At 30.2% G+C, this 144179-nt stretch overlaps 4 protein-coding genes across 4 annotated transcripts in view; 3 read left to right on the top strand and 1 right to left on the bottom strand.

The window, feature by feature from the left end:
- The first annotated feature begins 7603 nt into the window (after nt 1-7603).
- Nucleotides 7604-70839, top strand: LOC107439561 (recQ-like DNA helicase Blm). Its single transcript, XM_043053478.3, has 24 exons — nt 7604-8130; nt 10575-10769; nt 11837-11958; nt 14496-14579; nt 16701-16856; nt 20182-20237; nt 22131-22205; nt 25302-25447; nt 27066-27643; nt 31244-31300; nt 32974-33171; nt 34937-35055; nt 38473-38586; nt 41797-41895; nt 45552-45700; nt 50556-50690; nt 50791-50911; nt 53060-53255; nt 55353-55534; nt 59456-59579; nt 62155-62372; nt 63992-64310; nt 66614-66821; nt 69385-70839. The coding sequence occupies exons 1-24, from the start codon at nt 8033-8035 to the stop codon at nt 69530-69532; spliced, it is 3897 nt and encodes a 1298-aa protein (XP_042909412.2). The 5' UTR covers nt 7604-8032; the 3' UTR covers nt 69533-70839.
- A 21415-nt stretch (nt 70840-92254) lies between these two features.
- Nucleotides 92255-101529, top strand: LOC139425777 (uncharacterized). Its single transcript, XM_071181721.2, has 3 exons — nt 92255-92556; nt 95509-95582; nt 98562-101529. The coding sequence occupies exons 1-3, from the start codon at nt 92377-92379 to the stop codon at nt 98698-98700; spliced, it is 393 nt and encodes a 130-aa protein (XP_071037822.2). The 5' UTR covers nt 92255-92376; the 3' UTR covers nt 98701-101529.
- A 7632-nt stretch (nt 101530-109161) lies between these two features.
- On the top strand, nt 109162-115877 carry LOC107453221 (uncharacterized). Its single transcript, XM_016069953.4, has 2 exons — nt 109162-109664; nt 114373-115877. Exon 2 carries the CDS (start codon nt 114379-114381, stop codon nt 115792-115794), a length of 1416 nt encoding a protein of 471 aa, XP_015925439.3. The 5' UTR covers nt 109162-109664; nt 114373-114378; the 3' UTR covers nt 115795-115877.
- An 18997-nt stretch (nt 115878-134874) lies between these two features.
- The window catches only part of LOC139425941 (uncharacterized), a 13667-nt gene continuing 4362 nt past the window's right edge, over nt 134875-144179 (bottom strand). The window contains exon 2 of the mRNA XM_071182822.2: nt 134875-138158. Within this exon, the coding sequence (XP_071038923.2) occupies nt 137643-138152 (510 nt within the window). The 5' untranslated portion in view covers nt 138153-138158 and the 3' untranslated portion in view covers nt 134875-137642. The remainder of the gene's footprint in view (nt 138159-144179) is intronic.

The following is a 144179-nucleotide window of genomic DNA, read 5'->3' on the forward strand; positions in this document are numbered from 1 at the left end:
TATCGTTTGAATTCGAAATAAAATGACGCTTCAAAGAGAAAAAATTAACATTTAGTAACTATCACGAGTATTGTTCTTATTTGAGGATCCTTCTAGTTTTGAACGATATTTTGCGTATTTTTACGATATTTTTTGATCAGATTTCTCTAAATAGATAAATGCAGAAAAACTTTGTTTTTTAACTATAGACTTCAAATTTTGACAACTTTAACATAGCGCAAAAAGTAAACAATTCCTCTATATCTACAAAAAACATTTAAGAAAAATACCTTTAAATTCTCTTAAAAGAGTACGTATTAAGACCCGTTTTGGCTCAATAAAATTAGGAAATAGTACTTATGGAAACTTCTACTTTTTCCGTATGCCTTGAAAAGGTGCTCATCGCATATGACGAAGGAATAGGGTAAGTTCATTTAATATTTTACCACGATAGAACAAATGCTTTAATAATAGACATTTAAAGCAATGACAGTTATATAAATTTGAATTACATTAAGAATTGAAATTTTATGTTTTGTCAAATGTCTACAGTCGACATTTGATATCTGCTGATAAAAAAATCCTCGATATAATTATTTAATCTGAAAAAATGATGAGCCATACCTTCATAGAGCATAAAATACGACAGTATTTTTATCCACATAATTTAGAAATTCATGGATGGTTAACATAATTCTATTGATTGCATCTTTATTGCTTGGGATCATCTGCTTATCAGATTAAACATCCCGAAATCCAGAGAAAAAGTGAATGTTTAGAAACCCGCGACAGGTGTGACGTCTCCCAGTTTTTTTTTTGTTTTTTTTTTTAATTCTAGCGCGAATTGTAATAATATCGTACTAAAAGAACGGGAATTAAAAAAATCGCTTGGAAATGCACAACAATAACTGTCGAAAAGTCGCTCGGATGAGATTTACAATGAAATTGGCATAAATAAAGCGTGTTAGAAAGTGATTATTCAAATTCAAAATTTCACGGATCGTCATAAAAAAATTTAGAATTTTTGAAAACATAGCCGTAAGAGCTATTAAAAACCACAGAAATTATGATTGGAACTGCACAAATTGATCAGTCAAAAAATTATTTCCTATTTTTGTTCAATTTTTGAAATAAATAAACAATAATGATTTTAAAAAAGAAATAAAGATGTTCTCGATATTTTCCCCTTTTTCTTATAGGATTGTTCACATAAACGACAGAAAAATACCCCGTCCTGAAAAAGAAGTTTGTCGCGAAAGTAGGCTAACTTGCATAAATATACAATTTTTGTATCTTTAATACTAATATTTTAATGGAAACTAGTGGATTATTGGAATAGTCGTGATAAGGAATTTATCGTTATATGCCGTTTTGATTACATCAAGTTTTTACTGTATTAAAAAAGTTATGTTCCGAACCCTTATTCCTATCATAGTGTGACTTTTTCAAAGTGTTTTCCCATTTCATTGGGACTGATCATCTGCACACCAAGCTTGTGATTTAGAATAAGACAATTCTAACCTTCAGTTCATTTTAACAATTAGCCTACTCATTGTTTACGTTTGTTATTTAAATACAACTTTTTTCTTTCCATACCAACAATACTCTAATTTAATTGTTACAAGATTAATAATGAAGCATTGCTTTGTTTCAGTCATTTCCATTTTGATAGTGGTGCGATCAACTTGTCCTAATTAAGCTCTTTTCAAAAAAAGCGTTTTAAATACCCACTCGCATTATGAAGTGGTTTAGAAGGATCTGCAAGTTCTTTTCCAAACTCAATTGCTGTCCAATGCACAACGTTGGACACGCTGAACCTTGTTCAGTTGCAATTGGATTTTCTGAGCCAGACAGAGTAATTGTTCTGTATGGCCCAGAGAGATTGATTTAATCTCTCTGGATGTCCGGATAAGTAGCATCAGCATGTTCTGAGGGTTACGCTGTGTCCGGACCTTTTCTTGCAGTTGCTTTTTCTGTGATTTTTGGCTTTAAGACAATTAAAAATCAAAATATTGCTTGCATTTTACACGATTTTTGGCCGAAGGACAATTAAAAATCGAATCACTATCTGCTTTTTATACGGTTTTTGGCAGGACAATTAAAAACCGACCCTATCCGATGTGGCACCACCTTGTCGCGGTGGATAGGCTTTAAACGAAGAGTGCCACAACAGCTTCAGTAGCTTGAAAATAAGAAGAGAATACTTAAAGCCCCTTGCCATATTATTAGACTCACTATAAGATTCTACGTAAAATCTTAATTATCAGGTGATACTATACAGCTGTATTGTTTTTATGCGGCTGAAACCGGTTTGCACTTGCTTATGCTCGTGTATCAATTAGTTAACATTGTAAAACAAGACATTAAAAAAATAATATATTAATGGAAATAGGAAGGATGTAAAAAATGTCCTAATTAAAAACTCATTACATGCGTGTTTAAACATGAAAGTATTGCATACAAACTAGTGCAAATCATGCAATTATTAAAACACTAAACTGCGTCTAATAAAATGGTCTAATTATTACAATATAGTAATATAATACCTGATATGATAGATATGCTATATCTATATAATATATCGCCTAATTTATCCAATATCGTCTAATTTACATTACATATCGTCTAGTTTAACGAATTGATACACGAACGTAAACAAGTGCAAATCGGTTGCAGGCGCGTAAAAACAGTAAAGCTGTATAGTATCACCTGTTAATTAAGATTTTACATAGAATCTGATAGTGCGTCTAATGATTTGGCGAGGGCAGGTATATCACAGTATGTTAGACAAAGTTATAAGTTTATATTCTAGCTCAGGGATGGCGAACCAATGGCACGCGTGCCATTTATGACACGAGACACAATATCTTGGGCACGCCACAGATCACAATTGTTATTACACTATGAATTGTTATTACACAAATGTTATTACACTATGAATTGTTATTACACAAATGTTATTACACTATGAAGCATATGAAACAATTAAATTAAAATTCACAAAAACGAACAAAATAAACAATTATTATTAAAAAATTAACAATTAATGCTAAAAAGCAATTAATAACCAAAAAAAGCAAGCTAACACTAAATAACTAGCAACAAAAAAAATTACAGTCCGGCTGAAACTAACATCTTACTACCTTACATAAGTTATTTGTTATCTAATCTGCAACAGCAGAAGTCACACTGATATTACTTTAAGTTGTTTTAAGACATGGCAAAATGTATTTTTTTTTTTTCGATGTAAATAAAGAGTTTTGATTTGAACGTATTTAGTATTATTATTTTTCCAATAATCACGAAGTCAAAATTATTTGACGGCACGTCTATGACCTCATTGAACAATTTTTTAGAAAAAATGGCTCGTTGGTGTATAAAGGTTCGCCACCACTGTTCTAGCTTAATAATACTTCTAAATGTAAATTTATATATTAATCACTGCTTATACTCATAGAAGATATTGAATGTTTTCAAATAATTTTGTCACCATAATGGTCCTTTAAAAAATAGACTTTTAAAAACCTCTTACCATACTATTCATAAACAAATATTAATATCGCTGATTAAAATGTTTGAATTCATGTAACTAATTAAATTTAAAAAACCACATTGAAATAAAAGTATGTGATTTAAAACGAGAAATTTTTGAAAACTAAGAAATATGATTAAATTTGATTAAACAATCCCTCGCTATATCAATGAAAAACTTGAGTTTGATTCAATTTAAAAAGCAAGGTCTAACTGTTATCAAACACTTTGAAAATTTTATCTATGTCAATTTTTGATTATTGTAAGCCCGAGAAACTAATATAATTTGGCTTGAAAAAGGTAATAACCAATAAAAAAAGGTTCTAATCTTCTGAAGGGAGTTTTCTGATTAGCATTTGATCTGATAATCAGACTTTCGCGTTCCATAGTTCTCAATCTTATAGCTCGAGGGGGGACCTCAAATAAATTAATTAGTATTTTATAACCGTAATTATTAATTAGTATTTTATAACCGTCGTTGAACAGCCGACCCAATTTTATGGGTTTACGACCACCAATGTTCAACTCCGTAGCCTTGTAATTTTGAACTCAATCCAGAAGACAAAGGAACTCCTGGATCGAATATTGGGAGAAATTTGCCTTCGTGGGGGAATTTTTGATGGAGATAACCCGCATTTCCGTTACATAGAGAGGAAGACCACGAGAACCTCCCACGATTCGCCTGACGGCAAGGGGACTCTAACCCATGATCCGTCAACCACTGAGGATATTTCACGTCAGCACTGTGGTCGGTGCAAGCCGGATGCGGAATTCGTATCGACTGGAATTCGAACCCGGTTCGCCTCATTAGAAGGCGACCGCTCTATCCCCTGAGCCATCACGGCTCAATTAAATAGTGTAGATGATACTAATTTTGAGTTAAGAAATCAGACTCAAAAAACATAATAAACAAATAACTTTTTCGAGGATCCCCAAAATGTAGGAGGTAGCCGGAAATAGTTTTATTATTAGAGCCGTTCAAATTTTGGAGCCCTTTATGTTATTTTTGCTTTTTGCGTATTTCGCCATATCTCGTAATAAGCGATTTGAAGATTTTTTTACTGACATTTATGAAATTCGTTTTTCAAAGATAGTTCCATGCAAAGGAAACATTTTTAGGAAGTTTTTGTCATTTTTTATTATTTTATTTAATAATAGTCGAGGTTTTTTCAAACTTATAATGTATACAATTTTTTTACATCATTTTAAAGAATCCAGTTTTGTATTTTAAAATCGGAATTTTACATTTAAGCGGAATCGATCTGATAGTGCCTGAGAAATCAAATTTGAAGCATACGTAATTATTGTAACTTAGAATACCATCTTCACTAACTAATTAGCATATTTGAGGCGAGCCGTTAAGATTGAATCCTAGAATGTGAAAATTCGATCATTAGATACTTGGGCCAAAAATAGATTTTGAACAGGATCTGGCTTTTAAAAGTGCGAGAAAGCATTTCGATTTGAATAATAAATTAGGATAACATAGAAAGATTAATATATATATATATATATATATATATATATATATATATATATATATATATATATATATATATATATATATATATATATATATATATATATATATATATATACAGGGTGTCCCAAAAGGTCGTTTACAAACTTAACATGCTGGTCTGTCATATCATGATGAACAAGATTTACATAGGAACTTGTGTCCGAAAATTAAAACTGCGACCTCTAGAGGGCGATAATTGCACGAAAACGGGAGAGTGGAAAACACAATCATTTCAGTCGTGGACGTTGAAGGAGAAGGATGAATGAGTTTAGTAACGCAGAAATGGCCGACATGCATTACGTATACGGCGCCGCTGATGGAAATGGACTAGCCGCGGCACGGACGTACCTTGAGCGCTTCCCAAACAGACGTCAGCCAAGTCATGTTTTGTTTGGACGATTGCACCGCAGATTATGTGAATCAGGTGCTTTCGTAGCACGTAGCCACATTGGTCGAGAATGTGCTACACGCACACCTGTCGTAGAGGAAACCGTGCTACAGGAGTATGCCATCAACCCGCAATGAAGTCTCCGAGAAGGCGAACGTGTCTTGGGTGTAGCTCGTTCCACCATAATGCGCATACTGCACGATGACATGCAACACCCTTACCACTTCCAAAAAGTACAGGCATTGTGCGCTGACGATTATCGCATTTTTCTAGAAAGAGTTTGATCTGATGGGTGACGTTCCAGCCGCTACACGCCAAAACATCTGGTTTCAGCATGATGGAACGCCTGCCCACTTTAGCCACGCTGTTCGAGAATACCTCGATAGGATTTATCCTAATCGCTGGATCGGTAGAGGCGGACCAGTCCCATGGCCGCCGCGATCCCCCGACCTGACTCCCATGGATTTCTACCTGTGGGGACACATGAAGTCCATAGTGTACGAGACACCTGTAACATCGGACATGGATCTTATCGTCAGGATCGCGGAAGCGGCAGCACGTGTCCGTGACACTCCTGGCCAATTTGAACGGGTTCGTGAATCCATGCGCAGACGCTGTGAAACGTGCATTGTGGCGAATAGAAGGAATTTTGAGCATTTGCTGTGATGTAATGATGTTTTATAATAAAAATCATATTAACACCGCTATCGATATCATTTTAATTCTCCTCATCCAAACCTGCACTTATCGCCCTCTAGCGGTCTCAGTTTTAATTTTCGGACACAAGTTCCTATGTAAATCTTGTTCATCATGATATAACAGACCAGCATGTTAAGTTTGTAAACGACCTTTTGGGACACCCTATATATATATATATATATATATATATATATATATATATATATATATATATATATATATATATATATATATATATATATATATATATATATATATATATAGATATATATATAGATATATCACAAGGCGGGGGGGGGGGCAGATTATCTTCACCAAATGCAGTGTGATGTTTAGGCTCATAAATACTGTGAGAAGGTTGCAGCTATGTGGTCAAAATAACGATTTTTCTGCCAAGCTGTATGAAGGTAACCGATTACAAATATAGGTTACTACGTATATATGAAGAAATTAAATGAGGACATGCGAAGTCAATAATCTGTATTACAACATGGCCCTATATCTCCTCCTAATATTGACCCATAGTATTGAAACTGGAATTCCGCTGATCGAAAAATGAAGATAAATTATTGATTCTCTTATTTTATTGTTTTTTTTTTTAAATGATTAATGAAAAGTTAGTGTGTACAGCAAGAAATGCAACTGTTTGCTTTGTTATTTAAATGAAGAAAAAATTATGGAAATTCAATTTTATTTTGTTTTTCAGTTATTCTTGCTCGCTAATTTTAAGAAAGTTGCCCTTTTAAAAAGGATAGTGCTGAAAAATATGCTTATATAATCGCTAATATTATTTCTCAACTTCAGCACAATTTAAAAAGATATTACTAGATTAGGAAATTATTTGATGTGCAGACTGATTCATTGGCGAATGGATGCATTGTATAAGGAAGTCATTTATGATAACAAAGAAATTTAATTATAGTAAACAATAAAACAACAATATGATGGCGCAATATTTTTGGCCTTTCCAATAAGCAATGCATTTCGATCAATTGCTTGCCACACAAGAGATTTCAGAATTATGTGCCGCAGTGGACTGATTGTTTAGACAAGGTTCCCAGCAGATCACCGAAGTCAAGCATCACTGTCTGCGGTCAGTGTGCAGGGTGGGTGACCACTTGGATCAGTCTGCGTAGGGACCGAGGGTGTGCGGTATTGGTCCTCTTTAAACTGTGCTACCGTAAAGTGCTCGACTTCGCACGCAGGTCGTCGGGCTACCGAAGCGGAGGTGCCATCCCCTCTACAAAGGATCAAAATTGTGATGGCATGTCTTCGGATCATCCTCCTGGACGTTTCCCAGACCGTCGCCAATAGCCCATTGTGCAGCTCTAGTGCGACGTAAATTAACAACAACAGCAACAATAAAGAGGGAAAGTTCCAATTCGATTGCGTAGGCATGATATTTCGTAAACATAGCCTCGAACGGCTAAATACACGACACCTGAGGATGATCCGAAGACATGCCATCACAATTTTGATCCTCTGCAGAGGGGATTGCACCCGCTCTTTGGTAGCCGACGACCTACACGTGAACTCAAGTACTTTACAGTAGAACAGTTTAATGAGGACCAGTACCATTCACCCTCGGTCCCAACGCAGACCATGGCTGCGAGTGTTGCGATCATGAATAAGCAACTACAAACCATAACCGCCACATTTCTATTATTCAAAAAGCGAGCTACAAGCAAAAAACAGCAGGGAGCTCATTATCGTTACGGCTACTATTTATTTTAAATTTTACGCGCTTTAAGCAACAAAACAAAATATATTGAAAATATAATTGCCTGCAATTTCTTCGTGTTCTTTTAAACTTCATTAATAAATGGTTTATTAATATAATGGTTTATTCCCAAACTTGTTTAATTTTTTTCAAGTTACAACTTTGAGTGTTCTTTGTTGACATTTAAAAAGTTATGGGTAGTCTTCCATTAAACAATCTTGATGAACAATTAGCTCGGTTCGCCGCTGCATCAAAGAAGAGTGCTCATTCAAGTGCTAATATTACTAATGCGTAATTAAATATTTATTTTTTACTCTTTTTCCATTTTATTTTTCCTGGGTGAATTGATTTTTATGTCGAATCAGCAGAAGTTATTCTAATTTGAATGAAATTACTATTACTAAATTTGGTACTCTTCGATAAGCCGGGCGAAGGAAAATCCTTTTTTTTTTGATGTATTAAAAAAATAAGGCATAAAAATTTAATTATTCTGTGTTTAAGAAATATATAATGGTAAGAATTCCATATCGTAATCTTCAGCAGAATAATCCCTGAGTCTTGGCAATTTCCGGCCAGTAGCCCGCGGAGGAACTCGAAGAAGAAAAAAAAGCATCCCAGGAAAAGACCAACTCAAAACGTGTAACTCGTAACTTGAAGATTTCCGTATCGTGAACTGTGGCAGAGTAATTGCAATTTTTCTGCCTCAGATCCACTGTCTTGGAAATTTTTGGGCAGCAGCCGCGAAAAACTTTCTAAAAAATATCGCAGAAAGGAACCAACTTGAAAGGTATAACACGTAGCCACACCTGGGCAAAGATCTACATGTTTTTTGTTGTTTTTTTTAAAATCTGTATGCCACCTTGGTAATTATAGTTGTCCCAAAAGATCACAATTCAGAAATATCCCCTAGTAGGACTCTACATGTTTTTTTTTTAAAATTCATTTGGTCAAGGTTTCAAAGTCTTATTTCGTATTATCACAATTTTATATCAATTATTGCGTTGCGTCTTACAGGATTTTGAAAGTAAATAATTTCTTTAAGTTTATTAAAAAATATTTATTTGAGGTACAATTTTGCCTTAAAACTTTTTCTGAAGAAGCCTGCATTTATCATAAAAAACCAGTTAAAACCTAAGAAGTGTGGATTTTTTCTAGAAAAAAACTGCGTTTTTTTTCAAACGCTAATTTTTAATGACTATCAGTGGTTATTGTATCCCAGAATTCTGGGTTTTTCATATCCTCCTTCCGGGTCTAAAAATTAGGAGTGGGGCATATAATTCTCTGGGAATATTGCAGAATTCGTCGTTTCTAAAGACCAATGGTTCTTGGACTTTTGCGAATCAAAAACTTTTTAATCTGATGAAATTTTCCCAAAATTCCTTAATCTAAAATTCAAATTGTGAATTGTTGCTAACGAGATACTTATATACCCGTGACTCTTCTGCCAATGGGCAAAAATCTGCCAATCGATTCGTTGGTTTGGCGGATTCTAGCTATTTTGAATGTTAGAAACTGCGCCGTAATCAGCTAATATCACAGTTCCTAGTCACGCAGTTTGAATATCAAACATAGATTTTCGTATTTACCTCACTTAATAGTTATGCGTTGCTATTTGTATTCACATGGTTTAAGAATCGTACATCACAATTTTAAAATCCGATTTTACAATTCATATTCACGCGATTATAAAATGCAACATCACGATTATTGAAAGAGCTAAGATTTTTCTTAATTTAATTACTATTAAGGTGTGACATTCATCATTGGTAAATAATTATAAATCTTATTTAAGGAAAATTATGTCGATACATGTACGGTATATAAATTTGTATCGAATTTTTACACAAAAATTTCAGGGTTTTACACTTAGTGTCACAATCACCCCTGAACTATGTTTATTACATACTGTATAGTACATCTACAAAATTGGGCATTCAATTTTCATTGCCCTATATTAAAGAAGGGCCAGTTTTTAATTCTTTGGGCTAATTTAATTGGATTAATAGATTGGATTAGGCTAATTGGACTAATAGATTAATCAATTGGATACCAATTGACATTACTGTAGCAGCAAACCCTGTTTCTTCCTTAAGATTATCTCCCTTAAAACTAACTGCCAAAATAATGAATTAAAAAAAATGTAATCAATAAATAAACTGCAAAATGTTTTTCAATTGGCAGTGGCTATTTCACCGATCTTTGGTAAATTATTTCCAACACTATTTTGCCAATTTTTGGTAACAGTGCCACTTTACTGAAACTAATATGAGCAAGAGCTTGGTTCAATACCAATTGTTGGTTTTCTGGGCAGTGGCATTTAACCTTAAAACAACATCAATTGAGAGAGCTCTTTCAATTCTTTATTAAGAAAAAAGTTTAAAAATCGTGATCCCACAGCAATCGAGGCCACCATGTTTATTGAAACTGTATTTTACGGTTTGTTGTTGTTATTAGTTGATGTAAACAGAGCCCAATCTGTGATTAGTTAAAATTTGCTTTGAGGCAATAGCGAAATTAATTTTATTGACCCAACTGATTGGTGTAATAGACACTCCTTTTTTTAGTTATATTTATTAATTTATGCTTACTTACTCATCAAAGTTAAATAAAAAACTAAGAAAATAAATAGTAATTAGGGATTGTTTTAATATTTTTATAGAATTATCGGATGCACAAGGCTAACTAGCTTATATAATTACTAATTTTTTTTCCATGTGATTTGATTCATGTTTTAGAAAACAATTTACATTCAAGAAAACATTAAGCCTTGGAAAAAGAACTACATCTACCAAAAGTGATGTTCCTTTACAGTCTATTGAAAGGAAAGTTATTCGATCAACAGCCAAGAATAATTGTCCTAATAATAGTTTACAGAATAATAACTCTAAAGCCTCTCTGAAGAAGCAAACTATCACAAATTTTTTTTCTACGTAAGTGTATTAAATTTTTCTTCTTCATTTAGAATTGATGTGTGAAATATTAATAGTTTATTTTGTCTTTTCTTTTCTAATTAGCTTTCAAGCTCTTGTCTAAATTTTAACTTTAGCTTTTAAAGATCCTCTATTAGATGTCATACTTACTCCACCATAAATTACAAGCAATTATGTGTACAGAATTTATTTATTTATTCAGTACTTAATTAATATTTTTTAATAATTTTTGTTTCATTTTATTCATTGAAAGGAATACATTTTTTTCTTTAAATCTGATTGATGAACAAAATTTGTTTAAAAATATTTATTACATATATAATTCCCTAGAGTAACATGAGAAATGTAAAATCTATTTTCTGTCTGAAGGAAACAGTTAATGATAAAAAGTAAAACCATAATGCAAATTTATATTATTGTTTTCAGTAATAAATAGGACTAAGCAATTAAATTTTTAAAATTTTTATTTACTTGGTGGTTATTGCTGTTGATTTTCTCATGATTTTTTAAAATCCCGACATTATCATACGGAAAATTCAAATTGCTATGCACCAGAGTGTTTGTTATTTGATACAATTATTCTACCTTTTTTTTTTCTCCAATCAATTTTTGTGGCAGTTATCACTTAATTTTTGCATATTTTATAAAAAATCTAGATATTTTTAATGCAACAATGCTTATTATTACTCTCGAAATGTAATTCAATTAACGCCTTGTTGATGCATTCGATTCGTGAGATTTCATCGTAAATGCACATGGTTTCCTCTTTGATCTATTTTCAGTTATTGTAATGGATTTTACGAGTTTTAAATTTTTATTTATTTATTTTTTGTGTGGATGTGATGTCACCTAGCAATGTGCATAAAAGGAAGAACATGTAATTTTTTTCAATATTTTTATTCTTTTGAAAAGAAAAAAAATATTGATGTTTTTTCTTTCTCTCTTTAAATTTTATAAATCTAGCTTTTGTGCATACAAATGATTCTTTCATATTTCTATGTACAAGAAAAAAATTTCTAATAATTTCTTTTACCCGTAATCACATATCTGATTTGTGTTGATTTTAGGAGCAACTCTAAACCACAAGAAACTCTGACTAAAAAGGATGAAAACTTCCACAACTCATTTTTCCAAGATGATATTTTTCTTAGTGACATAGATGATTTTGAAATACCTCTTTCAAGAAAAAGTAAAATAATTTGCTCTCAGTTTTTTCCCTTTTTAAATGTATTTTATTACAGTCAGGTTTTAAAAAGTGCTTAAAGGTAATTATTTTTGATTTACGTTTTTTAAAAGCCCTTAAAGGTGCTTTTATTATTCAGGGTTTGTAAAAAGTGCTTAATTTTCTATCATTTTAAAAAGATTTTTTTTTTTTGCCGTATCGATTGTTGCTCTAAATTACGAAAAAAATGCATGATTTTCACAATTTTCTGTGAAATACTGATCAAAAACTAGTTATTTTATCATGTTTATGTGAAGTTTTTGAAAATATTTTGAATTTTATTTATTTTACGTTTATAAATTAAGAACTTTAAACGATAGAATTTTTTAATTTTTTTTATTACTGCACAGACCCTAATAATAATTTTTTTTGGAAAGTAATAAAAAAATATTTTTTGAGTGCTTAAAAAGTGCTTATTTTTTGTTGAAAATTCTGGCTTTGCACACTGACAGTGTTACCTATGTAAGTTGATCACCTATTGGGCAACATTTTAATGGTCCAATTAGTCAGCAAGTGGTCAACTCAAAAAGAGAAATTTTATAATTTTCGTTATTCACCTACCTGAGGTCAGCGTAGACTTAAACAAATTTTACTATATCTGAAAATATCATTTTAATCATTTTTTTATGAACTACTATGTTTTAGTTTTTATGACTCACACCTGTCTTTTTTTCAAATCATTGTAAATTGCAAGGCAAAACTTTCAAGATTATTTTTGAAATTTATAAGGGAGCTGAAAAGATACCAAATGTTTATTATTATTCTTGAGAAGTAGTAATAATACATTAAGTTTTCTAATTTTAGTTTTTGTTTTAAGAAGTTTTGTATAACAGGCAAATTTTAGTAAATGATGTTATTAGTTAGTAGCTGAAATTGACCCGAATGTATTGAAATTTTGTCAATAAATTTCATTTTTTTTCATCACAGTGCTCATTTTAAGCATCTTTTCTATGCTTACTTTTTAATTGAAACATTTTTTCCCCCAAATTCTCCATTATGTATCTGTGTTTCTGTTTCAGAATCAGTGATTACCATCATTAACAAATCTGTGCACTTGGAAAGTTATTTCTGTTTTCTTTTTAAGTAATCATTCAAATCATGAAATAAGTTTTTTGGAAAATATGAAAGTTTTCTTTACTAGCTTACCAAATTTTTGTTTGTAGTTTTTGTTACTGAATCTAGTGGTTTCTAATAAAACAATTATGGTGTAGAAAAATACTTCATATGATTTCCAATAATAATGCTTTGTAAAGTTATTTTAAATGTGATTTATAATTTCTTCTCAAATCATGTATGTATTTTTAAAAAAAAATCACTTTTTTCCTGTAATGTTGAAAGGCTGTATGTCAACATATTAAATATTACTTACTCTTTCATGAAAAAAAAAATTTTACATCAATTTTATTATTGGAAATTAATCGAATTAATGGTAATTTTTGTAAATAAATTTGATACACTATATGTTCACAGCTGTATACTTATTTTTGAAAGGTTTTTTTTTTCATGACTAATTAAAAATATTTCTGTTTCAGTGAAGAAACACAAATATTTTTGATTAATACGGCAAACCCCGATTGTACGTTTTCCGTTGGGCTAGAGCTAGAAAATGATGAAGCGGGGTAGCGTAAAATGGGGATAAAAAAAATTAAGCATGCTTTTCAAAAATTTATGTTTGCGAGAGGAAGTGCCATGGAAAATATATAATCTTTAAATGTTTTTTGTTTTTAGTTATAATTTTAAAAATATCACTCTCATTGCTTACTATTGTTTGCAGATTTGCTTGATGGTTTACTTCCACAAATATTTCAGAGTTTTTATGTTTTCAAACTCTTGTTTAGCTGTGGGTATATCCTCCACTGTTTTTTGCTCATCTTCATTGTTTTCATCACTATCATCGGGAGCAGGCATTAAATGATACATTAATGCCTCAGTATTGAATTGAAAGAATTTAATTATATTATTATGTAATTATATTGAAAGAATTTAAAAGTAATTTGATGTGGGTTGCATCATCGACTTCTGAAGATCTTCAAACTTGCAATTTTGTTCCACACTCACAAATTTTTCAATTTAAGCTCCCATACTTCCTTTAACCACACTTCCTTTGTTTTGATCATCCCACCACCCTTCTGATTTTAACTTGAGGAGGAAATACATTCTCTAACAGAGAAAAAGACAATTAAATAGTATTGAAATTAAGTTTAAAAAAAACTACAAACAGCTAATAAACAAATCTCTCTTTAAAGGAAAATTCAGAGAAAGTTTGTGCAAGCTTTGTGAAGAAAAAATTATTTTGAATGTATACGGCAGGATTTTCTTTAAGAAGGTAATGCGAAATCCGGAATATTTTAGCATTCCCGGTGTAGGCAATTTTCACAACCCTGCAGAAAACAGAAGCGGTATAACGGACACTGTAAAACCAAGCTTCCACTATATTACAAAAAGATATTTCTTTGAATGATCCAATTTTATTATCTGATGACAGTTTTCTTTTTCATTAATAGGTTCTACCGAACTTTCTGCAAACAAAACACCCGTGGAAGTAAATTCTTCAATTAATCCAACAAAGGTTAATGAGTCAAATAAAGGTGATTATTTCATAAATTTTTTTAAGAGATTGTTGGTGAGTTTTTTATTTTTTTATTCTGGACAATCATCCTGCTTTATTTTTTCCATGTATGTAACTTCAATAACAAGTGAATAATCTTTGTTCTCCTCATCCTATTTGACTAAGAAAGTGTTCTGGTTACGTTAGTTACAAGCATATTCTACATAGTGCTTAGTGTTTTTAAGCACCTCTCAGCAAAGTGCTTAGAGGTGCTTTTTTCATGGGGTGCTTTTAAATAGTGCTTAATTATCCCTTTTTGAAAATGAGATTTTTTTTCTTTACCATTTTGAGTTTTGCTGCGTATTATGCAAAAGCGTGGTTTTCACATTGTCCTATCCAACATTTTCACAATTCTTTCAACCACAATCCATTTCGGCATATCATGGGTCCATGGCGTATAAAAGCACCAATAATTTTACATGTTTGATGAAATACTTGCGAGTCCCCTTGTGTGTGACTCGCAAGGTGAGATTCTAGAACTCTAATGTGCAATTCTGCTGCATTTTACAAGATATTCTTGATTCAGGCTCCGTTTCACCCTCTGAAATTGAACCAAAAAATCTCGATATTTTTATGGATATAATCAATGAAAGAGTTCATTGTTAAAATCTAGTTATTTTATCATGTAAAATCTGTGGAAATTATTTTGCATTTTGTTAATGTATGTAGTGCATAAAAATATTTTTGAGTGCTTAAAAAGTACATAACAGGTGCTTATTTTTTGGTGAAAAATTTGGCTACCCACCCTGACTAACTATTAGATTACTACCATGATTATAAAACTTTCAAAGCTATATAAAAAACTAAATAAAAAGCTTAATTTTTTGCGAAATATGAGGAGGGTGCCCATTACTTGCTCATCTGCCTTAGATACCACTTTAAATTCTAAATATTTATTTTAGAGTTAAAATAATTCAGTCAATAACTTAAATTTTGTCATACGAGGGAATGTTTTCTAGGTTAATAATTGACCTACTGTAAAATGTTTTCTACGTTATCATCCTATTATATAAAAGAATAATTAACCTTATTTCATTTGCTCATGCGCAGTAAGCTGAATATGTTGTATGAAACTAATAATATTAAAACAGGTGTAGATAAGTGATATGTACATTAATTGTATGTTCAATACTAAAGTTGCTACTGTGAGCTCAATGCAAAGCAGCCATCTTCGGCCATTAGTTGGCTGAAGCTTCGATATCTGGAGCTTTGGCCAAACTGTGCTTCGTACCACCTCCACTTTTAACATATTTTTCGGCCAAAGGTGCGCAAACATACCATTTCAATAAAAATATTATTAACACTGTGACGTATATTTTTTGCTAATTTTATTTTTAAGCTTTTTCAAGGGCTCTGAAGACATAAATAAATTATAAGTAATTCAATTAGAATAAACACTTTCTATTAAGAAATTTTTAAACTATTCAAATTTTTTTACTTAAAATGGTTATTAACAAACAAAATTTTTTGAAAATGTATAATTAATCCTTTTGAGATTTATATGTTTTTATGATGGATTAAAGTTTCAAGTTAGTAAGTAAAAAAAATAATAAAACAAATTGCATAAAATAATTAATTTGGTGCCTATATGCAGCATTTTATATCTTATATAAAGTATAATTTTTCAAACAAGAATAATTTTTTTTTTGTGTATTAATGAAGATGGTGTAAACATATTTCAATGAAAATCTAACCACATTTTATAAAATTTCTATGCTTGGCCTAAAATGAATTAAGATAGAAAATATTTGATAGTTTTTGGTTTTGCAATCTTATGCTAACAATTTTTTTTTTCTGTTGAAAGCAAAACAGGAAATGTTTGGATTTAATGACATTCATTTTAGTAAAAATACTAAAATTTAAATTTGGTGCCAGGAAAATGTTCTAATAAATTATTATTTATGTTCTTATTGCTTTAAAGTGTTTAATCTATATGGTGAAGTGACTTTTAAAATTAACTTTTTTTTATATCTTAGTAAAAGTATTTTTTTATTACTCTACTTTACTTTTAGGAATGACTGGAATTTAGTCCTAAAATACGACATATTTCTGAATTAAATATGAAATAAATACTTATTTACCATTGTAATTTCATTTTTAGGTATAACTAAAACTTCTACAAATTCAGATTCCATTGAAATATTCATGTCTGATGATGAGTTGTTATTTACTGATGATGAGAACGATGTTCTACCTGTGTCTTCTAAAGGAAAAAGTGTGCAGAAAATTGTTAGTGATGATGAAAGTATAAATGATAGTAAGTTTATTATGCTGTTTAATGGCCATTTGTGAAATGATGAATAACCCTCATTTTTCTATAAATAATTGGAACGAAATTCTGTGTAAGCTTTTTGTTATACCTGATTAAAGTAAAAAAACATGCTTTTTTGATTTTCTATGAAGAGTTGTAGGTATTTATTCAAAGATTGTATAAAATAAAATGTTTTCCATGCTCTACTTCAAAATCACTCTGAGGTTTAAAAATCATTAAATCAGTGAAATCTTCTTACAAAACATTTGGCTTTTACTCAGGGTTCGGCAAGTGAGCCCACTTTGAAAAAATCCGCCCGGCTCTTAATGGGTAGGCCCACCTTGAAAGTACCCACTTGGGACGCTAAGTGGGGTTTATTAAAAAAAAACTCTTTATTAAAACTTATTGATGTACATTTAATTTTAGTTAATTTATTGTGTAGCATAAGTTTGTCAAATACAGTTGCGTGCTTTATATAATTGAGTTTTTAATATTTGTAAAGTTGAAGAAACCTGAATCTATAATTTTATATTACTATTGAAAACTTTAGGAGAGTTTTTTCAAAAAGTAATATTTTAATGAAATTAAATCAGATAGAAATTTAAATAATATATTCTGTAAGGATCAATTTTTCAAACGCAGTTGCATGCTTTATATGATTAATAAACAGGTTTTTCATAAATTATAAAGGAAGTTGAAAATATTTTTTTTATCCGTTATAACAGGTTTTTTCAAGGAAATATTTTTAAAAATATTTACACACGTTTGACTTGAAATAATTTAATAAGTAGGAATAAATTTTAAAAATGCAGTTGCATTGTTATATATGCATTACAATAAACAAACAAATTTAAACAGTAAACAAATTTTTATAGATATAAGGAGAAGCTGAAATTTTATGACTCTTTAGTATAATTGCTCTTTTTTCTTGCTTTAACTAAAATTTTAATCTAAGGTTAGAACTTAAAATTAACTTCATTATATATAGATAGTTTTTTTTTTCCTAATTAATTATGGCAAAAAAAAGTGGAAAAAAATTCCAAGCTTCCACAAAATTTCTGTCAATTCTTTTTTTCCTTTACACTTCGGTGTGGTGTCGAGTAAACTACGTAATATATTAGGAATAGATAAAGCTACAAAACTCGTAAAAGTGTATCGCCATCTAAGAGAGAAATGTGGACACTTTGAATCTAGTGTATGATAATAATAATAATAAAAAATTGGACCTTAAAGTTAACTCTTAACATCTGCTGACAATTTTTAACTATTTGGAAAAAGCTTATTATCATTAAAAAATAGATACTCATTTTAAATATTATTTTTAAGATTTTATTTGAATATAATTTATTCTGTTTCTTTTAAACGTTTAAAAAAATTGAAAAGAAACGAAATAATCTTTTTTACTATGTGATACATTAACAAATTAAACAGTTTTATTTTCTGGTTTTTAAAAAGTAAGCTGAAACTTTTTATGTATACTTTTTTCATAATTTTATAGATTAATTTATTTTGGAATTTAAAAATATAAAGTTAAAATTATTTATCTAAAAATGCAGCCTTTTTCCTAAGGTTAAATATTTGAAAAAATGGGACAAGTAACTGATACTCCTAGTAATTATACATAATTTTAATTTCACTTTCTATTTATCTTATAATAAAAACATGGAAGACCATTAGACAAAATTTTTTAAGTTTTATTTTATTAAGGTTAAAAGTCAGATGAAATTTTAGTTTTTACTGATTATAAATATTTAATGATTATAAATTTATAATAGGTCATATATATGCTTAATAAATATGGTAAATAAACGTGTGTGATAACTAAAAGATTAATAAACTTGTTCCTTTCATATTACTCTTGCATTTATACTTTGTAATGCTTGAGTTAAAAATTGAGAAACGTTATGTATTTAACTATAAATAAGATTCAAATATGTATTAGTGATAATGCGTTATTTAAACTAATTTTAATTTTGTTATATGGATTTTATATTAACTTTTTAGATTTATTTCTATTTTTAAGCTTATACAACACTATTCAATAAATAAAAATATTTGCACAGTAAAACTTTGAGCACTAAATGAAAAAACCCAAGTTCTGTTTAGAATCTATTTAAAAATTTCCAATATTTTGCTTTGCAGTCTACTTGTGTTAATTTAATATGGTTAAAATAAAATAATAAATATGGTTAAATAAAATAGTTTAATATTCTTGCGAGTTTGTTAAATAGAGGTGCATAACTTCTTGAGTAAAGGGCCACGTGCACAGCAGATTTGATCAGTAAAGGGCTGCATGCCCATGTATTTAGACGGACATGTTGACAACAATTATAGGTTATATAAACATCGTTGTTATGTAACATCATTGTTCTAGGCACTAAATTCTTTTTCTTAGTTAAATTAGTTGTTAATGTTTAAATGTTTAGAATTAAAGACTGCAGAGATGATTATTTTAAAAAAAGCAGTTAATTATCAGAAAAAAATAAGATTAATTGATATAAATAGAAACAATGGAAAACGTCAAGTTTTTTTAATCAGATTACATAATACAAAATTAAATTTAACATAAATTCTAACAAAAAACTTGAATGTTCTTATAATTATTATTTTTTTTTAAAATTTAATATTCTTGCGAGTTAATGTTTGCAAGCTAACTACTGTAATTTAAAGAAAGTTTATAAGATTTGAAGTACTTAATTAAAACAAAACCCTTACAGCTCAAAATAAGATTCAACATTTAGTTGGAAATATGCTTCAATTTTAAAGCATTTTTTAAGTTTCAAAAAAGAAATTGAAACAAAATCAAATTTATTATTGCGTTAACATATCAGAACATTCAAATCACATGGAAAAGTGTAGCAATAGCTGCCAAAAAATATTCAAAAAACCTCTTATGATCGACATTAACGAGCACTTCAAAAAGTGCTAAATTTATTTTATAAAAGTGTTGCGTGATTCGAATTAAGTGTCTTAATAGCGTATTAAAAATAATCAGAACTTTTTCATTTACGTAGAGACGCATAGTAATAACTGCTGAAAAAAACAATACAAAATCACGTATTTACGATGAAATCAGCACAAATAAAGCACATCATTTGCAATAATTGAACAGCATAGTATTTGGAGAAATAGCTGCTATGCTGTTTTGCTCAATTATATGTATTTTTCTGAATTTAAAAAAATATTTTAAAAAATGTCTAACATAATTATCATTATCTTCAAAGTATTTGTCACATCTTTAATCAAAATTGTGAATATTTCTTGTCGGTTACAAATCATCAACTCTTTTTGTAAATACTTATTCTATTCTTGTTTTATTACTCAATTTTAGACGAATTCAATACAATGGAATTGAAGGAATCCAAGGAAGCATATCGATCGAATGAAGTAAGTTTTTTTCGTTGCTTATTTAGTTTTTCACAGTGAGTTTATTTAGTGTTAACTATTTTTTTTATTTTTTTATATAGGGTATCTGCGCATCTGGAAAGTCATGAAAAATCATGGAAAGTCATGAATTTCGGTATTGAACAAAATTAGTCATGATTTTAAATATTTTTTTAAAAAAAAAATCGTGGAAAGTCATGGATTTAGGTTGTCGAAAAATCTAATTTTTAAAATGGAATTTACCTCCCTTTATTGTTCTTTCAAAAAATGAAGAAAAAAAACATTTCTAGAACGAATTATCTTTTAAACTTCTGTAATTTCATAATTTTTATTATTATTTTTTATTTTCTCAATTTAAAATTGTAGCTGAAGTATTTTTTATATTCTGAAATGAGAACAGAAAAATCAGGGGTATATCTTTCCTTTCCGATGAACAAGAAAAGTATCTTTAGAATATAATTCTGCAAAAAAATAAATTTTGCTTTTGTATTTTTTTCCCAGCTATTTTATTGCTTCAACTCTTTCTTAACTCTGTTTTTAAAATTTAAAATCTTTAACTATGAAGATGCAGAGTATAACAGTTTTGGTTATACCTATCGTTTCAATTAATAACATTACAATGCTTTTTTAAATTCATTGTTGTGTTTTTTGTCAGAGAAAATAGTAACTTTGTTAAGTCATGAAAAATTCTTCGAATTAATCATGAAATGTCATGAATTTGAAAATCTAAAATGTAGCAGATACCCTTATTATATCAAATTAATATATTACTTTATATCAAATTCATTTTATATCAAATTAATATATTACTTTGTATCAAATTCATTTTATCTAGTAAGTATGAAGTCTTTGAATAGAGGTACGAGGGAATTACAGTTGAGCAGGAGTGTCTTTGTTAAAAGTTTATTTAATTTCTTCCTTTAACATGGTGCGTAGCATTTTTAAAAAATGTTTAAAGGTACTTATTTTCGGTATTAGTTTTTTAAAAGCCTTTAAAGCTGCTTCTTTCATTGGATGTTTTTAAAAAGTGTTTAATTTTCGCCATGTATTATGCAAAAGCGGGCTTTTCCCATTGTTCTATTCAATGTTTTCAGAATTCATTCAATCTATTTTGGCGTACCGTCTGTCCATACAGAGCATGAAAGCACCAATCATTTTACATATATTTACATATAAAGTTGATAGGGTAAATAATTGTGAGTCCGTATGTGCATATACACTGAGCTGGGTTCGGTGAGATTGTTGCACTCTCATGTGCAACTCTGCTGCATTTTGCAAGATATTCTCAATTTCAGACTTCATTTTCCACCCTCTGAAATCGAACCGAAAAATCTTTCGCTCTTTTTATAGTGGCTAATATAATCAAGAAAAGAGTTTTTTGTCAGAAACTAGTTATTTTATCATGATCATCTAATGTCTTTGAAGATTATTTTGCATTTTGTTAATGTATCTAGTGTTTAAAAATATTTTTTAAGTTCTTAAAAAATTACTTAAAAGGTGCTTATTGTTTTTGAGAGGTTTGCCTACGCACACTCCTTTTAACTTATTTCTTTCAAGTAAAAACGTAAGCTAATTTGTGCTACAAACTTTTTTTATTGTTTATAATTTCATAATCTAGAATATTGTCAGAGTAGAGAGGCATTGACATAATAATCTCAAGTGAGTGGATTGCATCGAAGCTGCCAAATTGCAACACGGGCACCTTCATCTACTTTTAAATTATCAAGTCTATTCCTCTGCCCACTGATGTATACGCTTACATATTTGACACAAGATTTACATCTTTGTTTCAAAGCAGTAGTTTAACTCCTTGTTCAGTTGTTTTCAGTAGATTCAACAAATAATGCAAATTTTCTTAATTTTAAACACCAGTGTTTAGTGTCTGTTTCATAATAGGTTCCATTATGTAACAACATGAAGGAAATAAGAAGCTTTGAACAATCATCTCTTCTTCAAGAAAATAATCTTTCAGTGAGTTGAACTATCCTTTTTAAGTAAAATTTATTTTTAAAAATGTTAAGGATGAAATAGAGGTCATGGGTTCGATTCCCGTCGGCCAGGCCATAGACTCCCCGTGTAGTAAATGGGGAATGATGCACACTAAATCTGTCAAGTTACAAAGTCCTCAATGTTCCCATAACAAATCATACCTCTGGGGGTACTGATCCAGGAGTTTCCTTGTCTTCTGGATTTGTTCAATATTGCAAGGCTATGGAGTTGAACTCAAAGTTGGGTTAGCTGTTCAATGACTGTTATAAAATTTAAATATATATAGCAGTACTCTGTTAACTGATTACTTTTGTTAAATTTAATTTTTTTAAAACATTTGATGAAATTAAATTCTTTATACAGAAAAATCTGAGTTATTGTATTGAAGTTAATTTTTAATTAGTAGACTTATACAAGGTTCAAGTGCACCAGGAATTTCGGAACAAATCAGAGAATATGAGATTGGACGTTAAAGTCAAGGAAATGTCTGAGACACTCGTAACTCTAATCCTCAAATTGTCCATTAATTTTTCATGCTATCAAATTTCGTAAAAAATGCAGATTTCCATGCTCGATATTAAGAATTATATGATCACACAATTATCAAAATGATTAATTACGAGGAGAAACTGCATACTAATTTACTTTTGGAAAAAAATTTTAAAATAGCATTTTTCCCTAAAATTATACATTTTTTTTAATTGTTTGATTTATGAAATATTGAACCCAATTAATAATTTTTATTAAAGATTTAATTTTTAAGTTAGATATACCAATAATCTGATTTTTTTATGCACTTATTCAATTTCCCAGTTCTGTAATTTTTACATATTTAAGTCACTATAATGAATGCATTGAATGAAAACTTAAATAGGGCCAATCACTTTTCTCTGATTTTATGTGTATGTTCCTTTTCTGCTTAATTCACATTATAAGTAAGTGCTAAGTAATATAAAAAAAAGCAGATATTTTCGGTGTCGAAAAAGAATTAACAAAAAAAGAAAACCTACCCAGTGAAACGCGTGTGGACTTTACTGGGTAAAACCCACTCTGAAAAACCCAGTAAAACCCACCAATAAGTGGGTTTTTTTAGGGTTTTCTAAAATACTAGGTATTTCTTTTTTATCCTTTGTTAGAAAAAGCTATTCTATTGAAATATGTAGTCTATCCTGAAAAATGAACCTATGAGAGAAAAACTGACTTTATTTGGAAACTGGAGAGTCACCTTGCTGGCTAAACTAAACTGTATGGCCATTAATTAGTTAGCTGTTCAATGACTGTTATAAAATTTAAATATATATAGCAGTACTCTGTTAACTGATTACTTTTGTTAAATTTAATTTTTTTAAAACATTTGATGAAATTAAATTCTTTATACAGAAAAATCTGAGTTATTGTATTGAAGTTAATTTTTAATTAGTAGACTTATACAAGGTTCAAGTGCACCAGGAATTTCGGAACAAATCAGAGAATATGAGATTGGACGTTAAAGTCAAGGAAATGTCTGAGACACTCGTAACTCTAATCCTCAAATTGTCCATTAATTTTTCATGCTATCAAATTTCGTAAAAAATGCAGATTTCCAAGCTCGATATTAAGAATTATATGATCACATAATTATCAAAATGATTAATTACGAGGACAAACTGCATACTAATTTACTTTTGGAAAAAAAATTTAAAATAGCATTTTTCCCTAAAATTATACATTTTTTTTAATTGTTTGATTTATGAATTTGATTTGCTTTCTATGCAAAAAAAATTCCTTAAATAATTTTTAAGATTAAAATTTAAATAAAAAGTAATTGTGTTTTAAAATAAGTTTCAAATCTGTGATGTATGTGAGTAAATATAAAATTTTGTATTGTGATTTCAGAAGAAACTTTTTTCAGTCTTTTGCACCAATTTATTTGTATTTATTATTAGTTACACTTTAATAACCTATATGTTAAGTCAATTCATAAAATTAAACTTAAATATTAATATTAAAATCAACTTTTTTTAAAGTAAGGTACTTATCCTCTCTTTTGAAAAAAAATCCCAATAAAACGCAGAAGATTCCAGGTTTTTGGCAACCATGATTAAAAGTGACTTTTTTTTTCCAGTTACTTTCCTGCTTTTTTCTCTCTCAATGCAATTTCATCTTTTTAAATAATTTTTTTTATCTGTCAAAATTTTTTAAGTGTAAACTATTACAGTTTTTTTCTTCTTTCCTTTATTGTTATAATTATTATAAAAGCATTGATTCTGAATAAATTTAATATTATTATGGCATCCTGATATTACTTATGGCTTGACAATTTTTACAGAAAGTAAGTTACCAAAAGTTTTCTAATATCAAGTGCCAAAACTTTTTTTCTTCCATTTCCTATGCATTCTAAATAGTAGTTCCAATTTCATGATAAGTGCTGTAAAAATCTTTAAGTTAGTAGTTTAAAAACTTGAGATTTTTTTTATTACTTTGAAAAGATTACAATGTTTGTTCCCACAACTCAAAATGTAAGGCATGACAAATTATCTTATTCATTTGTTTTTATATTACTGTTTTAATTTTTTTTATTTTTGAGAAAATCATATTTAAATTGCTAATTTTAATCATTTAATTTAAATTATTGGTATTGTGGTACATGTTAAATTTATTTTTCTTTTTCAAACGTTTAATATTATATATTTATGATTGTTTTTTTCTCCTTTTTTAGTATCGAATATAATTTTAATCTACCAAATATAAATTTTATTCAAAGTACCTGTTTTTTTTATTTATTTATTTTCATTGATTTTTATGTAAAATGATTTAGAAAGCCAGGAGAAATTTCTTTTGAGTATTAACCCAGTTAATAATTTTTAAATATTATACTAAAATCTGAAGATAAAGTTTATCTTCTTTCATTAATGAACTAAGCATCTGGTGCTATTGAAGGTTACCATTTTTTAAATGCATTCAGTGCATTATTGAGTAAAACATATTGATTTATATTTTTGCATTTGATCAATATTTTCTTTATTTAAAAATCAATTTTGTATAGTTTTAACTATTTTGTGGATTATTTTGGAAATATATTTTTAAACATTCTTTAAGGATATTAATGAAGCAAGCATACCATCAGTTTTGAACTCACTTCAAAATATGAACATGAAAATTATGACTGAAATATGTGATTTTCTAGAGACAAACAAAGGTTGTTTTGGAAAGCATGAAAAACTTAGCTATTTATTGAATATGAGGTTAGTATACTTAATGCTTGCTTTATTCTGTTGTACCTGCCAATCATTCTGTATTATCATTTCTCAAACAGTTTTTTTTTTTCTTCCTGCAAAACTCAACGCAGTTTGAACTTTTTATAATTAAAGTGATAACTTTATGAAAATATTTTTATAAAGACTTTGATTCACAGAAATGATTGTGCTCCTGAAAAAATATGGATATCCGGATTTTTTGCTAATCGCGATTTGGAAGTTTCTGGAAATCCAAGGTCCAGAAGTTTCAAGAAATCATCAATTACATTTATGTATAAAAATTCTTGTATATTTTATTTAGAAATATTAGAACTAGAATTTATACTTGACATATTTTTCATTTGTAAAGATTTTTTCTGGTAGTATTAATAAATGTGATTAGAGATAAAAGTTAACTTATACATAATTATTCATTTAACTACATATAATTTATCTAGAATTTCATGTTTTGAAAATTTCATTGATTTAAATATATGAAGCAAGGCCATAGCCAGGATATTTTTTTTGGGGGGGGGGATGTGGTAAGAAGCAAGGACGGTTACAGACATGCAAAGTAGGGGGAAAACAATGTAACAAATATTGTTTATTCAGTTTGCAAAAGTTAAACTAATAATAAAAAAATATTACATAGTAATTATTTTTCAATTAATATTACATAATAGTTATAATCAATTTGTAAACAAAGTTTACAAAGACATGCGACGGGGATATGAAAAAGAAATTTTTATTACTTTTTTAGGACAAACCAGAATATCCCGAAATATGCTTAATAAAGTTGGCCCTGTTAGCCTTTCTTCTTTAGTAGCATTTCTTGTTGCTGTTTTTACGCGTTTAAGAGTAGAAAAAGTTCTTTCTGCAGTTGCTGTGGTGATTGGCAACATAGTCAATATTGATAACAAGCAATAAATGTTTAGGAAAAAGATACTGTCACATTCTTCCATTGCTGAAAGTGCCGTATCTGGTCTACTAAGGGGTTCAAGCAGGTTCCACTTTGTTGCCCATACTTCCATTTCTCCCATGAGGTTTTCTATGTCAATGAAATCTGCGTAGATTCGGAAATTGCATAAATTAATATGCTGTAAAACAATTGATTTTGGGGGAGGAGTCTAACCGAAGGAAAGATGAGCCACAAGGTCAAGTGAAGATTATGCACTAGCGAAGATGGTGTACTGGGAAAAGGTTTTTGTTTTTCTTTTTACTGAGAAACTTACTTTTTACAAAGAAGGACTAAAAAGTTTGAATCCCAGAATTTTGGGGGGATTTGTCCCGATGGTCCCCCCCCCCTGGCTACAGGCCTGATATAAAGACATTAATTTTTTAAAATGTGTCATTAATAATTTTACTCAAGAAATTTTCGGGATTTTTGAATTGGTCTCACTATCATCCCTGGATGCACATTTATAATTCATTGCATTTTTTATTTGAACTTTTCATAATTAAAGTGATGACTTTTATGAAAATATTTTATAAAGTCTTTTATGCAAATTTCTAATTCATATTGCATTTTTTATTTGAACTTTTTATCATTAAAGTGATGACTTTATGAAAATATTTTATAAAGTCTTTAATGCACATTTACTATTCAATGCATTTTTTATTTTGATAGGAAGAAAGTTTTGAAACAATCACTTTTGACTGAACAATTGTCAACATCTCAAGAATCTTCAAAAGAATCTATGACACTAAGCAAAATAAAGCAAGAACCTGGGTCACCAAAGAAAGTGAAGCCATGTTCTTTGTTTCGTTCAAATACTTCAAAGTCAAAGGAATTTTCAAATTTAGACTTTGAAACTACTCACAGTTGGAATCATTCCAGTGTGTCACCCCCAGTTCGTAATATCAAATGTGAGCGGGATTCAATTGAGCCGTGCAAGGATTCTGTGCTCCAAAACTCCTCTACCCCTCTCCCTCATGCATCGAATTATATCGAAAACCCAAAAGATCCACGTAGTTGTGGAGATGTTAAATCTGCTTTTCTTTTTGATCTGTCACCTTCCTCTTTTAGAACTTCCATGAACAGCCCATCAAATCAATGGGCTGTAAAAAGTGAAGCAAAGTATCATCCTTCTGTATCTAATAATCATAACAGTATAGACAACGTATCCATAAAAATTGAAAATATTGAAACTCAAGATATTCTGGCTGATCAAAGCATTTTTGATATCAATGATCAATTTTCAGCAGGTAAGGCCATTTCTGGAAAAAATGAATAATTAAATATCCTTTGTTTCTTCTTCAACTTCAATATTTGTCTAAATTATGATATATTGGCTTCACTGATAAAAAGAACTGGTTAGTACTGACTTTAGTTTGATTTTTACTTATATTTCTGTATAAAAGGAATTGCAGCGTAAATAATTATTTGAATGTTTATAGTACTTTTTTCTGTTGTAAGACTGTTGTTCTGTTTAAAAGTTACTTCACAAGTTACTGCTTCTAGTAGTGTCCCGCAGTGGACTGATCGTTAAGACACCCAGCAGATCGTTCCCAGCAGATCACCGAAGTCAAGCATCACTGGCTACGGTCAGTGTGTGGGTGGGTGACCACTTGGATCAGCCTGTGTAGGGACCGAGGGTGTGCGGTATTGTTCCTCTTTAAACTGTTCTACCGTAAAGTGCTCAACTTCGCACGCAGGTCGTCGGGCTACCGAAGCGGGGGTGCCATCCCCTCCGCAGAGGATCAAAATTGTGATGGCATGTCTTTGCATCATCCCCTGGGATGTTTCCCAGACCGTCGCCAATAGCCCATTGTGCAGCTCTAGTGCAACATAAATTAACAACAACAACTACTGCTTCTAGTACATGGGCGTCCATTGGCAATCGATACGGCCATTAGCTTCTAAAACTATTAATTTTTTTTTTAAAGTAACTACTTTTAGGAATCTGGCGACTAATTTTATTAATGGCGGGATATTTGAAAGAAATATATATTGATTCCGAATTAAGGAGTTAAATCCATTGATGCATTCTTAGAAAATTACAGTGTGGATACAAGTAACTAAATAAAAAAAATGTGGATACTGACAAATAACCAAATAATAAATCAATAATAATACACCAAATAAAATATTTAATTTCATAAACAAATGAAATATATATGTTTCAATGATACACTAAGTAAAATATTTAGTACAAAGCGAAACTAAGTAAAATATTTAGTACAAATCGGATATTTAGTACTTTTATTTATTGCTGGGAAAACTATTAAGGCTACTACTTTTGACTTTGGGAGGCTATCATTGCAACTACTTTTGGCTCTGTACTTTAATTATCAATATATTTATGTAATAAAAGTTTTTTTTTATTTGAAAATTTCTTCAATGTAATCTTTATTTTTGATATTGATATAGCAGTTTGAATGAGTGGTCCAAATGCCTGATTTGAATCACTTATGAGAACGAACTGATTTGATTGATTTAGATCACTTTTATGATTCGTTTTGCCCGACTGTTGTGTAAGGGGAAATAATGCTTTGTTAATCATTCAGGTTATGCATACTTAATATGAAATTATTTAATCTGTTGTGAAGAGGCAAGACTATCTTTTAAGCATGGCTATTTATCATCAAATATTTTAAAAATTTTATCTAATCCCAACATTTTGTGCATTAGAATTCCGAAAAAAAAAATTTGTATGTTTATTCAGAAAAGAGCATGGTTTTGTATTTCCTCAGGTAACTTAATTAATCGTTAAGACTGTTTGATTAAATTACATATAAACTACCCTTCAAGCTGAGAAGATTGAAGAATTCTGCAGAAGTCAGCATTAGCACAAAAGTTATTATGGGCTTAATCTTCTCTTCTTTTTTAATTATCAGGATTTGAATTATTTATTGATTATTTAATAATTGAAACATACTTTTAATTTTTTACAGTCCTTTATGCATTTAAGATTTTTAATAAAAGGGTATTTTTAAAAATTACATTCTCGTATAACTTTTGATGATATGACCCACCCCAATAACTTTTTCAGTTTTAACGGATTGCACTGACAAAATTTATTATTAATCCAGCTCTTTTACATAGGGATTTCTTATTAAACTATTCGTAATTATATGGCTAAACTAATAGCAGGGTTCCCACGGGTCAGGGAGAACAGGGAAAACCCGGAATTGTCAGGGAATTTTATTTTAACTCCAAAAATCAGGGAATAGTCAGGGAAAATTGCCTTTTTTACAAAAACCTGGAATATTCCTATATCATACCTGGAAAATAAACAGTCTTAAAATTCTCAGTAGTAGTAATCAGTTATTGAGATTTGAGTTAAATAATTGTAATGTCTATTACAAATTGTAAAAATTTCACATTTTAGTCAAACTGAAATGTTCCCTTCCTCAATTAATAGTATCTTTTTACACAGAAAATCTAATCTTTCACATTACAAATAAATGAAACAAAGTTTTCTGAGGAAAATCTGGTCTCAATTTTTGTTGAAATTTGCCTAGTATAACTGGAAAAGTTGGGGAAATTTTTTATTATTATTATTTATTTATTTTGAAATTGAGGGGGAACCCTGTAATAGTCGTAAATGTTTTAATATTTATTCAACGTTTTTTTATCCCACTCTATCAACAGCGTTAATTTAACTTTTGAAAAAATATTTTAAATGTGAGCCAGGAAGTTCCTACTTATAATGGAAACTACATTGTATTATTGTTAGGCAGTAAATCGTTTGAAGATAGAAATTTCCTGTGAATTGTTTTTAAAAAAAATACCTTTGTTCTTAAAGCCTTGGCTTAATCCATCCACCTGCTTTATTTTCTAAGAAAATAGTTTTTTTTTATTTAAAAAAAATAGAAAACCTTTCAGTGACATGCTTAAACTATTTCATTTACTATAGCATTATTTAAGTATGTTCATTTTTTCTTCTAAGTTTTTCCCTCCATTAAAATTAGTATAGTTATCCCAATATAGCTCACACTGCAGCACAATAGTTGTGTTTCCTCTTAATATGTTGTGTATAATATTCGCAGGGAATTTTTTTTCTTCCAGATTTGAGTGGTAACCCTGTATTGTTACTATCTCGTTTTAGTTAGAAATTGTGAAAAGCTTCCTTGATATTTAAATGAATTCAGTGATGTGTTGCTTGTCTGAATCTTCAATTTAACACTCAGTACAGCCGTTAGTCCAGAGAAGCTTCCTTGTATTAGGATTAAAAAGATTAGCTTTTTCCTATTTTTTTAGCCGGCCAGGTGGCCGAGCAGTTTGCGTCCTGACTGCGAAGCCAACGGCTGCGGGTTCGAATCCCGCTCTAGGCATGGAAGTTTATCTCTATGTGTTGTCATCTGTTATGTGAATGTGGCCCACCCTATGAACGAGTATTTGTGGCGTGGGTAATGTTGCTCGCCTCTGTGACTTAGGTTCATAGGTGCCCACTGAGTAACGTTAAATGAGCAATACTTCCGGCATATTCCAAGGTGAAGAACGAAAGTTCAGTACCTTCCGGGGGGAAAAGATTATTTTACCGTTACGGGGGGAAAAGATTATTTTTTACTAAAATTATGACGAACAGTTTTGTTAGTGCGGAATTTGAGTGACTTATCATTTTAAGACACATTTAAAATACCTATAGTTTGATAGGTTGTATAACACCTTTTTATTTTTTTACATAAATTTTTAATAGTAATTTTATTTTATGTAAATGTGAAGGAACTTCATTTTTTAATAATTTTTTTTTTAAAATTTTATTTATTATTTTTTGAAATTTCTTTATTCAATATATGATTTGAGATAATCTCCAATTGCAAACCATATTTATTTCATTGTGTTTCTTTTTGTTTTTTTAGAGTTGATAAATGAAACCAGTTTAAAGAATGAAAGCTTAAGTTCAAATAAAGATCAAAGTAAGTTCATTAAAGCATTTTTCTTACCTTTTATCTGTCTTAAACTTTTTTATTGTCATTAATATCTTTCACTTGTGCTATTTTTTGTTAATTTATTATAGCATTATCACTGTTAATGTCAAAAATACTGTCTTGTTTTTTAACTGTTCTATAATTTGTATTGTGCAAAAAAAAAAAAAAAATGGACCACACTGAATAGCTTTTAATCAAATGATAGAACCTTCATGTTCTAGGACTCATCTTAATGAGACTTGGGGGTGACCTGGGTAATAATGTTAATTAACTAATGCAGGTGATATTTTACCTGTCAATGCTCCAATGTTAGAATACAGATTTTAAATTTGAATTTAGTATAATAAACAATTTTAATGTCAGAATAATTTTTTTTTTTTACATACATTAAAAAAAAATTTTGCACAGTATTTTCTGCTTTTAGTTTGATTCTGTTTCATTAATTATTTCATTTTTTTAAAGAATTTTAGGAAGATAATATAACTTGTTAATTTTTCTTGCACTTGATTTACCAACAATCCAATAATTTAGGAACTTTTAATTGGATAATGTAACTGTTAAAATTTTAAAATGAAAATATTAATTCAAAACAAACTTCCATTTTTGGAATATTAGCATTTTAAAAGTTCTATTTTTATTTTGATCATATGACACTTATTCAGGAAAAATAATGATGTTGAAAGAGAAAAAAAACGATGAATGTGTATAAGTTCAGTTTCTGTTGAATTAGCAGGTGGCTAAAAACAGAGTGATAAGAGCAGAGGTTATTACTATACTTAGAAAGTAAGGCTAGGTATTCATTCATTCTTCATTAGTATTTTTTTTTTTTTTTTTGGTGACATTCTAACTCTGCTAAAGCAATTGTAACCACCCTCAGTAAAAAAAAGTTCCTGACAAATGTCAATTTTCCAAAAAAATGGAAAAACATTGAAAACACACTTAAAATAATTTCACGCAGTTTTTTTTTTATTTGATTGTCTTTAAATGCTCTTTAGAAGTGAACTTATCAAATCTCAAGTTGTTTCATTAATCTTTTTAATTTGGTGTTTAAAGCTTGTTTGATTTGACTGAAAATTAAGAATTTTTAAATACCTGAAAATTTTGATAGCTAGAACCTGCACTGTAAATTGCAAATATATTGAGCGATCAAAAATATTACTTAAAGAAGATTTGGTGATTGGTGTAGTATTTTTTCATAGTATTGATGCAGGTTTACAAAAAAATTTACAATTGATTGTCTTTAAATGCTCTTTAGAAGTGAACTTATCAAATCTCAAGTTGTTTCATTAATCTTTTTAATTTGGTGTTTAAAGCTTGTTTGATTTGACTGAAAATTAAGAATTTTTAAATACCTGAAAATTTTGATAGCTAGAACCTGCACTGTAAATTGCAAATATATTGAGCGATCAAAAATATTACTTAAAGAAGATTTGGTGATTGGTGTAGTATTTTTTCAAAGTAGTATTGATGCAGGTTTACAAAAAAAAAAAAAAAAAAAAAATTATACAAAAAGAGGACTCCAAAAAATTAAACCTGAATCAATTTCTGCACATGCTTACTTTCGAAATTGTTCTTTATTTATTCACAAATATAGAACCTACTATATTGGTTTAAAATTTCCTCCATTCTTTGTTCTTATCTTGTTTTTATTCATATTTTAGTTATTGCTGGAAAGTTCTATGGAAATCAAAGAGATGACGGCGCTTCTCCAGAGTTTAAGGGTTTTAACTTTTTATTTTCAAAAGATGTTATTAATATATTTCATAATATTTTTGGATTGAAAGTTTTTCGTCATAATCAACTGGAAACTATCAATGCAGCTTTATTAAAGGAAGATTGCTTCGTTCTCATGCCTACAGGTAAACAAACTTTAATCTGAGAAGCAATAATCGATTGTTTTGATTTGAAAAGATAGTTTTTTATTTTTTTAACATATTTAACAAATTTAAGTCTTATCACGAAATACACCACCAATTTTTAATAATGGGCTGCTAAATCGAAATATATGATGTTTGAGGCCTGCATTAAGATAATACTGTTATTTTAAAAATGCAGGGAGTATTTAGATTTTATTTGAAACCTATATCAATGACTTACAAGTTCAAAATAAATTTTTTAAGTTAAATTTTTTTTTTTTTAAACTTTACCATGGCAAGATTAATGCTTCTTTTATCCATCTTTAAAACTTTATGTGAACCCATCATCGCCATGCTATTGAAAACATAACTTCTTATGAAGACTAGTTTTGGCCATTGTTTTTACTACAGAGATGCCAACTACTATGGTTTATATGTAACTATTAAGATTTCATACTCGAGACTACAGTCACACTTCAAGACTACATCACTACTACAGTACTTTTTAAAGAATTTTTGTAATAGTTTGTTTAAAATAAATTCCTCCTCCCATGAGCTACGAAGAGTTGTGAAATTTTGCAACATTTCTAAAATCAATGATGATTGAAACGAGAAATAATAATAAAAAGCAAAGGAATCTCATTCCCTTCCAATAAGCTATTTTTAGACTCATCAAGGATGAGTGTTTCAAACAAATAATTCTTTTATTTCCTTTGATTGTAAAATATAATTTTATTTATATTGATGTAAATAAATATTAAGAAAAGGAATATTTAAAATGCTTATCAGTTTTAATTTAACCAAAAACTAGATCAATCGGGCCAAGTAATAAATTTAATTTTAATATTTTCTAGTGAAGTATAAAGATTTTGGTGCAGTATATTTTTTTTATTTGGTACCTTTTTTATTTAATAATAAATTCTTGCATAATTTTATTAATGTTATAGAATTAAGTAGTGAGTACATCTAAAACTATTTCTGATTACTGATACATAGGTACCATTTTTCAGCCCTGAGGGCTTAAATGAGTCTGTAGAAAAAAAATGAATGGACTAAATTCTATCTCAATATGTCTCTTAAATTAATTTTTTAATAAATCAAATTTTTGCCACATTTTCCCACCATTTGAAAACCACATTTTTTCGCTTGAGAAAATGTGACAAATATTTTCTATTAAAACAAATCAATAAAAATTACTTTTTAATAAAAACGTTGTTTTATTTCATAATTATTGTGAAATTATCAAGTTATGATGTCACACTAGATATTATACAAGAGTGGGATTGATTGTATTATATTTGCTTGAGTAAAAAAAGGTTTTTTAGCTATACCTAAATATGCATGAGATAGCATTCTTGCACCATATTATTAGCAAGTAATATTAAAAAAAAAAAAAAATTAAATAAATAAAATTAAAGTCAATCCCTACTTAAGTCAACTATGAAAAATTTTATTTTAGTTACTTTTAATTGAATAATTAAAAAAGTTTCTCCCATATTAAAGTAGAATTAATTAATTAAATTTAATGAATGAATTAATATTTGAAAAAAATTGTATTAACATCAAGTGTCATCCACTAAAAGTATTTGCCATTATAAAAAGTATTTGCCATTTATATTGGCACATCTATTGTTAGTGCAACATTAGAGAATATTGTTAAAAATAAGTTTTTTTACAATTAATGTATCATTATGCACATAAAATCTTAGAACATGTAAAATTAAAAACATAATTGTTAAAAATCTTGAAATGGATGTCTCTTGTTCAGGTGGAGGCAAAAGTCTGTGCTACCAACTTCCCGCTTTGGTGAATAATGGTGTGACAATTGTGGTTTCCCCTCTACGTTCTTTAATTATGGACCAAGTACAAAAACTGTGTTCACTTGATGTATGTATCATTTTTATTTTTATTCAGTTTAGAATTGCATTATTTTTAATAACTAATAGCTGCTTGCAATTCTGTGTTTAAAAAGTACATCTAAAAAGTATTTAAAATAATATAAAGAGTAAGGATCTTCAATCTCATGCTCCAAACGGGGTATCTGCATACCTGGAAAATCATGAGAATACTCGAAAAGCCATGAATTTCAGTATTGAACAAAATTTGTCATAAAATGTCATGATTTTAACTATTTTTTTAAAAAAAATCAGGAAAAGTCATGGATTTAGGTCGCTGAAAAATCTAATAATATTTCTTCCATTCCGATGAACAAGAAAAGTATCTTTAGAATATAAATTCTGCAAAAAAAAAAAAAAAAAGAAAAGAAACGACTAAATTATTTGCTTATATTTTTTTTCAATTATTTTATTGCTGAAACTCTTACTTTACTCTGTTTTTTAAATTTAAAATCTATAAATAGTTGAATTCCATGCCATCGGAAACCAGTAGTGAAGTTTTAAAGTTTAAGCAATATCCATGTATTTGGTATCTTTTTAAAGAAAATTTGTTGTAGTTTATGAATTCAAAAGTTATTTTTTGGAGTTATGCATGATTATAGTAAAATTTATCATAAATAGAGAGCATTTATGATTTAGATTTATTCTACCAAAAAAACTGTCGATTTTAAAGAAGAATAAGTTATTAAAAATATTACAGTTTTACATATAGTTTGATTTATATTGTAAAATTAATTGTTCCTGAGTCTAATTACTCAGTGATTACCGTCAAAATAAAAAATATTTTGCTTGTTTTTTAAGTCAAAAATTATCTCATATATATATACTGTCCCCTCTATTACAATTATTCATTACACAAAAAACTTTTTAACTTAATATTTGGTTTTTACAATAAAGTCTATTAGTTTAATCATGTTATGTTATATTTTTGTAAAAAAAATTAAAAATTTTAAAGTTTCTTATGTAACAGGGGGATGTATCAGGGAGTACAAAACTAAATGTCCCCTCAGTTACACAAAATTGATAGGTTGACCATTAAAAAGGAACTCTAGCAATGTAAACGAGTGCTAATGTATCTTGATTCAACTAGTTTAAACCAGTTCCTCTACTATTAGAGCACACTTTTTATACAAAGATGTACCATTTTTATTTAATAGGGTGTTTAGTTTATAGTTAAAAGTTTTTTTTAAGTGAGTAATCAATATGGGAAAAACAGCAGCAGAAAGAATGAGAGAATATAGAACTAGAATGTGCAACAAAAAAAAAGACATTTGTAAGAAGAAAGATAAAGAATATAAAGCAAAAATTCATGATAACAGAAATATTTTGAGAAAAATAACCCTAAAAGAGAAATAGATGAATTGAAAAAAAAGAAAACGAAGACAAAGGAAAAATAAAAAGGCACTGATGCAAGCAGTAGAAATTCGGGAAGGATATTCTCTTTATAATATTCCTTTGGCATTGGGGGAAAGCTATTACAAAAGCAAACCGTGCATTACCTGTATTTCCAAGAAAACATTGTACTGTTCTATGCATACTCTGTATTCTTACTTCCAAAACAAAAGAAATAGCTTAGTAACAAAGTTTCTGATGAAACAAAGAAAAACTTGTAATAAATTTCTACTCATCTGATAAACTTTCTTACCAGACTTCTGGTAGAGCTGACTGCATGATTGTCAAAGAAAATGTACAGAAAGTCCGCAAAGCCAAATGTGCACCTTGAGGGAAGCATATCAAGTATCAAAGCAGATGCAACAAACATAAAAATTGGCAAATCTAAGTTTTGCTGTACTACGACCTATCCATATTCTATGCGTTGGTAAACACCATATAAAATGTGTATATGTTATTCACGAAAATGTGAATTTTCTATTAAAGTCACAGTTGTTTGCCTAATAATTACATAGAATTACTAAATATAGCGACGTGCAACAATCGCTTGATGTTGCTATAGATAGTTTTGCAAGTGTGAAAAGTTCTAGGAAAAAATTGGGTTGTTAATTTTATTGCCCAAATAACTGAAATTGAGAAAGAAGCAAACAAGGCCCTTGTTTTGTTTTTTTAAAAACAGGATCTGGTAAAATAAAAACTTTCAAATATAACTGCAATGATGTAGCACAGGTTTCAATTATACCAATCCATCCAGCAAATATCCACACTTTCTAGAAATTTGTCAACCAGAAGAGCTCTATGTGGACCTCGCATTATCGTTCATTAAAATAAACTCAGGGCCAACTGCACCCCTGAAAAAGCAAACATAGATCTCCGAGACCTCATCCCTACACCTCATACCAGTCACAGAGCCTCTTTCAAAGACATAGAGAGATGTGCTGCCATAAAACAGGGTGCCTGCCCTGACCATTAAACCTGCTCCGCCATAATGGTCAATTTCGCAGGCATCAGAGGGTAGGTAGTGGGTGTCTGGTTTTTTCCATCTGAATTATGGCAAGAATTGATGTTTAGGCTGAATCAGGACTCATCAGTGAAGAGAATGGTTGCCCATTGATTCAAACTCCAATCTCTAAGCTCTCTGCACCAGGCTGGGCGAACTCTCCAGTTCGTGGAAGTGAGTGGGATAAAAACAGCAGGTCTTCTTGCAAACAACCCTCTCTCATGAAGTCGTTTAGAAACAGTTACCCTTGATGCACGGGTTCCTGTGGCTGCATACAAGTCATGAGAGAGCTGAGAAGCTGTAGCTCCTCTGTGACGCCTTGCTATAGTGGAAAAAGGGCGATCTTCTCTGGCCTTGACCAAGCTTTCTCTCGATGGATCCCGTAGCCTGGAACTGTTTCCATAAGTTACACCTGACGGTCAGCTCTCTACAAATCTGGACCTGAGATTAACCTGCTCCTAGCCTCCCGACACAATTCGCCGCCTCATTCCATCATCTAAACGTTGATGGTTATTTGTTTTTACAGTTACAATTTGAATTTAACTTCTTGCTGCAAAATAACACCAAGAAATTCGCCGAGGTGTGCTAACGAACGAAATGCCTCTTAACTTATGCTCACTTATAAAGCCTGTTTCTCTACTACACGCATGTACACTTACATATTTCATGTACAAAGAGTTCCATTTTTGTCTAGAAGCAGTGGTTTTACATTCAGCTCAGTTCTTTTCGTGACATTCATAAAAATATGTCAATTCTATTAATTTATTTCACCAGTGTATTATGATTGACTCTAATTTAAAAATAAATACAAATTCTAATCTATGACATTAAATAACTCAGTGTGACGCTTCATTCGATAACTCTGCTGCCTGATGTCCGACTGTGCGATCACCCAAACAATTGAACTCTTGGTTGGTAAATTTCTTAAACTGCCATAAGGATACAGACTATTGAATACTGTGTGTGTATTTAAATTTTGTGTAATAAAATTCTAAAATGTGTTACTGTTACTTACAGATTCCTGCATATAGTTTGACAGGAGATACTGATACATCTACTTCTAATCATGTTTATGTTCAATTAGCATCAAGAGAGCCTGGCATTAAACTACTATATGTAACTCCAGAAAAAGTAAGTGTCAAATCTGGTCAATAATCCTTTATAATACTATGAGAAGTATACTTTTTATTAACTTCATTAGTTTTTAAAAGTCAATATTAAGCTATTAATTGACCCTGTAATGTGCGTGCCCACCAGTACTTTTAGAGTTGGTCCCTTAAAGTAGCTTTTTTTTTCTCCACTTTTTTGTGACTTGTGGTCTCTAAAGTCAACCGCCCCTTTTTTAAAAAAAAAAAAGAAATCAATTGATTTCTTTTTATATAGGCTGGCCAGCCAGTTGGGAAGATTTTTTGCTAATTACAAGTAAAGATTAATATAAAAAGTTCCCGATTTATGAAGCATTTCCCATTTAAATGTTGAACACTGGCAGTAGTTTATAAGTACTTCCTACAATTATTAAAAAAATAACTAAATCCACTCAGTTATAATCAGATCAGTATCAAAACATTGCAAAACTTCTAAAATCTGATGTTGAGGTGAAATAAATTTTTACAGTAGATCGTGCTTCTCTTTTTGAATTATGTGAAACTATTTTAAAATGATGTGCCAGTGATACATCAATAGTTTGATGAAGCATAAGAATTGCTTTTAAAACTGTTTCTGTGTAATTCCCGAAGATATTCAATTGGTGAGTTCGAAGATAAATTGCCATTTTCAATGTATCTTGGAGCTGTGTAATGAATTTTCCAAAATGAAATAAAAAGACCAAAAACAGTTTTGTGGTTTCTCTGGAATTTTTTATGGCAGGGTTACACATACCTTAATTGACAGTTAAAAATGTGATGGCGTATCCGATCTCTGATATATGGATAAAAACTATTTTAAGTTAGCTTCAAGTAAGTCTTGCAAGCTTTACCATTAACTACGGAAATTTGTCACATTTTTGCAGGGTTTACTAAGATGGTCTCGGATAAAACAAGCAAACGACATAATATCAGATGCCCCCCACTTGAAAATAACCAATTTTTTTTTCAAGTTCTTTTTTTCCCACATATTATTGTAGTAGATGAATAGGTTATACCAAAATCAAAATAATTATTTATTATCTTTTAAACAAAGAATTTCAAACAATTAACAATAAATTAGCTTGATAATTAAGCTTAAATTGTTATATAATTAACCTAAATTAACTTTATAAATGAAATACATTTAACTTTTTATTAGAGCATAATGTGCCTGTTATTAGGATGGAAAAATCAAGTAAAAGTCTATCCAGAATGTCAGAAATTCAGACTTCTAAAACCTTATGAATAATTTTTTTATTTATACGAAATTATTATGTTTTTATTAATCAAATTTTTGTTACAAGTGCTCAACTTTTCATATGATTGTCAAAATTTAAATTATAAATTGAAATTAATTGATTTCATTTCTGAAAAATTATCCGTTTTTATGAAGCAAAATTATTTATGTAGCAATTATTTTGAAAAAGTTATTAAATTTTCTAAATCAAGCTCTGAACATATTTTTAACATTAAATTTATGTATCATTATAAAACATTAGAAACTGCTTTTATATAATTTAATCATATCTATGGTATGAATTACTATTCAATTTTTTATAATTACATTAATATTAAATTAGGTTTTAGAAATTTTATTCTAAGTTGTACAGTTAAATATCTGTTTATTTAGTTAATAAAAAAGTATTCAAAATAAGATGTGGATAAAATATATGTTACTCAAAATAAATTAATGGAATTATTATTATTTTGTACTGATAGTTTGTCTTGTTTGTGTTAAAAATTTAAGCCATTGAATTGACTATAAATGCAGAAAAAGAATTATTTTCTCTTAAACTTAGGTGTTGTAAAAATGTAATAAATTAAGAATGTTTTTTTTTTTGTTCCTATGTTAAATAAAGCAAATTAGCATAATAACATGGAACTGCATGTTTATAGATGTTAAACTCCTGTAACTTTATTTGTGAGCAGTCTTTATAAAAAAATCTGATAATTTTTGTGCCTTTGCTGCTCCGTCTGAAATATCAATGAAGGCCTACACTTACTTTTAATGTAAATAACCGTAAAGGTTAGTGTAGGGTCTAGATTAGAGTCCAACACTGGGGAACTACTTTTCTCTTATGCTTTCGTTCATTTGATCTGTGAGTTTATTTGTAGAAAAAATTATAAATTTGGTTATTTATAAGTACGAAAGTTCAAGTTAATGGCCAGTAGATAAAATTTTGAAATTTCCAACTAACCGAAAAAAGTGTTTTTGAACACCAATATTGTTTTAATTAATAAGATGAATGAATTTCATTTTGTAAATCAATCAATGGTTGTTCAATACTGTCTTTAAACTATTATACTGCCCTATCTTAAAAAGGTCTTTAATTTAAATATGGTTTTTGGGGTCATAAAAATGTCTCATTTTTCTTTCAACACCAATTTTCTTCTCAAAACTTTTATTGCATTTTATAATTTTTCTACTTACTATTCTTAATTCAATTAATCATGATTGGCTGAAAAATAAAATACATTTCAGGTGTTAAATAATCAATATGGCTGAGTATAAAATGCCTTTTATCAAACTTTTTAATTTTTATGTAATTCCAACATAAAATGTTCAGTATCTTTGTTGAGTTATGAATCAAAACTTATCGTTAATATTTAGTTGTATTCCTTTATATTTATCTGAAACAAGAAACTAATATTTATAACCTTTTAATTTGTTAAAACTTCTTAAATTAAGAAAAAAAATTCTAACAGTTGCTCTTAAAAATCTTGTAATAAATTTTTAAATTATATAGCTTCTGTTTTAATCAAACAAATGTGCTGAGTTTAAGCAAGCTGTTGAATTTTCAGTAATTTGCTTTAATGTTTTCTACACGTTTACTTCAATTAAATTTATTTTGGTTTAATTAAGTCTTATCAAATACTGAGATATTTTGTTAAACTGAACTTGCCAAGCTCTAAATGAAAGTAAATGTTTGAGGTAACCCTATCATTTCCATTCTAAAACTTTGGAAATTTCTTTGTTTAATCCCTTTTGCTATTTAAAAAAAAATGTTTTGTGAGATCCTAGATCAGTTACAAAATGTGATCTTTCTTCAAAAATTTGCACTGTGCAGATTTAATAAAAAGCAAGATAATAATGCGCAAAATTTACTTTAAATATTCAAGAAAATTTTCCAGTCAAATTGTGAGGTATATTTGTTTGATTTGAACTGTTGGTGTGATCATTTTTTGCTCTTTTTCAAATTGAATATTTTTTTTCTAGATAAGTGCAAGTATAAAATTAAAATCTTGCCTGGAAAACCTATACTCAAGAAATATGATACAACGATTTGTTATTGATGAAGCTCACTGTGTTAGCCAGGTATATTTTTATAAATTTAAGCACACTTAAAAATTCTTTTTTTGATCCGTAGTGCTAATATAAATCTTTTTCTGCGAGTGTCGAAGCGTGTTTGCTGTGGTGCCTAAATATTAAGAAAAATTAAAATTTTGTAAGATAAAAAACAAATTTACAAATCGCAATTTTGAAAGTTAAAATTGCATAGAAGGTACAACGCTACATTGGAGCATCATGTTGAATGAAAAATTTCTATGAACAGATTAGTTTGAAATAAATAAAAGCAGAGCTTCTCAAATTGCTCCAAAACAAAACAGCCCCGGAGCCGTGATGGCTCAAAGGATAGAGCGTTTGCCTCCCAGTGAGGTGACCCGGGTTCGATCCCAGCTGTAACTGCTCGATTCTAATTCCGTACCCGGCTCTCGCTGACCACAGTGCTGACGTAAAATATCCTCAGTGGTACATGGATCGTGGGTTATAGTCCCCCTGTCGTCAGGCTAACCATAGAATTTTTCGTGGTTCTCCTCTCCATGTAAAGTAAATGCAGGTTAGTTGCATCAAAAAGTCTTCCTCGAAGGCAAATTTCTCCCCATACTTGATCCAGAAGTTCCCTTGTCTTCCAGATTGTGTTCAAAAGTACAAATCTGCGAAGTTGAACGTTAGTAGCCGTAAACCCTAAACTGGGTTGTTTGTACAATGACGGTTATAAAATAAAATGAAACAACCTATTCTAAAATGCCATTTTTTCCCAAAATTGCTCCAAAACTCTAATAATATCCATTAAGCAAAAGTTGTGACTTTCACCAACCACTATTGTTGTTACATACCTGCAAGCAATTTTTGTATTTTGCTTAAATGTTGATTAAGGTGTGTTTTCTCTCTCATAGAATAGAGCGCTTGAAGATATTATTACAAAAATAGCAAACTTGTCCTGTGATTCTACCTGAGCATTATTATAGCATGTCAAACATGCCAAAAATCGTAGCTACAAAAATAAGAGTTATGACTCGTCCTTTGGGATACATAATTCTTTGACGGGGGAAAAAAAATAATGTGCCAGCAGATTAATAATATGTAAGCAAAATTATAACCAAGCTTTAAATGCATACAAACTAAAAACTTTTTTATTTTGTCAAATTATATTGCTTTTACTTACGGCAGGTGTCTGATCAGTCCAAATTAATAGCCTCAAATGTTCAAAACTTTTCTTGTTTTGAAATATACATTGTGCGTAGAGTTTTTAAAAAGTGCTTAAAGATGCTTATTCTCGATTTTCGTTATTTAAAAGCTCTTAAAGGTGCTTTTTTCATTGGGTTTTTTTTTTAAGTGCTTAATTTTTCCTTTTCAAACATGAGTTACCATGTCGATTTTTGCCACGTAATATGCAAAAGCGTACTTTTCACATTGTTCTATTCAACGTTTTCACAATTCATTTCGGCATGAGTCGATCCATAGCGCATGATAGTGCCAATCCTTTTACATGTTTCATGAAATGCTTGTGAGTTGGTATGTGCATCTAATGAGCTGGGTTCGGTGAGATTATTGTCTTCTCATGTGTAACTCTGCTGCATTTTGCAAGATATTTTCATTTTCCACCTTCTGATATCGAACTGAAAAATCTCTCGATAATGGGTAATAAAATCAAGAAAAGAGTTCTTTGTAAGAAACTAGTTATTTTCTCATGATCATCTAAAGTCTTTGAAAATTATTTTGCATTTTGCTAATGTATATAGTGCTTAAAAATATTATTTCAGTGCTTAAAAAGTACTTAAAAGGTGCTTATTTTTTGTTGAAAGATTTGGCTACGCACCCTGCTATATTGTTTTTTCTGCGGATAGAGATAAAAATTATGAGTGTTCATATTGATCAATGTATGAGCGAATTCTATTTTGAATAGAGACCTGCTTTTTGTAAAAAGGTACCAGAAATATGGAAATACTGGGGTTCTAAAATCTATAGTTTCCAAAGTACAGCCAAAAATCACTATTGTCATAACATAATCTATCCACACAAAAAAAATCTTTAAATGGTAAGGATTCCCAACAGAATTGGCCTGAATCGACCAGGTGTAAAAGTGAAACCTTAAAATTCATAACAATATATGCAATAATATTGTGTTTAAAATATTGAAATTAAAAATTAAAAAAAAACATGTGAAAGTGGCCGAAAAAAGCTATTCCTAATACGTAAAATTACTATGAAATCAGGTCTGGCAAAAAGTGATTTTTGAATAAATTGTTAACAAGTAGTCGTTGCTCCAATGCAAAGTTTAAGGATCTTAATAACATTCTGTATCATATGAAATTAAAAATATCAAAAAATGACAAGCTACATGAAAATATGAAATAAAACAATAGGATGTGGGTTTGTGAAGAAAATGTCTGGAATCCAGCTGTTCAAAAATTGAAGATATTGTCATTTGAGAAACCTTGTGTAAATGAACAAAAAACTGTAATCAGGGCTGTGTGCCCCACAGTGCTCTTTTTGTGTGTTGAAGATTTTGTATATTATTATCAGTAAGTTTCATTTAAAATGGGAATTCAAATATTGATGTATTGAAATTTAATAGATGATTGTAGGGGCTCAGGAAATAGAGCGCTTGCCTTCCAAGTGTGGTGAACCAGCTTTGAATCCCAGCGATGGCTGGTGGATACGAATTACGCATCTGGCTTGCACTGACCACATTGCTGACTTAAAATATCCTCAGTGATCGACGGATCATGGTCTAGAGTCCCCTTGCAGTCTGGCTAACCATGGGAGGTTTACATGGTTTTTCTCTCCAATGTGCATTAGTTCCATCAAAAAAGTCCTCCACGAAGGCAAATGTCTCCCAATACTTGATCCAGATATTCCCTTGTCTTCTGGATTGGGTTCTAAACTACAAGACTACGGAATTGAACATTAGTAGTCGTAAATCCCAAAAATTAGGTCGGCTGTTCAAAAACATCTATAAAATAAAAAATATTGAAATTTTTTTATCTAATTATTCTAATGCTCATTTATTTAAATATGATGTAAGCCCGAGGAAATAAATTCTAAAAAATAATTGTTTATTTAAATAATTCTTTGTTATTATGTTTCTATTACATCTCTTTTTTCCAAGCTCTGTTAAATATGATATAAAATATTAATTTATCTGCTCAAATATGCTCAAAAATCTAATTTTGCGAATACTATGCATCTCAGAATATTAAGACCATTAAAAAAAAAAAAAAAAAATTTCACCGAAACACATTTTTTCTGCTCCGAAATGATTATGCTGTTCTATTTAAAATTTTAAACTAAATTTGCCGTTAAGAAAAATTTTTAATTAAAACTTTAAAACCAAGTAGTCATGTCTATGTCTGATATTGAAAAAAGGGAGGTTTCCATGTACTTAAGAGAAGAAATGGTTTTGCAGAAATTTCATTATTCTTTTAACTTTATCTTATTTTTTCCCATTAATTACTCTCATTATTATATCTCTCATTTAAGTGTTATGGACTTGACTTCTAGTTGTGTTTGAACTTTTGCTTTTTTCTGTTTTCTAATTACTAGATACCTTATTTTTTATACTCTATTGCACTTTAAAATTCTTGTTGCATATAAGTGAGATTATTTAAGCATTAATTCTTTTTAATTGATTGTCCATTTGATCATTTTATTTTTTCTTAATTTGTTTCTTTCTTTTCCTTTTAAAGTGGGGTCATGACTTTAGACCTGATTACAAGAGATTGAGTGTTTTAAGAGTAAACTTTCCAAAAGTCCCAATAATGGCTCTGACTGCAACTGCTACACAAAGAGTGAGGATGGACATTTTACATCAACTGGGCATGGGCTCTCCTAAATGGTATATTTTAATAATTATATGGACGCAAATGTTTTTATATGTTGTTTCAAAACATCGTCTCCCATAGAGTTAACCCTGGTTCAAATCCCAATAGTGCAAATTCTGTTCCTATTTTGCACTGGTCACTGTACTAATTTAAATTTTCCTCAGTTGTAGACGCATTATAGATTCGAATCATCTTGCCCTTGTCGGGGTATCTGCTCACCTGGAAAGTCATAAATTTCAATGTTGAACAAAATTTGTCATGATTTTAACTATTTTTTTAAACAAAAATCATGAAATTGGATGACGGAAAAATCTAATTTTTAAAATGGAATTTGCCTCTCTCCCAATTTCACGGTGTTCCAATTCCAAATATCTGAATTTGTAACAAAAACCCCACTCACAGTCATATTTTATTAAAATATGAAATGTTTTTATCCTGTTCTTAAAAAATTATGGTGTTCTTTCAAAAAATGAAAGAAAAAACATCATTTCTAGAGTGAATTATCTTTTAAACTTCTGTGATTTAAGAATTTTTAATATTTACTTTTTTTAATTTTATTAATTTAAAATTCTAGTTGAAGCAAACCAGTCATTGGCGATTTTTTTTATTCTGAAATGAGAACAGAAAAATCGGGAGTATTTCTTTCCTTTCTGATGAACAAGAAAAGTATCTTTAGAACATAATTCTACAGAAAAAAAGAAGAAAAAATATTTGCTTTTAAATTTTTTTCAGCTATTTTATTGCTTCAACTCTTTCATTACTCTGTTTTTTAAATTTAAAATCTATAAATATGAAGATACAGAGTATAACAGTTTTGGTTATACCTATCATTTCAATTAATGTTATTTTAATGCTTTTTTAAATTTATTGTGTTTTTGTTGGAAAAAATAGTAATTTCGTTAAGTTATGAAAAATTCTTGGACTTGGTCATAGATTTGAAAATCTAAAATGTAGCAGATACCCTGCATAGAGTTAACCCAGGTTCAAATCCCAATGATGGTTGCTCAATACAAATTCTGCTCCTATCTCTTACTGGTCTCTGTGCTAATTTAAATTTACCTCGGTTATAGATGTATTATAGATTCGAATCATCTTGCCTTTAGGCCAACCATGTCAGTTATTGGTGATTTTGTTCTCCATGTAACACAAATGCAGGTTAGTTCCATCAAAAGTCCTCCAAGAAGACTAGTTTGTCTTAATGCTTGGAGTTCCCTTGTCTTCTGGGTTGGGTTCATAATTATAAGGCTGTTGAGTTGCAAATTGATAGTTGTAAACCGAAGAATGGAACAGCTGTTCTACCAATTGTAAAATTAAGTAAAATGCTTAAAAATAGTTGCACTTGACTATCATATTGTTTATCTTAAAAAAGTTCAAGATATGGTCAAAATTTTCCACCCATAGGCATGAAGAGAAAAAAAAATGTTTTCTTTGTTGGTAAAAAGGATTAAAAAGTAAATTGAATATAATCACTTTCAAATGCGTTTATATTGATTTAATTTTGTATTGATTTCTATTATTACACTTTCCTATTTTTCATTTCTTCTGATAAGACTTTTTCTGTTGATAAATCATACAATAGGAAGTTGTATTTCCAGACATCTGTATACCAAAAGCGTCTATTTTCCAGACACTTTTTAACAACCAAAATAAACAAAACTCTTCTTTTTTTTCTAAACAATCTGTAAAAAAAAAAAAAAAAAAAAAAAAAAAAAAGTATGAGTAAAAAAAGGTTTTTGCTTTTCTGATAGCTAAACATTAATTCTGTCTCAATTTACACACTAAATAAGACAAAGGACAAGAACAATGAAAGAAAAACAAATCTTGGTAAGAAGAATGAACTATGAATATTTATAATGTTTGAAAAGAACATCAGTCAATGAGATTTGTTTCAGTTTAAATTATAGATGCTCTAATTAAAAAAAATTACTCAAATATGTTCCCTGTCTTTATTAAATCAATTAATTTACTTTTTGAATGACTTGTTTTATAAAGTTTTTTTTTTTAAATTTGATTATCCCCAATTCTAATACTTTCTACCATAAAGAAAGGAATAAAAACATATTATTTATGAAAGAATTAAATTTAAATTATCCGCTGCTCACTTTATTTTACTACATGTTTAAAATTTTTATATTTAAAAATAGATGTTGTAACCGTTGTTCCATTCCTATGAAATTATGGAAGAAAAATACTGAAATAAGACTTTATAACTTTTATTAAAAAATGGAAAATATTATTTAAACAATTGATTTTGGGGCATAAATTTTATATGAAAATTTTATGTAGAGTAGAATTTTAGTTTTTTTTCTTCAAAAAATCAATTCAATGTAAATTTGGAAACTGTGACTTTGTGTTAAAGTGTGTATCAATAATTTTTTTTTTTAATATTGGGGCAGTAGGTCCTTTAAAAGAGTAAAATTTTATGATTTAGAAAGAAAAGAAAAAAGCACGCACAAGGCATCCAATAAGTTTCAAAAATTGTGACATGGCTGCACAAAAATCTCTGACTTAATAAAACTCCAATTGGAATTAAATAAATTTGTTTTTAAATTGATTGTAAAACACACTTTAATTATAATAAATTTAGCTATTAAATTTTTCAGATCGTATCGTAAATTGTCATCCTAATTACTCAATATTTTATTATGACTGCAAACTTCCTGTGTTAAGTGGAAAATATTTTAACAACTTTCTTAATTGTATTTCAAAGCAAAAACCATAAGTTGAATGAAAGTTGTAAAGAAAAACATTCGTAATATGTTTTTAATGAATTTTAATTATTTGTTTCTTGTTGAAAAATAATTTTGGACACAAACATAGAAAAAAATAAGAGCCATAAACTAATAAAATGATTTGCACCAAAAAGGAAATTCTAGATACTGAACTAATATTAAATATTGAATGGTTGGAATGATATGCAAACGCATAAGAATGTTATCATTCCTATATCTATATACAATTACTCCTGATTCACTTAAGAATCTTGTCTTATTAAGCTTTTTTTATTAGTCTTGTTGTTGTTGTTGTTGTGACTTATTCTCCAAATGTCTGACGAAGTCAGGAAAGGTCCACCAGAACGTTGATCCTAAAGAAATCGAGACCCAAATGGAGGGATGAGTATATGTCCTCAATGGAAAGTCCCAAACAGTCCAGGGATGTGTTTGGGAGAAGCCTGCTCAGTGTGACATTTGGAGCAGACCTCGAAGATCCTCCTGCCTTCAAAAAACGAGAGACTTTTTGTGTGACCGCTTGCTAATCTGGAAATTGCAGTTTTAGAAGCTTTGTCACAATTGAGGGTGAATGAGGAACCTGACTCTTTGCCCGCATACCAGTGATGGCATTGAGGAATCTTCCACCCTTTTGAAATTTCAGAATTAACTATGAGTTAGTCTTGTAACATTTTTGATTGCTTTTTAATATTGACGTTCCTTATCATTAAAAGTTACTTTTTTTAATAAGTTACATGCTAGTTTTAACTCTTGAGTTTATGAAGTAAATTTTTTTTTTTTTGGGGGGGGGGGGGGTTTATTTTGTTTCATTTTAGTGTGCGGAAAGGAATCTATCTTGGGGAATTGCGAAAAAAAGGAAATAAATAAATAAAAATAATAACTTGATTTTTTTTAAACTTACTTCTATGAAAATACTTAATTTTTCATTAATTAACTATAGAATAAAATGATGTTAAATGATGTAAAGCATGCAGCACAAATCTAAGAAACGAGAAGTCATGAAATTCCTGATCAGTAAATCAGAGACATTTAATTGTTTTTTCTTTTCCTTTCTTTTCTCAAAAGAAGGAACAGATGCTAGACACGAATGACTTTAAGGTGCATATCATAAAATTCTCTCACAAAATTTACAAATCAAATCGAAACCATTTAATCAATATCACCTCTTCTGCAAGATAACTTACTGAAAGGAATGACTACTTCCATAAAAAAAATTTATAATCTCATTCTTCATTCTCGAAATTACGTTTAACCTCTACTTAAAGATAAACTTTTAAAAAATGTAGAATGTTCTGGAAGGATTTAGAGCTTATTTCAAAAAGATCAAAATCAGAAGATTAGATGAGAAAAAAGATAAGATTAAATAAATTTTAAAATTCAAATCGAAACTCAAATCAAAGTAAAAGTGCTAAAATATTAATAGATAATAAATAAAAGAGGTCGAAAGGGAAAACATGCAATGAATATCATCGCATTAGACATTTCTGATATATTAGAAGGAAGAAGTTTTGTTTGAACATTGAGTTTTCTGTTGGTAATATGTATTTGTTTTCCAAACTTTTTATATTCTGTTAATTTAGATATTACTGTAAACTATACATTTTCTGCCCTTTGGTAAAACTGTAACCATACCTGCCAAGTCTCCTGTTTTTAAACAAAGACTCCTGTATTTTACGACTATCTCCTGTTTACCTGTATATTCTCAAATTTCTCCGTATTTGTTGAAGAAATAAAAAAAAATTTGGAAATAAAATATCCACTAATGGCAAAAATACTTCTCTTATTCCTCAACAGATGGTGCTATTACCAGCATTGCAGTATGTTGAGTGCTAATGGTTTAAAAAAATCTTTAGATAAAGATTCTTATACATATTTTTTAATTCGCTAAATGTAAATGCTTATGTTATTTCCAACTTTGAATTTCTCTTTTTGACTTACATGATTAAGCATGATGTATCGAAACTTAACTCGTAGCCTAAAAAATGTTGCTAGTAAAATCTCTGTTATTTTATTTCTCCGTTATTTTATCTAATGTTGGCAGATATGTTGTAGTAACAAGATACCACACATTTTTAATATTCTTGCACTTGAGTGAAATATTAATGTAAATATTTATGCATAGCTTCTTTTTTTAACTTAGGTTTTTACAAAGTTTCAACCGGCCTAATTTGAAGTACGAAGTCAGGCAAAAAACGAAAGCTGTTGTTAAGGATATAATAGAGCTTATCAAGTCCAAATTCAAAAACATGAGTGGCATAGTATATTGTTTGTCCAGGTAAGGTTTTTTTTTTTATTTTACCTGCAATTCTCTTGTAGGAATGTATTGAAAATAAAATTTCCTTTCACTTCATTCGTCTCATAAAAATGTGTTTCAGAAACGACTGTGATGCTGTAGCTGCGGAACTGTTTAAAAGTGGAATTAAATCTGCAGCTTATCACGCTGGCATTAATAATCGAGAAGAGGTACAAGAAGCTTGGATTAATGACAAATTCAAAGTAAACTTGTTATTTTGTTCCCTGTAAAATTTATATAAAGCTATTTTACATGAATTTCCATTCTATTTAAAAACTACAGGGTTGCCACTCCATAGGGAGAACAAGGAAAACCTGGAAAATTCAGGGAATTTAAAAATCACCTAAAATAACAGGAAAAATGCAGGGAATTTTGATTTTTTCTTTAGAAACTGGGAAAATACAGGGAAATTTGTTTCTTATTTTTGCCTGTTTTTCCAGCAATTAATACTAGGAATATAATTAGCCTAATATAGCTCACACAAAAGCACAGTAATTGTTGTTTCCTCTTAATATATTGTGCATAATATAAACAGGGAATTCTTTTCCAGATTTGAGTGGCAACCCTTTAAAATTGTGCAATCAAATGTAAACATAATGTACAATTACAATTTAATGATGTCCCACAGTGGAATGATGATTGTAGAGCACCGAAGTCAAGTATAACTGGCTGCGGTCAATGAACAGGCGGGTGACCGCTTGGATCAGTCTACGAAGAGACCGAGGGTGTGCGGAATCGACCTGTGTTAAACTGTTCGACCGTAAAGTGCTCGACTTCGCCTGCAGGGCATCAAGCTACTGAAGCAGGGGTGCCAGCCCCTCTGCAGAGGACCAAAATTGTGAGAGCATGTCTTCAGATCATCCTCAAGGATGTTTCCCTGACCGTCGCCATTAGCCCATTGTGCAGCTCTAGTGTGACGTAAATAAACTACAATAACAATTTAATGATAACAAGCAATGAAAATATCAATGTTCTTTTGACTTAGTTACAAATTACCTGCTAAATTTGCATGGGAAAACAGTTGCAGATTCCCTAAACTAATTGTTTAGAAAAAGATATTTGACCTGTCCATTTTTTATTTCAATATTTATAGTGATTTGTAGCTAGTGGTGTGTTTAATGCATCTGTATGCAGGGATGAGATTCTTCCGCGGATTTCCGCTTTTTCTCAGATTTTTCCATTTTTCCCGCTAATTTCCGCTGAAATTTTTTTTTTCTCAAGTTAAAATATTTTATGAGGAATTAAATTTTCCTCGGAGCGAAATTATTGAAGTCCTCATTCCTCCCTCTGAAGTTTCTCTAAAAATCATTTCCTTGGGATAAAACTGGTTGATCTTTATACAAGGATGAGATTTTTTTCGCTTTTGTCTCTCGAATTTCAGCCTTTTTATCAAAAACTCAGATTCTTTAAAAGTTTCGTTTTTTTATTTATTTATAAATATCCCGTTTTTTTTTTTTAAAAAAATTCAGTCGTTGAAGTCAAATTATTATATTTACGATTTTCAAAGAAAAACAGAAAATTCAAACTACGTCCTAGCTGCTAATCCTTCCGCATGTTTACTTATTTCAGCTATTTTCTCCGATTTCACGCACAGAAAATAAGATTTTCCGTATTTTTTATCCGTCGGCGGGATAGCTCGTATTTTCGTAATTTAGACGTCGCTGCTTCTTGTATTCTGGAGAGAAAGCAAACAAAAAAAAGCGAAAAAAAATAGAGGTGGATTTGTGGTGAAAACATTTATTTGCTCATTCAATTAATCTTGTAAATTTTTATTTATTGTGTAAACAAGAAACAATTCAAACAAGCCTTTTAGAAATCCCAAGTCCAGACTCTGCAAATATCTCGATTTTTATTCACGCGATTTTAATATCAATAATCGATTTTCGTATTTACCTGATTTAAAAGTTGAACGTTGCGATTCTTACTCAGGCCATTTAAATATTGTACATTGCGATTCTTATTTACAAGATTTAAAAAACCAATATCGCGATTTGTATTTACGAGCTTTTAAAACCCTATGTAGCTACGCGAGCTTAAAATCCAATGTCGTGATTCGTTTTTGCGGTTGTAATATTGCGCGATTTTAAAATTATGCATCTTGATCTAAAAATTACGCATCATGATTTGTATTTTCGCATTTTTTAAGTTCGATGTAGAGTTTCATATTCACGTGATTTAAAAGCCTCATTCGGGATTTATAATCGCATGTATTACAAGTTTAAACAAAAATTTGACAAAAAAAGTGCGATTTTTATATGTATATATCTATATATATTCTTGGATTTCCTCTTTTTTACTCTCTGACTACTCTCATCCCTGTGTATGGAGATTAGTAATTGCTCCTTATTTAGGTGATATGTGCCACCATAGCATTTGGCATGGGTATTGATAAACCTGATGTGAGGTTTGTAATCCATCATTCCATACCAAAGTCTATTGAAGGATACTATCAGGAATCAGGAAGAGCAGGAAGGGATGGTGAAATATCCTGGTGTATTTTATTCTACTGTTACAAAGATATGCATCGACTTAAAAGAATGATGATGAGTATGAAATGTTTTTTATTTTTTCTGTCTTCAGCTGAAACACATTTGTTTAAGAGATTAATACATTTTGTTGTCCATCTATCTTCAACTCTTACAGGTGTTGCAACTGTTATTATTTTGTTAGATTTATATTGTGCATTTCTTAAGTTACATTAAAAAAGTTATTTTTTCTCCAAATTTCCACAGTATACGATCCAATTCTAGCAGTCGAAAGACACATTTTTAGCAGTAGCTACTTTCTCAAAAACTATTTTTGAATAACTTTCTTAACAACAATTTTACCTTAGGCCCCAGTTAGGTTTGAAATTGGCTCAATATGGATTCTATAAGGACATGCACCGAGGGACCAATAATTGGGATGTCTAGATTTAATATTTGTCCTAGAGTGGTCTATAATAGGGCTTTACATTGGCCAATATAGAACCTGCATTGGCTAAATAATGGACAAGGTGCGTAGCGTTTTTAAAAAGTGCTTAATTTTCCCTTTTCGAAAATGAGATTTTTTTTTCTTTATCGTGTCAATTTTCGCCACGTATTATGAAAAAGCGTGCTTTTCACATTGTTCTATTCAACATTTTCACAATTTTTTCAATCACAACCCATTTCGGCCTACTGTCAGCCCATAGAGTATGAAAGCTCCAATCATTTTACACGTTTGATGAAATACTTGCGCGTCTACTGAGCTGGCTTCAGTGAGATTATTGCACTCTCATGTGCAACTCTGCTGTATTTTGTAAGATATTCTCAATTTAGGCTTCAATTTCCACCCTCTGATATCAAACTAAAAAACCTCTTGATCATTTTATAATGGCTAATAGAACCAAGAAAAGAGTTCTTTGTCGGAAACTGGTTATTTTATCATGATCATGTAAAGTCTTCGAAAATTATTCTGTATTTTGTTAATGTATATAGTGCTTAAAAATATTTTTTGAGTGCTTAAAAAGTACTTAAAGGGTGCTTATTAATTGTTGAAAGATGTGGCTACGCACCCTGATATGTATATATAAAGTATTGGGTGAATTTGACAATTCTATGTAGGACTGATATTGGTTGTAAAGTGGCTGTAAAATACCCGGTGAATCGGAAAGTTCTATATAGCCAATATCAGAAAATAAAGGTCCTTTGGACCCTTAATGAGCCAAGATTCATGAATATAGGCCCAAGTTATTTAGCTGCTAGGATTTAAACAAAATTTTTAAAAATTTTGACATTGTTAAGCATTTTTAAAACAGCGTTAAACTTTACCAGCTTAAATTCTAAAATGAAAAATTTTAAGAAATGGGCATTATTTTCGGAATATTATGAAATATTCTTCATAATTCCATATTTATTTTTTAAACACTACTATAAATTGAACATGAGGCGCATTTTAAACGAAACAAAAAGTGATAATCTGCAAACGATTTTTTAATCGCCATTAATTATACTTGCATATCTGCCAAGTCTCCTAGTTTTATAATGAAGGCTCCTGTATTTTACGACTATCTCCTATTTACCCATATCTTCTCAAATTTCTCTGTATTTGTTGAAATTAAAAACATAAAAAAAATTTGGGGATGAAATATCTGCAGATGGCAAAAATACTTCTCTTATTCCTCAACAGATGGTGCTATGGTCATTGCTGCAGTATGTTGAGTGTTAATAGTTTAAAAAATTATAAATAATGTTTTTAAAAAAATCTTCTTTAGATACAGATTCATATACATATTTTTTACTACACTAAATGTAAGTGCTTATATTATTTCCAATTTCGAATTTTTCTTTTTGACTTACATGATTATGCATTATTAGCCTAAAAAATGCCGCTAGTAAAAGCTCTGTTATTTTATTCCTAAAAGGTCAGCAGGTATGTATTTAGTGGCATCTGATAATTTTGTTCTATTTGAGAAACTCGAATGAATCGCACTTTAAAATTATCTTCAAAATGCTGTCAATTTTCATAAAAATTAAATATGGCCAATGTGCTTATTTTTTGAAAAATATTTCCCACTATTCTTATTCTTTTAAATACTTAATGTCTTAGTTTTTGTGTTGCAAAAAAGTCTAGAATATACCCGAAAAAATAATTATTTCCTGAAAATTAAATTTATTTTTTCAGAGGATGTTGATAATAAACACTCTTGGGCAACACATTTTGACAATCTCTTTCGAATGGTCCACTACTGTGAGAACAAGACTGATTGTCGGAGAGTTTGGATGCTGGCATATTTTGGTGAAATATTTGAGAGGCAGCTGTGCCTTAATGATCCCAGGACATCATGTGATAACTGTTTCTCTAAGGTTTCTTTTACTTTCTTTTTTCTCTCTCACTTTAAGCAGAGGCTTATTCATCTTTTTTTTCCTTCTTAAGCAGTAGGAGACTGTCCAAGAACTGTTATGAAAAACGAGATTCATAAGAAAAATTAGAGGAAAACTTAATTTTAATTGTGACTGAATTTGCCACCCTGCCCATTTACGGGATTTCACTTTTCCGTTTTCAATGGTAATTTATGATGGCAACATAAAATATATCAGATTTTTTTCCTAGTCCGGCGATCATTAAGTGTAACTTCAATATGCTATTATTCTTAAGTTATTGTTTTTGGTTTCTGAAATTCAGAAGATGCTCGATGGCTGAGTGGTAGTGCTTCACGCTCCCCTGCCACAGGTCCTGGGTTCGATCCTCGGGCTGGGCAAGGTTGACTCAGCCTTTCATCCCTTCAGTGGGTCAATAAATGAGTACCAAGCATGCTTGGGAACGAAACACTGAGGTTTTTGCTTTAGGCTGACCACCTAACTGGAACATCTGCTCCTGCAATCCAAAGCCCAAAGTAAAAAAAAATTTGATGGGCCTTGGCTTTCTATGGGCTGTCGTGCCACTGAGCTTTGTTTAGAAGTTCTGATTGTCAATTAAACTTGAGAGTATTAACATGTTAGGCTTTTTTCTTCTTTTTTTAAAATCCATTTTTGTTTCTTAATTTTAACTTTTGTTATCCTTGATTTTTTTTTTATGACTGATTGTTTTGTTATTTAGAATAATGCGTTAATTTTTAGGAACAAAACGTTTTTTTTATTATCGTCTGCTATGTTTATTTATTTAATATCAATTCAAGAGAGAAACAATATTTTTAATTGAATGATTTCCGATTCTTCAAATTTGCAGTGTCATTTGCAAGTTTTGCCAGATGTGAAAACACATCTGCTATCGATAAAAATCATCTGTTTCTATGATATGTTTTTTTGTTTAGTAAAAGAAATAAAAAGATAGATAATATATAAATATACAATTATTTATTATTAGTAGCTGACTGTTATTTCATGAAGCATATTGCAGCTTTCTCTTCTTACTAGTACAGTACAGAACCCGTTATCCGGAAATCAGAAAACCGGAACGAAATTCGATAAATTTTCGCGCCATTTAAAAAAAATTTTTTTCCCCATAAGATTTTAGGATTTTTTTTTTCTTTTTTGAAAGATGTTTACCTTACTATCATTTTGGAAATAATCATAGTGTATTCCTTCTTCGTTTTTTCTTCTTTTTAAGATTATTTCCAAAAAAACTTTTTTTTGTTGGGTTTAACAATAAAAAAACGGCTTTTTGTAGCGATTCAGAAAACCAGAAAAATCAGTTATCCGGAATAGCGATGGTCCAGATCGTTCCGGATAATGGGTTCCCTACTGTATTACATTTCTAATTCCTCTACAATTAAAGTTTTTTTTCGCTATAAATTACATACTGAATAAATTAGTTCATATTTCTGAGTTTTGAGATTAAAGATCTTTCTTTAATTCAGTTGATCTCGTTATATCCTACCTTGTCCCGAGTTTTAATATTTTTATTACAGCTTTTAACTATCGCTTCAGTTTTATAATTTTTAAGTATTGTTTTTATTTAATTTGACTCTAAAGTTTTCTTTTGTCATTTTTTTTTTTCTCTTTGTAATAGCATTCAATATATTGCATTTTTTTTATCATTAATTTTGTTTTATATTAAGTTAATTTGGTGGTTTTAATAAATCATTAGTTTATTGTAATTTGGCTTAACTCTTTAATGAAATGAATAACATCAATTAACTTATATATTTGTTCGTTTCTTTTTATATTGGTTGGTACTTATCATTAAAATAAGTTTTTTTTATTAATTTCTTGATTTTGCCATCATAATTTCTATCTATTCATCCCTCTTTTTTATGATTCTTTTTTTTTTAAATAGAAAATCTTAAAGTGTTGCATTTTTTAAGTTTTTCTTTTCTTTTTTTTTTTCGTTTCTTCCCCATTTCTTCTTAAAAACGTTCATCAGTTGATAATGATTTAATTTAAATTAATACAGATTATTTGCATAATATTTTTAATAATTAAGTATTTTTTTAAATTTATTGTAGAATGATTTAGTTGTCGAAAAGTTATTTTATAAATTAATAAGTTCTATTTTGATTTTAGTTTGTTTTCTTGCAGCTTTGTTTTATATTTGAGGATTATTTAATTAATAGCAAGGGATTATTAATAGGATTTTATAATTTATTTATTTTTGCTTGGTGTGAATCAAAAGAATTGCTTTTTAGTTATAACTTCTTTTTGACTTAATTTAATAAATATGGATTAATTTTAAGTAAATATGAATGGTTTGTAGGACGGTTTGATAATTGGTGTTAGAAAAGTTTTTTTTTTTTAAATTAGTATCGATCAATTAAATTTTGCAATCTTATTGATGTTAATAGATTGGATTTTAATTGTTTATTGTGTTTTTGTTTTTAAAAATGTTCAATTAATGTTATGTCGATTAAATACAATCTAACTTCAATTATACATAGATTATTTATATATTTTTATTATTATTTATTTTTCTCTGCGAAAACTTTGTCGTTATAAAAAATTAAATTTTATATTTTTTATTGCCTATTAAGTTTCTTTAAGTCACGTTTATAATACGAACAATTTCTAATCAGAGTAGACATTATTGAAATCCAGGGATTTTTTAAATAAGAAGGATTTATTAATGCAGTGAACAGTCTAAACATGTCATCTAAAACAGTGAAAATATCCACCCTCCACTTAAGCATATGGCGGTTGACCTTGTATAGCCCACTTCTGGTCCTTACACAAGTTGAGGAAGCCAACTGTGGCTGCGCAGCGAACCGAATAATTGGTGTCACATTTCCTAGGATGCCAGATATGAACCTGTTTCTTCCCAGAATAACGTTTTTGCTACATATAATTGAGCTGGATCTGAGCTGCCACAGTTTTAAGACTTTCTCCCACATAAAAGTAATATATAATTAATTAACAGAAAAATTAAAATAAAATTATCTGTTATTCCACATTTCATTGAATTTAAAATGGAAAAGTAAAATTCATTGCTCTTTATTCATATTTCATACTGTTTGATAATTTTATTGAAGTTTTTTGCCCATTAATTAAACACAGATATTATTTATGCAACATAATTTTGCAGCATTATTTATCCTTTAAAATAGCTGATCATAGTTGCAATTTTAATTGACTTGTATATTCATTTTAGATTTTTTTAAAAATGTAATATTTCAAGGTATTTAGGTCACTTGCTGCAGAATATGTAAGAATACTTACCATCTGTTATAAATATTCATTGAAATATAATCTGTGAACTTTTTGATTAATTTCTATTTTAATAGAAAACAACTCTACTTTCAACTTTTAGTGTTAAAAGGATTTTTTTTTTCTTTTTTTTTCTTTTGCAATTAAAAAAACTATATTTAGCGATTTTTTTTCTTCTTTTATGTAATAAAAAAACTTACATGTTTTGATAGAGAAAAGACCAAGAAAATAATTTACCGAATTCTAATTAAATTGTGATGGCTTTTGATTGCATCACTTACAGAGGCCTTTTTGGGCAATTTAAGTATTTAATAGTTATATAGATAAACGTTTGAGGAAAAAAACAAATAGATATTCGGTTTCAGGAGAAAATTTCTAATAAATAAAGAGATGCTGTAATTGTCCATTGTTAAGTTTACCAAAATCACGCAGTTATCAAAACTTTGCAAATTTTTAATTTTGAAAATTAAAAATGTAGAATATAAAGCTTTTTTTTTTCTTTTCGTGTTAGAATTCACAATTCTAAACACTCTGTAACCTACAAAATTTTAATCTTTTTTTTTTATTCCTATGGAATGAATTGTTCTATGAATGTAAATTTTGATTTAAATGATTCAGAATTTCTACATGACTATGAATTATTTTCAGGAAATATTTGAGATGCGTGACATGACCGCTGATGCCAAACTCATTATACAGTGTGTGGCTGCTATAGTTGATCACAAAAGTAGAAAAAATTTTACTATGCCATACTTTGTGGACATTTACAAAGGTAAATTTCTCTTTTAAATTGTAAAATAATATTTAGTTTTGAGGTTGATGACATGATTATTATTTAACAAGTGTTCTAGGATGTGTAAAATATTAGAACCAATACTGGGGTCTGTCTACCGTTTAGCGCAGGATTTGTTGATTTAAATATTCTTATCCTGATATATATTCTTCGGATGTCATTGAGTCAGAAATCTGCTAGTCTCAAAAGCTATTTAAACTGGTGTTAACATTTTATTTAATAAATGTCGTTGAACAGCTGACCCAATTTAGGGTTTACGACTACCAACGTTCATCTGCGTAACCTAATAGTTTTGAACCCGGTCCAGAAGACAAGGGAACTCCTGGATCAAGTGTTGGGAGAAATTCGTGTTCATGGAGAACTTTTTGGTGGAACTAACCCGCATTTGCGCTACATGGGGAGGAAAACCTCCCACAGTTAGCCTAACGGCAAAGGGACTCTTAGCCATGATACGCCTACCACTGAAGATATTTTATGTCGACACTGTGGTCAGTGTGAGCCGGATGCGGAATTCAAATCGATCAGCTGTCGCTGGGATTCGAACCCAATTCCCCTCATCAGGAGGTGAGCACTCTATCCCATACCTGCCAACTTTTACGCATTTGGCGTAAAATTTTATTTTTATATTTAAAGTGGTAGTAAATACATATTTTCTTTACTTTAATAAACTTAATTTTTAAATGATTTTGATCACCACTATTCTTAAAAAAATTAGGCATATATATTAATATGTGTTACTCCCATGGTCGTCATCTTAAGCTTTTTCAAATACAACGTATTTCTTTGCTTAAAATTGAAATTTTAATTCCATTTCAATACCACTGGGAAAAATCATAATGGAAGGGATTAAAAGTTGGCAGGTATGCTATCCCCTTAGTCACCACGGATCTGGTAATAACATCATAAGAATACCAATTTTGACGAAGCCGTTAAAACAAGACTATTCGTATGGGAGAGCCACGTCGCTCAGGGGATAGAGTGTTGACCTTCCAATGAGGTGAATCGGGTTCACATCCCAGCGATGACTAGTCGATATGAATTCTGCATCTGGCTTGCACCGGCCACAGTGCTCATGCGAAATATCCTCATTGGTAGAGGGATCAGGGGTTAGAGTCCCCTTACCATCCAGCTAACTGTTGGAGGTTCTCGTGGTCTTCCTCTCCATGTAACGCAAATGCGGGTTGGCTCTATCAAAAAGTTTTCCACAAAGGCAAATTTCTCTCAATACTTGATCCATGACCCTTATCTTCTGGGTTGGGTTCAAAATTACATGGCTATGCAGTTGAACATTTGTAGTCGTGAACTCAAAAAATTGAGTCAGCTGTTCAACGATGGTTTTTAAATAAAATAGACATATGAGAAGATGAATGATGGATCGAGGCTTGATGTGTCTTTTCTTGATATTGAGCAATAGTAGTTTATAAACAATTTTATGAACAATATTTGTTCATAAAAATTTTTTGTAATCATTTGTTGTAAATATTTGTTTTAAAACTTTTAGAAAGCAAGTGGTGTGCTGTATTCTGTTTATGCAATGATGCTTTTGAATATTTCAATTTCTTTTTAAAAATAATAAACTATAACTGAATTAAAGTGCAGAAGCAAGGAAAATTAGTTTTTAAAAACTAATCGTGACTTGCTTTTATTGTTTATACTGAAGATACACGATCTCTAATTCAGTGTCTTTCAATCAAAAAGTAATTGAAAGAAACTAAATCACTATATTGCAAGATATTTTATTGCTGTTTTTTTTTACCAATTACAATAAAAATTGAAATTATAACCTAAGAATTTGTAAATGTAATGGTACTAATTCTAGATGACATTCTTTCAGCACTTCTGTTTTTCGAAAGAAACTATTCTTTCCTCAAAGCATGTCAAATTTTTTAAAAAAAAAAGTGCTTCATAGATGAAATGCTCCATATAAATAAACTACATACAGAAATGAAAAATTGCAATATTTTTTTCACCATAAAGTTAAAAAACTACCATATTTAAATTTTATTGAAAATTACAAAGCGTTCAAAATTTTAAAAAAATTGTCGATTGATATAAAACTTATTCCATTGGGACCCTCAATAGCTAAACTTTTTTTTGCGCCCCTCTTTCAAAAAAAATATATGCACTGCTTGTAAATATAATGTTTTTATATATTTGTTAATTTAAACTTCTTTAGCAATATTCATACAATATCAGGGAGTACTAATTTAACCGTGTGAGTTGAAAAACAGGTTATGCCTTTTCATAGTTAATTTGTCTTAATTTATAATCAATTATTTTCCTTAACCTAGTTTTTTTAAATATAAATGAGTACCAAACATGCTTGGGAACTAAGCACTGGGGGTTCCTCGCTTGACTGACCATCTAACCGGAACATCTGCTCCTGCACCCCAGAGCCCAAGGTCAAGAAAACTGAGATGGGGACAATAGGCCTTGGCCCTCTGTGGGCTGTCGAGCAACTGAGTTTAGTTTTAGTTTTTTTTCCCCCTTCTTAATCTCTTTTGTTTTCTATGTTCTTTGCATGCAAGGTTTAACACATATCTTAAATCCTTAGGTGCAAAACCTCAGAAAATCGTAGCTGCTGGTCATGATAAGTTAGAACTTCATGGCAAGGGGAAGTATTTAAATCGCTCTGATGCTGAAAGGCTGTTTCGCAAAATGGTGCTCGATCAATACCTGCAGGAAGAATTATTCATCAACGCAATGGATCTTGCTATTAGTTACCTTTATCTGGGTAAAAAAGCCAGAGACTTGATAGCTGGAAATGGAAAGGTAAGTTATTCGTTTATTTTAGATTTGTGTTCAGCTCTTTATCAAAGGCATTCTCTGTCACAAAATTTATTGAAATTTTTGAATCTGTGGAATTTTTTGCTGATTCACAAAAAGTGTTTATTGAAATTTTAATCAAACAGATGTGCCACTTTTCCTTTGATCTGCACAACTCCACTTTTTTCATCTGGTTTCCACCACAAACTTCGTGGTGCGTGCGGTGTTTTAAAGGTGCTTAATTTTCCCTGTGAGGAGAGTAGAATTTGACCATGTCAACCGTCTTCTATGAAAAGATACCCCACCATAGAATCGAGTGTCTTATATACTAGTGAAGTGGAATTGTATTTTTGTAGTGGTAGATACACTACAGTACTCCCCCAACAGAATTTCATCTGTGATAGAATTCGATGAACCGATACCACTAGTTGATTCATTGCTGCTTTGTGAGAACCTGGGAGAGCTGTATTAAGATCACCATGCTTTCGAGTGCTGATCGTGAGAGCTGTATTAAGTTCACTGTCGCTCCTGTGTTGCATTTAGCAGTCGAGTGTATGTCTTATTCTTTGTGTGTGGTCGTAGCAATGGCGCTAGGAGGTAGATAATGACTCTATCACAAATAGCAAGTCAACTGTTCAATGTGGCTCATCCATCGAAGTAGGCATGTTCACATTGAAGTGGGCGTTACTGTCAAGATAGGCGTGTTCATATCGAAATGGGAGTTTCTGTCAAGGTGTGCATGATATACATGCAAGGTATACATCACGTTCGAAGGTCACCAATGGGGGAATAGTAGTTATCAACCTTCATCTATGAAAAGGTACGCCACCATAGAATCGAGTTCTTATATACCAGTGAATTGGAATTGTATTTTTGCAGTGGTAAATGCACTACATTCCCTTGTCCTAAATGAGATATTTTTTTCTTTTATCATGTTGATTTTCGCCAAATACTATGCAAAAAGCTTGGTTTTTACATCGTTCTATTCAACATTTTTACTATCCATTTGGGCTTATTGTCAGTTAGTAGTGTATAAAAGCGCTGATCATTTTTCACATTTCGTAAATCATCTCGTAAAAAAATATAATTAAAAATTGTAAAATCCGTGAAAGGAAACAAAACCATTTTTCCCCCCAAATAAGAATTTAAAAAAACACCATGAGCATTTCTATCCCTATGATGCGTGAAAAAGGCATCTTCTGAATATAACTGTGGAGGCAAAAAATATTTAAAATATTTCTGCAGAAAAGAAATTTTTTTCAATATTCTTTATTTTTTCATTCTTCTCAAATAAACGATAATTTATTTCCCCTCCGATGCGCAAAAAAGGCATCTTTTAATTATAATTTTAGAGAGAAAAAAATTCCCGTAAAATTTTTGCAGAAGGGAAAACCAAACTTTTTACTTTCTAAGGAAAATTCTTTCTGCAAGAACTCCGTAACTTTCTGCGACAATGTTGCTGCGATTCTGCCACAGGGTTTTTTATGACTATAAAAAAACTGCAAAGATGATAGGAAAAATAATGAAATGAGGAATGTGTTTACGGAACTCAATAAAAAGTAGTGTTTCAATAAATAAAAAGATTCAAAGTTACATTTTAATAGACTTATTATTTACTGTTTTAGATTGTTATGCCTTTCCTGAAAGGAACCAAACATAAAAACCCTACAGTTGCTGCTGCAATTCCTGTTGAGGACAAGGAAATCCTACAACTGATTGAGTCCTGCTACAATGAACTGATTGAAGTGAGCAAGGCAATCGCATCTGAAAGAAACCTACATTACACCAATGTCGTTAACGTGGAGGCATTGAGGAAAATGTCGAGAGAAATGCCCATGACGGAGGAGGACATGCTGCTCATCCCACACATTACACGTGCTGTTTATGAGAAATATGGCAAAAGATTTCTTGAAGTCACAACCAGATATGCTGCTGAAAGATGTGGTATGCTTTTTTCTTTCTATATCAGGGCTGCCACAGGCAACTTTTTTTGCTTGGAAAGGCTAAAAAAGCAACTATTTTCAGGAAAAGGAGACTATTAGGAGACTTTTCTGTACTCCTAGCGATGTTTTTTTTAGCATAAATTGGGTTCAAAATCTACGACCCACGATAGCTTTTGAACACACTGATTTTTTTTTCTTAAAAAATAAGAAAATTTTGAATTGCTAATTTGAGTCTTCACTTTTTAATTCGTTCAATCTGCAGATTCCTTTTTCAGTCTATTTCGTTTCTCGGTCGCCTTTTCAATGGATGTTGCTTCAAAATTAGCATGATTTTTGAAGAAAAAAAAAATAATAATAATACGATATTACAATGCGTAAATTTCGAATTTGAGTATTCACTTTTGACAATATATGTGTGTGTATATTTATATTTCCTAGACAAATTATTGATAAAAGGGAAAATTGTGCTAGAGCATTAACGTTTATATAAAAATAATCACATTTGCCACCTACTTGACTAAATGGATCTTGGTATGTGACAATTAAGTCATTAACATTTTAGTCATATTTTTGATGAATTTTCGTTCCTATTTAGGCAACTATTTTCATGCTTTAGGCTACTAAAAGCAACTATTTCGTCCATTTTCTCTCTCTGTGGCAACCCCGTTATTTTTATAACAGTTACAGTGGATTCTTCCTGCTACAAAGTCCAAGTGACTTCTTTATAAAGAAATTTTTAACCAAAGCGTTAAATTACACCCTAAGTCTTTTCCGTGTAGCAAAGTGCCCACTGGCATATTTTTCAGAAGTTTGTCTTTTGAATTTTTGAAATATTTTAAACGTTTTTTTTTCTTTATTTTTTAAACGAGATGTAATTTCTGTGCATCTGATTCGCCCTCACTCAGATATGGAAATTAAAAAAATTGCAGTTGCTGTTCCGAAGGACCTGTTACTAATATGTAATACTAGTCTGTGCACTTTTTTGCAAGGTAGTTCTTCTATCACAATTAGAATTTTTATTTGTTTTTTTTTTTAAAATTGATATATTTAATTTAAATTAAAAATTACAAAACATAGAATGTGTTATGTCATAATTATGAGGAAATATTTAATTTTGCGACGAAAACATAAACCAAAACAAGAAACTGAAAACAAAATTTTAAAAGAGAAACAGCATGCCCTTTCTCATTATTTGCAGGTCATGGGAACTACTGGTAATTCCTTTTTCGTGGTCTGATTTGAATTTTCAAGATTTCGGAGCAACGGGTCTTCACCATTAATTTTAAGCTCTGCTTATGTGTGCTTGTTTCTGGATTATTCATTTCAGTGATAATTAGTGAATTCAATAATGAGGCCGATTCAATCACTCTTTTCAAAATATCATTCTTTATTCTACATGTACTAGAAGTTCACTTTTAAATTATCAAAATTTAATCTAACAAGGTTAGCGCTGTTGTCATACTAATACCACTCTGCAATGGATTCTCCTTCATCCTCACCTGCTGAGTCCTTTATTCTCCCCCTTCCAAAAAATTATTTAAATTTTGAATTTTAAAAAGATTTTACAATAAAATAGATAATTCAGTATTTGCTTTAATCAGCAATCACGCATCATACCAAAATTTGTTATCTCCTAATCCAAAATTGGAGGTCAACTTATATACCAGGATGTATGGTATATATCAATAATTAGTAAAAATAAATTAAGAGTAACTCATGCTGCATAGCGTTACTTAAAAAGTGCCCTTAAGCCTTTAAAAGCCCTTAAAGGTGCTTTTTTTCACGGGGTGTTCTTAAAAAGTGCTTAATTTTCCCTTTCCGAAAATGAGATTTTTTTCTTTATCAAGTCGATTTTCGCTGCGTATTATGCAAAAGTGTGATTTTTCTGTTCTGTTCAACGTTTTCATAATTGATGCAACCACAATCCATTTTCGCTTGCCGTCAGGCTGTAACGTATGATAGTGCCAATCATGTTACATGTTTGATTAAATACTTGAGAGTGACTACTAAGCTGCTTTCGGTGAGATTCTTACACTCTCATGGGCAACTCTGCCGCATTTTACTAAATATTCTCAATTCCGGGGTTCATTTTCCACCCTCTACAATCAAACAGAAAAATCTCTCCATCTTTTTATGGTGGCTAATATAATCAAGAAAAGAGTTTTTTGTCAGAAACTAGTTATTTTATCATGATCATGTAAAGCCGTCATTTCGTTAATGTATATAGTGCTTTAAAATATTTTTTTAAGTGCTTATGAAGTACTTTACAGGTGCCTGTTAACTGATTTAAGGTTTTGTTTTCAGTAATTGATGCAGAAAAGGCAGATAACGATATGATGTCTGCTATGACTGAGGATATCGATAATTGGTCAGACGCAGAGCCACCACCTCAAGGATTTAAAAAAAGAGGACAAAAACGGAAGCAATCTGCAAAAGCCACTCAAAATAAAAAACAGAAAAGTTATTTCCGGAAGAAAAAATATGCTAAAGGAAAGGCTAAAAATCATTTTAGGTACTTAATAATGTTTTATTTATTAATGTTTAAATTGTGGGGGGAGAAGGTAAGATTACACCAAATTGATATACACCATTCAAGAATTTTTTTTTTTTTCCTTTTACTTTAAATTTTTATTTTACTATACTTTTAGGTGAGATAAAAAGGTTCATGGATGAATGTTTTATTAAAAATGAAAACTCTATTAATGTTTAAATAGTGCACTACCTCCACAATACATACTATGACTATTTTTTTTTTTAGAAAAAAGAAACAATTTAGAACAAAACTATGAAAGAAAAATGGGGCCTCTGAGCTCAGTCAGTTTTTGGTTTAACCCCTGACTACAGAAAGGCTGCAGCATGGCAGTGTATTCGCTTATCAAGTACTGATTGTATCTTTAAAATCTGTTTGGTTTTTATTGAAATTCTTACATTTTTATGTAATTTGTTTAGTTAAAAAACAATTTTAATTTTAGCTGCTTATAGCACTTCTCCATTTTGACTTGTTTTACTTAAATTCTGGTCTTCATTTTTGTTTAATTCAATATTAGATTAAAAAAGTAAGTGTTCTTTAGATATATAAAACGTGTTTTGCAGCAAATCAGCTTTTAGAACAATGGCTATGTACAAATTCAGGGTTCCTACACGGTCAGGAAAACCTGCAAAAGTCAGGATTTTTCTTACATATTCATAAAGTCAGGATTTTTTTTACATGTTCATAAAGTTAGGAAAATAAAAAAAACTACAGTTCATTCAAAGCTTGACAGGCAAAAATAAAGTTTCAAGGAAAAATTCTGTAATTCAAAATATGTAATTTCCTCATAATAACATTCCTCTTTCCCTGGTAGAACCTGTCCTGTTAGCAATTTTCCTCCTGTTTATCCAATGATAAGGAATTTTTGATAGGGTTGCTAGGTTTATTGCTCTTTGTGTGAATAACTGGTTTACAGACAATAGCAGCTGAAACAACAGCAGAAAAATCAAAAAAGGAATTTTTACTGTTTTGTGATGCTGCCAAAAAAAAGATGAGCAAAAGAGTTTCTTAGAGTTTAATCCACAGCAAAAGAGATTAGATCATTTTTCTCAAAATATTTGCACGGAGAAAAAAAATTTGAAAATTTGTGGGAGGTTATAAAAATTGTTCTTATCCTCCCTCATGGTAACGCAATAGTCGAAGGGGGGTTTTCAATCAATAAAAGCTAATTGGTTGAAAACCTCAATGAAGACTCTATTATTTCACAAAGGCGTGTGTATGATTATGTTTCATTTATAAATGGAATAAAAAACATAGACATTAATGAAAAAAGGCTAGATGCTGTAAAAGAATCTAGAACAAGATTGAGACATGCATTAGAAGCAAAAAGAAAAACGTAAGAATAAAAAAGCTGAAATTTCTAGAAAACTAATAAAAGAAAAGATAGATGATTTGAAATTCAGAAAATCTAAATTGACGAAAACTGCTGCAACAGAACTGGATGTTCTTGATTCAGAAATTGTCAAACAACAAAATATGTTGAGAAATATTATATAACCTAGGAGCCCCTGAGTTTCTCTGGAAACTTACAGTATTACAGAAATAAATTTAAAAATACTGAAAAAAAAGATATTTTTGATTTTATTTTTCTCACAAGTTGCATAATTTTTCTATCTCAATTTTAATTTGTATATAATTAACTTTTCTTGACTTTTTTTCCCTTTATATTTCAATATTATCTTTTAAAAGAAAAGTGAAATTGCGATTTTTAAAAATTAATATTTTAATGTAACAAATGTTCTAGTGTGTTTTAAGAGTAAATATTATTTGAGGATACTGATATATATCTCGCAGATTTGATTAACCCTTTATATCCTGACGTCACTCATGCATTTGGTTCCTTTTGACATTAAATAAAATAATATCTCCATATTCTTGATCTTTTTATTTGAATAGTTTTCGTATCTAACAACAAAAACACACTAAAAGTTTAATCTAATCATGATAATTAAAAATATGTTTCGCAAGTTTTCTGAAAATATAATTTGGGATATAAAGTGCTATTACGCAATTCCACTTTAATATATAAGTGTTTATCCTATTCAATCTGTGATACTTATGACTAAGTAGCATATTATTACTAATTGAAACTGCAATGTTAAAAGTTTTGTTGGAGTGGGAAACGGCAGGTCAGGAATTTTATTGTTAAAGGTCAGAAAAAACGTGCAAAAGTCAGGATATTGTTTTTTCAAAATAGTGTAGGAACCGTGAAATTGCATTGCAACAATTTAATTTGTTCATAACCAAATTATAAAATATTTTTCTTATTTTTTATAAATTAATATTTTTAAAAACAATTGCTCCAATAGAATGTTCTTGTTTTCCAACTTTCAAATGAATTATTAAATAAAAATTATGAAGTTTTATAATTAGTTAAAAAAATTTTATTATAATATTTTATAACTTTTTTTATGTAAATTTCTGTTTAAGTTATAATTTTTTCATAAAATGCATTAACGGGCAATATGAAACTATTTAAAACTCATTCTATATTAGAAAATATTTTTAAGTTGTTAAATTATGTATAAAATATTTTCTCTTACAGTGCAAGTCAGCAAAATAAATATAAGACTGCAAAAACAAAAAGTGGTCCTAGCACATCAAGAGCCCCTGGTATTCTCCCTATGCCTAAAACAACTGGAAAGGTTGTTTCGCGTTCATTCCTGTCTGTGCCTAAAGTGACGTACATGTAATCTAGTCTATACATGGTGTAAACATACATAGTGTAAATTGTTAAAAGCATAGTGTAAACTGTTACATAGTTTGTATACATAGTGTAAATTGTTAAAAGCATAGTGTAAACTGTTACATAGTTTGTATACATAGTGTAATATTATATAGTGTAAATTGTTAAGGCTGACGATTTGATAATCAAATAAACTGGTAAGTAAACAGAAAATTAAAAAAAAAATTTACTGTGAATATTTTAAGATCACTGAAAAATGTGTTACAGGGTTGCCATTCCAGGGAAAATACAGGGAATTCAAAAATCATCTAAAGTAACAGGGAATTTTTTTCTTTTAAAAAATTCAGACCTCTCGAAGCATATTCTATGGGATATATAAAGATGATAGTTCAGCTATATTAAATTATTTAATTTATTATAGCATTATTTCTTTTATATTGAGCTGTCCGTTATTTCTTTAACAGGGTTACCATTCCACAGGGAAGACCTGGAAAATACAGGGAATTTAAAAATCACCAAAAATAACAGGGAATTTTGTTTCTTATTTTTGTCTTTTAAAAAATTGGAGAGCACTCAAATCGTAATCTATGGGATATTTAGCCATGATATTTCAGCTATTTTTCCAGCAATTAAAACTAATAAATATAGTTAGCCCAATATAGCTCACACAAGAGCACAGTAATCGTTGTTCCCTCTTAATATATTGGGTATAATATGTACAGGGAAAAAACAGGGAATTTTTTTTTCTTTCCAGATTAGAGTGACAAACCTGTAAAAAGACCAGTGAAAATGTGTACAGACAGACTAGTGATAATTACAGGGGACCCATGACTAAATTTTCTGGATTTCTTCCCCCTTGGATAGATTTTATTAGGTTAGATATATCAATGAGAGACTTTAATGCTGATGAAGATAAGGAAATTAATGAGTATTAACTACCATTGAGATATTGATTGTTTCATTGAATGTTGAATTATTTCTCTAACAGGAAGAACTCAATGCATTTTACTATCTTTTAACAAAATGCCTTATTTGAATAACCAGGGGTCTGTCGAGGTTTTTATGAGAGATACCTATTTTGTGAATATTAAAAATTATATTTAAAAAAAAATCAACACAAAAATATAATACACATAAAGTAAGAAGATATTTTCAAAAATTGTCACTACAAATAAAAATCATTTATGACTGGTGAATTTGGTTTATATTTTTCCCCATATATTCAAAAATAATTTTGATATCGTGAAATTTTGGGCTTAAAATTGTATCTAAATTTAAAAATCATTGTCCATTGTTAAATTTCAACTTGAATTTTTTTTTAAAAAAAACATGCATTTAATAGTATTTGCACTAAAAGTGGTTTTCATTATGAGAACGTTTACCTTATGAATCTTATGGAAAAAAGTTTACAGAGAAAAAAAAGTTTCAGAAAAAATTAAAAGTCTGTTAGAATAAATTTAGAAGAATGTTAGAATGTTTTAGAATAATATTCGAATTTCACCTTCCTGTAAACTTGACAGAGGGAGTGCCTCATCACTTAATTTTTAAAAAAGCTCGCTATAATATGGCAAAAGCTCATGTTACCTATTTGTGTATGCTTAATTAACTCGCAATGTATCGTTTGTTATGGGGTTACAAAAACAAAATTTTAAAAGGCTGGGAGAAGAATCTTAGAATTTGCTTTTTTAAAAGCATTTTGTGAATCTACCGTTTTTTCTAAAGTTGAATTTGTGAAACTACCGCTAAACGGTAGTAAATTTGCCCTGGCCAGGCCCTTGATAACTGTCACACAGAGATGATTGTGCTCCGGAAGAAATCCAGATTTTTCGATAAACGCGATCCGGAAATTTCCGGGAATCCCAGGTCCAAAAGTTACAAGAAATTATTGATCACATTTACGTATAAAAAAAAATTTATGTTTTATTTAGAAATATTAGAACTCGAATTTATACTTGGCATCTCTTTCATTTGTAAATATTTTTTCTGGTGGAATAATAAATGTGATTAGAGGTAAAAGTAAACTTATGCAGAATTATTCATTTAAATTATGCTGCATATAATTTATTTTTCATGTTTTGAAAATATCAGATTTAAATTTATAAAGAAGTTAATTTTTTTAAATACATAATTAATGATTTTATTTGAGAAATTTTCCGGATTTTCGAGTTGGGCTCACAATCACCCCTGGTCACAGAGAGAACACAAAAACTAATGACAAGATAGTACTTTTTCTTCAAATTTATGCTATTAATTATGTACGGTTTTTATACATTGTAACTTCCTCAGATAAAAATTTTTTTTAAATATTACAATTTAAAAACAGAAGTATGTACAAGGATTTAAAAATATAAGGCATATATTTATTTTTAAATTGTAACATTTAAAAAAAATTTTCGATTTAAAAACAGAAATATGTTTTCTATTTTTAAATATAAATCATAACATTTAGAAATAGAAAAACCTGCTTTTCTTTCATAAATGACACTCTTTAATTTGGAATTGGGAGTTTGGTGTAATTTTTTTGCAGACCAATTTGAATCGCTACTTTACTTTCTCGAGGCTTCTATTTTGTTATTACACCTGGCTTATGTATGTAGGTTAAAAAAACATTTTTGGCAAATGAATCAACAATAATACATATTAAATTTAGAAGAGAATAATAATCATATTCATTCTTTATATTCAAAAATTTTATATTTTTGATAGCTTGTAAGAGATATTATTTTATGTATTTATACACATTTAGTTTGTAAAAACATTTTGTACATACATCTGATTACCCCTGTGACATAATGTAATTTTTATTATTTTAATCATGTTTTGTATAAAGAATAAATGTTTAATAAGTTATGATAATGTATTGATTTCTGTGTTTATATTATAAAAAAAGAGACTGATTAAATTGCATGAAAACTACAGTCTCTGACCAAACTATTAGGTGCACTGTAAGATTCTATGTCAAATCTTAATTATCAGTTGATACAACTTTATTGCTTTTGCGCTGTTTGCACTTGTTTACATTCGTGTATCTATTGGTTAAGTTAGACGATATATGACATAAATTCGACGATTGGATAAATTAAACGATATATTATATAAATATAAAATATTTATTATATAAGGTATTATATTAGTATATTATAGTAATTGGACCAAATTATTAGAGGAACTGTAGTTTTTTAACAATTAAATCTTTTTCATGAGTTTATATAAACTAAACTCAGTGGCGCGACAACCCATAGAGGGCCAAGACCTACTGTGCCCATCTCAGTTTTCTTGATCTTGTGCTCTACTAGGGTGCAGAAGCAGATGTTCCGGTCAGGTGGTCAGCCGAACACGAAACCCCCAGTGTTTAGTTCCCAAGCATGCTTGGTACTCATTTTTCATTGCTTAGCACTCATTTCACAAAAGTATTTCATACGAGTTTATATGCAATACTTTTATATTTAAACATACGAGAGAGCTTCTGGACGAGCAGGCTCAGGTGTTTTCTCCAGATTTTTCCAACTCAAAAAGCCACTCAGTTCAAACTCTGACAATTTCAATGGAGAAATGTTCACAATATACCTGGCTCTCCAAAAGATATTAGAAAGACCTGAAAATAGATTTGTCCTTTGTAATTCTTCTAGTTTCAAGACACTCTCTGCCCTTGGAGATATTTCTTTGTTATATTGGACTGCAAGACTTCTCATGCTCGAAACAACAAATGATGGAAGTAATTAAAAAAAAAATTATTTAAGCATACATGTAATGGGTTTTTATTCAGGAGAATTTTTATATACTTCCTATTTGTATTTATTTTTAGCATATTGCATTACAATGCTAACCAATTGATACCGCAGCGTAAACAAGTGCAAACCGGTTTCATCCGAGTAAAAACAATACAACTGTATAGTATCACCTGATAATTATAATTTTACTTAGAATCTTATAGTTTGTATAATAAGCCAGGGACTGTATGTACCATAAGCCAGGACAACTTTGCCATGTCAAGCAACTTAACCAGTTTCTCTTTATTATTATTTTTTTTTGATTTCACCAGTTTCTCTTTATTATTATTTTGCTATCCTAAAATAATTTTGCCATGGTTCTATGATGATTTTTTTTTCTTTTTTTTTTGCTATTGTTAAATATTATTTTATAATCCTTAATATGCATATTTTTTCACTTCATTTTGTTACCCGAAATATACAGTAAAATCTAAGAGATCAGATGCTATGAAACATCCTGTATATACTATTTAATTTCTGTATTATGTTCTCCCTTTGAAAAAAGAAATTGTAAATAGTTATGTAAACATACTGAAAGTGCAATTTAACAAGAACTTTATGTTGCATGACTATTTTTTTTTATCACTTCATATTTTATGATAACACACAGAGGTAGCCAAATTTTATGAATAGACCATTATTATTATGATTTGACAGTCAACATAACTAATGGGTCATTGATAATTTTTGTGATAATTTGTTTAAAGTAAGTTTTTTCCCCTTTACTACCAAGTTTTATGAAAATTTTTTTCCTTGCAATACAAAGAAAAGAAGTCCAGCAGTGGACTGATCGTTAAGACACGGTTCCCAGCAGATCACCGAAGTCAAGCATCGCTGGCTGCGGTCAGTGTGCGGGTGGGTGACCACTTGGATCAGTCTGCGTAGGGACCGAGGCTGTGCGGTATGGGTCCTCGTTAAACTGTGCTACTGTAAAGTGCTCGACTTCGCGGGCTGGTCGCCGGGCTACCAAAGCTGGGGTACCATCCCCTCCGCAGAGGATCAAAATTGTGATGGCATGTCTTCGGATCATCCTCCGGGATGTTTCCCAGACTGTCGCCAATAGCCAATTGTGCAGCTCTAGTGTGACGTAAATTAACAACAACAAAGAAAAGAAATTCGAATTTTATTTTTGTATTATAACCGTTGTTGAACAGGCGACCCAATTTTTGGGTTTACAACTACTAATGTTCAACTACGTATCCTTGTAATTTTGAACCCAATCCAGAAGACAAGGAAACTCCTGCATCAGTACCCCCAGAGCTGTTGATTTGTTATGGGAACATGGAGGATTCTGTGACTCGACAAATTTAACGTGCATCAGTCACCATTTACTATACTTCGGCAGGCGGGGATCGAACTCACAACCTCTTGGACAATGCCCTACAGACCAAGCTATCTCGGCACGTAAGAAATTCAAATTGGCAAAATCAGTCTTAACTCTCAGGGTGTTGCTTTTAGGTAGAAGCAGAATGATCTGTGGAGTAACAGTGATACTACACTGTACTATCGCCACATGACGTATCATATGGTTCATCTTACTGCGAACTGACCATAAATACATGCTTGCCATTAGAACACCAAAGTCAAGCATCCCTGACTGTGGTCAGAGAGAGGGTGGGTGACCACTTTGAACAGCCTGCGTAGGGATCGAGGGTGCGCGGTATACCTTTTTAAACCTCACTAAACTAGTCTTAGCGCACAGGTCATCAGGCTACCAAAGTAGGGGAGCCATCCCCCCTTCAGAAGAACATAATTGCTCATGGCATGTCTTTGGATCATCCTCATGGAATTTACCTAGACTGTTGCAGTAGTAGATGGATCACTATGGGTACGGAAGTGACGTCATCACAGAAAGTCAAAGATTGCTTTATTCTGCCCGTATACAAACCGGAATATGCTTATTTCTGCCCACCTACAAACCGGAAGTTGCTTATTTCCGCCCGCTTTCAAACTGGCTGATTTTAACCCTGTTTTAGCTTCGGTTTTCAATTTAGTTTCATTTTGTAAATAATATTTTCATTTATTACATTTTGAGGATGGCAACACTTGATATTATTTTGCTTGTTTAGGGTGGCAATACTTGTTAGCTTTGCTATTTGGGAGAAATCATATATTATGGAGTAATGACGTCATCTTTTATTACATAATAAATAAATGATATGTGCATGCTTTTACTCTAGTGGTTAAAATATTTACTATTTTTTCAAGGAAATTAGAAAATGTTTAAAAAATACATATAAATAAATAAATGTTGATATTTAATTCGGGGGTCGAACTCACTACCTCAGAGCAAAAATGCTTTCACAGGATACTAGTTTTTGGTTTCGCTAACCAGTATCCTGTGAATGCACAGAGATCAGAGGAAAACTTAAGGTTTTAATAAAATAAATTTAATCATTTTACGAAATACTGTATGTATTCTAATGGCTCGATCTATACTTAAATGTTAGAAAGTGAATATATTAATAATTCTTCATTTTAGTTATTTTTTAACATAAATATAGTTGATATAAATTACTATAATTGTTTTATTAACCTAATAAATCAATTAATCAATACATTTTAAATCAATTGACTCAATATTAAAATGAAAATTATATTTATTAAGTATGTCTGTGTGAATATTAAAAGTATTAGAATTAAAGGTATTATAATTTTAAATCAATGAATATTATTTATAAGATTAGATATTTATCAATTGTAGATTTTATTTTATCAACGTTGTTCAGATTTACGGCTATCAATGTAGTCTTGTAAATTTGGAACCCAGAAGACAAGGGAACTCCTAGATCTTGAGACAATACATGTCTTCGAAGGGGACTTTGTGAGTGCCCACGTTATATAAAGAGGAGAACCTCCTACACTTAGTCCGACGACTTGGTTTCGTTAAATCCATCATTTTGAAAAATACTAACATAAATAGTAGACACGAGAATTCGTATAGTATAATGTCATCTGCTTTTAATGAAGGAAACTATTAGGTAATGAATTTATCTATCTAATACGTAATTTATAACATAATTTATTAATCCATTAGGCAATCACACTAATTAGGAAAAAATGAATATGATATTAGCAATGAATGGTTATAGTTGAAAACTGGACAGATGCCTTTGGTTGCACCTAATTTTTACTTTTTCTATTTTGCAAAAGCTCTAACAGTATTAATATAGATATTCAAAAAATATAAATTTTATTTTTATGAAAAAAATTATTATCTAATTAAAAAACTGATATATAACAATATATCTACAGTGTTTATTCAATCATATTTTTAAATACATTAATAAACTTGTTTCATCTTTAAACTTATACTTTTATCACAGGGTGCGTAGCGTTTGTAAAAAGTACTTAAAGGTGCTTTTTTGGGGATTTCGTTTTTAAAAGCTTTTAAAGGTGCATTTTTCAGCTGGCGTTTTTAAAAAGTGCTTTTTTTCCCGAATAATTTTTTTTTCTCCCTTCAGTGATATCTGGTGGATCCCATGCATTTCACGAAAAATGGGGTGTTTGCTACGTAATCATTCATGCGAACTTCATGTCGTACCCACGCATGCACACACACTTGAAACCGAAACCCGAGTGCTCCAATTCATATGGAGAATATCAGATCCTTATCAAATGTTTTTCTTTTTAATTTATTTAAATTTTATTATTGTTTATTTTATTTTACTTCTAACACTTTTTTGACGTAGGGGGTACGGGTACTTTTGTTCTGAATTCAGGGTCAAGTTGAATTCACTCGATGATGTGGGAAAGTACTGATTGTTTCGATTTACGTCTGTTTCTTTTTGGGTTTTTTTTTAACGCTAAAACTGTTTATAAAAAGTTTTTTTGTTTTTCAATGATATCACTGATTGAATATGAATTTTTTGAGTGCTTGAAAATTTTTGTAAAGTGCTTGAAAAGTTTTTAAAAAGTGCTTATTTTTGATTCAAAGATTTGGCTACGCACCCTGTATCAACTAATATAATTTAATTATTAAATTAAAATACTTATTTTTTAATCGCATGAAAAAATATTTGGATTATTTTTATTTTCTATTAGAAAATAAATAACGACATTTTATATTATATTATCAATTATATATTAAATTTCCTTAAAGTTAAAATGAATTTATTTTAAATTTAAGAAACATATAATAGGAATTTTTGGCAGCCATAAACATTTCACTTTATTATTTGATATTATAATAATGCAAATAACTTATTTTACTTTCAAATCAGGAGTTAATTTAAAAGTATCTATAGTCTTTCCATTTAAAAGTATCTATTTAAATGATACTGATTACAGAACATGGAAGGGTCACGATAGCCATTTCTCACAAAATTTTACGAAGATAATTTCTGTCTGGGACGTTTGGGGCTTATCCACGTTTTATCAATTAGTCATAATATGAAGTATAACATAGTGCTTCATACTTATTATAAAACATGGGAATACATATATTTCTCAGAAAATTCAATTACCAGCACATTTAGATGTAAATAAAAAATTGTATAGTAAAAAAAAATTGTTAAGAAAAACCTATAATGTATGCTTGCAGAAGTGCTTGAGTGAGACTTTGAATAAAATGTGATTTATTTTATTAAAATATATTTTGTCTTTATTGATCATTTTCACAGGTGAAAAAGTTCATATTATCAAGAAAAAATTACACCCTTTAATACAAAAAGTTTCAGAAAAATATATAGCATTTTCTGAAAAACTAGAAATTTTTTTGCAGAAGCATAAATATTTTCTTAAAAGATAGAAATTTTTTTATAGAGATAAAAATATTTTCTGAAATATTAGAAAGTTTCCCTCAATAAGAAAAATAATTTCTGAAAAAACTAGAAAATTTTGTTTAAAAAATTCGAAATATTTTTACAAAACTAGCAAATTTTTAACAAAAAGTAAAAATATTTTCTTAAAAGGGACATTTCTTTGTAAAAACATAAATATTTTCTGAAAAAATAAAAAATTTTGTTAAAAAGTTTGAAACAGTTTTTCATCGTGAATACTTAATACTGCTTTTTTGGCTGCTATTTTGTTTGGAAGAGGTAGGTAACTGCTTGCTCTCAAAGGATTATATATTGCTGTACACATCTCCATACTTTCCACGAAGTTCATCCTCCGTCCTGAACTCCGCTCTATGAATTCGTCGAAAGATCTTCGAACTTTCCAAAAAACTTGAGATATGTAGGACTCGATCACATCTTCATAATTTCCTAATTCTCGTTCACACAAGCTACGGAAATGATCAGTAGTAGTTCATCTTCTCCATCAGCACTTGTACGAATAAAATTTACTTTGCATATCACATACCATTTGATAGATCAATTTTCCATTAAATCCCTTTCAATTATCTGATTAAGTTTTGGATGTGTTTCATCAAAGAATATAAGTAAATCTCATGATCTACCTCACTTGGAATAAGAGTCTCTTTCTTAAGCACTTCCAATGTATTTTCACAATTCTTTTTTGTGGAATGATCTATCTTCCTTTTACCTGAACAAGACGGTGTGTGAATCAGATTTTAACTTAAAGATTCACTACATAAATTAAACTTATGCGAAACTAAATGAGTCAGTAAGTGTGTCTCTTTAAATTAACATTTCGAAAAAAATGGTCTTTTCTCATTCAAAAGTTTCTCGATTTTTCATGAGTTTTTAAAAATCTATTCAAGTTACACTTTCGATTAAACACCTTATCACATAAACGACATTTAAAGTATATTTTTTCATTTGAGTGAATTTTTAAATGTTGAACCATATTCTTTTTATGCGTGAATATTTTTTCACATATCTACAAAGTAAAATAAACGCTATTTGAATATCACACTACATTAACTCAATGAATTATTAAAAATAAAAAAAGTTAAAGTATTCTACAGTGTGAAAATGATCAATAAAGACAAAATATATTTTAATAAAATAAATCACATTTTATTCAAAGTCTCGCCCAAGCACTTCTGCAAGCATACATTATAGGTTTTTCTTAACAATTTTTTTTACTATACAATTTTTTATTTACATCTAAATGTGCTGGTAATTGAATTGAATTTTCTGAGAAATATATGTATTCCCATGTTCTATAATAAGTATGAAGCACTATGTTATACTTCATATTATGACTAATTGATAAAACGTGGATAAACCCCAAACGTCCCGGACAGAAATTATCTTTGTAAAATTTTGTGAGAAATGGCTATCGTGACCCTCCCATGTTCTGTAATCAGTATCATTTAAATAGATACTTTTAAATAGAAAGACTATAGATACTTTTAAATTAACTCCTGATTTGAAAGTAAAATAAGTTACTATTTGCATTATTATAATATCAAATAATAAAGTGAAATGTTTATGGCTGCAAAAATTCCCATTATATGTATCTTAAATTTAAAATAAAATAATTCATTTTAATTTGAAGGAAATTTAATATATAATTGATAATATAATGTAAATTGTCGTTATTTATTTTCTAATAGAAAATAAAAATAATTCAAATATTTTTTTCATGCTATTAAAAAATAAGTATTTTAATTTAATAATTAAATTATATTAGTTGATAAAAGTATAAGTTTAAAGATGAAACAAGTTTATTAATGTATTTAAAAATATGATTGAATAAACACAGTAGATATATTGTTATATATCAGTTTTTTAATTAGATAATAATTTTTTTCATAAAAATAAATATAAAATTTATCTTTTTTAAATATCTGTATTAATACGTGTCCGAGCTCTTGCAAAATAGCAAAACTAAAAATTAGGTGCAACCAAAGGTATTTGTCCAGTTTTCAACTATAACCATTCATTGCCAATATCATATTCATTTTTTCCTCATTAGTGTGATTGCGTAATAGATTAATTATGTTATAAATTACGTATTAGATAGATTAATTCATTATGTAATAGTTTCCTTCATTAAAAGCAGATGACATTATACTATACGAATTCTCGTGTCTACAATTTATGTTAGTATTTTTAAAAATGATGAAGGATTTAACGAAACCAAGTCCCCTACTTGTCGTCGGACTAAGCGTAGGAGGTTTTCGTGGTTTCCTCTTCATATAACGTGGGCAGTCACAAAGTCCTCTTCGAAGACATGTATTGTCTCAAGATCTAGGAGTTCCCTTGTCTTCTGGGTTCCAAATTTACAAGACTATATTGATAGCCGTAAATCTGAACGACGGTGATAAAATAAAATCTACAATTGATAAATATCTAATCTTATAAAATAATATTCATTGATTTAAAATTATAATACCTTTAATTCTAATACTACTTTTAATATTCACAGTAGACATACTTAATAAATAAAATTTTTATTTTAATATTGAATCAATTGATTTAAAATGCATTAATTAATTGATTTATTAAGTTAATAATAATTACAGTCATTTATATCATCTATATTTATGTTAAAAAATAACTAAAATGAAGAGTTATTAATATATTCGCTTTCTAACATTTAAGTTTAGATCGAGCCATTAAAATACACAGTATTTTTTAAAATGATTAAAAAAAATTTATTAACACCTTAAGTTTTCCTCTGATCTCTGTGCATTCACAGGATTCTGGTTAGCGAAACCAAAAACTAGTATCTTGTGAAAGCATTTTTGTTCTGAAATAGTGAGTGCGACCCCCGAATTAAACATCATCTATTTATTAATATGTAATTATTAAACATTTTCTAATTTCCTTGAAAAAATAGTAAATATTTTAATCACTACAGTAAAAGCATGTGCATGATGTCATTTATTTATTATGTAATAAAAGATGACGTCATTACTCCATAATATACGATTTCTCCCAAATAGCAAAGCTAACAAGTATTGCCACCCTAAACAAGTAAAATAATATTAAGTGTTGCCATCCTCAAAATATAATAAATGAAAATATTATTTACAAAATGAAACTAAATGGAAAACGAAGCTAAAACAGGACAGAAATAAGTTGGTTTGTAAGCGGGCAGAAATAAGCAACTTCCGGTTTGTAGGTGGGCAGAAATGAGCATTTTCCGGTTTGTATGCGGGCAGAATAAAGCACTCTTTGACTTTCCTGATGACGTCACTTTCGTACCCATAGTGACCCATCTACTACTGCAGCAGTCTGGGAAAATTCCATAAGGATGATCCGAGGACATGCCATGAGCAATTTTGTTCTTCTGCAGGGGGATGACTCCCCTACTTTGGTCGCCTGATGACTTGCGCGCTAAGTCTAGTTTAGTGAGGTTTAAAAAGGATCGATACCGTGCACCCTCTATCCCTACACAGGCTGATCAAAGTGGTCACCCACCCTCTTACTGACCACAGTTAGTGATGCTTGACTTTGGTGTTCTAATGGCAAGCATGTATTTATGGTCAGTCCACTGTAAGACGAACCATATGATATGTCATGTGACGATAGTACAGTGTAGTTGATCCTCTATCATATATCACTGTTTCTCCACAGATCATTCTGCTTCTACCTAAAAGCAACACCCTCAGAGTTAAGACTGATGTTGCCAATTTGAATTTCTTACGTGCCGGGATAGCCTGGTCTGTAGGGCATTGTCCAAGAGGTTGTGGGTTCGATCCCCGGCTGCCGAAGTATAGTAAATGGTGACTGATGCACGTTAAATCTTTCGAGTCATAAAGTCCTCCATGTTCCCATAACACATCAAAACCTCTGGGGGTACTGATGCAGGAGTTTCCTTGTCGTTTGGATTGGGTTCAAAATTACAAGGATACGTAGTTGAACATTAGTAGTCGTAAACCCAAAAATTGGGTCGACTGTTCAACAACAGTTATAATACAAAAATAAAATTCGAATTTCTTTTCTTTGTATTGCAAGGAAGAAAAATTTCTCCTTCCCGGCACTGATAAACTTCCGGTTTGTATGCGGTCAGAATAAAGCACTCTTTGACTTTCCGTGATGACGTCACTTCCGTACCCATAGTGACCCATCTACTACTTGTTCCCATGTGCAGCTCTAGTGTGACGTAAATGAAATACCAGGGCTAGTTCACTCCGCTCTTAGAGCTGAAGCTACGATTTCCCTCCTCATGACGTCACTGTGACCACAGATCTCGGAAGATCGCACGCAAAGATATTATGATAACTTTGCATCTTTCTCTTTGTAAAAATAAGTTAGACTTTTTCTGGTTATTAGCTTTCAAACTTTACGTAATTAACTCATTATTTCCATTCATAAACATAGTTTAAAAAAACTTTCTTAGCCATTATATTAAAAAAACACCATTTTAAACTTATAAAAATATTTTACAAGTTGGCGAAAATGACACTATAAATACTTTATTTTAAAAAGTTCAGTTTTAACTTTAACTATTAAGAAAAATGAAAGCATATATCTTTTTTATCTACATATTCTTTTATAACAATAAGTTGAGTTAAATTTAGAATCCCCGATTTTAAAATATGCCGTTAATAGCAATTTGTTCATACTTAATCATTAGGAAATATCAACCTTAAACGCTAATTACTGAAACAAAATAATAATTTAGGTTCATAATGACAATAGAAATTTTACAATTGCTTATAGATATTTAAATTTAAGATGATATAATTTATAGATATTTAAATTCAGGAGAATATAATTTTTAAAAGAATCATAATTATTTAGAATAACTACATTAAAAAAATAAGTTATGAAATTAGGAGAATTTCAACTGTACACTAAATATTTTATTTATACTTTTTACTTACGTTTTAATTTTCTTTGACTTTATCCATTTTTTAATTTTTTTCACTTGCCTTTCTTTTTGAAGTAACGAGGTGGTTTCTATTTAGATAACGAATTTAAGTTCTTAACGATAGAAAAAGCGTATTACTGTTTTATATTAACTGTGTTATTTCGGAATCCATTCTTTAGATAGTTGTTCATTTACTTTAGGGAACACGCGGAAAATCATATTTTTTCCTTTTGTTTTTCTATCAGAATTTTTGCAAGTTGCAATCGCGCAAACTGGCATTTCGTTAATAGTTTTAAAATTTTGTAAATTCACGGCAAAAACTGAGGAAAGTCATTATAGAAAATAACAAATGTCTTAGAATATGTCACAAAAAGAAATGCTTCAATATTAATTAGAGCTAGTAAAGATGAACGCTCTGTTCTTGAAGTAAAAGTGTGAGCTTTGCGCCAAAGTGACGTCACTAGAGAAAATCGGAGGATTGGCGCGGCGAGAGTTTCTTCAAAGGAGTGAACCAGCCCTTCTATTCTCTTTAGCCCTGAGCCTACCTATATCATGGTCCAATCAAAACAACGTAAGTATTTGTTTCCTAAAATGATTTTGTCCTGCAGTGGACTGATCATTAAGACACGGTTCCCAACAGATCACCGAAGTCAAGCATCACTGACTGCGGTCAGTGTGAGGGTGGGTGACTATTTGGATCAGTCTGCGTAGGGACCGAGGGTGTGCGGTATGGGTCCTCGTTAAACTGTTCTACCGTAAAGTGCTCGACTTCGCGTGCAGGTCGTCGGGCTACCGAAGCGGGGGTGCCCTTTGCAGAGGATCAAAATTGTGATGTCTTCGGATCATCTTCAGGGATGTTTCCCAGACCGTATCCCATTGTGCAGCTCTAGTACGACGTAAATGAACTACAACAACAACCTAAATTGATTTTGCTTGGAGGTTTGCAGTCCTTATTTTTTTAAACCCTTTTATTTTAGTTTCATTGTGAAATATCCACAATAAACATTCTAAATATTGATCTAGATTAACTGAAAATGGAAATAGCTTATAGATGTTTGCAAGATAATAGGAATTAACTTATATCTTACAATTTATTTATTTCAAATTTGAACACCAAGAAAAATATAAATTTTTATCTAACATATGTGTGTAAAAATAATCAATTAAAGAAACTTAGTTTCAATAATCGATTTCGCCACAGCTAATAGATTAATATCATCCAGCTGCTAAGTATATTGGGCCTGAAATATATGACAAAATATAATTATAAAGACAAAAAAAATTTTAAAAAAATATCATTTCTGAAAGTGTAGGCACTTTATGACATCCTTCCAAGAATACCATTGTATCTATACGGCAACAAGACAAATAATCATCATGGTGCGTTGCGTTTTAAGAAAGTGCTTAACGGTGCTTATTTTCGTTATTTAAAAGCCCTAAAAGGTGCTTTTTTCATTGGGTCTTTTTAAAAAATGCTTAATTTTCCCTTTTCAAAAATGAGATTTTTTTTTTTTCGTTACCATGTTGATTTTCGCTATTTAAAAGCTCTTTAAGGTGCTTTTTTCATTGGGTGTTTTTGAAAAGTGTTTAATTTTCCCTTTTCAAAAATTAGATTTTTTTTCGTTACCATGTCAATTTTCGCCACTTATTATGCGAAAGCGTGCTTTTCACTGTTCTATTCAACGTTTTCAAAATTCATTTCGGTACATAGTGTATGAAATTACTTTTACATGTTTGATGAAATACTTGCAAGTCCGTATGTGCGTCTACTGAGCTGGGGTCGGCGAGATTATTGCCTTGTCATGTGCAACTCTGCTTCATTTTGCAAGATATTCTCCTTTTCCACCCTCTGAAATCGAACCAAAAATTCTCTCGAGCATTTTATAATGGCCAATATAATCTAGAAAAAGAGTTCTTTGTCAGAAACTAGTTATTTTCTTATCACCATCTAAAGCAGTGGTTTCAGACTGGCGCCCCAAGGGCCGCATCCGGCCCGCGAAGCCTTTTTTTGTGGCCCGCGAACTAAAATATATCAGTTGTCATTTTTTTTACGAACAATTTTCGTAAAAAATCTATATGGGTTTAAAATATTTTTCTCGTTAATAAAAACCTAATTTCTTCGTTTCTGTGAAATTTAACTTACTAACGGTGCAAAAAAATTTATTTCTCAGGTTTTGCATCCAAGGAAATATTTATTCAAATACAAAAATAATCGTTTATGTTGCTCTTTTTTATTTCATTTTTTTTGTATTTTGTGAATATAATTTAGCATGTGTGTATCAGAAATTTTCTCGAAGAAATTCTCCGATTTAACATTTTGAAACCACTCATTTTGGTCAAAAATATTTACACAAACATTTGTATATTTTAAATTCAGAATGTAAATATTTATTCTCTGGTGGTTGCAGCAGACAAACCTCAATTTTCTCATTGAACTTTTTGTGTGCTACTATGTAAGTTTTAATATCAACCTTTTTACAGTTTTATATATTAACAATTAGATATCTGTTGCACATTAATTGTTTAATACATAGGTGCACGTTAAAGTTATTGTAGCCCGATTTTTTTAATATGCAATTAAGTATTTTTAAAAATCTACTTCTTATTTTAATTTATAATTCAATACTTTTGTTTTGTACAACTTGGTAAAAATCTGACAGTAATATTTAATGTTCCTTAAAACATGTAAGAGTACTACATAAAATTTTAATAAAGTTGCGTCCCGCCATTTGATTTGTGTTTTTAATTGTGGCCCCCGGCTTCATGTAAATTGGAAACACCTGATCTAAAGTCTTTGAAAATTATTTTACATTTTGTTAATGTTTATAGTGCTTAAAAAATTTTTTTGAGCGCTTGAAAGGTGCTTATTTTTTGACAACACACCCTGTCTATAGTAAGTGATTTATTTTAAAAGCATATAAAACTAATGAACAAATAATGAAAAAACTCTCACAAACGGAGTGACAAAGAAAAGAAAGAATATAAACTAGGAAGAAGCTTAAATACTCTTGTTTAACAGATAAGGGGTGACATTATCATCCATGCGTGAACGACCAACCACAGATGAAAGGAAACCCGCAGACCATGACGTAACAAACACTACGCCATCTTAGACAGGACCGACGAAGATCAAAACTACTTTTTTATTTTACAATAGATCAAAATAGAAAAAACCCTTTTAACATTTAGTTATCTAACGATTTATTAAGTCATACTATCAAATCATAAAAATACATAAATAATAACAAATTATAAAGTAATGATAAAGAAATAAAACTTTTTTTTATGATGTATCAAAGTAAAATGAAACATTTTGTTTTTCCGTATCCCTAGCAACAATTATACCATTGCCCCAGTTGGGTTCAAAATTTTCTCAATATGGGTCCTATATCAATATACTCCGAGGGACCAATATTGGAATGTCTAGATTTTTTAGTACTGGTGCTATGCAGCGTCTCTTGGGCGTCTATATAGTATTGGGCGTCTATATAGCAGCGTCTATATAGGGCTTATATAGGCCGAATAATGATTATAAAACATCAGGTAAATCTGACAATTCTATGGGCCGATATTGGTTTTAAAGTGTCAGTGAATCGGACAAATATCGGCCATTTGAACCCTTATTGAGCCAAGGTTCGTGAATATTAGTCCAATGAGGGCCCAAGTTATCCTACTGCTAGGGATCTTTTTCAATCTTATAATGCACCATCCTCATAATCTTTATTTTAAAATTATATTACGATTTCGCAAAATATTTTTGTATTTATCTATTTTTGTATTATTATTTTCATACATCTCAATCACTATTTCCAAGGGCGCCGACAGAATAATATCAAAAAGGGTGCAACCCTCTGACAAACTGCCCCTCCCCCCCAACAAAAAAAAATAATTCAAAATATTCTGTTATTACAATTTGTTTTGTTATTACATATACTTTCATCTGTTAATTTTTTTCAAGATACATTTCTTCATTGTTAACAAGATATTTTTAAAAAAAAGTACGAATTTCTTGTACTTGCAAATTTTGTCACGAGAAACTGTATTGATGGCGCTAGCATAGCTACTGACTTTGAAACACAAATAACTACAAACAGTAGTTTCGTATACTAACGTGTTTGTGCACGCTTAACATTGGTATTTATTGTGTTGATGAAGTTTTACAGTTGTGAGAAGTCAGTTTGTATTATACACATTTGTTAAACTAAATAACTAATGAAAAATATAATATTATTTATATTTTATTAAATGAAATTTAAAAATATAGCTTAGATATCTGCAAAGTTTCTGCTTGCTCAGTGTGCATAAGAAAAGAATCAAAAATGACTCAGAATTCATTGAAAAAGTTTAAAACAGATTTGGACAGCAAACAAGACTATTACAATTCTTGTTTGATTAAAAAAAAATTTAATTGTTATGTATCAATAATTACTTAATTATTTGTTTTTGAATAAAAATATTTTTAATAAAAATTTTTTATAACAAAATTTTTTTCTGTATCTCTTTAATTGTTAAAAAAAAAAAAAAAAAAAAAAACAGGGGGTGCAAGTGCACCCCGCTGCCGGCGCCCTTGACTATTTCAATTATTAAATTTTATTCTTGAGTATTATTTATTTACTCCTCTTTTTCAGGAGGGGAAAGGATTCACATCACATGTTGTATGTTATTTTTGCTTTAAAAAGATGGAATTTAGACAAAACATCTGTTCGGTTGATTAATGACATGCAGACTAACAACTTTTATTGCTTTTTTAATATATATATCCTGCCCTTTATACATTTTTTAAAATTTTCTTTTGATTTCATCTTGAAGGTACTACTTTTATTTTGATTGTGTATCTACAAACACACAATCGTATATACATAGACACGTAGGAGTAAAGAGATATAGGAGGTTGTAAAACTTACAATCTCCTGTACTTTTCACAATTTTTTTTTTAAAATTAAAATTCACATATTTCGAACAGAAAAGGCTCTCGCGAATAATTTTAAAAAATGCCATTTTTGTGAGCAAGGCATGCAAAAAAATAAATATTAAAAAAAAAAACGTTCAAAGAACAAGCACAAAACTTTTATTTATAAATATCCTGATCTTTTAATTCTGGATAATCAAGACCAAAAACATAAAAAGAAGGAAATACTATAAATAACAAAAATACGAATTCAAACAGGAATAAATAATTTTATATTTATTTCCCTTTTTATATTTTTTGAAGACAGTAAAGTTCTTATCATCAATTATACTGTTTTACATTAGGGTCTTGATCTTTATATTTATGAGAATTTTATGCTCGTAAAAGTAAACACATGCATTTGAATTTATGGAGTAAAATGAAGCGATTTTTTAAACAATGAACATACAATATGCAACATATTATTTCATTATGTTATTCTTAAACATAACATATTTCAAAGATTTTTTAAAATGCCACGTAACATATAGTTATAGGAAAAAGAAATATCGTAAATTATATTAAACATTGTGAATGTGCCGTAGAATTACTACACAATCTAAATTTTTTTTCACGCACCTTTTTTTTTTCGTTTCTTTGAAATTTCTTGCCTAGAAGACTCGATCAAAGCTGTAAAAATATCTATCCCTAAAATTTTGTATATAGTTATAATAAGATATGCAAATTTGATTTTAGTATGAAATCCTCGTATTAATGAAGCAAAACAACATTTTAAAAAAATAATAATGTCAGATAAAAAGTTCGTGTATTTAAATTCTAAAAGCTTAGAAAATCATAAATAATTTATAAATCGATACAAATTTTCTTTTTAAAGGAGATTAAAAAGAAAAAAATCTTTGCTGTTTCGTCAGAAACCAGCATTTTAATTTTTAAAGTGTATTCCTTTGACCGATATTCAGTTTATTTTATTTCAGACATTATTCTAAAGGAAAAATTTGGTAACTAACTTCTTATTTTTAAGCTTTATCAAAAAAATTTAATTTTAGTGTATTCGTTTTATAGCTTTAAGGTCGTCTATATCAAGATTACAAAAGTTTACCAATTTTTATGCTCAGATGTTTTATTTTACATTTCCCAAAAAGTAAACAAAAAAGGTATAAATTTTTTTTATTAAAAATTATGAAAATTTGGTTGTTTTTTTTCGAAATCGTTTGCTTAATTTTTATAGTTATGAAATTCTCGTCACTCCCCATAATTTCCCAATTATGGGATTTAGAAGCTGTTAGTGTTAACAACTTTTATAAAAATTTATATTAAAATAAAAAGGTTTTTTCTAGTTTTATGGTTAAATCACAGAAAACGGTGTCAAATAAAAAACGGCAATGAACTCGTTTTCCTTTTCGAAATGCTCCGTTGCTTTTAAGTAATTTCACAGCAAAACGACTGTTTTGGTAACTTTCTTCTGCCGTTAGTCCGGACATCTCCATCATGTAAGTACAATTGATATTTGGGTTACTAAAATTTATTGATTTCATTGTTTACGTTAAGAAAAATTTAAATTTCTGTCATCATTTTGATAACAGGCTTTAATTCTCCAACAGCTACGGAACTTTCACAGTTAACAACAGATTTTTTTTCCATTTCAGGGCTCTTAGCGCTTTTAAAAAGTGCTTAAAGGTGCTGCTTATTTTAAATTTTCGTTTTTCAAAAGCCCTTAAAGGTGCTTTTTTTCATTGGGTGTTTTTAAAAAGTGCTGAATTTTATCTTTTTAAAACTGAGATTTTTTTCTTTACTATGTTGATTTTCACTTCAAATTGTGCAAAAGGACACAGTTCACATTGTTCTATTCAACGTTTTCAACCCCAATCTATTTCGGCGTATTGTCAGTCCGTAGCGCATGAAAACAACATTCGTTTATCATGATTCAAAATTTCATGATTTTTGACAATTTTCAAAAGCAATGCCAAAAGGTTTTTTTTTTTTTTTTTTTTTTTTGACATGAAGGTTAAAACAACATAAAACCGTTAATTGTTAAAAACCTTCCAACCCTGCCTAGTTATGAAATTTTTTTAAAGCGCTTAAAAATATTTTTTGAGTGCTTAAAAGGTGCTTATTTTTTGTTGAATAATTTGGCTTCGCATCCTGTTGTTATATTTCATTCATTATATTAATTATTTCGTATTAGATTTCATAAATTTGATTTAAAACTATTTTTATCATCACATATAAATAATTTAAACATATTTATAAAAGGCCAAATAATCAACTATAATTCTTTTTTAGTGATTGTGAAACATCAAGAGGGTTAAATAAAGTACCGCTTTAGTTCATTACCACTGAGAAACAGAGAAAAGAGAGTTGTACCTAGTACCAATTTTAATTATTTGTTTTTGTGCAAAAAATTAATAATTTAAAAAACTTCGTAGTCAATACGTTCTATGTCTAATAACGCAATTATTTTCATACACAATTTTTGTTATCATCCAGAAAAAATATATTTTTTGAAATTAAAAACTTAGTTCAACATCATGATGCAGTGGCGTACATAGACTTAGGTGCGCCCTCCCTGCAAGACTTAAAAATGCTCCCAATCTTAGGCATAACACAGTTTTTTTAAAAATTATAATATGAGACAAGAACACTGAAGAAGCAAATCGAGAATTTTTAATTATTCACTTTATTTTAATTAATATTAATTTATGCATTTCAATTTAATTTATTTTAATATTAATTAATAAGGAATTAAATTGCGATAAAAAGGCGAAATTTAGAAGGAAAAAAAATTATATTGGAACATTGCATACACTTACTGACCAACCACATTTAAATGAAATTTATCTTAAGAATACGAGGAAATAACTCACTATCTTATAATAATTATATTCCAAGTTTGGTTAAGGGTTATTTTTATTTCTAAATTATCGCACAAAATATAAAAAATCTTTTTATTAAAATTTATATAGCAGGGTGCTCATTTTTTTTAATGAAAGGCTACGTGACTAAGACGGCATTTTTTTCCCGATATTTTTAATTAGTCATTTTAATTTAATTTACATGTTTTAATGCATCTAAACAATGTGCCTAAGACAGTGACGTAAACGTCAGTGTTTTAGATACAGTTCTTTTTATCAGTCAACTTAGTAATGTATCTATACATGAAAGTAAATTTCTTTAAATAATTATAATTCTTTTTATATTAGGTCAATTCTTTTTTTTCTCTTCTTTATCAGTCAACTTAGCAATATATTTACATAAAATTAAATTCTTTTAATCATTAAATTTATTTAAAACTGAAGACCAAACCGATAGTTTTCAACGAAAAAAAATTTTCTTTTTTTTTAATCAAAAAAGAGAAATAAATAAATAAATTTATCAAAAAAATATAAACGTGAGGAAGAAGAGACGGGTTTTTTTTTATATTACACCACGTAATACAAGAAAAAAAAATATTTTAAAACAAATTAACTGTAATGTTCGTAAATGAAAGTAAAAGATAAATATTTTATAGAGCAACATAAATGCAAACTAAGTATTTTAATTAAAAAATAGTATCATGTCTAAAATGATTTAAAATAAAAACAAACGCATTGTAGCTTAAAATTAACTTCAACATTCAGTGGGGATTCAGTGTTTAGTATATTTTAAACATTAGGGCACTTATATTTAGTGAATTATAAGAGATTTTATGAATGTTAAATTTTTAAACAAATTTCTTACTTTTTTAAACTACTAACAATTAGGAATAACGCTCAAAAACAGTATATATATATATATATATATATATATATATATATATATATATATATATATATATATATATATATATATATATATATATATATATATATATATATATATATATATATATATATATTCTAAACGTTTAAATAGGCCGGGATGGCCTATTGGTTTGGAAGCTGGACTCACGTTTGTGAGAACGGGAGTTCGAATCCAGCCGGCCGAAGACTCTCCGCGTAGTGAATGGGGCACGTTAAATCTGTCGGGTCGCGAAGTCCTCCCCCATAACAAATCAATACATCCGGAAGTACTGAATTGGAGATTGATCATTCTCCGGTTCAGGTCAAAATTACGATCTGCGGATGAATGAATGGATGTATGAATGAGTCCGCCCTATAAACATGTGTGACGTATGGGTGTCGACTTCCTAGCCATAGATGGCACCACTGGAAAACAATCAAACCCCCCCCCTTCTCTGCCTTAATGGCCTATGATGACAACAACAAAAAACGCTTCAATTACAAGAAATGAATAATAAAATAAATTTATATCTACATCCTATTTACGGTACAATAGTTCATTAATCAAGTAATATATATAATTTTGGAGGGGCTTTTATCCCCCGAATCTCCCCAATACTACGCCACTGGTCGGGATAAAAAAAATTGTTACGAAAGTGAATGATCAAATGAAATGTTCTCATTTCTCATCTTGAAAAACAAACTATTAATGCGTGTATATTTTGAGTAGGAAGTGGTAATGAGGTATGCCTGGATAGTGTTATCATGCCTCATCTTATCGGAGCAGGTGCACTTCTCATCATCGGGTATCATCATCTACATCCCATCTCGAAACATCCCATCTCGGAACATCCTATCTCGAAACAGGGTGATAAGGTCCATGCGTCTTCTGCTCAGAATAGGAAGGTTCATGAGGAGGGTGAGTCACCTCATCAACATAATTATTTCGTGTTAACCGAATTTCGTCTTATCCGATACACCATGAAAACAATTTATTACGAACTATTAATACACGTTATGTAATACATTAATGCATGTAAACAATACTATTATGAACCAAACACATTGAAATAAGCCTATAACTACTTTATTACTTATTATACTTATAACTACTTTATTATTTTATTTTAACTATTTTATTTATTTGTCCATCTGCTACTTCTAACAAAGGAAGAAATACCTATATTTCCCCTTAATATTGACCCAAAATATTCAAACTGAACCACGTATTATATTACAGGGTACTTGAGTACCCTACCAGAGGAAATAATTATACGTCTATTAGGGGGCCCACAATGTGGCCATTTAGGTTAATATGTATGTATATATGGGTGATTCTCAAGAAATATGACAATTTACTGTCTCTTGCTCCAAGATCTAATACTTTACTACTAAAAGAACTTTTTTTTTTAATTTTAATAAACAGCATTGCTGTTATTATTTTAAAATGACCTTGTACTAGGATTGACTGTTTAGTATATTTAAAAAATTTTATTGAATTTCAAAATGTCATTTTCCTGGTATGTCACAAGCAATATTTCCAATAATAACTGGCTTCAAAACTTCCCTTAAATTTTTCAATATTTAATTTTTTTAATCTCTACCGCTGTATGCCTTTCTAGAATATATGCAGAGGGTATTATTTACAAAAACTTTGTTGAAAATAATTTTTTCTGTCAATAATTTGTTTGTCATAAGAAAATCTGTCATTTTCCTCGCTACTTTTATTTAGTGATTTATAACCAAAATAGATAGCGCCAACAATCAATATCTTCTGTTGATGGATTGATTAGAATACCATGTTTTATTGCAAGAATAAAGAACCAACTTTCTGGTTCAAAACCTATTTCAAAAAGTTTTCAAGATGAGTAGGTTTTTATGTTGTCATTTTACTGCCTTCTTGAAATCATTAATAACATGAACTACATAGAGTTGCATCAGTTATTTCAAGAAATCCTGTTGTTTTGTGCGGAATATAAATAGGCCGAAATGTTAAAGTCAAATGCTATATAATGGCAAATTGTTATTATCCTGGTTGTCATTTTCCTGGCTTAGGAATGCCAGGACATTGAAACAGTTACCAGAAAATTTTTTATACAGTTGAAAGTAAAGGGAGAAAGCAAATATTGACCTAATACCAAGTTTATGTAAGATTGTAATATGCTTGAATGTAATCAACGTTATTTTATTTTATTTAATGATTGATTATTATACACAATTTTATTCTGTACATATCAGGTACAAAAGCATTTTTGATTCTTTCTACAGTGGATAAAAGAATTAATTTAAGCAATTCATGGTCCATCTATCGCAAAGGCTTAAGTTGAGTTACTTACTATTAGCTTAAAATGACTGTTTTTTTTTAACTTCTAAGCTAATATGTCATTTTGCTAGCATTCAAAATTTGATGAATTTCTATTTTTTTTTTTCTTGAGTAATCTCAACAAACTACACAATTGTCTGAAAGATATTAATAAATGTAACTAAATAAGTATACAACAAAAAAATTTAAATTATTTTGAAGACTTTAAATTTGAAGAAATTTTTTGTTCTGAATTATCATGTTTCCAAAGAATCACGCATAAATCATAGTGTGTTGAATAGCGTTAAAATGAGGAAATTCGGAGTTAAAAATAGCATTCCTCAAAATGAATGATTGAGATTTTATTCACATGCTTATTATATGTGTTGTGTCCAGTTTCCTTTCGTGTTAAGCGATAATAAACTTGAAAATTTCTCGTTAAACATGTAAAATATAACAATTATCGATTGCTGACTCAAGGGACCAGATATGTGTTTCATGTAAAGCGATATTTCATGTTAAGTGGTTTCGCGGTAGTGAGGTTCAACTGTAATATGTTCTAACCTTTAATTTATGAAACCAATATAGTGGACAACTACTTAGTCATACGTATTTCTCAAGAGCTAATTTTGAGTTGTATTTTGAGTTCAGTTAGATTTTTCATTTTGTATCGGGAATATACAATGGTGTAATAAATTAAGAGAATTTTCAGACCTGGTCGATTATCTCTAGAACTAGTGGACCGATTATAATGAAATTGGATATGATTGATACAATACAAAACAAATAACCATTCAACAATTGTAATACACAAGCATGATAGTCGAAATTGAGCTTCTTTTGTTGTACAATTTTGTGGTAAACGTGTTGTAACTAGAGTTGGGCGATACATCGTGAAATATCGATATTTTTTAATCATCATGATATCAATATTAAAATATGTTCCCTGGATGTATAGTTAATATGATAAATCGAAAAGTACCGATAAACGATGATAATCAACACTCGATAAGCACTGAAAAATATCAGCATTCTACTATAAAGAGAAATATACTGGCAACTAATAAATATCAACTCTCGATAAATACCGAAAAATATCGACACTATCGTGACTCAATGAGTCAAACCCCTTTTCCGTGAAGGAAGAAAAAAAAAATTTTCTTTGCATAGTTTAAGGACATAATCGATTGAACACAAAGAACATAAGCGTTTTTTTTTTTTGCACTTAATTTAATATTCTGTTAAATATTTATAATTATTTGGTTATTTTGAAAATAATGATTATTGAAAGCGTTTTAGAAGAAAAAAAATTCACTGTCCAACATAAATATATTATATTGAAAATATCACGATATATCGTAAAATAACGATATTTTTCGGCGATATATGGAAATATTAAGCATTCTGACATAGCGCGACACTAGTTGTATCATGTAAAAACGATGTAGAACAATGTCTTATTAATCTCGTTATGTTGCATATACCTCACTAAATTTTTTGAAAAATCCTTCATTATGCTTTTTTAAGCAATGTTTTGTTATTGTAACATAATGTTGTAATAATTTTCAGATTAATACTGCCCGTCGTATAATTTCTGCTTGCAATACAAGAATATTTTGTGAAACTTCCTCTCTCGTTACAAGGTATGCTCTTTCTTTCAATCATAAGATGTCATTTTATCCATTAAAAAGTCTGTTATTTTACTTGTATATTATTTCTACTAACCAGTCCCCTTTTTTTCCTTTTCTTTAAAGAAAAGGAAAATTCCTTTTCTTTAAAGAAAAGGAAGAATTTTTCAATGAATAACTAATAACAATAATAAAACAAATAAATTCGTGATATAAATCAAAAATCGTCAAATAAATTCGTAATATTTGAATTCGTGAAAAAGAGCGCTCTCTACAAAATACTAAAATAGAGATCTATCGACAAAGACTACTCACTTCTGCCTAGCTAAATAGTATGAGATTGCCGCAGCTGATAGGGTGAATTTCGGAAGAGATCACATTTGGTGAGAATGCTCTCTCTGGTTATTTCAGTTTCCGTTTTTAAAAGCGCTATGAGCCACCTCAGCTAGATTTGGCATGTGACATTTTTAGCAGCAATCATTGGTCGATTTTCTAGCGTTGCCATTCGGGGAGTTGCAATGAGGCTTTTTTTGTCGCCGTGTAAGAGAAATAAATATTTTGGAGTATATTTTCCTTTTTTTAAGTTTCGAAGTGATTAATGCGTAAACTTGTGTTGTTTCTTTTTTTTGGCAGCATTTTCCCCTTTGTTTAAGTTTCTGAGTGATTAATGAGTAAATTTGCGTTCGTTCTTTTTTTTCTTCTTTTGCAATATATTTTCTTTTGTTTAAGTTTCTAAGTGATTAATGCGGTGTTCTCTCTTTCTTTTATCTATATATGTAACGTAAAAAACTTGAATTAATCCTTTTATGTTATTTCTTTTCTATTAAACAATTCCTAATTAATTATTCCAATCGAAACACATTCTCATACTTTTAAAAAGCCACATCCTGTTCTTAAATCTATTTTTGGCTCAAGTATGCATAATTGAAAGTAAAGATATTTTTCCCTTTGCTTTTTGTGGGAATCGTGCGACCTATTTAATAAATCAATTGTAATTATTTATGTTTCCCTTTTTCACTAAAATATAATAAAGTAGAGGGAAATTCATTTGCTATTTTCCCTAGGATAAAACTTAAGCACACAGTTTTGGAGAGTGAATTTGAGCTCCGCTATTGATAGAAAATGTTTTGAAGCTTAATAAAATATTTTTGCCTTCCAATAACTGCTATCTGTGTAGCTCAGCTCAACAACACTCGAACATGACTGCCACCCTTTCAAGCCGGTAGGCCATGTGTATATATATATATATATATATATATATATATATATATATATATATATATATATATATATATATATATATATATATATATATATATATATATATATATATATATATATATATATATATATATATATATATATATATATATATATATATATATATATATATATATATATATTTGCAGAATTTTTCCTTTTGTTTCAGTTTCGAAGTGATTAATGCGTACATATGTGTTCTTTCTTTTTTTTGTGTGTGTGCACAGAAAAAAAAATCTACAATTTTAGAAGATGAAATATGTAACTTCTAACATGACTTCTTTCAAATCTTTCTTTTTTCTTTTGAACTTTAAATTAATTTTAGAATGATTAAATTTAAAAACTTGTTTTTTGGGAGGAGGGGTTTCGAAGAAATTTAATTTTATTATCTCGAAAAGCTTTAAAAAAGTTCCTGTGCTTTAGAAGGTAGCATAAGTATTATTTCACAGTGTAGAATTTTTTTTTTTTTTTTTTTTTTTTTTTTTGAATGGCAGGCACTGAATTTTATTCGTTTTGCTTTAGAAGATGGCAGAGGTGTTATTCATTTCGCGTTACCCAGTGGGCACTCGTGAACCAAAGTCACGGAAGCGTGTAACGTTGACCACGCCACACTGCCACAAACCCGTTCATAGGGCGGGCCACATTCACACACAACAGAGGACAACACAAGAGAGAGAAACATCCATGCCGAGAGCGGGATTCGAACCCTCGGCCATTGGCTTCGCAGTCAGGAGAGCTAACCGCTCGTTCACCTGGCCGGCGTGTAGAATTTTTATTATTATTTCAACCTGAGGGCAATATTTAATGAAAGAGTCTAAATTCATGTAATGTAATATATAGAGATGTTTTTAAAAAATATTTCACTTTTTTTCTGAATTAAATTTTTAGTGCTTGATAAAATGCTTACATTTATGCCGAGAGAATCATGTTATTTCAGCGCACAATTTTTAAATTTGAACGCAAGGACGAAATATTAATCTACTGCAATAGCTTGATTTGTTTTACCTTTTTAACGAAAATCCGTCCTGCGGTGCGTTGGATTTTCATTATTTTTTTTATTTTATAACCGTCGTTGAAGAGCCGTTCAACTCCAAAACCTTGTAATTTTGAACCAATCCAGAAGACAAGGAAACTTCTGGATCAGTACCCCCAGAGGTATTGATTTGTTATGGGGTCATGGAGGACTTTGCCCCTCGACAGATTCAACGCGTATCAGTCACCATTTACTGCACGGGGAGTCTTCGGATGACGGGGATCAATCCCACAAACTCTTGGACATGAACCCAGTGCCCTCCCAACAAGGCTATCGTGGCCTGGGTCTTAACTTTAGGGATGTTGCTTTTAGGGAGGAGTAGAATGATCTCTAGAGTAACAGTGATATATTATAGAACTCCAACTACACTGTACTATCGCATGACATATCATATGGTCCAAGGAAAACAACGATGCGAAATTCGAATTGGCCAGCCTTCCATCGCTAAGATTCGAACCCGGTTCACCTCATTGGAGGGTGAATGTTCTATCCCCTGAGCCACCACTGGATCGGTGGGTTGTATTGGTGAACTGAGCGAGCGTTTGAATCTAAATCTAATTGGATTGGATCTAGAAATAACTGCAATAGTTTCGGAAGTTGGCGAGCGATAGTGAATAAGAGATTCACGGGTGTGTTTTCCTTTATTTTTAAAATAAACTTTTTATAATATTCTTTTAATTTCATGGTTTGTTTTTTTAAAGGGACCCACCAAACGGGAATCTAAGAATCACTGTTTCTCTGAGTAATCCTATCTTCTGCAGAGCACAACACAGAAACTGTCCAGATAGAGGATTCCCTATGCTACACGCTACCACCAACATGTTTGGAGGAATTTCTTGATGTTTTCATTTTGGAAAAATGTGTTCGAATCAGCTTTGTTTTTAAGAGCCAGATTGATTCCATCATTTAAGGTGTCTATTCATTATTTCAGAGAAGGTTAGAGTCCTTCGCCAAAATATTAGACGTACTGTAAGATTCTATGTGAAATCCCAATTATCGGGTGATATTAGCAAGACTGATTGTGCTCCGGACAAAATCCGGATTTCCGGATTTTTCACTAACAGTGATCCGGAAGTTTCCGGAGATCGAAGGTTCAGACGTTTCAAAAAAATCATTGATCACACAAGTTTCCGGAAATCAAAGTTTCAAAGGTGGAACTTAAAAACACAGTTTATTTTATTTGTTTGTAAGGGAGAGCCAGAGATATACTTTATAAGCTTATATTCATGATTAATATTCATTTTTTATCAGTAAATAATTGTTATAATCATAAACTCCAGAAAGAAAGACGTATTTGTAAATTTTAATTACTTCTCAAGGTCATCGCAGGTATGTGTAAATGATATAGGTATGTGTAAAATTTTAAAAATGTTTTAAGTAAACAAGAAATATTAAGAAAAAGGGAAAAAAAAACATGTTTGAATTTTTTTTCTAATTTTTCAATTTAAACTTTTTTTTAACTCAAGAAATTTTCCGGAATTTTGACTTGGGCTCACAATCACCCCTGTATTAGGCAGCTTTATTGTTTTTACGCGACTAAAACCGGTTAGCACTTGTTTCTGTTCATGCATCATTTGGTTAAATTAGACGATATATAACATAAAATCGGCGATTGGATAAATTAGACGATATATTATATAAATATAGAATATTTATTATATCAGGTATTATATTAGTATATTATAATAATTAGACCAAATAATTAGACACAATGTAGTATTTTAATAATTGCATGTTCGCACGAGTTTATAGGCAATACTTTTATATTTAAACACACATATAATGCAGTTTTATTAAGGAGATTTTTCATATCCTTCCTATTTGTATTTATTTTTAACGTATTGCATTACAATGTTGACCAATAGATACAGAAACGTAAACAAGTGCAAACCGGTTTCAGTCGAACAATAAAGCTGTACAGTATCCCCTGATAAATAGGATTTCACACAGAATCTTATAGTGCGTCTAATATTTCGGCCAAGCACTGTAAATTATTAATCTGTAATACAAGAATTTTTTTTTCCACAGTTTCAGATTTACATACATAAATTTTTTTTTCATTTTGAATAATGTTTCAAACTTTTGAGAATTTTTCTAATTAAACAAAAATAGTTTTGAAGTAGTCATTTTCTTTGTTGATTTCTCAGCATTTAACAATAATATTAAAAATATGCTTAGTTGGGAATGCACGGATTTGTTTTTTAATACGTAAAATCCATTTTAATGAGAGGGCAGAAAGCAGCGCTTTTGCATCAAACTGTTGTTTAGTATTGTTTTTAAATGGATAGTTTATGAGTTTCTAGAATATAGCACTTCACACAGTAACGTTATCTGATTGCAACCATGGAAATCGTGGTGCTTTTTTTCATCAAAAACTTTTAACTGAAAATTTTTTTTAAAAAATGTGGCTTTTCATGATTTCGACCCTAGTTCTTTTATTACAAGTTTTTTTTTTTGGACTATAAATCTGAAAATAAAAACAACTAAGCAAAAATCTGCAATGAATGTTGGCTGAGCTTTTTAATAATCTGAATTTTGTTTCAAATTGTTGTGCTCTTGTGTCCAAACAATATTTACTTCGAAATATAGTTCACTGCTATAGCCTTTACTTAATGAATGTTACGAACATTTATTGTGTGCCTTCAATGTTAAGTTTATAATATAGTATATAGTGTGCTTTCAATGTTAAGCTGTTATAAGTTTATATTACGTATGTATGCCTGTTTTACTCTTTGCTGTTTTCTTACTACATGACACACAGAATCAACGAACAAAAATCTGATTTTAAAGCCTTGAATAATAAAATATCAAGATTTATTTCCAGAAGTTTAATTTTTTTTTTAAACTGGTTATTTTAGAATGCTCATATTGTATAAATATTGAAAAAAGAAATACGATCAAGATTTATTTCACGATTGAAGAAATAAACGAACTCACAATGTATAATGGTAATTTTTTAACAAGAGATAATTTTAAATCTCGAAAAGAGGTATTGTATCTAAAATTTATTTCTTAATTTTTCTCGTTATTCTCTCTTTTCTTTTCTTTTATTCTTAATACAGTCAAACCTCGCTATAGTGAACCTTCAAGGGACCGAAATTTTGGTTCACTATAACCGGAAGTTCACTATATCCGTTCCGCAGGCAATTTAACTAATGGTTCCCAAACTCCTCCCTTTTATTACACATTATTTAAATAAATGACTGAAAAACATTATTTAGTAGCGAAAAATGTGTTATTTTTCATTACTCTCCGTCTTGCTTACAAAAAAAAAAATAAAAATAAATAAATTTAGTAATCTTTAGCTGATGAGCAATCCTGACAGAAAATGCATATTGATCCCGCTAACACCTTACAGGTGCACTATCTGCTTGGTTTGTTTAGGGATGGGAAAATTAGATAAAAGAAGCTTATCGCTAAATTTCCCTCTATAGATGGTTTTAAAAATCGGTATATGTATTTATTTTAAAGTAAAAATTTCAATATTATTACAAAAAAAAATGAAGAAAAAAATCAGTTGAAGACAGAAAAAAGTTCATTATATCCAACTTCCTTTATTTTTTGGTTCACTATATCCACAAAAAATAACAATATACGTGTATAGCAAGGCGCGGGACCTAACATTTCGTTCATTATATCCGGGAGTTCACTATAAACCGTGTTCAGTATAGCGGGGTTTGACTGTATATATATATATATATATATATATATATATATATATATATATATATATATATATATATATATATATATATATATATATATATATATGTATATATATATATATTAAGAATAAAAGAAAAGAAAAGAGAGAATAACGAGAAAAATTAAGAAATAAATTTTAGATACAATAGAATAAATAATTTAGAAATAAATATGCGCATTAAGCTGCAAGCATATAGAACTCATAAAATTAGTTTAAAAAAACATAGAGAAAACTTGGAAAGAGTAACAAAAATTAATAAAAAGAGAAGAAAAAAAATTAATAAAAAGAGAAGAAAAAAATTATTAAAATAAAATATTTTTAAAAAAAAATTTGAAAAATTAAAACAATGAAAATGCACGATTATATCTTTAAAAATACTATGTGCGAATCCAAATCGGGCAAATCTAAAAATCTACAAAAATTTCATTTTTTTTTTTAATGTTAATAATTTTTCTAAAATCATTTAAATTGTATAATTAAAAATAAATTATAAACTTTGAATTATCCAGTATAATATTATTACCTTGCGCACACCTTTTACGGGTTCAATCCAAGGCAAAAAAAAAAAAAAAAAAACAAATCAAACGCTCCAAAAAATGTTCCTTTCTAGCCTCGATTTATACTTCTATTTTCATATTTTGTAATTTGGCAATTTTGTAATGAAATTATTTTAAATCCTTTTTGAAAGATACCGGTATGTGTTCATTTGAATTCGCTGCTCGCTTTGTGCATTGCATTTTGTGTTTTGTTCTGTGTTTTTCTTGCATTTTTATTTCTGTATTTTTCTTACGTGTTGTGTTTCATTTTGTATTTTTTACTTAATATGTTCTGTTTTAGTTTCAATTTTTTTGGATGCTCCTCGCACTAATGTATTGTTATATTTTATTTCGGCTATATTAATGCCGTATTCGAAAGCACTCGGATAAAATGGTTTTCACGGATATAATCGTGAGAGCTGATGACGAGATTATATCTTTTCATTGCTTTGTTTACCGGCTTTTTTATTTTTTTAAATAAAACTGCTTTTAAAAATATTTTCTTCTTCTCTTTTCCTAAACCTTTATTACTTTTTCCATATAACATATATATATGTAATACAAAAATTAAATACTTTTGTATTAATAAAAGAATTAAATCTCTTTCGTTTTCATAAAATGTCTTTGTTAAAGAATAAACGTCGAGAGATTCTATTTTGGGAATTCAAGGCTGAAAACATACCATTGAAATATAAATAGATTTATATTTCAAAGGAAGAGTTATTTTTAGAATCGTTCCCTTTTTCAATTCCATATAAGGAAGCAGAAATGATTTTCCTTAATGCGTAAGGATACAAGGAATGTACGAAATGTGCCTTTTTACTTCAAATCTATGTTGGTATAAAACGTAAGAACGCATAGTTTTGCGTGTCTTTTCATCATGATTTGATCCTGATAAGCTGTTCCGGAATTGTCAGAAGTCTTGTCCATTCCCCTCCCATAGGGAGTGTGGACGTAAACTGTTAGCAATACCAGCCTATATTTAAATAAACCTGTTTAGAACGTCTGATGGCTTATGACTGCAATTATTTCAAGCTAAATACAACACTGATAACAGGGTTGGAGCCCTGTTATTACATATATATATATATCCAGTGTTCTCTCCAAGCGATTTTAGAAGGGCTGTCCGCCCAGCTTGTGCTTTAATCCCAATAAATGCGCCCTCTTTTTTGCCCTTTTTGTAAAAATAATTCTCCATCCCTTAAAAATACTGCTTTTTAATTCTTATTCCATTTTGAAAAAAATTAATTCACTGTTTAAATAATAATTACACCCAGGTAAAACTATCTGCGTTTATAGGTTTAATTCTGATTACTATTATAAATATTTATTTTGTGAGGACTTACTTTTACTTTTACTTGTAAACATTTCTCAACTGGATAAATGTTTACAAGTTTTTCTTTTTTTTTCGGGGGAGGAGATTAATAAATTTTTTAAGTGATTTTTAACTTCAAAATTATTTTTTTAATAAATAGCTTTTTTCTTTTTCTTTTTTTAAATGCGCCTTTAAATGTTCTTTTTCTCATAACTTTCAGTTTAAATTATCGAAAGAAAGTTTGTTTATCAAATTTTTTTTTTCAGTTAACTTATTTTGAAAGCAAAATTATGCACAGAGATTGTCTTTTAGCATGCCTTTAATTACTTTTATGAACTACACATTTTTCTCTTATATTGATAATGAGAGAGGATTTCTTTGTGTTGGATTGTGGAGGATAATTCGCGGAGGAAAAATTGTGGAGGATAAAATTCAGTGATTACATAATGTTATAAATTTTAATAAATTGTTAGAGTGTTAAGCCCTTTTAAAAAGATATAATCTCGCTATAAGCTCATACTATTATATCCACAATAAGGAGTGCTTTTTAATATTGTATTAATATTGCCAAAGCAAATATACAGATACGAATATATATACATGTTATATAATTCAGTTTTCGAAATTTTATAAATTTCTCAAGAAATACTTAAAGGATTATTTTGAAACTTTCAAAGGTATGAGGGACAGGCAATAAATTACGAACCAAAACAAGTATTTTTTAGCACCCTATGTCTTGAAATATTGCAATTAGCTTGGAATTCACAACGATTATTTTGGTTGTTATTTGCAATAACTGCATAGAATTTTATAAACGTAGCTTAAATATTTATGGCGATATCAACATTTTTATAAAAAAAAAAAAATTCTTTTGTCTTACGTTTTTTTGCTGTAACTTCACAAATATTCTACAAAATTAAAGAAAAAATTTTAAGCGATTTCTAATTAACAACGAAACTATAATTTTAAACAATTTGTTTAAAATTGCAGGAGATAATGAGCATTTAAAATCCCTTTCGTATATCGCGCATGCGCTGAAATAAAATAGGAAGGAAAAAAAAAATTCTTATAATTTTGCAGCAAATTGTTTTAATAATTAATGAAAAAAAGTCCGATTTGAATATCTTGAATATTTAATATAAGTAGTTCTTGTACTTTTTTAAAGAACGTTTTAAATGAAAAATTTGTCATAAATTTAATTTTGTTCTATTGAACAAAATTTATTAAAAATGGCACCAGCTTTGTGAGAGATCATTCCCCTCAAATGTATATTTTCTTTGACTTACTTCTTCCCTTATACCATAACATTTGTGTGCATGGACGTTTAGTGCAGGGTAAGGTAGTTAAGGTATGGTAAGACTTATTGTAACGTAAATTATTGGTAAGGCTTATTGTAAGGTAAATTATATTTCCTTTTTTCCGCACATGCGTGGTATAGGAGAACTACTTTAAATGCTTGTATCTTCTGCAATTTTTAACACATGTTTTAAAACAATAATTTTGCTGTTAATTAAAAATTGCTCCAATTTATTTAAAATTTATTTTCCAATTTATTTAAACCAATATTGCTTGCTTTATTTTATTGAATATTTTTGTACAGTAAATGGAAAACGTAAGACAAGAAAAATATTTTTAAAAAAATATGTGCATAAATATTTAAACTAAGTTTACGAAAAAATCTGTCTGAGCATGCGCAGTAAATAGTGAATGAATGTGGCAACACCTATAATGAATATTTTTATTAAACACAGTACCAAGGCAAGCAACTGAAATTATAATTACTTATAATAAACATAATAAGGGTAACATATAAGTGTAAGAGTATATATAAGGGTAAGGATATATAGCAAGTATATATATGGGTTTGGGTATGTAACACATATAAGGGTTACATCACCCAAACACAACAGCATATTGACGTGAAATAGCGAAGTTACAACTATTTTCAACAATACATGCCTTTTATACAAATTCAGTAATTAAATTAACACAGAATGACGTCACTTATGTGATCTTGTTGCCAACATACGACCGAAATTTAATTCTGCTAATTTAATATTCTCAGAGGAGTAACATACCACTCCATTTATGCCATAGGGTGTTCACAAATGCTTGTTTTCATTCGTAAACTTTATGGATGAGTATAGAAAATCGCATGATCTAAACACCTCTAAAGTTATGCAGCAACCTTCTAAATCTTATGCAATAATCTCTAGAAATTTTTTAAAAAATGTCAAAAACAGGGTATCTGCTACATTTTAGATTTTCAAATCCATGACTAGTTCCAAGAATTTTTCATGACTTAATGAAGTTACTATTTTCTCCGACAAAAACGCAGCAATAAATTTAAAAAAGCATTATAATAACATCAATTAAAATGATTGATATAACCAAAACTTTTATACTCTGCATCCTCATATTTTTAGATTTTAAATTTAAAACACAGGGTAAAGAAAGAGTTGAAGCAATTAAATAGTTGAAAAAAATAAAAAAAGGCAAAATTTTTTTTCTCTTTTTGTAGAAAAAGAAATTTTTCTTTTGTAGAATTATATTCTAAAGATACTTTTCTGGTTCGTTCGAAAGGAAAGGAATACTAGTGATTTTTCTGTTCTCATTTCGGAATTTAAAAAAATTCGCCAATGACTGGCTTGCTTCAGCTAGAATTTTAAATTGATAAAATAAAAATAATAAATAAATTTATAAAAATTCTGAAATCACAGAAGATTAAAAGATAATTCGCTATAGAAATGATGTTTTTTCTTTCATTTTTTGAAAGAACACCATAATTTTTAAAGAACACAATAAAAACATTTTATATTTTAATAAACTATGACTAAGAATGAGGTTTTTGTTACAAATTCGAACATCGGAACACCATGGTATTTGGGGGGGGGGGGTTACATTCTATTTTAAAAATTAGATTTTTCGGTGACCTAAATCCTTGATTTTTCTTTTAATAAAAAATAGTTAAAATCATGACAAATTTTGTTCAATACCGAAATCCAAGACTTTCCATGATTTTTCATGACTTTCCAGGTGCGCAGACACCGTGCAAAAACAGTCTTAAATTATTATAGAGTAGTGTAAATATATTTCTTATTTTAGAAGTTCAGACAGAAAGACAATGTTCACCTTGTTACGCATTTAAAACCGGCAAAAATTCACACGTTCAATTATTAAGCCAACAATTAAAAGGTCATTCGTTTCGATTCGATTACCTTTAATATTAATACGATTCGATTTACAAAAAGGTCGTTATTCCACTTTCGTGACCGACATCTTCTTTTGCGATCTTCACCTCACTTACGAATTTCCTTCTCGATTTAAAGATTATTTAATTATTATTCTTTTTTTTATTTTATTTTGACATTGAATTGGATTTGAAGCGTGACCACGCTGAGAAAAGTTTTTTTTTCTTTCAATCTTAGCGTATAAGGATTTATTTATTTATTTTTTAAATAACGTTCATAGGTTTTGATTAAATAAACATAAAACCGGACTCTAAAGATTGTGATTTATTTTTCAATATTAATATTATTTCATTGTAAACAGTGATAAAAATTGCAATTAAAACTTTCATTAGTAACAGAATGAATTATAAAGTTTAAAAACTACTCTTTTTATGTAGATTAAGGGATAAAAAATAGTTTTATACTTTAATAAACGAGAGACTCATTGGAATTTTCGGTAAAGACGAAGTTTGTCATATAAAAATAATATGCTTCAATAACAAACTTAAAATCATCGATAATTTAAAAAAAAATTCTTAAAAAGGTATTACAAACAGCACTGCATATTAATTAAAAATTATAGGTAATTGTTTGCGAAAAATATTTAAATATCTAATGTTATAAATGAGTACATTTTATTGCTTTATATAAAACTTCTTTAAAAATTAAAATAATGCAAAAACTATTTTTCAATTTTTTGAAAATAAATTTGAATAAAAAAATTTATCGCAACGCTTTACATTTTACAGCCAATCGAAATGTTTTACTGTTTTCTGACTTAAAAGAGGGTCAACTGCGATGCTATTTAGGAATGTTATTAAATTTCATTAAAAATGTGACTAAAACTTTATTTTATTTTATAACCGTCGTTAAACAGCCGACCCAATTTGTAACTCCGTCAAATTACATTACAAGTTATACTATGACTACAATTAAACTATAGGGGAGAGTGGGGTCAATTGTAACAGGTTACGATTGTAACAGAGCAAAAATTTCGAGTGTCGGTTTCTAGATTTGGTTTCTAGGTGGCGCACAAGGTGTATTTAATAAATCTACATGTACACCCCTGCTGGCAACCATTTTTATGTACTTTTGAAAGAGTTACATCACAAAAGATATTTTCACGCTACGTAAGTACTTTTTTTGGTATTAGAATATTATATTGTAACAAAGTAATTTTGTTTAAACAAATAAAAGTTTTTAACCGAATATGTAAGTGGACACCTTTATTAACATTTCAATAAAAAAAAATTAGTTTAGAAAATTAACTAGCATATTTTTTAACAAATGAAGCTGAAAAGGCGTCTTGGGGACATTTGTAACAATAAGTAAAGGGACGATTGTAACAGCTGAAAATAAATAATCTTATGTTTACAAACCATTACTTAACTCTTTAAGAACCACCCATAGTTTCCTATATCATTTATATTATGCTGCGTGTGCATTATTTTATTTGTCACCTTTCACAGCATAAATTAAAATTTTTAACCCCTAAAAGTCAAAAGTTTAACCCTTTAAGTATCTGCTCATTATTATTTTTTCTCCTAAAATATAACTACTATTTTGATCAATAAAAAATATATCACAACTATGATACTATGTATAATTAACTATGTTTTAGTTGAATTTATGAACTGTTACAATTGACCCCGTAAGTGGGGACAATTGTAACAAGTACACGACTGTAAAAAATTGTTAATAACTAATATAATAACATTTAAAATAAGGTTGTTTTTTTTTTCTAGTAGAGGATAGTCTACTTTACTCGTCTGTCAATTAATACTAATAATATATAGGATTTTTTGTTAGTTAAAATTAGTTAAGTAAAAAATGCTACAATTGACCCCACTCTCCCCTACTGAGAAGGTAGAAAAAATATTACTGTTTAAAAACTGTCCAATTTTATCGAAATAAATTTCAATTTTGACGACTTCCTAATCATGCCTCTAAAAATAGCAAATATTAAATTTTTATCACTTGTCTCTATTTTAAGTTTAAGAATATTTCCTTTGAGCCTGACTAAAATTTTTGAGATAAATTATAAAAGTTTTTATTTCGTAGTCTGCCAAATTATTAAATGCGCTATAAGATTCTATGTAAAATCTTAATTATCACGTGATTCTATACAGCTTTATTGTTTTTTACGAGACTGAAACCTGTTTGCACTTGTTTACGTTCCTGTATCCATGGGTTAACATTGTAATGCAATACGTTAAAAATAAATACAAATAAGAAGTATATAAGAAATATTTTGAATGAAAGCCCATTACGTGTATGTTTAAATATATAGGTATAGCATATAAACTCGTGCAAAACATGTAACTATTAAAAAACTACAGTGCGTCTAATAATTTAGTCTGATTATTAAGTAATATAATACCTGATATAATAAATATTCCATATTTGTATAATATATCGTCCTATTTGTCCAATCGTCGAATTTATATTATATATTGTCTAATTTATCCAATTGAGGCACGAACGTAAACAAATGTAAACCGGTTTCAGCCTCGTAAAAACAATAAAGCTGTAAGATTTTATATAGAATCTTACAGTACGTCTAATAATTTGACCAGGTACTGCATGCATCATAACAACACTGATTTAAATTTAGTTCTTTCTTCTTTCTTTTTTTTTCTTCTTGGCGAACTTCTTTAATTTACAGAGCGCATTTTTTTTTTCTTCCAATCAAACAAAATGGAATGTTACATTATTTTCAATTGTAAACAACTCAATTTTTAAATGGTCTACTCAACTGAAACAGTGATGGACAGAATTGGAACATTCTTCCTTTGCCCCACGTCTTCGAAAAAAAGTACAAAAGACCGGATATAAAGTTGTGTGTTTTTTAATGAACCTTAAATAAGAAATAGCTGCTATTTACCAGTAGGCGAGACCCCATTTTCGGTCGCCAAACACCTTCACAACTTTTACAAACATGAGGGAGGACTATAGGTTGTGGATTATGTGACGAAAACAGCTCTCATATTATTAAAGACGGAAAAAAGAAAACTCAGGTAAGTACAGTGAAAAAACAAAATATTTTAGTCATTTTCTTACTTATAATTATATTTGTTTCGGTGTGATTTTACAAAATTAGAATTGTTATTGTAGTTAGTTTCAAACTTAATTTATGATTTATAAAAACGGCTGCATTATTTTCAATTTTTTTTTGGTGGCTTTTGTATCACTTCATAAATTTACAAAAAATGTGTACAAGTCAGCTACGCCACACGTTAAAACATTTCGAAAATTGTTTTTTTTCTTTCTAATTTCCAATTAACTGAAGAAAATTTATTTTCAATTTTGTTGTGCTCTTGTATCACTTAATAAATTTGCAGAAAATGTGCATAAATCAGCTATGCTACATGTTAAACCATTTAAAACAAAAATTTATAGTTTTTAATTAACTAAGAAAAAAAAAATTTCCAATTTTTTTGTGCTCTTGCATCATTTGATAAATTTACAAAAAAATTTGCAAAAATCAGCTATGCTACTTGTTAAAACATTTAAGAAAAAAAAAAATTTCGAATTTCTAATTAACTAAAAAAAATTTTTTTACAATTTTTTTGTGCTCCTGTATCACTTGATAAATTTACAAAAAATGTGCACAAATCAGCTATGCTACATGTTAAAACATTAAAAAAAAATTTTTTTTTCTAGTTTCTTATTAACTAAGAATATAAAAAAATTGATAACTTACAGTTTTATGCTTCATGACATATTTTGACCTAGCGTGACATATATGTCACGGAAAATGTGAGAATTCTTCTGATTTTAATGTTTTTGATTCTTTTCGAAATTCCAAGTAGTAGCTAACAGAAGAATATATTTATTTAGTTAAAAAAACAATAACTTTTTTTAATAGGAAATTTTTTTTATGTCACTGCCATTTAAACAATTACGTCTCTAATGGGTTTTAAGAAAAAATATTATTCTATTTTAAATTAAAATGCTTCGATAATTTCCTATTTCGGCAGTATTATTTGCTATAAAAATTTTTTTTTAAATTTGAAAAATATAAAATTTAGAATGCATATTCAGTATTTTATTCTTTAAAGAAATTAAATCATAAGTTTTAATACTAAATATAATACAATTTTTTTTCTCGCAAAATCAAAGTATTATATTTAAAATTATTATATGCCGAATTTCATGTATGCACCATTTTTGTGAGAAATAATTGAAATGATTGCGGATAAAAAATATGCAAATAAAAAAAAAATAAAAAAAATAAATAAATAAATAAAAATAAATCAATAAAAAATAAAAAGGCCTAATTGTTTCAATATCTCTTAAAGTACAATGGAATAGTTTATTTATGACTATTTGAAATAAAAATAGAACTTTTTTCTCCTTTTAAATATTACTTTTTTTAATTGCATTGTCTATAATTAATTGAGATATTTTAATTGAAAATTACTGAAATAATGTATTATAATTGAAAATAGCTATTAGAATAATAGTTTAATTGACATCATTTTCGTTGAAATGATAACAAAAGAAAAATCTCAAAATTCGTATTTTTTGCCTCGGACGTTATTTAATGCCTGATAAATTCACCAAAAAAAATTAATTTATATTTCATTTAATTTAGTTAATTAGGTAATTAAATATTACTTTTGGTTTGGGTAATTAATGATCACTGCTTGTTAGCATATAAAAAGGTAATAGAAAGAACAAGAGTTGCTGATCTAAACTAATAAATAACACTATAAAAAGTACTCATTAAAATTAATTGAGATTTTATATTTCGAGGAAGTGGGGTAGCTAATATATTAGAAGACCTGTTGGAGCAAACTGTTCGACCTAGAAAACGTCAGATATAACCAACGATTGTTTTGTTGTTAGGTGCACTCCTTTTTTAATTCCTACTGTTAGTTCATACTCTCCTTATATCAAATTTTAAATCGTTAATAAAATACTTTTTATTCATCCAGTCAGGTTCAAACACAAGTTTTTTAAACTTGTAGTAGATGGCACTTGATATTAATACAGTTATTTTTTCAAATATTAATTCATTCATTAAATAGGGATGATGAATTTTTTTCTTTCATTCATTCATTGTTGTCAGCACAAAGCTTCATTGAAGATCATTGTTTCTTTATAGCATCAAAGGAACTTCATGCTCTAAACCTCTTAATTTGTTCTTCCTTGATTTTTATAAATTAAAATAATTAATAACCTTTGTAACTACTGTCTTTGTGCTAAAAAAATTTAAAATTTGCATATTTTATTGATATTAAATATAATTTTTTAAAGTTTTATAATTTGCAAATATTAATTAATTTCAAAAGAAATTTTAAACTATACTAATGTATATTTAAAAACTGATTTTTTATATCATTCTGAAATTCGAATATCAAAATAATAAATCACAATTTGCGTAATTAAAAAAAAATTGAGTTAGATTAAAAGAAAATAAAGAGCATTTCTATAAATAATATAAGCATTTCGAAGCATTACAGTTCTTTTCATATGAAACATAATAAATTCATCCCTATTTAATGATGAATAATTCATAATAAATTCTGATGGGTTAAGCGTTAGTCATTGTTTTAAATTTTACTATAAGCTATTCAGTTTTATCACATATATTAATAATAGCATCAGTGATATTTTCTAACTTATAGCTCTATTTGACACAATAACTTGTTTATTGCGTATTTTTAAATATTTAGTTATTTTATAGTCGCTGTATCAAATAAATTCAATGAAGAACATGGCGTGGTAGCACGAATGGAACACGTCATAAAATGTTTACTTTTCAAGTTCAATACCATGCACCTTTTTTTTATTCTTCCAATTCCTATAGTTCACATTCCTCCTTTATATAATTGGGTATAATATGAAAAAAACACAACTACTTCGATTTAGTAGGAACAACATATGACGCAATGCTAAACGAATGGAATTTAGTTGTTGTTTATTTAGTTACTGTTATTAGTAGTTGTTGTTATTTGTTTTAGTTGCTGTTGTTTATTTAGTTGTATTTAGTTTCAATAACTTTTCTTTATAATGCAATAAAATCCGGCGAGCAGCTATTTAAACGATCGAACACTTCGTTTGTTCATTTGTGGCTTGAAGTTAGGCTCGCAGAAAATGCCGTTCATGGGTTAAATTTAGTAGGAACAACACAACCTGTGACGTAGGCTATATTATACCCAATTATTTATCTTGTTCAAATTTTCAATCGTTCATAAAGTACTCTTCATTCATCCATTCAAATTCAAATGCATTTCTTTTAAAACTTGTAGTGGATGGCACTTGATGTTAAAACCATTTTTTCAAACATTAATTCATAAATTAAATTTAATTAATTAATATTAGTATTATATGGGAGAAAAAATTTTAATTATTTAATAAAAAAGTAACTAAAATGAAATTTTTCTTTGTTGACCTAGGTAGGCATTGACTTTAAAAAAAAAATTATATTACTTGTTCATTAGAAAAAGTCAAACCACTCAGTTTTACTTCACTAAGGAGTAAAAAAAAAACCCGGATATTTATGTTCATGGAAAATTTAAAAAAAAGAAAAAAAACTAGAATTTCAGTGAAGAAGTCGCAGGAATTTCTATTTTATATGACAATTTAAGAAAATTATGAACGTAATTTCCATGTGATGTAGTCAAGGCCGTACTCTAGGAGGATGAAGGAACAATTTTACCGGGGTGGAACCCCTGAGAGCCAGATCTTAATTATATACATGTATACAGTGAAACCACCTCTATTTGCCACGGGTTTTGGGAGGAACGGAATTTTTTTCATGGACTTCACGTTGAAAATTTTTTTTAGGAGTGAGCATCAAAGCCTATCCCAGTGATCGGGCAAACCTCTGCACCACATGCGGAAAAAGGTCAAACAAGGAAGCATGAAAAAATACCAAAACAAAAAGTATTAGCAAAAAAAAGATTCAAAATATTTATGAGGGACTCTCATTTAAAGAGCTCTTTTTAATCATCTCTGAAAGATATCGACAACTCATATTGCAGTCAGAGTGCACTAAAGACAATACTATCAATGATTTATTTTGAGAGTCTAAATTGAAGTAGAGAAAAGAGTAAATTTATAAGGAAAAAAAAAACACTAAGCATCTCAAACAAACAAACCTCTTCTTTTTTAAGCCAATGGTGATGTAAAATTAAATGCAGATATAAACAAAAAATATAATTGTTTATTTATTTAAAATAATTCTATCATTCATAATTGATAAATGTGTTCTTACACATAATTACATCAGTAAAAGTCATTTTTATTGACGCTTAAGTTTAGTCATCGATCCAGTTTTCATGACTCCATCACAAGTGACATTTCTGCACCAAGAAAATGACATTGGGTAAAATTAAAATCATTTGCGAAAAATCATGTATCTCGATAACATTTTGAAGTCAAGGAAGGTAACCCCTAAGAGCGACCAACCTTCTTTAACGGCCATTCTTCTGTCGAACACACGTGCTCGGTTGCCGCTGAGGGGTTTTACTGTATACACATAGATAGATAGAAATATACAAATAACTACTACATTGTTGTGAATTGTCTGCCAAAAGTCGAGGAAAGCTGTTACCGCTTTTTACAAGTCTTTCCATTAGACGCCTTAGCTATTGTTTAATTCAAAGCCCGTAGAACACTAAGAATGTAAACATATTAAAAATACGGGCAAAGTTATTTATTAAATTGTAATAAGTTGCAATTAAATTAAATAAAATTTTATTTTTATTTTTAAAGACAAAGATGACGTTGCTTCAACACCATCTTCTACTACTTTTGACAGTATCAACCACATTCTTAGAGCCTTGCTTTTCTCGTTCACTTCGCCAGAAGAGAGGCATAATGAAAATGATGATGCACGTTATGTGGGACCCAGTTCGTCTTATACGTTATTGGTATGCATATGACGTCACCAAAGAGATAGCCAAGAGCTGGCGAAAAATTATTCCGACCATGATGGTCCTTCCTTTGAATCCCGATGCCTCAAAAACTCTTGGAATCGCTAAGTACGTGCACCCAACTTACGGGCTGAGAGAGACAGATCCAGCTAGTCATGGCTACCAATACAGCGGAACAGATCCGTCACTGATCATCGATAGTTTTGTGAAGCAGACATCTGCATCAAAGGACGCTATCCCAGTGGCATATCAACAGTTCATAAGGGCTGATTATCAATCACGTCATCGATTTGCCAATCCTTCAATACACACTAGTTCTAAAGACATCCCCGTTGTTCATTGGCCGGAAAATGATGTTGGTAATAATGGAAATCAACCCGATGAATCAACCGCAGGTCGGTACTCGCAACAAATCGCTTTTCCAGTACCGAATCAAAACGATGATCGAATGATTTCGAAACCTTTAGCTGGTAATAGAGTGGTTTCGCCCTCTAACTTACGTAACTTTGTTACGTATCCAAACTTTAAAAAAGTTGAAAATAAAGAAAATGAACAAGGTCACCAAGTATACTTTAGACAGCCAATTCATGGTACAGAATCGGAGCTTGCTAGTATTTTGAGTCAAGCTGTCCAAAACGATGGTCGTGAAATTCATATAGTACTTCACCCCGTACCTATAACTGATTCACAATCAGAACAATTACGAAAGCAAACGAATACATCATTCAATAAAACTTCTAATCATTTGAAAGAATTCCCACCGTTTGTTCGAAATGCGCCATTTTCTTTCGTTCAACAAAATTCTGAATTTAAGTTCGACAATTCTGAAGCAAACTGTTCATCAAACTGCTCGACTTTTCCTTCAAGAAACGTTTCTTCATCTGTGGAAGAGGTCTCGTCAGAAACGCTAAGCTCTAATGTAGGAGTCACCTGGGTTCTTCAGAATTCCAGTCATTCCGATCATGTTGCAGAGGACAGCAACATAAACACATTCAGTCTCAACGATGCCATTAAAGCACTTCCTAATCGATCCATTTTAAGTGATTTTAACATGGATATGCAGCAGTTAAAAGAAGCTTTAAAGCATGGAACGCCTGTTCTTGTGCCTTTCCTCAAGAAAGCAATACACGAGGAACAACAAAATCATGAAGAAGCAGGAAAATTGCGTTTTTCAAAACCCGTTTCTTCCTCAGAGAGAGACAGTTCTTCCATTTCCAGCCAAAAATTAATTTTATTTTTGGCAAATAGAACACCGACTTAGCTAACATTTCTTAATTTATTTTAAAAACCATTCTTTCATGATCGAACATGTATTTTGCAATAATAAACCCTTGCCTAAACGACGAACATTACTTTCATTCTTTTCATACAACGAGAGTTTATTTTTGTATTTCCTCTGGTCGAAAAATTATGAGTGAATTTTTTTCCAATGTTATCCTACCTTTTTCGTTAATAACAGTCAAAATTTTAGCACAATTTACATTCTTTACACTATATTTGACTTAGATTCAGCGTTACGAATGGATGGGTCTGGTCTGATACAAAAGTGTCACGCACATCACATTTGACAGAATAAGGAAACTAAAGAGAATCTATTCTCTTTAGCCCTGATATTCTCCTCTCCTCAAATGGAAAGGGATTCTCCTTTCAATAAATTAATAAATGTTAAAATTTAATTATAGGATTCAATGGAATGCATTTTAAGGAATAAAATGGAACAAAATATATTTATTCAAAAATTTTAATTAGCTACTAAATAAATGAGGAGAGAGGTTAACAGGGAGGAAATTATCCCGTGAAGATTTAAGCAAACGCAATTACTTCTTTGGACTGATTATATAAAACACAAATTCAGAAGTTGGATCGTGTAGAAATTGGATTGAAATTTAAATGAATATGATCAACTTAGATTTACTAAATTAATTTGAAATGACTTGATTTTCATCAAATTATATTTATTTCTAACGAACAGCAAGTAAGCGAATGATGTTCTGCTGAAACTTGCGATTTTTGTCCATTAATATCTTAAGGATATTTCATCTCAACTATAAAAGAGATACGTGGACTTTAATTCATTAAAAAAATTATTTTAAATGATATTAAAGAAGTAAATATTGCGTTGAGGAATTATAAAACAGATAAAATAAAACTTCTGCATAAATTCATATGTGATTAAGAAGTTGATCGTTCTAATCGAAAACGATTAATAAATTTTAATGGTTTTGGTTTCTCAATTGAAAGCGAAGAATTTAAAAATAAATTAAAGGAATATTTTTAAAAAATCACACTTAGCGAAAAAAAAGCTGTTTCTAACATTCTCAATGTTTCATTCGAAGGTAATAAAACAGATGTAGCTAAAACATTTTGACCTTTTTATTGAATTTAAACCAACTTACAGAGCTTGCGAACAATGCCAACGCGTCTAGCTCTGGAATCAGAAGAAGAAATAAATAGCCAAGTAAGTGAAAACGAAAATTCGAAGCATGCTAATCAAAATGTGATAAATGAAAAGAATTAAAGTGATTTTTCAACGCAGAGCAATATTGAAAATAAAAATCTTGATTTTTGTATAAGTGATAAAAATAATTCTTGTAAACATTTTGAATTTCAAAATGTTGCTATTAATTATTCTGATATCGGAAGTACTATTTCTAAGTTCAATGCAGAATCACATGAAAATATTGTTAATTTCAAAAGTATTTCTAAATTACTTAATTTGTCTGATTTACAAAAATTTATTTTTGTCAATGGTAACGCCTCTTTATTTGTCAGAACTATGCCAGAAATAAATTCATGGCAAAAATTAAAAGAAGCTTTAATTTACTAATTTTTATTCGAAATTTATCCTGTTAATTTGAGTGATCTTTTAAGTAAACGTAAAATGTAGGTTTCTGAATCGGCTTTTAAGCATTATGTAATTAAGGGGATTAACGAAAAACGTGAAAACAAAATTGATTTGTATGATTGCAAAAATTTGTCCACATTTAAAGAGAAACTTGAAATTTGTAAAATAATGAAAAGTGATTCTGCAAAGAGTAAAAGTACTTTCGATAAAATCAGAACAAAACATGACTTTGACAGTAAATATAATTCTTATAATAGAACAAAAACAAAATATGCTGATAAGTTTAATGTATGAAAAGATGTTACAAATAGAAATACAAATAAATATAAATGCAAATAAATATAACTGCAAATAAATATAAATATAAATAAATATGAATATAATAATGAAAAAATATAATATAATAATAGTGATGAAACTTTCAATAATGGTATTTGTTACAATTGTGGTTCAAGAAATCATATTTCAAAATATTGCATACACAAATATAAGGGCTTATAGTGTTTTAAATGTGAAGTGCTTGGGCACTAAGCTTCTGAATGTCCAAAATTAAATGCAAAAATAGAAATTGCTACTTTAAATGTTAGTGTGGAGCTAAAATTGTTTAAAATGGTAATAATTGATAACTTAACTGTGAAATTCTTAGTTGATGCAGGAAATCAAGCCATTTTAATCAGAAGATCAGTTTTTAATAATTTAAACTCTAAAGAACTATTTCCAATCAATTCTACTCTAAACGGATTTATTAAACCAATAGTGACTGCGTTAGGTTATTTCAAAGAAAATATTGAAATTGCTGATTTCAAATGTTTCGGCAGAAATATGTGTTGTAGAAAATCACGTGATACCTTATAATGCTATTATAGGCCTTAATGTTTTGATGCAGGGTGAAACAATTATCAATTAAAAGGGTATCACAATAAAAAATAAATTTCAGTGTTTTGATGAAGTAAACTATTTGTCCATTTTGCCAATCGATCTTACTACATCTGATGAGGTTGAAGTTAACACAGATCCTAGTGTTCCTAATGTTCTAAAATATGAGTTACAACAATTAGTTTTAGATTAGGTGCCAAATAAACTTACAACAAATGTGGAAACGAATATTCCGGTTAAAGATCAGGAACCGATATTTCATCAATTTTTTAATATATAATATTCTTTAATCAATGTCCAATGACTTGCCAAAAATTTCAGTTTATTTGTCTATGGAATTCTTTTAAACTATACCTTTAGAAAACTAGTGTCAGACTATTTTAACCCCGCTTTTGAGCTCAATAGGGTAATTGCACTTCCAGAAAAAGACAAACCATACCTACACACGTGACCTATGACGTCAGCGCCAGCTAATCTTCATCAGCAAAGTCGCGTATTAAAGTTGAGCTAAGTTTCTACATAACTTAGAATGTTAATCAATGTTAAGTTAATTAAATACAAATCCGTATCGCACATCGAATTTGTTGAACATATAATTCTTTCTCGTCTACTTATTTTACTTAACTTTGATTTATTGTTTGTTTATGTATTTTATTATAACTGTAATATATTTTTGTGTTGTATTCCTGGCAAAATTCGATTAATAATAAGTATGGTTATGTTCTGCGTGGTTTCGTGCCTGTCTTTGTGTTAAATATTTGTGTAAATATATTGTGAATGAATTGAAATCTTTGTGGGAAAAAAAAAGAATATAGGCTGCGTCACTTAAGTGAATCGGTAGTTGATGGGATTGGCTTACTCGAAATAGAATGGAAAGAGTAGTTGCTAACGTAAATAAATACCACGTTTCAACAACCAATCAAGATCAAAATACCTACACTACGTCCCTTGCAGGTATCCCATAATGGATTAGTGTCAAAAATTTGAAATAATCTTTGTGACCCTCAATGTGCATGTCTTATTTAGAGTTTTACTAAGTACTAAAACTGCTGTTGGAACAAATTTTCTGCTTTTTATTTACACGGCGATTTGATCATAAATTTGATTGTTGGGCTCTGAAAACCCTATTTGTTCTATGATAAAATCGGAATTAATGCTCAATACCTAAACTGGCTTAGCTTTAATACCTAAAATTCCATTTAAAATTTCCATAACATGCTTCTTTAAGGAAGACCTTTCAACAGCATCCAGAATCTCATCAGCCAAAGACGATCGAGGTGCAATCTGATCTTTCTTCGATCCATCTTTAGATGCAAAATTCTTGTAGGTAAAGGGTAGATCATTATTCGTCATGGGCAGAGGCATACTGGGATCATTTTTCATCATAGCTACGAGGAGGGAGTTTAGGGGCATCATGCCACCAGGTAGCATCGAGTTACCCCCACTCATTCCGTCACCCATCATGTTATTCATCATGGACGTCATCATCATTTTTGACATTATGAGGGCCATGAGGAGAGGGGCAAGAAGACACATCATGGTCGCCAGATCTTTTGTTCCCATGTTATTCGCAGCCTTCATTCCACCACCCTTCTCCTTGACGATGAGCACTTCCGGCGGCATCATCATCATCTGGTTCGCCCATGGATCCTCCATCGGCCATGGATTATCCATCGCCCACGGATCCTCTTCTTCTTCCTCCTCCTCCTCCTGCCATGGATTTGTTCCATCCCCATTTTTGAAGCAGAAAAGAATAAAAAGGCATACGAGCAATCTCATGGTGAGCCCTGGGAGTAAAACAACAATTTCAATTGCATATCCAATATAGTGATTGCACAAATCATTTTCAAGTCTAGATTTTCAGTAAACTTAACCTCAATTGATATTTTGAATTAAAGTAAACTCTCGATTATTTGGGTGGAATTCAACCGTAAACTGCCATTTTTTTGTCAATTGTGGTCAGTGGCGTAATTTTAATATATGTTTGGAAGGGGTTTATCTCCTTGTGACATTATATATATATATATATATGGCCGGGATAGCCTGGTTGGTAGGGCACTGGGTCCATGTCCAAGAGATCGCGGGTTCGATCCCTACCGACTGAAGACTCCCCGTGTAGTAAATGGTTAAATCTGTCGAGTCCCAAAATCCTCCATGTTCCCTAAACAAATCATACCTCTGGTGGTACTAATCCTAGAATTTCCTCGTCTTCTGGATTGGTTCAAATTTACAAGGCTACGGAGTTGAACATTAGTAGTCGTAAACCCAAGTGTTTAAATTGCAATAATTCTCCAAATGTTTAAATTACAATAAATCAATAACGAATTTTTTTTAAAACTATAGCCTACTTACCGTACAATAGCTCATTAAGCAAGTAGCATATAATTTCGGAGGGGGTTTTGTCCCCATAAACCCTCCCCAAAACTGCGCCACTGATTGTAGTCATCACGCCTTTTTTATCGACATTTTAACAAAATTTATGAATATAAAAAATAATAATTATAAGTTGTTAAAAGTAAAGAAGGAGTTTAAGGAAAATACTATAATATTCAATTAAAATATTGTGAAAAGAGAATTTCGCTTGTCATGATATTAAGATATCACGTGGGCCAAAAATCGAAGAATAAGATCTTATGTGGGCGAATTATCTCGAGATATGATCGCAAACAGGCAAAATATCGTAGGACAAAACCTAATACGGAATTTATAATTAACATACCTAATACGGAATTTATAATTAACATACCTAATACGGAATTTATAATTAACATACCTAATACGGAATTTATAATTAACATACCTAATACGGAATTTATAATTAACATACCTAATACGGAATTTATAATTAACATACCTAATACGGAATTTATAATTAACATATTCTAATTCAAATAAAAAATTGTGCATGTATTGCGAAAATGCAAGATTTTGTGCATAGAACAGACTAGGGGAAATTGCAAAGCGGATAAGCAGACCACGGATAATCGAGAGGTAATTGTATTACTAGCTGCCAAATCTTCCGATAAAGCAGCCCTCTATCTGTTATGTTTGATTTTACTTTTCAAAAAATAAATATCTAACTGAACAAATAAAATAAAAAAATCTGAAAGTTATATTTTCATCTAAGAAAATAGATATTTCTTTCCTTAAGTAAAAACTTTTAATGAAAAAAAAAAAGAAGCACTATTTCGAATATTAATATGATTGAATATTTATATAACATAAATAGTAGGTAGGAATAATATCTTGTTTCTCCTAAATAAATTTTACTAGTGAAATAATTTTACTACCACTTTTTACTTTTTTCACAAAATGGCATATAATTATTTAAAAGGTGTGTAAGCTACTATGGGTTTACCCCTTCACGTAAAGCTGTTACGTACCTGTGCGTCTGCAATGATATATGAATATAAAAGCTTGTTTTTAATGTTTATTATTTCTTCGCTATAACTTATTTGTTGGGTTTTTCATTACAAGCATCCAAAAATTGTTCTTCATAAAAAGCAAATTTAATAAGGATTCGTATTGCGAACGAATCCCCCTTTTAAAATAAGAAATATAATTTAACCAGAGGGTTAAGTGTCGAGAGCTAAGTGTTACATCTAAAATAATTTAAAACAGTGTGAACATAAAAAAATTTATTTGGTATCATACTCGTTTACACTTGCAATACAGCAATAAATATAATAAACATATATTGTCATAAATATCATAAATAACATAATAAATAGAATAAATATTGCATTCATGAAAGACTACACCTACAATAAATTCCACAATATAAAATACTTTAACAAGTGAACATAAATAAATAAATAAATTGTATTTCGTTAAGGACGAATAAATTTGTTCTTAAAAATATTTGAGAAATACTGATTCAAACGTTTTGCTCATTTGAAAGATGTCAGAATCAAAAAAGCTGATTCATCCATTTTGCTCGTTTAAAAATGACTGATGTCAGAATGAGAGAAACTAATTCAAGCATTTTTTTTTTCATCTGAAAACCAATAGCATTTTGCTCGTTTAAAAATGAATGATGTCAGAATGAGGGAAACTAATTCAAGCATTTTTTTTTTCATGTAAAAACTAATAACATTTTGCTCGTTTAAAAATGACTGATGTTAGAATGAGGGAAACTAATTCAAGCATTTTTTTCTGTAAAAACTAATGACATTTTGCTTGTTTGAAAATAAATGATGTCAGAATGAGAGAAACTAATTCAACAATTTTTTTCATGTAAAAACTAACGACATTTTGCTCGTTTAAAAATGAATGATGTCTAATGAGGGAAACTAATTCAAGCATTTTTTTTTCATGTAAAAACTAATAACATTTTGCTCGTTTAAAAATGACTGACGTCAGAATGAGGGAAACTAATTCAAGCATTTTTTTCTGTAAAAACTAATGACATTTTGCTTGTTTGAAAATAAATGATGTCAGAATGAGAGAAACTAATTCAACAATTTTTTTCATGTAAAAACTAACGACATTTTGCTCGTTTAAAAATGAATGATGTCTAATGAGGGAAACTAATTCAAGCATTTTTTTTCATGTAAAAACTAATAACATTTTGCTCGTTTAAAAATGACTGATGTCAGAATGAGAGAAACTAATTCAACAATTTTTTTCATGTAAAAACTAACGACATTTTGCTCGTTTAAAAATTAATGATGTCTAATGAGGGAAACTAATTCAAGCAATTTTTTCATGTAAAAACTAACGAGGCCAAAATGAGTGGAACTAATTTGAATATTTATTGCTTTTAAAAGAAATTTGCGATGTCAGAAATACTAATTTTACTACTTAGTCTGTTTAATGATCTCAGAAAAAATATTCAAATATTTTGTATATTCCAAAAATTTACCCCACATATTTCTAACTTAGCTGTTAAGTTTTATGATTTTCTTTCTTTTAGTTGCAGCATTTTAGTAATTTAAATCTTTTCTGTATAATAATGGAGTCTTGTTCAATTAAAAGTTATTAACTGATTTAGAAAGTATTTTACATATTTAAATCAAATTTTCCGGCAAAGCGATTGCCATTAGATGTCGATAATGATAACTACGAGTTTTTTTTTCGGAACAAAAAAACGGAATGCATTTAGCTCGATGCTACCGGAAAAACTTCCTCTTAAAACTATCGGTCTTGTACATATTTGATCTAGCCAGGTAATATAACAAAGCATACATACATATATTTGTTCGAAAAAAATTGTAAAACTGACTTGCACATTTTTTATCTTACATGAACAGCTCTGAACATAAATTGTTCATTTAAAATTATTGTTTTTAGTTCAATAAATGCTAAATTTAAAAATACAATTGCATTAAAAACAGTTTTTTTAGTCCAATTCAATCTATACAAAAAGCAACATATTCTAAAAAAAAAAGGTATTAAATATTTAAAGAAACTACTCGTACGCTGTGTTGTCTAAGGCTTAAAGTGTTAAGTGTGTGGCATAAAAATTGTCAAAAATTGAGAATTATTCATTAAATTGATTAATTTCATCTGGACGAAAAATTCTCGCCAAATTGGCGATTTAAAAAAAAAAAATTTTTTTTTAGTAATTATAAAATATGTATCCGCCACAGCCCAAATTACTCATTACGGTAAGATAGTTTAGATAATTTAAAGCTTTCCCTTGCTTCGAGTTTAAGGCTTTTGAATAGTGATTCATTTTCCTTAGCGAAATAACTTCGAAAAACACGTTATAATTTTTTTATAAATAAAAAAAAAAATTAAAAGAAAACAAAAACAAAAAAACAAAGTGTATATTGCCAATATAGTGATGTTTTGAAACGGAATTTAAAGTGATAAAATGTCTCGCCCTATTTAAATTCAAGTACTTCCCTTCACCAAGGCATCTAGTACAAAGGCTTTGTGTGAGATTTTTTCTTCTTCTTGGCGAGAAAAAGCTTTGCCTTAAGTGATAGTTAATGATTTGGCGTGATCTTCTCATATTTATCAATTGCAGCATCAAGTTTTTTTGTAATGTCAAAAATGAAATTGTTCAAAAGTTGCTTTCCTCTTTCGACGTTGTCTTCGTCAGTCTTCCTGTGCCTTGTTGGAGCCCCTGAAGGGGGCATCATACCGCCTGGCATCATCATCATCATATTCATGGGATTCATGTTACCAATGAGCATCATGCCAATACCTCTGATTAAGTTCATCATGCCACCCATCATGCTCATCATCATCGGCATCATGATACACATCATGATCAAAGGTGTGAGCATCATGAGGAGTGGTGCTATGGCATCTTTAGCGCTCATACCATTCGTTGGCATTTCCATTCCGTTGTCTCCCTTATCTTTGATAAGGAGAATCTGCTGTCCACCGCCTCCTTTCATCATACCGCCGCCATTTTGCCATCCCGCCATGCCACGACCTTTTTCTGCATCGTCTGCTTCCCCTTTTTGAGCCGATTGCTCACTTGGAACATTTCTTGATTGAGAAGACTCCTTCTGGGACTTCGTTCGAAACACATCTTCTTGAGAGGCAACGTTTATTTTCTTTTCTGGAATATTTTCATTCCTGCTGGAACTGTTACCAAAACTTGATGCAGTTTCTGACATATTAGAAGATACTTTTTTAACAGCCGAATCATTTAAAGGTGCCGACAAATGATTGTACCATTGTAAATATCGTTCTGCAGAAGTGACCCCCAAGAGGGGGTCACTTCTGTTGTCTTGGACAAAATTATGAAGAAGCGAGATGGGTTTGGGTGAACTTTTTAACCTCTCAAAATCTCCATCGTCCTTTTCAGTTTGGAGCAATTGGGCCTCGTTTCTCATCACCCATAAGACAAGGAACAAGGTAAGAACCACCTGCATAATTTTCTTGGCTGTCAAAGAGAGAAAAAACTTTGAAGTTTTCAATTTTTAACTTTCGAATACATCATTTGTAAGAACTTGTTTTTATACAAGCTTTCAATTGATTTGATAATCATTTCAAATTCTAGATATTGTTCATACTTTAATGTTGATTACTTTCGCAGAAATGGATGCAATAAGTTGCTTTTTTAAAGCAGGCAATCCATTTTCTTTTCTCCTTTCATACGTTTTTAAATATTTTTAAAAAGAAGAAATAACACCTTTGAAACGTTTGGATTTCAAGATAAAATGTCTCATGCTTCCAATATCAATAAAAAAAAAAAATTCTTGCCGGCACGATATATTTTAGTAAATAACATTTATGCCATTCTGTTCCTCGTTATTTTTAGTGAATTTCATTTGAATTGGCTTGAAAATGATGATCACCATTACAATCAATAACATAAGACATCAGACAATTTCAACTGATTTAATTTAGTCTTTATAATTTAGTTTTAAAAGTAAAAATATGCTTTCGAAAGTCCAGATAAAGATAGTAAAGCAGTTATATTTTGAAACCTTTTATAAAAGTTTTGGAAAAACTAATCAAGTCACTATATTTTGAAACTTACTGTTTGAAAGCACTGTTTAAATCATTACAACGCTGTACATTTTCGCATGATCAATACGAACTCCTTATTTATAAATTGAATTGAATTTTTCAATCACTGGGGCATTTCATAATTAACATTGGACATTCATTTTACAAGCATGTCATTCTAAATATAGATTGAATTGGAAATTCATTTTTTACAAACTCGTCATCTAAATATTGATTGAATCTGACATTAATTTTTACAAACATGGTACTTAAAGTGTAAATTGAATTGTGCATTTCTGCTTCAACAGTTTTCCTGTAAAACATTTAGAAGTCCTCTTAAACAATATTTTATAACACTGTATAACAAGATACGCGGTACAAATGACATTTAAAAAAAAGCAATATTTGTCAGAATAAGGACAATTTAAACTCGGTCATTTGATTCTAGAAATAACAGTCATGATAGATATACTTAGGAAATACAGTGAAACCCCGCTATAGTGAACTCCCGGATATAGTGAACGAAATGTTCGCTCCCGTACCTTGCTGTACACACATAATATTATTTTTTATGAATATAGTGAACCAAAAGAAGGGAGGGAATCGGATATTACGAACTTTTTTCTGTCATCGACTGATTTTTTTTTTCTTCATTTTTTTTGGTCATTTTGAAATTTCTGCATCAAATACATATATCGATTTTTAAAACCATCTTTTGAGTGGAATGTAGCCATAAGCATTTTTTCTTATTTGCTTCTTCTGTCTCAATTTCCCACCCCTAAATTTTTTGTACGCAAGACGAAGAGATATAAGAATAAAAGTTAACAAATTTTTTTTTTGTTACTACACATTGTTTTTTTATCATTTTTGTATTTCTTTTTATGGGTCATTTATTTAAATAATGTGTCATAAAAGGGAGCAGTTCGGAAAAATAAGTTAAAATTGTTAGCAGTACGGATATAGTGAACTCCCGGTTACAACGAACAGAAATTTCGGTCCCTTGAAGGTTCACTATAGCGGGGTTTGACTGTAATATGCTCTTTGGGGTACTCACTATTTACTCGAAATATTATTTAGTGAAATTAAAATGAAACTGAAATCAATTTCATAAGAAGTTTCAAATTGATTGGGAAAGCTATTGATTCAGGCTATATGTTGATATGCTCAATTGACTCCATACTTTGCAATAGCCTCTTGAAGTCTTCGGAAGAAATTGTGTGTGCCATCTTTAAGGGGGGTTTTCGGATGTCCTTGCTGATTCCGCATCATGACCATGGTAGCAATCATGGACGCGCCAATGGGCATAAGTAATGCTGTGATGACCAGTGGTGCCAAAAAATAAAGAATCGGAAGTAAGCTGGCTCCAATGTCTGCGGGTGGGTCATCAATCCACTGCATGTTTGGAGGATTTGACCAGGAAGAACCTCCGTTGTCCAGTAATGTCTGGCGCTTGTCTGCCGCCGTTACTTCCTGGCGTGGTTGGAGTCTGGAGGATGAAATATTTCTGGTGGTGCGTGGAGAAGTGAGGGAATTTTTAGTATTGAATTGGATGGGTTTTTGAAAGGATGTCTGCACAAGCACTGTAGAAATAACAACGCTGAACACAACAAGAGATCTGGAAAAAACATACGACTTTCGAGATGGCGAAATCAAACGTGTTTCATATAAATACAAATAAAAAAAAATTTCATACATTTTTCGTGAAATTGCTAAAAATTTGCGAATGTGTCCATCTTTTAAAGAGTCTCGGGATCCTTCGCCTTTAACCACTTCCCTTGTCAATTTTTTGAAAAGAAAATTTCATGCATTTTTCGTGAAATTTTTTAAAATTTGCGAATGTGTCCATCTTTTAAAGAGTCACAGTTCAAGTTTTTTCTAAATACTCAAAAAACTTCTTGAATTATTTTCCAAAAACAGTTATAATATATTAATTTTCATATTTTATTGCTCAATTTACCTTTGAAAAGAAGAATCTAAATACCTCTGAGTATTGTTTTTGGAAACAGAAAATATTGTTTTTAAATCATTTCGATAAGAGCCGTGAGGGAATTATTTTTTTTTTTTTGAATTGATGCTATAATTATTTATCATAAGTTAATTTCTAAAAGAAAATTGCGCTAAAATTATGATAAAATCGCAAACGAATGACTTCTTATTTTTGCAATTGCTAAATTTGTTTTGTCATGTTGAAATATCACAGTTATTTATCAAACTTATTTGCCAAAGATATAAGCGTTTTAAATCCCAATCTATAATTATTTTAAGTTACTGCATTATTATGATTATTATGTGTTTCGATCCATTGCTAATGACTAAAGTAAATAATGTAGAACAATTTTTAATCTATAAACAAATTATTGAACACGGGTAACCCATTTATGCCAATTTATCTATAAGTGCCCAATAACTAAGTGCAACCCAACTAACACACACACAAAAACCCATTTGTTTAATGTATTAAAAGCGAAGTGCCTCTGACTATTTTAAATATTACATCCATCTGATGAAATATATTTAGAAATGGAACAGTTTGGGACATAAATCAAGGTATCAGCTCAGACAGTCCAGTTTCGAATGCCTCAATCAATTTCAAAATTTCATCTTCCACATTTAAATTTTTCATAGCTCTTGACGCAAACTGATTTTTCTGTTGATTCTCAATACCAGTCGCAGAGGTGTAATTTGAATTCCACAAAGTTTCACAGATGGCGACACCTCTGCAGAATAGATTTAGTTTCGCAGAAGAATATGGAAATGTCGTCTCATTCACGGAGGCACCACCCAGAAGACTGGAGCTACGAAATCCTTTCGATACGATGTTCTTATAAGTGATGGGCAATGAATCTTTAGCATCGTTGTTCATCATAGCGGTCAGAGGTGTTCCAAACAGGATTCCACCTCCCATTCCTGGTATCATAAGTCCACCACCTCCTCCTCCAATTCCTGGTATCATAAGTCCACCTCCGCCGGGTCGAAGTCCACCTAAGCCACCTAATCCTCCAAGACCTCCAAGTCCACCCATTCCGCCCATTCCCATTCCGCCCATCCCCATCCCTCCTCCTCCCATCATGTTATTCATCATGGTCATCGTCGTCATTTTGGACATAATGAGGGCCATCAGGAGGGGGACGAGAAGACACAGGATTGTCGGCAGATCCTTCATTCCCGCCATGGCACTGGCAGGAGCCATTTCGCCTTTGTCCTTCACGATCAGCACTTCCGGTGGACTGTTCATCATCATCGGTGGCCAGGCCTCCTCCGCCGCCTCCCACGGTTTCGTGCCATCACCTCTTTCGGATATCGTGAAGATGATGATGAGGAGGATTGGAAACAATTTCATGGAGACTATCAAAATAAAACAGGGAATTCTTTTTTCAGTTTGCATTGCAATTGTAATGAAATAGCAAAATATTGTTCACAAATTCCCTAAGTAACCGTTAAAGTATCACGTAAGCACGTTTTGTGCAAGTAAGTAAATGACAACCCCCCCCCCCATGCTTGCTTACCCAAGTCAAAATTCTTGATGGTCCTCCAACATTTTCCATTATGCGTTCATGGTTTTTAATATGTCATCATTACAGTATGGAAAATGCTATACCACCCCATCAAAACATTTTGATGGTTTATGTTAGTTTCAGTGGGATTCATGATGGTCCAACATCATTTGATGGTCACCATCATCCAACATCTTCCATCCTTCCATAATTCAATATGCTACTTACTAGCATAGCGTACGGAAGCTAACGTAAAAGTACTATGATGGTTAACCATCAAGAGGAGTTTGATTTTCATGGACCATCAATCCATGATGATCCGTGATGGTCCATGATGGTTCCAACTATACATTTCCGTGATGGTTTAATGGGATTTCTTGTTTGCTCTCAGGAATATACCATCGAAAATTTTTTTTTTAATGTTAACCATCATAAATCAGTCCGAATTCCTACATTGAGACGATGGATGTTCACGGTTGTTCCAACATTTGATTTCTAAGAAACTATGATGGACATTTTTTGATGGATCAACATGAACAAACCAATAAAACAAGCTGATATTCGCATGTTGGATCATTATAAATCAGTCCGAATTCGTACGTTTGGGTGATGGTTCCTTATGTTCATCACCATCAAAAATATAATGGTTCATGATGGAATTATTAATGGTTACCATCAAGATTATGTTGGTTCATCAAAGGAAGACCATCAAATATTTTGACTTGGGGTAAGAAAGTCTTAAATACCCTCCCATATTTATTTATTTTTTGCTTTAATCTTCATTTATACTGCAGTAATCTAACTCAAAGAATTTCCGGTTCAAATTCGAAATTAAGATGTAACTTTGCGGAAAACAAAATTTGTGTTTTAATTAATTTTAAAGAAATTTCCTCAATTTTTAGGCCCTCGAACTCAATTTTTATTTCAAATGTAAAATTTTTCCAAGAATTGCTGTTGTTGTTGTTAATTTACGTCGCACTAGAGCTGCACAATGGGCTATTGGCGACGGTCTGGGAAACATCCCGGAGGATGATCCGAAGACATGCCATCACAATTTTGATCCTCTGCGGAGAGGATGGCACCCCCGCTTCGGTAGCCCGACGACCTGCGCGCGAAGTCGAGCACTTTACGGTAGCACAGTTTAACGAGGACCAATACCGCACACCCTCGGTCCCTACGCAGACTGATCCAAGTGGTCACCCACCCGCACACTGACCGTAGCCAGTGATGCTTGACTTCGGTGATCTGCTGGGAACCGTGTCTTAACGATCAGTCCATTGCAAGACTCCAAGAATTGCATTTAACCCCCAGTTTTTTTTCTGTTACATGGTTTTTTTAAAAAAAGTGTCAAAAATAAAGAAATTTTAGTATCTTCGCAAGCATTATTCATACTCTTCCGTCTTTATCGTTTACAACAATAAGCGAATCTCAAACTCTCTTAAGAGCTTACGTATTATTTGAACGACTCATAATTAAATCTTCACTTTCATTTAAATCAGCCTTGCAACTATTGCATATGTTGTTAATTAAAATGAAATTTGAGACATAGTTTGTCCATTAAAAATTATTTTGAAAACTTCAATTGGTTTTGAAAATTAAGTCCACAATTGAAATGAAATTTTGTTGAGCTAACGTTACTCAAAACGCTACCTGTTGAGCTAACGTTACTTGATGTACGTTACTCAAGACTTTGTTACTTAAGAAGTGATGTGCGCCTGCTCAAGAGAAATAATGCTCACTGCTGTGGTTTTTGAAGTACATATAGTATACTTTTGGAATTTGCCTAAAATGTTTAAACGTAGTGGCTTTTCAGAACTTAATTTCTTATTCTTACTGTTCAATAATTGTCACCCTGTATCGAGCCATTGGTTGATAATCTACATCGAATCCAAAATTGTTAAAAACGTGATATATAACGTCCTATCCTCCTAAAAGAGCACAAACGAACCATGGCCAAGTACATAGCCTCGTTTTTCAGAGCTCTTTGCTTTGCTCATTTGCTATGGCAAGAATGCCAAGTAATTTTGATCCCTGTCAGATGACGTGGACAGCGGCTGAACAGTTCTTCCTTTCTCCAAACTTCACACCACATCCGACGAGAGATCTTAACGTGCAGCTACAATTTGATTGTCATCAAACTCACAACCGCGGCTCTAAACAACTAGCCCTATTGCCCTAGCTACAATTTTACCTTGACTCCAGTAGGGCTTAAAATTTACTCAATATGGTTCCCAAATGAGCATGCACCAATATCAGGACGACTAAATTTTTTTAATATAGGACATATATGTGGCTAATATTGGCCTGTATACGGCTAATATAAAAAATATATGCAGCCAATGTATAAAATATTGTCAGAATAAAGAATATAAAATATCGGGCGAATATGATAACTCTATAGGGTCAACATGGGTTGTAAAGTGGCTGCAAAATATCCGGTGAATTGGAAATTCAATATCGGACCAATATCGGAAAATAATGGCTGTTTAAATTCTTATTGAGTCAAGGTTTGTGAATATTGATCAAATGAGGTTATTTTGCTGCTTGAGTTATTATTATTAAGTTGCAAAATTTAATATATTTATACGGATCACAGCACTCTAAACGCAATTTATTCGTTTCCTTTACTTGCTGTAACTTTAAGTACAGTTTTCAATCTATTTATTTCACATTTTAGCACATTATTTATTGCAAACGTAATTTTAGTTGCACGTGGGGATTTTTTTTTAAATCGGATTGACTGTATTTGAGTAATCCTCAAAAATGTAATTCAATTTATGTAATTTTTTTTCTTCAAAACACCACCGTTTTGGGAAAAGAAAAAATTTTATTTTCTAAAAATCCGAAACGAAAAACAACATTAATTTAGTTTAAAAAGAATCTAATTTGGATGATTTTTTATTCAACTTATGAGTTCAGGTTATGACAGGTAGATAGGTAATTTATTTACGTCGCACAATGGGATGTTTTTTTTACATAACCGTCGTTGAACAACCGACCCAAATTTTATGGGTTTACGACTGTTAATGTTCAACTCCGTAGCCTTGTCATTTTGAACTCAATCCAGAAGACAAGGAAACTCCTGGATCGAGTATTGGGAGAAATTTGCCTACATGGAGGACTTTTTGATGAAACTATCCCACATTTGCGTTACATGGAGAGGAAGGGGCCTGACGGAGCCTGACGGGAAGAGGAGTTGGTGCAAGTAGGATGCGGAATTCGTATAGACTGGGATTCGAACCCGGTTCGCCTCATTGGAAGGTGAGCGCTCTATCCCCTGAACCATCGCGGCTCTTTTGCGGTGGTCTGGGAAACATCTCCAAAGACGATGTGAACACAATTTTGATCCTCTGCGGTGGGGATGGCTCCTCCACTTTAGGAATGACCAACAACCTGAGCGAGAAGTCGAGCACTTTACGGTAGAACAGTTTAACGAGAACCGATACCGCGCATTCTCGGTCCCTACGTATGTTGATCAAAGTGATCACCCACTCGCTTACTGAAAGCAGCCAGTGATGCTTGACTTCGGTGCTCTACTGAGAACCGTGTCTTTAAGATCAGTTCACTGCGGGACACAACAAGTTATGGATGATTTAAAAAATATTGTATGATGTAAGAACTAATTTTTTTTTAAATTTCTGTATTTTTATCATACGAAGATTGAAATAAGCTTATTATATTCGTTGCGAAAAAAGATCCTTCTCTTTTTACCATGGCTGTTATAATGCGATGTTACCCCAAAAGGCTTTGTGGTTGTGAGAAATCATACAAAGAAATCATGTAGTTTCTAGATGAAAGAAGTAAAATAACTCGTTGAAAAACATTCGGAGTTAACTGAAAATAATGCTGTTATTGATAAACAAATATTATTTTTTATACATTTTCATTCATTTGTTCTTGTGTTTGGTGATGAAATCTTGCAACATCGTTAGCTTAAGGGAATCGTGAGAAACTTTTTATGGCAAACTCTGTGTTGCCTCCTGTGTTTTTTCTTTTTACTTTCTTACTTTTTTAAAATTTAAAGTAAAGATAAAAGTGAGAGTATATAAAATTTTTTTGAAAACCTAGAGTAAGTCATGAAGTCTCCAAATGCTGAAAAAAAGGTTTCAATATTTTAAAAATGAAAACCAGTTCTAGCTGTGTAATTTTTTTTAAACATTTCTTCAACTCCATGATCTACTCTAGGTTTTCAAAAACTTTTATATAAGGTGCTCTGAAGCACTCAAATCTTCATCTCTGTTCCAATCTCTTCCCGATAACCAAAGGCAGAATTGTTAGCAAGGTTTAGTTTACAGTCAGGCAAAAATCCTGACTTATTTTCGAAAAGCGAATGATCAAATCCTCATTCTGCCACTAGATGGCATGACAAGTTTCTATCGTTTTCCGGCCGCTGCATTTATAGCGATTTTACGAGAATTTATCATCGATCAAAATTCCGAACGCATCCCAATTAGCTCAAATTTTAACAGAAAATTATGTGCCTCATGACAAATTTCAATCATTCTATCTGCTGCTTGCTGTATTTATTGCAATCCACTTAAAAACGTAGATTTTATTATCTTCATTTTATTACCCAATGACAAAATGGGTATTGGTTTGGATTTCATGGCGTAGTTACTTTTCAACTAAAATAATCAAGAGTAATAGTAAACAGTGCGCATGCGTTGCTAGGTGACTGCTGATGTTTGATAATTTTTTTTTTAGAATTCTTTTTTTTTTGCTCTTAATTTTGTTATGCATTAAGTAGGTGTGTTTATTTTTGAGATATGGTAGCAGAAAGATCCCATAAATACTTCTTGAGTTGTGAATAAAAGAGAATTTCATCATTTGTACGATATTTTTGTTTTTATTGTTTTAGTTAAGAATCAGAAATTCTAACCTACGATTCAAACTGAATCATTTTCAACACTAATTCATGTGAATATTACACATAAAGAGGGTCTAAACTGATTGACACGGCCCCAAAAGTTAGAGTTGAAGCAAGAAAACAATTTGCAATCACACATTTTGTAGTGAATCGTATTTATATTATATTTTAGTATTTTATAATGTAAATATTAGTACAATACCAATATAATAACAATAGTATTAAATCCTTTTTCTACTAGTAAAATTGTGTTGCATTCAATTTGGTTAGAAATCAGCTATGGGAGCGTTCAAACTTTACCTAAGCTAGTTTTTGACTATTTTTGAATTCTCCCCTTTCTGCAAGAATAAGTAAGTTGCGAGTAACCCCCTTCCCCATGCTTATCTAAGACTATTTCGAAACCTCATTGTTTTTAGCGTTCACTTTGACTTATACTACAGTTATCTAATTTTAAGAATTGTAGAATTTAATTGAAATAAAAGAAAACTATTTTATATAAAACAAAATTTACATTTTAATTCATTTTATAAATATTTGAAACTCATTGAAGAAAGTTTTTTTTACACTTTATTTTTTCCCAGTTTTAACCTTTTTTTTTCAAATTTGGAATTTTTCTAGGAGTAATTTTAACGTGTTGCGTAAGCATTGTTCACACCCTTTTCCTCCTTTTGTCAGCGAAAACAAGCGAATCACCCCCCTCCTAGGTGCTTCTGCAATATTTGAACTCTTCCAATAATTATTTAAATGAGCTCATCACATTACTCAAAATCGTCAATGACATTTGTGGTTGAATGTAATAACAGATCTGTTTTTGTTTTTTTTAATGCATATAAAGACTACTAATTACGAGTGCACATAGTTGTTTATTTTTTCCTTCTACAATATACAAATGAACGTATGAAAATGAAAAATGACAAAAAATAATAAATACATAAATAAAACAGTAACTAATATGGTTACAATAATGTAGGATAATCATTATTCATCAATTAAATTCTTCGTCGTTTAAACTTCCATTAACATTGCAACTTTACATTATTCTGACTAGCTTTATAATATTATTTTATTGCATCAAAAAATAGCACCTTCAAGTAAATAGCAATAGCACCGACATGGGAGTGTTTAATCTCACATTTTAAACAAAGACTAGAAATATGCCGATGATCTAGTTATACATTTCACGGACGCCACTAGATCATAAAGAAAAACAAACATTAAACTAGATATAATAGGAACTATGTTTGGTATGTACTATTGTTTGGGTAACATATTTTAATTCGAAACATAATAAAAGTAATTAATCCCTAAACAAAACTTTTTTTCTTTCTTTATGAATGATTTAACATTGTTGAAGAAATTTAATTAGTATCTCAGATGCCACTCCTTACAGCATTTTCAATATATTTGGTTTTAACTGCCTAAGATCTTTTAAATAATTACATCTGTCTACGGTGGAATTAATAGAGATGGTCAATATGGTCATATTTTTCAATCTATTTCTTATTAAATTCGTCTTTAGTTATAAGAGTATTTGAGTTATAAAATAATAAAAACATTGGCACTCATTTTTTTTTTACAACAGTCAACTAAAGCATTAAAAAAAACTGATTGAAAAAATAATGTTGTTCTGCGTTATTTTATAAAATGGCAAAAATTAATATTCCAATAAAGCAGAATTTCATGGCATAAAAAAAATTGAGTTTCATATTGGCTCTTTAGGACAAAAAATTGAACTTGCTTAACAATGAATCAGCTTTAAACAACTATCGTAAAGTCAACTTACAGGCTGGTAACTAACAAGATTCAGCACTATTTAAAACCATTCCTATTACTAATAATATATTTTTTTAAAATTTCGTTGTTTTGATTTCATAGCCCAAAACCGATTCATTGTCAGGCTAATATCAAATTCTCTAAAAATAACTCAACTTTTTTACTTTTCATGCTTTTTTGTTGTTTTTCTTCCCGTAAGCCTTATCCATGTCATCAATCATGTTCAAGATTTGAGACGCAAGCGACTGCGTTTCTGCCATATCTTCATTTTTACTCATTCTGTGGGCAGGAGGGGGCGCTGGTGTCACAGGAGGGTAAATAACCAAGGGGCCTAAGTATGCCTTCAGCGGCAAAAGGACAGCAGCCGCCGCCAAAGGAGCCAATATCGCCAAGAGAGGCAGTTTTTCTTTGATCAGTTCTCCTAATGAGGGTCCGTGATGATGCGATGACCAACTGGGCTCTTTTTGCTTGATTAGAATGACGTCTGGGGTGGAGGGTTTAGCAACTGGGTTCCAAGTGTCGTAATCAGGATAACCTCCTCGATCAGGGTAACCGCCTCGGTCAGGGTAACCGCTTCTATCAGGATAACCTCTCTCCTCTGCTGGGATGTCGTCATCGCTCATGGCAAATACTATCATCGCCAACATACTAAACGTGAGGAGGAACCTTTTATCCATTGACTAGCAAGAAGATTTCCTCTAGAAAAAGAGCACAAAAGATCCAATGAGCTAATCGCCGCCATCTCCACCACTTGGCAAAAATATTAACACGGTTCAAGAGTCACTTTGATTATCAGTTTAGTTTTACTTCTATGCCATGCGAGCTCAATGCTAAGAAGTTTCTCTTGTGTTTTATCGGAGAAACACTTCTTACGGGTCATTATTGATTGGCTGATTTTGAATTCAATAAAATTACTGAGATTTGAGATCATATCTACTGATGTAAGTGTTCAGATTTAAAATTTAGTTTTTTTTAAATCAATATTGAGTCAAATTATGTGCCCTTTAAACTAAAAATCGAAATGGTAGTCTCAATTTTTGAAATCACGATTTTGACATGAACAAGGACAGAAAATACTCAAATCTTTGCCTTTAAAGGGGATGTTCTTTTATGTTTTAAAAAGTATTAATAAAATTTAGTATATTTGGTTATTTTTTTATGCCCATTACGTAAACTATTTCATCGGGGGAATCTTTTTCAGTTATAGGAATAACTCAAGCTAGGAGGGGGCACTGAAATTATTCTTGAACTAAAAGTCAGTCCAGTTATTTATTTACCTTCCGTTTCTAAAAATCAAGTATAAGATTCTGTAACAAAATTTTAGCAATGAATATGTATGAGTAAATGAGGAATGGTTATAACTAGAATGTATGACTAAAGCTTTAAAAAAATAACACTTAATCAAACTAAAACCCCGCAGTTAAAAACCTTTCAGGAGTGGTTATCCCGAGTACATCCTACAGAAGTAACTATTCTAAAATCAACCCATGAAATATACCGCACCTTACGAAAAAAAAATTATTTTTAAATATGTATATATGGCGCTTATCTGAGAGTAAATTAGAATAGAGTTTCATGCATAAGATCTAAAATAAAGCAGGATTTAATTTTAAATTTGAATACGAGGGGCATTTAAAAATGGTTCATCATTCTTATAAATTCTCAAAAGTTTATCGATACTGTTAAGATTTTTAAGACAAGCTATTTTGCATTGAAGCCAAATCTACTATCAAAACCAAACCACAATGCGCCGTTGGAATAAATATTTAGTGACCACCATTCTATATTCCGAGGAAAGGTTATATCATGTGTGTGATTTCTTCTAATATCATAAACCAAGATCATTGATATGTGTTCTCCATCTTGTCAAGGATAGTTAAAATCTGGTCGGCGACGCTCGGTTCTTCGTTCTGAAGGGTGCGAGATTTTACGTCCATCAAGTCTTCACCCCCTCTGGCAGCCATGGGCGGCATCATGGGAGGCATCATAGGTGGCATCATCATCATGGGTGGCATCATCATCATGGGGGGCATCATGGGAGGCATCATCATCGGTGGCATCATGTTCTTGTTCATCAACATCATGAAGATGCAGATGAGAGGAATGAGGAGCCCCAGAAGGGGAGTCAAGTCCTTCTTCTCTTCCGGTTTCTTCTCGGAGATTAGTAGGACTTCCGGTTTGGGTTTCCAGCCTCCTTCGTCAAAGCCTCTAGCGTTGATTTGCTGAGAGGTTCCCATCATTGGGTGGTGAGGAGGCTGCCTCGAGGCTGCGGGTGTAGTCTGGTGAACTGAGTGGGTAGCTGCCAACAGGAGGAGGGCATAGAAGCAGATCGTGCGAGTGGGCAGCACCATTTCTTTCTAGAAGAAGAAAGCAGAAAATGTCTCTGGTGAGCCGCACAAACAATCTTATAAAGATTACATCCTATTTGTAAGATTAATTTTGTTACTGATCTTTAAATGTGGATCTGACTACCCGAGAGTTACTAATCTCCTAAAAACTGTCCTTTCTTTTCGTCTCTAACTGACAAACATCTGTTCACTGCTATAGTATATCCAACTATAATTAATCTAAATTTTTAAAAAAAATAATAACTCGGCGTTTTAGAAAAATATAATAATTTTAGTTAAAAAAGTTACGGAGGTACATTTTTAGTAATGAAAAAGCAGGTTGGTATAATATTTTTAACTGTTGACGAACGCAAACAATATCGTATTTATTCAGTTTAGAAAATTGTGCTTCATAAAGTAACTATCTTTTTACAATAGAGAGATTTCGAAGTCTTACGCCACATCCTACACATAAGTTCTGTGTTTGAGTTGTTGAGGTTGTTTTGTGGTAACTGATCTGCACAAAAATTAAATACGTACGAGTGCTATATCATGTCATTTTCGTAATGCAGAACATTCCTACAATCAGATTGTATGGAAAAGAAGAGAAATATATATACATAGCATTCTTAAGCCTTCAAGGATCTCTTAAATATTAAGTAAACAACTGAAAGTTCTGTTTTGCTTTTTTTTTCTGACAAGGGGGTAGGGTTATGAGCAAAGCTTACGTAAAACACAAAAATTCCCATATTTTCAAATTTGTATTTATTTATTATTGTTTTTTTTTTTTATGAAAAAAATTCACTTGGATAAATTTTGGATTGGAATATGAGTTACATTTGGGGTGAATAAAAATTGAATAAATTTTTTTAAAATAAAATTTTATAATGTGTAAAGTTAAATCTTTTATTTGAGTTGAATCCTAACATTCTACAAGTCAAAATTCAAGGAAAAAACGAGGGGTGTTTCAATTTTCTTACGGTTTCTTATGCTTGTGAAAAGGAGGGTAAGGGAATAAAAAATTTGTAAAATCATGCTTAATTAATACTTGAATGGCCTCTTGGACTGTAATAGAAGGGTCACAGGTTTGACATGGAGGTGATATACTTATGTATGATCAACAAAGTGAAATTTATAACCTTTTTGTATTTTTCTATTTAATTTTAATGAAATCAAAGAAAAAAATATAGTTCACAATTTGGGGAATATCTTTCCTCCCCAATATTTATTACAATATTTTATTACAGGGTACTAGTTTACCCTACCAGAGGAAATGAGGAAATTCGAGATTAATGCGCACTGTATCACTACATATCTCACCTAAATATTAATAATCATGACAATATAAAGCCATACTTATCTATATTTATAACCAGCGTTTATTTATTTATATTATAACACGCCATCCAACCATGGCTTATCTCTGTTATCAAAGCTCTATTTTGTCACAGTCATGACAGTAATGCCACTTTATTTTCACTCCAGTCAGGTAACCCTCTCTTAAAACCTTTACTCCAAAACCAACGAGAGCTCAGCCTCAACAATTTTAACCTACACATAGATGTCGGCTGTCAGGTTCGAACTCACGACCCCCAGCTGTCTTGCCTTAACAGACTGTGCCACATCAGCGTTGAACAGCCTATCCATTTTGGGATTTTGAACCATTAATATTCAACTCTGTATCTCAGTAATTTTGAAAAAACTAACCAGCATCTGCGTTTCAAGGTGAGGGAAACCTCCAACGGTTAGCTCGGCGGCAAGTCTAACCCATGATCTGTCTATCACTGAAAATGTTTTACCCAAAACTGTGGTCGATGCGAGCAGGGAACAGAATTCGTATCTACCAGCCATCGTGAGATTCGAACCTGGGTCACTTTAGAAGACGAGGACCCTATCCCCTAAGTCAGGGGTGGCGAACCTTTATGCACCAGCGTGCCATTTTTTCTAAAAAAATTGTTTAATGAGGCCATAGACGTGCCGTCAATTAATTTTGACTTCGTGATTATTGGGAAAATACTATCAGCTCAAAACTCTTTATTTACTATGAAAAATATTACATTTTGCAATGTCTCAGTTACATGCGTAATTCAACTTAAAGTAACATCAGTGTGACTTCTGTTGTTGCAGATTAGATGACAAATAATTTATATTAGGTTGTAAGATGTTAGCTCAAGCATTACTGTAAATTTTTTGCTAGTTATTTATTGTTAGCTTTTTTTTATGCTTATTAATTGTTTTTTGGCATTAATTGTTAATGATTTGGTTAAATTTTTTTTATTTTGTTAGTTTGTTCATTGTGAATATTAATTTAATTGTTAATATGCTTCATAGTGAACTTTGTGATGGGTGGCGTGCTCAAAATATTGCGTCGCGTGCCATTTAGGGAACGCGTGACATTGGTTCGCCATCCCTGTTCTTAGCCATATCGACTCCTACATAAATCAGTAAAACGTAAAGAGAACATTACTATAATTTTTCTTCCGTTCCTTTATTAAAGGTTGTACCATAAATGAATAACATTGAAAATACGAGCCCAAGCGAAATATGTCCTATAACATGCCTGTTCTAAATTAACAGCTTAGTTTATTTTTTTATTTGTAAGGAGAGCTATTTAAATCTATAATTTTGTTTAAATAAATTTTGTTGATTTAAATTTTTTGTTACCGGTTTTTGATAAAAAATAATGTATGCTTTAGGCATATAATATATGCATACATAATTCTACAATTCTTAGAGGCAAGTAGTCTGACAAGGGGAGAAGGAGAGAATGTTCCAGTATTAATTATCTATAGACGTATATTTAAATAACAAAATATAGAATTTGGTCGAAATCGGTCGAATAGTTCTTGAGAAATCAGATTGTAAACTATGCGGCTTTTAAGAATTGAAAAACTCTGAAATTATGCATCCGATTTCTTGAAAGTTTTTTTCTTCTTTTAAAATCACACACCTTAAAATGATTTTGAAATGAAAATTTGGAAACCTTACAACTAAAAACATTTTTGACTATTAAAAACGGATAAGCGTTGACACAAATTAATTTTAACCCTATATAAGCCCATTGAGTTAATATCAAAGGTAAGAACTAGAAAAAAGATGGCACAAACGCAAAACTTGCACAAATAAATAAATAAAATAAAATGAATCTAAATTAAATCAATTTATCCTTCTGGGACCAAGGCTTTAAATAATGGCAGAAAATGCTATTTTTACTTAGAAATATGTAGCTCAGAAGAAAATTAATTTTAAAAAGGCAATAAAAACATTTTTAAAAAAATTATTGATAATTAAATTTAATTCAATATTTTAATTATCTTTTATTATTAAATAAAAATATAAAATTTAAATTTTTATAATTTTTTACATCTTGTAGGCTATATTTGAGAAAAGCTTGACATTTCAATCATGAAACTAAATCTACATAATATAATTTGTTCAAAAGGTTACTTAAATAAAATATTTTTCCATTGCCATTAAAAATTCTGAATAACGAGAGTAAAATCGTTTTGTAAAAATTATTTTTATAAATGATATCCAAAATGTTTGGGTCTCAGAAGGTTATATTTAATTTGGTCTTATCATTTTTTTCAGCTTTGCACGCCTAATATATCAAGCATAATGTTAGAATAAATTTTAATTACACCTTTTTTTAGCAATAATTTTTTAAAAATAATCAAAATTTTTAAGGAATGTTGTTAAAATGCTTTCAAAAATATGTGTTTATATTAATTATTAAAATACATTGAAATACAGTCAACCCCCGCTATAGTGAACAAAATGTTTGCTCCCGTGCCTTGCTACACGCGTATAACGTAATTTTTTGTGGATATAGTGAACCAAAAAAAGAGAGGAAGTTGGATATTATTAACTTTTTTCTGTCTTCGACTGATTTATTTTCTTCATATTTTTGTAATAATTTTGAAATTTATACTTAAAAATAAATACATATACCAATTTTTAAAACCATTTATAGCATAGAATGTAGCGATAAGCTTTTTTTGTGTTATTATTGAATTACTTCAGCTTTCAAAGAAGTCGAACTCTTTCAGTATCTGGACAAATGCTTCAAGTCAAAGCCGATGAATTTGCTAAGCGATTTGGTGAGACTATACTTTTAGGTGTTCAAATGACTGATTACACAGATTTAAAAAGCGAAATAGCTTAAATTCAAGAAAAATTATCGGAGAAGTGTTTCCATATCTGATGGTGAGGATTACTCATCAGCTAAAGATTACAAATGTTTTTTTTTGTACACAAGACGAAGAGTAATAAAAAGTCAAATTAACACATTTTTGTTACTACGTATTATTTTTCAGTCATTTTTGCATTTCATTTTATTGGTCATAAAATAATGTATAATAAAAGGGAGCCATAAGTTAAAATTGTTTGCGGAACGGATATAGTGAAGTCCCGGTTATAGTGAACCGAAATTTCGGTCCCTTGAAGGTTCACTGTAGCGAGGTTTGACTGTATCTTATTAAGAAATCTTTTTTGAAAAATCTAACATAAGATAGCTTCACTCGAAAACGTTAAGCTTTCTGCCTACGCACATATAAGTAAATATTAAAAATAAAAGGAAAGTTCATTTTTAAGAATGAAAAAAATATTGAAACTTACAAATAGCGATCCATTTCGGTTCTCGTATTAAGCCGTTGAGGAATTAAAAACGAAGAAAATCTTTCGCGGTACACAGAAAAAAAAATTACTCATCCCCATAAAAAGGTTTTTGTTGACCTTCTACACATCGAATATATCACGCAAAAACATTTTATGTGCGTGATGTAAAAATCACTGAGCATTGAAGAGCATCAGGGAAACCTCAAAAGAACAAAAATGTATTTCCTCTAACGTATTTTTTTGTTCATGGATGGTGTTTTCTACACTAAGGTGCACTGAAAGCTCTTTACTGCCTATACTTCCGGGTGACTGTTTCCGGTGTATTTTGAAGCCATTTGGCCTATAACGTGATCATTGTTTTGAGACTGTCTTGAGTAGTATTTCTTGTGTAAGTGTAACTGCTACCTAATTTATTAGTTGTGTTTAAAAATGAATCGTAATAAGAATTGTCATAAGAATCGTCATAAGAACTGTCATTTGAAAAAAAGAATCCTAATAAGAATTGTCATTTAAAAAAAGAATCCTAATAAGAATTGTCATTTGAAAAAAAGAATCGTAATAAGAATTGTCATTCGAAAAAAAGAATTATAAAACACCTTGTCAACAATATACTAATTTGAAGCTAAATGATAATTTGTAAAATTAACTTAACCTCGATGATTGAACAATATGCTAACACTAACATATGGTGGTATATACTAACACTGACGTATGATTTTAATAGTTGTAGTGGAGTTGCGCCACAATACTCCCCCACCAGAAATTTATCAGGGGTGGAATTTGATGAACGAATACCACTAGTTGCCGTAGTTGCGAAAGACCGGGAGAGTTATGTTAAGTTCACTGGATTTTGAGCGCTTGTGAGAGCTGTATTAAGCTCACGGTTGTGTGTGTGGTTTCTCATGTGTTGATATTAGCAGTCGACTGTGAGCAGGATCTCGTTGTGTGTAAATGAAACCGAGAAGCAACAGCGCGAGGCGGACAATAATGCATTTTTAGTTGTGCTGGTTAAGACTGCTAATTCCATATGAGGCGCTCCTTGGATTTTAGCCAGCGAAGTTGTTTCATTTTACAGCACCGAGAAACATTAAATTATTTCTATTTTATTTATTGTGGTGTATTTCATTTGGGTATGAACCTTTTTCCATTGATGGGAGGTTAATCGGGAGACGTCAACTAGGACCACCCCTATACAGCGCATGCAATCGTATTTTATTTTGAAGCCGAATACAATAAGTTAAAATCACTGAATCAAAACAATCCAAAATATGAACAATCAACGTAATCCCCGCCTCAATGGGCCGCGATAAAAATTATCAAACGTTGACCGGCTCGCGGTGATTAAAAGGTTAGGGAGTTCAGGGAATTCTAAATAAGGTAAGTTGATATTTCTTACGCCGCATATTATTGTACATAATAGGCATTGCCATTTTC

Source organism: Parasteatoda tepidariorum, chromosome 4 (genome assembly GCF_982258835.1).
Source record: "Parasteatoda tepidariorum strain Cologne lab strain chromosome 4, Ptep-v5.0, whole genome shotgun sequence".
In the NCBI taxonomy this organism is placed as follows: Eukaryota; Metazoa; Arthropoda; class Arachnida; order Araneae; family Theridiidae; genus Parasteatoda; species Parasteatoda tepidariorum.

Excerpts from the sequence above, each read along its gene's own strand:
- LOC107439561 (XM_043053478.3), top strand. The coding sequence starts at position 8,033 with ATGGGTAGTCTTCCATTAAACAATCTTGATGAACAATTAGCTCGGTTC. Across the intron at positions 11,959-14,495 it reads AATACCTCTTTCAAGAAAAA|GTTCTACCGAACTTTCTGCA; the intron begins GTAAAATAATTT and ends TTTCATTAATAG. Across the intron at positions 35,056-38,472 it reads AAAAACTGTGTTCACTTGAT|ATTCCTGCATATAGTTTGAC; the intron begins GTATGTATCATT and ends TGTTACTTACAG.
- LOC107453221 (XM_016069953.4), top strand. The coding sequence starts at position 114,379 with ATGACGTTGCTTCAACACCATCTTCTACTACTTTTGACAGTATCAACC.
- LOC139425777 (XM_071181721.2), top strand. The coding sequence starts at position 92,377 with ATGAGGTATGCCTGGATAGTGTTATCATGCCTCATCTTATCGGAGCAG. Across the intron at positions 92,557-95,508 it reads TAGGAAGGTTCATGAGGAGG|ATTAATACTGCCCGTCGTAT; the intron begins GTGAGTCACCTC and ends AATAATTTTCAG. Across the intron at positions 95,583-98,561 it reads ACTTCCTCTCTCGTTACAAG|GGACCCACCAAACGGGAATC; the intron begins GTATGCTCTTTC and ends GTTTTTTTAAAG.